Genomic DNA, 110,576 nt, shown 5'->3' on the forward strand with positions numbered 1-110,576 from the left:
TTAGCAGGGTAACACTAGAGGGAAGGCAGCTAGTCATCACCACCCACCGCCAACTCTTGGGCTACTCTTTTACCAACGAATAGTGGGATTGACCGTCACATAATACGCCCCCACGGCTGGGAGGGCGAGCATGTTTAGCACGACGCGGGCGCGAACCCGCGACCCTCGGATTACGAGTCGCACGCCTTACGCGCTTGGCCATGCCAGGCCTGCAGGTAAAGCGATACATTATCCAATTGGTTATTTCAATAAAAACACACGTTCCCTGTAGCTATGTCCTTAAAGTGTTTCTGTCTCTTTTTATTGGCCGAGGCATGGGCAGGTGGTCAAAGTACTCGACTCTTAATCCGAGGGTCGCGGACTCGAATGCCCGTCACACCAAATATGCTTGCCCTTTCAGTCGTGGACAAGTTATAATGGGATGGTCAATCCCACTATTTGTTGGTAAAAGAGTAGCCCAATAGTTGGCGATGGGTGGTGATGACTAGCTGACTTCCATCTTGTCTTACACTGCTAAATTAGGGACGGCTAGCGCAGATAGCCCTCGAGTAGCTTTGCGCGAAATTCAAAATAAAAAAAAAACTTGTAAAAATTTATAATATTACTCTATTTCACAAATGATGTCTTATGCATTATAACTACAAATACCAATGTTATTGGAAATAACGTGCTTAAAGAAAGAAACACAGGAGTGAAAATAATAACGAAAAACGCACAAGCGATAAATATACAAGAATTACAAACAACGATGAAATAGATGATGAATTTACAATGTTGCAAAACGTTATTACATAAAATATTTTTTGTTTATTTTGGGGCAAGGCCACAATAAGTTATCTGCTGTGTCTACCAAGGGAACTAAGCCCTATATGTTAGTGTTGTATATCCATAAACTTACCGCTATGTCATCGAGGAAGCACAGAAAATACAAAACAAAAATCAGACTAGGTGTAAAATGCACCAGCACTTTATGTGTGAGTTATTGGTTTTACTTCCACCTTATTTTGATATCGTTCTCTCCTTCGTCATCAAACAATTGTCGTTGACTTTTGTTGAATAATTGGACTTGGACTCCTCTTTAAAGAGCATACACATTTTACGCTTCACTCATTCCACTGTCCGTAGTTCGAAGCCTATTTCAACCTTTTGATTTGATTAATTATTTTCGGATAATAAACATCTATTGAAATTTGATGTGGATCTTAATGTTTTACAATTATATATAGATCAAGATTTATACTTGTCCGTCGTAAAAAAAAATATGCCCCGAGATATTTAACATCAATTTTTGACAGTTTCACTTTTCTACCCAGACCAAGCCCGGCATGGCCAGGTGGTTATGGCAGTCAACTGGGTATCTGAGAGTCGCGGGTTCGAATCTCCGTCACACCAAACATTCGCGCCCCTTTTCAGCCGTGGGGGCGTTATATTGTGACGTTCAATCCCAATATTCATGGGTAAAAGAGTAGCCCATGAGTTGGCGGTGGATAGTGATGACTAGCTGCCTTCCCTGTAGTTTTACACTGCAAAATTGGGAACGGCTAGTGCAGATAGCCCTCGTGTAGCTTTGCGCAAAATTCGAAAACAAACAAACAATCTATTCAGACCATCTATTATTAAGAGTGCTAGTTTTGTACAACCTCTTCAGAGTTTTGCATATAGTTCTTACGGATACCTGGAGTCTTGTCGCAATTTTTGGCATAGGCTGTCCTTCTATACCTCTACTTCTATACATCCCCCACTAGTACAGCGGTAAGTCTACGGATTTACAAAGCCCAAATCAGGGGTTCGATTACCCTCGGTGGGCTCAGCAATTAACCCGATGTGGCTTTGCTATAAGAAAAACACACTCTTCTGTACGCGATGATTGGATCACGCTATAACAGTACATACGATTATTGCCTCCACTTCAATAATTATTTTACTGGTGTGGCACTTTCTGAAAATAGTTGGATAGCAACCAGTCATGGGGTAAGCTACAAGCACGTGACTCTACTACACTGAAACACGTTTTCACACTACAGATAGAGGGCGCTTTCAGAGTATTTGCCTTTTAAATGCTTTTTATCTCACATTTTCCGGATTATTAGTTTGTTTGTTTTTTAATTTTGCGCAAAGCTAGCCGTCTCTAATTTAGCAGTGTAAGACTAAAGAGAAGTCAGCTAGTCACCACCACCCACCGCCAACCCTTGGACTACTCTTTTACCGACAAATAGTGGGATTGACCGTAACATTATAACGCCCCCACAGCTGAAAGGGTGAGCATATTTGGTGTGATGGGGATTCGAACCCGCGACCCTCGGATTACGAGTCGAATGCTTTAACCACCTTGCCATGTCGAGACGAATTTGTTTAAAATGTTAACACAAAGAAAACGTTTCATAAAACTTCCGACAAAAATGTCAAAACATTTCACAGATTAGTTTGTGTAAAAATAACTTAGTTAAGATTTACATCGTTATAATATTAACATATGTTTATACATGTTTAAAATTTACATATATAATATTAAGGCATGTTTGCACATGTTGAAGTTTTACAGCGACATAATATTAGGACATGTTCCTTGGCAGCTTTTAATGGAAATCTTTTATGGAAAGGCACAGAACAGACTTCATTACATTTATCAACTGGATTAGGTAACAGTTCAATTCGAAGCATCTTAATCCAAAACAACTGCTCACACTTCATTATTGTGTACTTAAAAATTCAGATATGCGTGTGTGTTTTTCTTATAGCAAAGCCATTTTAGACTCTCTGCTGAGCCCATCGAGGGGAATCGAACCCCTGATTTTAGCGTTGTAAATCCGTAGATATACCACTGTTTTAGCGTGGGGCTTCAGAGATGCAGTATTTCATATATATACTCTTCAAAAAAGGAAACGCAAAAGGCAAAATATGAGACAAATTGTTAACAAGTTTATTCCGGGTAATTCTGTATGACTTGTGTGAAATTTTGCACATTCACTGCTGAACATCCAAAGTCTGCAAAGGCGAAGTCTACGCCCCCCGTGAGCATCAATAACTGCTTGGCATCTCCTGCCCATGGAAGCGATGAGATGACGAATCACATCCTGTGGAATGGCTGTCCACTCAGCTTGCAAAGCTGCTGCAAGCTGAGGTAGAGTCTGCGGTTGAGGTTGTCGTCGTCGCAGACGTTGGTCCAACTCGTCCCAAAGATGTTCGATGGGATTTAAATCTGGTGATCTGGAGGGCCAGGGAAGAACGTTAATGTTGTGGTGTCTCAAAAAGACAGTGGTGAGTCGGGCTGTGTGAGGACGGGCGTTATCATGTTGAAAAACGTCGTTGACGTTCACCATGATGGGTTCCACATGGGGCCTAAGAATCTCGTCGACGTATCGTTGAGCCGTAAGATTCCCTTGAATGTGCAAAAGGTCTGTTCTGGCATTGTAGGCGATGGCAGCCCACATTATGACGCTGTCACCATCAAATATGTCAACATCCTGCACACAGTTTGCTGCAAAACGTTCACCTCGGCGACGGAAAACACGGGTCCTTCCATCCTGCCTACGAAGCATAAAACGTGATTCATCGCTGAACCAAACATGCCTCCATCGGCGATGAGGCCATATCCGATGTGCCCGTGTCCACTGCAACCGTGCTTGACGATGTTGCTGGATATGGATGACGCCTCTGACTGGATGTCGAGGTCGGATTCCTGCATCTCATAGACGGTTGCGTACGGTCTGATCGGAAATCCTACGCAGCCCTGGTATGGTTGAGGCAGTAGACGTCGCAGTGGTGGTCCTATCCCGAAGGTGACGTAACCGAATGTTGCGATCTTGTATGGGCGTGGTCACACGAGGTCTGCCAGATCGTGGACGGTCACGAGTTGATCCATGTTGTTGGTGACGATTCCATAACCTTGTGATGGTGCTTGAGTGGACATTCACAGCTCTGGCAACATCTGATCGAGATTCGCCTGCTTCCAAGCGACCAATGGCGTTGTTGCGTTGTGCTTCAGTCAGTCTTGGCGTAACTGTATTGCGTGTCGGTGGCTTAACACTGAGCTATAGAAACCGAGAACCCGTCACTTTTTTAGGGATTTTGCACATGTTGCACTTGCAGAACATGCAGATTTCTCAAACAAATTTATTGGACACACATGCGTTTTGGCGAAAAATCCGATGTTTTCCTCCGTTTTCAAAGTGCACAACTTTTATTGTCATTTTGGTCTGACAATCAGTGCCTTAACACGTGTAACATCACATACTCTGAGCTTGTAACGTTATTACATATATTTCTCTTTAAAATAACAAAAATATCCCTTTTGCGTTTCTTGTTTTGAAGAGTATATATAGTTCAGTCACATGTGAAGTCATATGACTGTGTCTGTCTGTACGTGCGCGCGCACGCATGTGCATTTGTAGTACGTTCCTTTATAAAGAATGAAACCACATATTCCATAAAGTGGCGATCGTGTAAGTTCAATAATTATTTTGTAAATAATAATAAAACTAAAAAAGTCAAATTTGTGAAAAATGCCAAAGGGAATCTACATGAATTAATGTGTGTATTAAGACTACATACACCTTAGCTGGTAATAGGCTAGATTTCTACTGAACTTGCTTGCATATTAATAAAATGCTGAACTGACTCACAAAGTTGTATCAGTAAACATCTGCCACAGACGGCCATTTTCAAACGTTGGTTTGTCTTGTTCTTTCGTGGACGAGGACATCCGTACCTTCGAGAAGAGTTATGTTAAAGCAAAGAATTTGGTTTACTCTAGCTCTTGCTCACTATATTTTTGTTCACATAATCTTGGGATTCTACATAACCTGTGATCTATATATGTCAGTGCGATAGGTATATGAGGGTTACAAATGTCTTCTTTACCATCACAAGACGTGCGACAAACTGTGCTTTGTTTTTCTGTTTTTACTTTACACAAATACTTTTAAACCTCATCTGTATAGTTTTTTTATATTTTTGAAGCATTTATTCATTCCTGAGGTTGGATAGTTCCAACGAATATTTCCATGTGTTTAGTGAAACTGTTCGGTTATCTATTCTATTGGAATCTGCAATAGAAGGATATGTGGGGGAACACAGAAGTCAGAATGTTTTGCTTTTTACATTGTGCAATCATTTCAACGATCTTGTTACATTAATCCCTGTAAATATTTGTTTCGATATTTCTTATTTGATTGGAAATCTTGATTTCAAAATCTTTTGAAGATGACGTTTTTCTATAATTTGCTTCAAAGACAAAATTATGATATTAGAAATATAAACATAGGAAGTTAACCGAAGGGATCTTTGGTAACAAAAAAAATGGACATCAGCTTTAGATTTATATTCTGGATCTTTTTTTCAATATTTCGGACAAGTGAGTTACACTGAATCTGACATATAACAATGTCAGTCACAGTAAAATGCTTTTCTCACATTGACAACATGAAATAAATTGGCTTGTTCCCGTGAGGGAAGGGGTTAAGAAATAGACTGAAATCAAACCCACAATAGTAAGAATCAAAAACTAATTGCTTTTCATTGTGTTATTTCTATTAAAATAAGTTTATATGATCTATAGATAGGATGTATAACTTAAATTAACCATTTCCTGCTCAATCCAATCATATTTAAACCTTCCCTATACGCGTTTTCAAAACTCTGTCTCAATACAACATGAAAGTACGACAATCGAAGCGTACATTTATAACAAGAGAGAGAAAGTCACATGAGGAACCAGAAAAGTGTAACACATTTTAACAATGTCAAAGATTTATTAAAAACATAAACAAGTTAAAATTTTTAACACGTTGTTTCTTTGATATGGAAAATAATAGCAGGGAAGCTTGAATATAATTATACATTTGGTATAAAGCTGCTTTCTTTGTTTGAAATTAAGAACAAAGCTACTCAGTGGACTGTCTGTACTCTGCCCACCACAGGTGTGTGTATATATATATATATTTGTAAGCATTGTTATACACATTCATTTGCTACATTGTCACGCAACCTTCGATTTAGAACGTTTTCGTCTACGAATTGATTGTTCAGTTAGCGATACCAGAAGAAGGACATTGCTCAAAACGTTGTATCGATAATTGTATATACATGGCCAAAAGTATGCGGACACCCGACCATCACACCCATATGTGCTTGTTGAACATCTCATTCCAAAACCATGGGTATTAATATGGAACTGGTTCCCCCTTTGCTGCTATAACAGCCTCCACTCCTCTGGAAATGCTTTTCACTATATTTTGGAACATGTCTAGGGGATTCGCTCCTATTCAGCCACAAGAGCATTAGCGAGGTCGGGCATTGATGTCGGACGAGAAGGCCTAGCTCGTAGTCGGCGTTCCAGTTCATCCCAAAGGTGTTTGATGGAGTTGAGGTTAGTGCTCTGTGCAAGCCAGTCAAGTTATTCCACACCAACCTTGGCAAACCATGTGTTTATGGACCTCGCTTTGCACATGACATTGTCATGTTAAAACAGAAAAGGGCCTTCTTCAATCTGTTGGCACAAAATTGGAAGCATACGATCCTCTAGAATGTCATTGTATGCTATAGCAATAACATTTCCCTTCACTTGAACTAAAGAGCCTAGCCCAAACCATGATAAACAGCCCCAGATCATTATTCCTCCTCCACAAAACTTTACAGTTTGCACTATGCATTCAGGCAGGTAGCGTTCTTCTGGCATCTGCCAAACCCAGATTGGTCCGTTAGACTGCCAGAGAACGCGTTTCCACTACTCCAGAGTCCAATGGCGGTGTGCTTTAAACCACTCCAGCCGACGCTTGGCATTACACATGATGATTTTAGGCTTGTGTGCGGCTGCCCGGCCGTAGAAACCCATGTCATGAAGCTTCCAACGAACAGTTCTTGTGCTGACGTTGCTTCCATAGGTAGTTTGGAACTCGATAGTGAGTGTTGCAACTGTGGACAGAAGAGTTTTAAACGCTTCGGCACTCGGCGGTTCTGTTCTGTGAGCTTGTGTGGCCTACCGCTTCGTGGCTGAGCTGTTGTTGCTCCTAGACGTTTCCACTTACATTTGACCGGGATAAACTCTAGCAGAGCAGAAATTTGACGAACTGACTTGTTGGAAAGGTAACATCCTATAACAGTGCCACTTTGAAAATCACTGAGCTCTTCAGTATGATCCATTCTAGTGCCAATGTTTGTCTATGGAGATTGCATGGCTGTATACTTGATCTTATGCACTTGTTAGCAATGGGTGTGGCTGAAATAGCCAAATCAACTAATTAGAAGAGATGTCAACATAATTTTGGCCATGTAGTGTGTTTGTAGTTAATTTCTTGGTGGTTTGACCTTCAACGTTTTTCTTTTACAGTCATACAGTTGTTCACTTTTTATTACAAGATCAGTTTAAAAAATGTGTTTCTTCGACAGATCACTGAATAAGAGAAAACAATTATATGACTTTTCGGTTCCAGAAACGCCCCCTATAAAACCAATATCACAACATATCGATTCCTTGGATATCAAATATGACGTAAATACCAGCTTTTTCAAGTTGTCTTTTATAATATTTGCTGTCGTTTATTTAAAACGCTGATTAGCTGTACTGTACCAGTGAAGATAATTTTCATTATCACCGAGTTACAGGTGGGAGGGACAAAGGTTATCAAGAAGCACGCGTAAATAAAGGTAATAGAAACACTTTATACACCAAGCATACAGCGATTTTAGTTGGAAACTGTTGCAACCGCCATGAAAAGGAACTTGTATTTGGGTTTGGTCTTCAGGTATGTGTTACTTTATCTGGCTGTTTATTAATCCTATTAGATTACCCTTACTGAGTATTAAGACAATTGTCCATTATGTTGCAGAAATTAACACTGTGGTAACTTACCTATATATCCACTTATCAATCTATATTTAATCCAACTCCATAGTTAGATTAATTTTAACATCGAAAAGATAACAATCGTAACCCAGCACAAGTTCCTTATCATGCTTGACTATTTTTAATTCGTTACAACCAGATATAAAAACAGATATTGCCGCACATATAAAAGAAATAAATAAAACTAGAATCCAAGGTGTTCCTTGACCAAGAAAAAATTAAAAATACATTAATCAAAAATTACACGAGGACTATCTATGCTAGCCGTCCCAAGTTTATCAGTGTGAGACTAGAAGGAAGGCAGCTAGTCATCATTACTCACCGCCAACTCACGGGCTACTCTTTTACCCACGTGTAGTGGGATGACCATCACAATATAACGCCCTTACGGCTGAAAGGGCGAGCATGTTTGTTGTGACGATTACGAGTCGAGTGCCTTGACCACCTGGCTATACTGGGCTCTTTATTTCTAATGAACATAATTTTTAATACATCGTTGTAGTTTCGAATGATACAAAACACCTAGTAGCTGCTAATGATTAATCAATTCGTACCACATCAAACCTGTAGCAAATGCAACAATGCCTTCTATAAGGAAATTGAACAAAAATATTGTCACCGAATAAACATCATGCTCTTTTAATTATTTACTATTTAAAACATATTAGTTCAAATGTTATTTTAATTATTTACTATTTAAAAGCCATTAGTTCAAATGTCTTTCAACTATTTATTATTTAAAACCTAGTAGTTCAAGAGTTCTTTCAATTATTTATTATTTAAAAGCTATTAGGTCAAGTGTTCTTTCAATAATTTATTATTTAAAACCTAATAGTTCAAATGTTTATTCAATTACTTACTGAGCCCAGCATGACCAGGTGGTTAAGGCATTCAACTCGTAATCCGAGGGTCGCGGGTTTGAATCCCCGTCGCACCAAACATGCTCGCCCTTTCCACCGTGTGGGCATTATATTGTAACGGTCAATCCCACTATTCGTTGGTGAAAAAAGTAGCCCAAGAGTTGGCGGTGGGTTGTGATGACTAGTTGTCTTCCCTCTAGTCTTACACTGATAAATTATGGACGGCTGACGCAGATAGTCCTCGTGTAGCTTTTGCGCGAAATTCAAAGCAACCAAAACAATTACTTACTAGTTAAAACATATTAGTTCAAATTTTATTTCAATTATTTACTGTTTAAAAAATTGTCTACAAATCCCTTACGATAAAATGTAGAAATAGATGCTTGTAGTGATAATGAATAATACGTCACGATTTACTCAGCTTAATAACAGATTTGGCTGCTGAACCTGTTTTCCCGCCACAATTCAACTCATGTAACTGCGCTACTTACGTCGATGACGGTGGAGAGTGGATTGTGAATAAGAATCTCGTTGCTAAATACGTTTATCCGCTAGAGGGACTCAGCTGTAACCAGTCAGGACTTCTGCAGTGCAATAATTACTGCGCGCTCCAGGTAACTAGTATTGCTAAATGTAACATTGTTATAAGATAAACACAGATATATTCTGTGTGTAGTTTGATATATAATTGTTTGTTTCTTTTGAATTTCGCGCAAAGCTGCACGAGGGCGATCTGCGCTAGCCGTCCCTAATTTAGCAGTGTAAGACTAGAGGAAAGGCAACTAGTCATCACCACCCACAGCCAACTCTTGGGCTACTCTTTTACCAACGAAAAATGGGATTGACAGTAACGTTATAACGTCCCCAGGCTGAAAAAGCATGATAATAATACCTTGAATTTTTGTATTTGGGGATAAAGCGGGGTCACAGTTACTCCAAGAAAGTAGTGACTGGTAGGGCCTACTGAAATGCAACACATTATGTAGTTTCTAAGATAATGTTTTTTCTGTAAACAATTTTATAAAATTAAAAAAATTTTAAAATAAAGTTTATAAGATTATCTTTTGAGAGACGAAGTGATTTCCAACTTTTATCTTTTTTATAGTACTGCTTTAAAGATTACACTAATTTAAAAAAAATATCTGTCACGTGACGAGATCCTTTCTGATAAAAGTGCAAGAGTATACAAAATGGTTGGATTTTTCCCCTTCACACTAATACGGTAACTACATGCTAATTTATTTGGTGTTGAATATTCGCACAAATATATCTCAAGGACTATCTACACTAGACGTTCCCTAATTTTGGGCTAATATACTAGACAGAAAGCAGCTACTCAATAGCACTCATTGCCAACTCTTGGACTTCTACTATCTGACCAAATAGTTCGATTTGACCATCAACCTTGTAATTCGCCCACGGTTCCTAAGCGGGCAACGCGATTTGTTTATTTTTTGCGGTAACACCATATCCCAACACTCTAATAATTAACTTTGCCATGCTTGACTTTAAGTACCTGTAACAAACAAATACGTTCCGTGTTTGTTAAAGTACAAAAAGTGTTGCTTTCTGAATGCAAAGCATGACAGACTAGAGGGGAATCGAGCCTTGGACTTCAGCATTGTAAGCATGTAAACTTACTGCTGAGTCACCGGGACTAATTGCCAGAAAGATCTAGTTGTAATGCCGAAGCCTAGCATACCCTTCCATAACTACTGGCTGAAGATTCTCACCATATAATTTAATAAAATGTTTAAACAATAGCCACTTTGAGGCGCCTTACATTTATTGTAATTTATTCTTTGAAAAAACACATCATAAGTTATAATACTTGAGCATGTGTATTGCAATAAATAAAATCATCGTTGAAAATTCTGTTTATCCTCTATTGGGTAAGGCTTGTTTCGTTTTCTGAATTTCGCGCAAAGCTACACAAATTTAGCATTATAACACTTAAGGGGAAAGGACTAGTCATCACCACCGACCGCTAATTCTTGGGCTACTCTTTTATCAACAAACAGTCACATATAACGACCCCACGGCTGAGAAGGCGAGTATGTTTGGTGTTACGGGGATTCGAACCCACAACCTTCAGATTAAAAGTCAAGTGCTCTAACTACCTGGCCATGTTGGGGAGATTTAAAAATATAGTTTCTATAGAACTATTTCTCTTTTTATTGTGTATTTTCCTTTTCTTTTTGCCAATTACAAAACTGTTGTAAAAGGATGTTTGGTTTCACCTTAACTAAGTTTGAATTTAACTTTTGCTGACAAAAGTAATAATATTCTCACATTAATCACGTGATAAAATCTACGAAGAATTGTTTTTCAGTTATCATTTAAAATCTACAACTATTAGTTATTTTACCTCTGTATTTCTACTTTCTAGTGAAAATAAATGGTTAATTTTCTTTAAACACGTTTCTTTTGGCAGATTAATAATATGACCAATGGCGGAGATTTAGATTACACCCCACCTGGAAGCTCAGCCTCAGTTGGACAAGTTGTGTGTGACCTTCTTGCAAGAAACATAACAGACGCTCCCATTGGTCTCTTCATCAGTGTGTGTGATATGGACGACGTCTATGATACAAAACTAAGATCTAAGCAAAACCTGTGTTGCGTAAATAACAAATACACAAATTGCACTATCGAAACTATTTACGGCATCTATAATTCATAGCATATCTGAAACCGTTATATATCGCAAGCACTGTGTGTGTGTGTGGTTTCCTTTAAATTCTTTTTCTAATCACTTTCGATGTGTGATTTTCGTCAATTTATTGTTGTAATAAAATACAGTAGGTATTTCTTGACGACGAGAAACTCACTTGAAATAAAAATGTACATCAGAACGGCTAGTATGGGTATTAACATTTTTTATCAATAAAGCAGTGAACGAAAGGTCGAAACATTGTTCTCTGCTTTATTGGTAAAAGAGTTAATAGTCATACCAGTTGTTCTCAGATACATTCACGAGATATTTCAGAAATGTTCATAATAGTCTAAACAAAAAGTGGCTAGGCATCAACTCTACCTATTGGGCTGCTTTTGTTACATTAAATGCTAGAATTAGACCTTTTTTATCACACTTCCACAGAACGAATCGTGATTTTTTTTTTCCTTTGGCGATAACGGGATACGAATAACTGAACCTCAGATTCACAACCCAACAGGCTAACAATTAGTCAACCCTCAGCCCACAGTGCTTCAATGTAAATTAACAGAAACTTACATTATTCCATAACCATTAATATTTAATTTACTACTTGCATCCTTCTGAACTGTAATAAACTCATCTATCGAGCAACCGGTTTCAACCAGTCACGTATGGAACAACTTTCAGTCCTTGATGCCTCTAAGCTGTCCCGAATCACTGCAATCGGAATTCCAATCTTTAAAACTTTAACATTTTAGCAAATTTTAATATTTATTGGTATAAAACTTCCATAAATTAAATTTAAGAAGACAGTAAAAAAAGAAAAATTATTTTAAAAAAACAGTATGGTAAACAGTTTGACCCTTATAAAAGATCTTACACACGTTCCATAATATTGTTTGGCTACACGGAAATTTGATATACGTTTCAAAATGTAGTTTGATTACTCGGAGATCTGATATACGTTTCATAATGGAGTTTAGTTCCTCAAAGATCCAATACACGTTCCAAAACGTAGTTTGGTTACTGTAGTTATGTTAGTTACAATGTACTTTCAACCAATCATACATGTATATGCGGCGGTACAAGATTTCTGAAATCGCAAGTTGTTATGGACTAACGATATAAGCTAAAAAATCTCCTGTAGGTGCCTTATGAATAAGCACTCTTCCATTTGTTTTAAATCTTGTTGTCTAAACAAAGGCCACATTCAGGTATAGGCTGAATATATATGTACAAGTTGCCACAGATGTATAGGTTAAATATTCAGGTACCACAAGTTGCCACAATCAAGGTTTATGTTGAAAATTCAGGTATCACAAATTACCATAGATGTGTAGGTTAAAATTCAGGTACCACAAACTGCTATAATTCACCATTTGCTCTGTTTTTGTTTCTGTGCTATGGAAGCTAAAATTACTTCTTTTCCTCGTTATAAGTTTACAAAGTTGTTCATCACAATTTTTTTTTTTTTAGTTTTTATTAATTCATTCAACATTTCACAATAAATAGAAGTTTTAGTGACTACCATAAAAAGATAAGTTTTCAATGAAGAGTGAAGTTTTTTTGTTTGTATTCTTAACTCAAACCCATGCATGGTAAAAATAATCAATATAAGCTACATTGCCATCATGGTTCATAATAAGACATGCAATATTACAAGCTTAATGACTGAGAGGCCAAACATTGGCAGAAAACTTATTTTAAAAAAAGCTACAATTTTACAAAAACTAAATTGAAATCTCTAACAGTCAACCCATAATTACTTGCCACTTGCTAGAATTTCTTCCCATATTCTACTATGCCTATTTACCAAATATTTTTAACCACAGCACAGACGCTCGTAGAATGGCTTTCAACTCTATGTTTGTTTTTTTTCCAGATACAAACTTTTAGCTCACAGCTTTGTCGTCTCTTGACTAAGTTAAGACCTAATTAGTTTTGGACTCAAAAGGTTAAAACCCTTTCAAATAATGTATTTGATCATGCCCAAGATATTGCAGATTAATTTAGTCTAATCCTGCCTTAAAAAATTTCAATTTGAGGGTAGGGTGGTAGAGAATCTGATAAGTAATAAATTTAAATCGGGTGTGCATGCACGTGCACCACTCTCGATGCTGTTGGTGCACAAAAATAGTTCATTAAAAAGGATAAACTGAGGCTCATGGATTAATTTACTCTAATCCTGCCTAAAAGAATTAAGTGCTGCAGCTGTTAGGGATTCCCTTACTTTATTTTGTGTGGTTTTGATGCTAAACAATTTTATGATCATATCAACACTATGTATGAACTATCCACGTGTGTATGTGGAGTTAAGTTTGAATATCAAACTTGTATACTAACACTACAATTGCATAAAAGTTTTTCAATTTTCCTTCATACATTCACCAACACTATATTTCAAGCTGTTAAAACAGTAAGACACATTAAAATGTTTGATAAAAATAGATAGGAGTCTCTACACAAAATACTTTATTAATAAATGGAGAGTACACTTGGTTAACCAGCTGCATCTCTGTAAAACATCAATACACATGCTACTAGCCAGTCAACAAATCTTTTTCTTGTAGAGATGACACTTCACATGCTTGAACTGTTTTGACGCCACAGTTGAAGAAAAGCAAACATACAAATGAATTTAATTTTAAATTACCTGAATATTTCACTTCTCTTAATATTATCTATATATTTTCCACAACTTTAAACTACTTAAACATTAAAAAATATATCAAATCTGTTCATTACTTTACGTCACTTGTGCTTAATGCTGAATCAAACTTCCTTCATTCCTCACTGAAATATATTTCACAAAAATTTTATATTGTACACTACATTAATTCATCTTTACAACTTATACAGAATAAACATTGTCTTAACATGTGGTTTATTTCACCTTCAAAACTGATTGTAATTTTTTAATCCTAAGTTAACAAAAACATTATTACATGTCAGTCCTGAATACAACAAATGTAAAAGATGTTGATAAAATATTCTGTAAGTTACACTTAGAGGAAATGTTTATGTTTTTTCTTTACTAATATCTTAAAGTTCTTGAACATTCTACTGAATGTAGGTATAGTACAAGTTAGATTTTTAAGATTAAAAACATTCTTTAAACATTTTAGATTATTATTTGAGTGGGTAATTAAAGGATAGTTTTATTAACTTAAAATGTTTTTCAGTTGTACTTTCTGACATACATAAAACATTACAAGGATACCTAAAAATAAATGTCCTAGAAACAACATTACATGTCAAACTAATCTACTAAACCACATTAAAGATAATTTTGTTGTATTCACAACACTCAAGTGATAGCTATAAATGGTTTAAATCTAAAAAATATTCAACTGTGAAGACACCTGGTGCAAGCAATCTAATGTGCTTATTTAAAAATTTTCAAATGACATGTATGTGGTTAAAAAACACATATTTAACAATAAGAATAAATATTTCATAGCAAAAGGTAGGCATATACTACCACTGAAAAATAACTTTTCATTTTCAAAATATTACTATGAACTAAGAACGTAAGAAAATCCAAAAATACATCAGGATTCACATCTCTAAGTATTTAATATCTTTGATAGTGAAATTCAATAATTTGTAAGCCAAAAATGTCAGCAATTAGATTATATTCTGGATTTCTCTAATCATTCCTTTACTGAGGGAAGTTGTTATCCACCCATCAATAGCAACAGTAATATTTTTAACACAACCACTTACACCAACTACAATTAAACCCACTGAACTTTTGAAACAAAGAATACCAAAATTGCTGTGTCACTTACAAATCAAAACCAAGCTTATTAAAGGTAAAACTACTTAAATCTGAGGTACAGAAAAAAAGTAATTGGGCCTTATGTTGTTTTATCATTGATAAAAACTTCATAAGCAAATTTTTTACACCAATACTATGGAACTAAATCTGTGATCTAACATTAATTAAACAACTAAAAAAATTTTAATGTATAACCACACACACACACACAAATTCCTCTTGTTACTATGTTAATTTCCTTATAGCATGTTTTTTGGTATGTCTTAAGGTTCACAATCTTTATTCTCACAGTTGTTATTTAGAGTTGGTTTATTCAAAGTGCAGACAAACTAAATTACTTACTGTTTATCCAGAAATTTTTGAACATTCATTCCTTACTTCACATCTGAAGAACTTGTAAAAAATTAAGTCCCAAAATAAAATTCGTGTCTATTCACTGAACACAAAGTGCTTTCCATCAACTTCACATACTACAGATATCTTGTACTTTTAACACACTACAATTCATGGTTAAAATTCTGTTAAAATTTAAAATCAGCAACATGTTAATAATGTGGAAAAATTATCTGTTAAAAAATAACATTCGTATCACAGATAACAGTTTAAGTAAAACAAACACATGAAAATAGTAAACATTAAAATTCAACACCAATACTTCATCTTCCATGTGATTCTTGACATCTTACTGGTTTGTAAGGCCTAAGTCTTGTTCAGCTGTCACTGTCGCTTCCAGAATCACTGAGCTGTAGATCTTCACCTAAAGAACAGGATGTAATCACATACACACAAGTTACTTTACACTCAGATATATTTTCACCTAAAAAAATTCTATAAAGCATAACCCAATAGGAAACAAATTACTGAAAGATGTATAATGTGGCAAAAGGAAGTACATTGTCATAATAAATGAACTGTCCATCAATTCACGTATCCACAAAGATGCCTGTGGGTCATTTACTATAATTCTGTTGGTGGTAATTTACAAATGAGATACAGGGTATGATGTGAAGATTTTTCCAAAAGAAACTACAAAAAACAATTTGGCTCCCATGGGTCAGGACTGATAGGGTTAAGCACTGTCTTATGAGTGACTAATGACCCATCCTTGTGAGTAAGCATGATGATAGATGTTTGGATTAGTTGTTCAATTTGAAGCAGAGCTACACAGGGCTATCCGCTGTATCTACCACAGATAATCAAACCCTGGATTTTAACATTGCAAGTCTATAGACTTACTGCTGTCCCACTAGTGGACATATACCTAAGATTAAATCTCTCAGCACATCCTTATAAGCAGTTATGATGACCTATTCTTGCAAGTGGATTTGGTAATGTTACCTCCAGGTACAAGTCTCTTAAATACACCCTTATGGGTGACTGTGATGATCTATCCTTACCAATACACATTTAGTACTACATATATGGGAATAAGTCACTCAGCACATCATTATAAGGGACTGTGATGACTTAACTTTGCAAGTGGATTTGGTATTGTTACCTCCCAGAACAAGTCTCTTATGTACATGCTCATAGATAACTGTGATGGCCTATCCTTGCATGGGAGTTTGGTAATGTTACTTACAGGAAGTCTCTTTGCACATCTTAACAGGTGACTGTGATGACCCATCCTTAACAGTTAGTGTTGTTACATATTCCTATGGTCCAGTATTGTAATAAATCCTTACAAATATCATGAGATATGTATACATAATAAACTGTCTTACAGAAACCAGCACAGCATCTGCATAGTGACTTTTTTGTGAAAGGAAAATGCATTCCAAAAATGTTTTGTTTTTTTACCATTAATTTCTAAACTTTCAGAACTAGAACAACCAAAGCTGGCACTTAAAAGCAATGTATTGATAATAGTATGTTGTTTACGACACCATACTTGTATTAATGAGAACTGCAAAATACACATGAATTTAAAATTAAAAAAAAAAAAATCACTGGTTGTTGTGTACCACAAAACCTTAATTTGAATTCACGTATGTGGTGAAATATTATCATTCTGGTGTTTATATGAAACTTCAAAATAGCAGTCATACCTTTGAAGAAAAAACTATTGTAGTGTTGTTTCATTACCAAAAACAGCCACAACTTTACCCCTTTGTAAAAGCCATATTTTGCTGCTCAATAATGATAACAATAAGTGTTCATAATGTTGTACTTGACAGATTTTGATGTTAGGGGTTTGATAATGGAATGGAGTAACCATACATCATCCATAAGATACTGAAAAACCGAAGACTTCAGAATACTGTTTCTGCCAGGGTTGAGTGCTTGTTAAAAGTGTTGAACGACAGGCAAAATAGTGACGTTTTGAGTCATGTCAAAAGAAACAGTGTATGGTTATAAGTTATTTCTAGTAACATTGTAATATTTTTTATTTGCCAGAGGGAGCTTCAGGTCATAGTGATGACTCAAGATAAAAAAAAAGTTTAATGACAGGCCTGGAATACTTAGAAGCTTCTACAAGAATTGACATCAAGGTTTCTTATATATTATAAATTAGATTATGAACATAGATGAGCCAGACAATAAGCTAAGAAGGTAAGTTTACAGAGTGATTCATTTGGAATATTTACCTATTTGTAGTGATTACAGATACTGAATTATTTTGTACAAGTAAGTTTATTTTTATGCTAGTCATAGAAAAATTAAAGTGGTATTTCCTTAGACCCACATTGTTACAACATTATACAACTAAAGAAAGTTTATAAAATAAGTTAAGGAAGAATGGAACTAATATATTTTTATAATTCTCATGGTCTGGACTTTGAAGTCCTCTCAGATAATTTAAAAGAAACCACCAATTAGAGAACAACCTTACAATGATTTGTAATACACTTCTCTCACAAGAGAGAGTTATAATGCTGGTAGCTCAAAAGAGATTAAAAAGCAGATGTCTACAATCCTATGTACTCTTCTCAGTTTCTGTACTAAATCTGTAATACTAGTATATTAACAATCAATAAAGGAAAAAAGCATCTCCAGAATAAACAAATAGTAATTCTGAAATTCTTTAAGTTTACCATATTGATTCAAATTATGTTTAACAGAAGTCATTTTGTTTTAAATATCACAAATTAGAACTACACTACATTTTGTGCATTATTTTAAACAAACATGGTAAACAATATTTAATATCTCCATGCCATAATTCAGTTATCCATGAAAGTTCAGCTAAAAACTAACAGCACAACTACCTCAGTTGTTAAATGAAAGCCCAGAAATTGATAACTAGCACAACTACCTGAGTTGTTAACTAAAAACTCAGTAACTGATAGCCAGCACAACTACTTCATTTGTTAACTAAAAACCCAGCTGATATAGCAGGCAAACATTCATGCTTCACTGTAGAATGAATAAGAGAACTGTCACCAGAGAAAACAAGCAACTTACCAAAGTTACATTAAAATATACCAATAACTGGAATAGTTAAACACTACAGATTACATGTACATAAAAGATCTAAGACAAAAAAGAAGGGTCTACAATTTGCTCTGATCTTTCCAAGTTTAAGAATAATTTTTCAAATTTTCCAGTTTCACAACTACTTTGTAAAGTTAAATTACATCAAACTAGAAAAAGCATAAGAATCACAAGTAGTATCTACAAATTCCAACTTACTAAGTTGACTAAACTGGGGCATGCTGGGAAGGCTGGGACTGGAATGCTTTTGGCTGACATTAGTGTTGCTTCTAATTCCACTTTTATCTGTAATTTAAAAAAATATTTTTCTTAACAGTTTTATCTAAGTCAATAATTAATAGTCAACTATAAAACAAATCCTACATATAATTTTATATACATCAGACTCACCAATTGTTCTAATAACACATTACTTGAAATCCAAATTGACTAGTGGCATAAGACTGCTTTTCAGTAAAAGTGGTATATTAACCACACCTTCCCCCTTCATGATGTAATATCACACATGCATTATTACTACATATCATATAGACTTCTGTCAATTAAAATCATTAACACATAGACAAATGTATTAGCAGTTAAATTAACATGAAACATTACCTTACACTACAAGCAGAACAATTAACACACAGTACACATAACTAGATTTGTTTACATGGTCAGTTTCACACACTTGTGTGCTTCTATGTTACTTGATAAAATGTTTATATTTACAAAACACAGCAAACAGGACATATTAACATAAAACTAAACTAATTACAAAACAGCTTTACATCCTCTCCAGTCTCAGGTTGACTTCTGGAAGGAAAACTAGTTAACTTGACCACAGATATTTGAAATCTCTCTCAAAGTCAGAAACAGTAAGAAAGTTTAGTTTGAACTGACATCCCAAGGTACCACTATTTAGATACAATATTTGTATAAATAACTTTTTGATGATTCTTTAATGTAGTTTTCTATTCTTATAAAATTCTTTGTGATTTTGAACTGATCTGATGGCCAGATATTTTCTCAACCCAAACAAGCCGTTTTTGCATACATATTTCCATATTAGTATTTTTTATGTTCTGAAATTCTCACTTGAATACTATTTCCATAATCTTTAAAGTATTTGCACAGTATAACAAAGACCTTGGTGTAGTTTGTTTTTTTCTCCTCACCTTCTAATATTTTATTGTATAAGTGTGGGTTAAAGCCTTCTTGATAGTTTAATTACACTTAAAACCAGATAAATTCTTCACACTTGGAAGAACAAATGTCAAGTCTAAAAATGTATTCTTTAACAGTACACAAACACTAGAAACTATGTTATTCACAAATGGTACACTGTTATATATTCAATAACTAAAAGAATAAGTAATATAACTAGATGTGTGTGGGTTTAATTTTTCTTTGTTTAATTTTTTATTTCAATATTAACAGACACAATAAAAAACTTCTGAAAAAAACAAACAAAGGCTAGCATTTGTACATTAAAAATGCATAGATAAACACATATGATTGTGTGTACTAACATATCGTGTTCTACCAAAACTGTAAGAATAAACTGCAGCATCTGCTTTAGTCCAACACAAGAATGACATCAAAGGATATACTAGATCTGCTGATTTATATAACAGTTACATTGTGTTTACCTCTGCCACAAAAAGAAATCAAGAAAGAAAGTGTATAGGCAAGATTTCTCAAAAGCAGAATGGACTTGGATAAGTTGGTTTACATTCCAGCTATGAACCAACTTAGGAGTGTTTATATTTTAGAGAATCGAAAATCCTCATCTGTTAATATGGGAACCTATTTTCCCACACTATTTTTGCTCTATAATTCAGTCAAAAATGATTGGATTTTGAAGACACTAGGTGGACATACACAGAAAATTATTCCTCACTGTGCTGCCAAAAATGGTCCACGTCCATTGATAACAACAGATGTGCAGCCATATTTTCATACATTTTGAGAACCAAATATAATCAATGCTGTTTGGTGGAGATATAAGCTCTACTGAGCACCCTCTGCTTTATGTTTTGCACTCTAAATAGTATGACTTATTTTCTAACATTTAATTTGATTTAGAGAAATTTATTGAATTTAAATTATTTTTTCACTAGTTTGACAGAGAAGATATAAAGGTTTCTGTGAATAAAGTAGCTTTTTTCAATTTTTTATACTGAATACTTGCAAGTCTGTATTACCTTTCTCTACTTTACACATATTCAACTTTTGTGAAAAGAATTTCATATTACATATAATCAGCTTACCTCATTCAAATGCCTTACAATTACTTTAAAAAGTAAGTCATTTTAGTTTTATAATGAAAAATTGTTTGATTTTAATATAACAAAGTAGGCCTAGATTTTCATCCATTTTAATATAAGTAGGTAGGGCCTAGATTTTCATTCTCCTTTTTTGCATTAGCTAACATTTTCATTATTGTAGTAAGTCTCATCAGCTGTATCATTGCAAGTTTCATTCATGAGTAGTGATGTAGCAAACACCTGGGATAAATAAACACATTATTTGCAATGTAAAGGATACTTTGGCTTGCACAAGTGTGGCAATTTTTATAGAATTATTATAAAAAAAATCACAGTAATTTACCCTATTAATTTGTCAAAAATATTTCAAAGGAATCAACTCAAAATTTTACTGTGTACTTACCTGTTGCTTGTGATTTCGAACGGCTGTACATTTCTTCTTCATTTCCACCGTCATCTGAACTAGACCCACTGCTACTTGAGTCTCCAGAATCTGATAAAACTCCTACTTCAGGAGCTTCATCATCACATCCTTAATATATTAAAATATTATTTAATCAGCTACATATACAATCCATACCATTTGAAAGAAGCTTATTAAAGAATTAAGTCTACACAAGTAACACTGAAAACTACATGAAAATTACTTCCAACAGTACTAAAGTATTCATGTGCAAACACAGTAATAACTAGTAATAAAAAGAGCAATTACATATTAACCATGTTTTCTATGGACTTATGAGAGAATGACTTATGGAGCATGGAACCTGAAAGATAATTTTGTATCAAGAAAACAAAGATGCCCAAAGAAAACTCAGTTCATGCATTAAACACTTTGTTTAAATCTAAGGTAACGAAAATACATACAGTTACTACCGTAAAAATAGAAGCTTCTCATACAAGACATTCTTTATACATCTTATAAAATAATCCTTCAATAAAATGTAATTTTTGTTTGGCTGCTGACAAGATTGTGTACTTAAGTAGACAATAAATAGCTATTATAATTATATGACCTCTGAAAACATAATTACTTTAGCCATACTGTACACCAGGTAGCATCTATTAAAGGATAAGTAGTTTAAAAAATTGAAGATGAAAATTAATGAAATATTTTTAAAAACTTTCTATAAATAAAATAAGCATTTTACACACAGTTTGAAGGAAAATTAAATCATCACACTGTTATTTTTCTGGGGAAAGAGATGCTGTATTAGTTATCCAATGCCTTCTAACCAACATACTTGCATGATGAGCATATATCTGATAATGATGGTATATGACAGTTATAACAGTAATTTTACTACTACCTGTAAATTATAGATCACAAGTAAATTTATTACAAATATTCATGTTTTTAAAATAAATTTTGAACGTGAAAAAGACGTAATTGTAATGGCCAGATATCACAGTCTATCTGTTCATTCACTTAAGTTCTGACATGCCTACGAAAACATGAAAATTATATCGTCTGACATTTTTACCATATTATCATACTCACTGAAGGGAAATATCCCCAGACACTCGCCTGCTCTTTCACATAGTCTTCTGAAAATCTTATTACAATGATTATTGGGAACACTGATTTGCTTTGCAGTTTTGTTTTGTATGATTTTGTGATTAGATATCCTACAAACTGATATATCTTTTTGTTTTAATCTGTAGAAGTATAGTTGAGCATCAACTTACTGACAGGGTCTTCTCGAGTATAAAGAGGCAGATTAGCATTATCAGAGGCTATGCTGTTCTTGGATGTTTCATTAAACGGAACAAACAGAGAAGGCATTGAAGGACTGGGTTGACTTGTAGGACTTCTTTGATAAGGTGAAGTCCTCTGGTTTGGAGAGTAATGATTAGTTGTTGGCCAAGGCATTTTACTAGGTGGGGAATGTGAATCTTTCCTAATTGGAGAATGCTTCTGATGGGGTGAGTGGGAGTGTTTCTTATTATCAGTGGAGTTGACTGGATGAGACTGTATCCGACTGGCTCCTTCAGCCCTGAAACACAAGTTTTAGGTATGAAATACATTTTTTAACTTAATTTTACAACTTCAAAGTCTGCTAAAAATTACACAATAAAGAGCCTTTGACAGTTATAATTAACTTTCTTCTAAGGGTCCTTATATTTATAATATCAATCCATCGTGACTCCGACTGCCTACGACAGCATCGCCGTCGTCACTCCGACTAACTACAACAGAAACACCATCATGACTCCTTAAATTATGGTTGTATTTCAGGTAAACATTACACCTTTCAACCTTGCACTTGCAACTGAGACTAGAGAACACATCTTCCAAGTATACACTGACTAGTATAGCACTATACACAATAAACATTTAAAGAAATCTTGACAAACAGGGAAAAACTCATTTACAAACACATCTCTCTGCAGTAGATGAACCAGTAAGCATAAAAGTTATGTTTTTTGAAAGCTTAACAATAAGTTATCATTGAAAGGCAATTTTAGTGCTTTTTTATTATTTGTCAGGTAATGTGATGTCCAAAATGACCACTAATTTCTATGTGATCAACTCCCAGTTCTGTAGTTAAACAATGTATAATAAAAACTCAGTACACAATAGTAACACATACAGCAAGATAAAGTTAGTAAGTGTTAGGATATAGAATGTTATTTAATAAAGTATAATAATGCTAAGATTGTTTTAGATAAAGGATTGTTTCAGAAGCCAAAGGCACAATTTAAGAAATTTAGAAATGTACAGCAACTCACCTTGTTTTCTTCAGCTGTATATTAGAGCTAAGTTTTTCAAGAGTTACTTCACCAGTGTCATGATTAACTATCAAAACACATTCCTTTTTATATGGTTTAATACACCCTTTAAACACTGTTTGAGAGGTACCTGAACCCTATAAAACAATTGCAAAAATTAACTATAAAAACACATGGCAATAATCATAAAAGGTGTAATAATTAATATATTCATTTCAATCAGTGCCATAAACATTAACAGTGAGAGACAAACTGGTAAAACAATGCATTCTAACTTTTATAAATAAGAAAGAAAATTATATTTAATTAGCTATAGTCATTACTTTGTTCGGTTCTAATTTTCTCTAAATAGATATGTTAGCATCCAGTCAGAGCAAGCTAAAGAATTAAGTTCTTTTAAAGATAACAATGAAGGCATACAGGAAACTTCTGTAAATAAACAAGTGATTTATTATTAAAAATTCTAAACAAATTACTTGTGAATAAAAGCTACTTTCTATCACAAATTAACTAGCTTATGTAACAATTCATCAAAGCAAACATCACAATATTTTGATACCAATTCAATCTGTACGTAAAATTAGCAGTTTAAAAAATTATACAAGTCCAAAATAAACAGTTCCCTTTTTTTTTCTTATTCCAATCTATTCTAACCCAAATAATCCAGTCACTACAATCCTTCTACCCTTAACTGTGACCTACAATCAATGGAAATGCAAAAGTTGAATTAAACCTGAAAATATCTGTAACACTGATATTATCCGAACAAAATGTATTCTAATCATAATAAACTTACTTTTCATGACAATGCATACTTCTAGTTAGACTGGTGTATTAAATTGGATACATCATTCATGCAGGAGGTTATATATTTATATATACAATATTACTGTTTGTTGTATGTTAATATAACCACTACAAGGTGTAGATGGATGTTCACCAAAACTGGTATAGAGGTTCATTAAACCCATGCTGGGAGTTCATAAAAATGTTTTGTTTTGCACTTTGTGTTCTTATGGGCATTTTTTTTTATCACTATCTTGCTTCCCTGTTAATGAAAGTCACCAACTTTAGTATGGAGGTTTATTGGTTTCATGGGGAGATAGATGCATATCTGCAGTTTCACAATTTGTATTTTTGATTTTTATGGCCATTTTTACATTTTGTGTGTGTGTGTGTGTGTGTGTGTGTGTGTGTGTTTACAATTACATATTCTATGATAACCTTTCATTAATCATGAATTTACATAACTTCCATCTTATAGGTGACAACTGCTGTCATTTTAGTAGCATCAACACCAAAAACCAAGCATTCACTGATGTCCCCTCTCTTTGAAAATAATAAATCTGGGTAAAAACTTAGGGTGTTTCATATATTAGTAACAATAACACCAAGAACCATATATTCACTACCAGCTAGTAAATGTACCATATCAGTGTGTGTTATATATAACCTAAACAGAAATTATACTTGTTGAGAGGCCTCAGGACAAATAATTCCAGTGCTGTTTTCATTGAAAACCCTAGTAAATAAAGTAATACTGTTATTTTTCACATGAAAAAACAAGACAATTAGTACTAACTGGAAAAATATTCATTAATAATCCAGATGGTATTTCTTTCAACTAGTCAATTCATTTTTTTTACAGTAAGCTAGTGGATCTCTACTTTTTGCAGTTAACTAAGTAACTAGTTGTTTCATCACCAATATTTATTAATATTATTCAGTCTATTAATTTCAGTTGCATCAAGTTCATACTACATGTAATTTCACAAAGTACACTCTGTTTATTTCATTTGTTGTAAATTATCTAAATGTTTTATTATCATCACTTAAGGTCAACTTAATATCTCCTTCACTTAAAGATATCTTTCTGAAGCATATTTCTACCTCTAGTTTACTTAGCTTCCTATATTATATTTTCTTTTGATAGCATGTTTTTTGAAAACTATATATTTTACATACACTGAAAATGTATTTCCAATAGGCACTTATAAAATTAGTTATTCTTGTTCATTGCTAGTCCCTATATGTAGATTTTTTCTTTATGCATACCACAAGCTTTCTGCTCCCCTCATTGAAATCAACTGATTCCGACATGTCTCTCATCATGTGTCACATATCCACCAACAGGAATATAGTACACAAACAAAACATGTGATGCATGTGACTCCCTCCATACACCTCTATTGAATTACTATTTTGAAATCTGGCAGAAAAAGGAAGCACCAGACGTGTTTGGGGACAAAGGGTGGGAAGAGAGAAGGAGGGAAGTACCTATTAAAAAAGCATTTCAGTACAGGAAAAATGATAAATTCTGATTCATTACTTCCCTCTTCTCACAACATTACCTAGAATCCCACACTGAGATAGCCACTGAAAGCATCCAAAGGATGCCTCAGTAGATGAGAGGGTTAGATCAGAAGATCTGAAGAGGAAAACCTCACCACTTCTGAACCAGGTATACTCTGTCCCTGTGTGGAATGTGTAAGATATCATAATGAAAAATGAGAAAAACACATCCTAGTGGAAAATACTGTGATAGGAAGGTGATTCTAACCAGAGGAATATATTGCAACTCAATACCACAATAAAAAGTAGGTAACTAAAGATGCACCCCTGGGTGTAGAGTAGTTAGGGTACAGTGAAGCATACTCTGTATGTCAACTGCACCCAAAACCTTTTTGCAAGATACCGACATCCACACAAAGGTAGGATGAGGATCTTACCATCTTCACCTCAACCCCAAGAACTGTGGAATTAAGAACCCCTCCAATTTTCAGGTATGATATATGCTTAACTCTGAGCTATCAATCTGGAAACTATCACTTGCAATCAACTCTCCCAAACATAAAACATTCCAGGACCACCCAAATGGCAATAACATCTTTGTACATAAAGAAAACAAGGGATAGCCAAGGACAGAACAGGAATAATCCCACTGTTGTGACCCACAACATTGATTTAGGTAATCAAGGGAGGAAGACAGACAACCCAAAACCTGTGTGAAGATTCATGTTGATTGGTTTGCTCTAAATCCTAAGTCTGCTCTTGGGGTACTGACATTCAAGTGAGAAAAGAATGAGGACTCTCAATTGAAGTGGTGAACTGCATACCAACATCTCATTCAATTGTATTTATCACAATCTGAAGTGTGTTAGGTCATTTACAACTACAGAACACCACTACCCTACTCTGCATTGAATGGTTATAGCCATTTTATGTGAAACCCATTCAGGAGGGGGTCTTGACAATCAACCACCCTAGTGGCTTAAAAGTGGTAAGTTGTAAGAACTCCCATACTCCACTAGAAGAAGAGGGAGTGAGAATGCACTGGAGAATCTGGAGAAATGTCATTACCTGAGACAGTGCAAATGAGATATCATGAAACCCTATATTTAAATGCAGACCACACCAATTTATTCAATCAAGGTATGGCAGGATGAGGCAACTATCCCCTTCTGCTTTACCCATGAAGTCCATGGGTGGTACAGCCTGGAACAGGCAAATATATGATGCAAACACTGCAAGGTTATTTTGTGAAACACTCCATCTCAACAATGATCATTTTGAAGCCATCAAAGATAAAGTGAGAATTAACATGGATGTACAATTGTACAGTGCAGGTTTAGAGTTAAAAAATACCTGATCAGGCACCATTCACCATGGATTGAGATCCAGGTGATAAAAACTAAATAAAGTCACCTGAAAAAAGAAGGTGTGAATAAAAACTTACCAGTTAGAGTCACACCAAAGTCTGAAGCATGGCCACAGATGGTACACAAAACGAAAACCACAATATGACTGAGATAATGGGAGATGAATGTACTGGAAATGATCCACATGCCAGATTGCACAATCTCCTCCACTTGCTCCTCATTTTCATCATGGGATGGGAGTGATTAAAAAAATTGTGGAGGTAGAAAAAGTCAAAGTCCTCATTAGTCAGCATAGGCTCAGAGGTTTCAGTAGGAGCCTTCATGAATTCCTGGGATGAAAGTTTGACCATGTAATGTTTGATCTCCTGATGTAAAGAAGAAGATGAATCCATTGGTTGCCCCTACCCAAGGCTGAAAAAGAATGTTAATCACTGTTGTAACACCCAAAGTAGTAAAGCTAACTTCAAGATGTATTCCATAGAAAGGTTTATCCAAACTTGACTGCAGAAATAAAGCAACTTTAATAAACTAGTAAATGAAATAATGTTGAAAATTAACCACTTGGTGAGGAAAACAAAGTCAAACATACATAAAAAAACATAACAGCATGTCCACACTCAAATACTGCCAAACAAGAAGTGATAGAACCAAACAATATGGTCCTATTGGTGGAGAGGTAACACAAGAATTTACATAAGACACAAATTGGAATCACTTGAGTTTAACATGGAAGGAGCAGAAGGTTTGTGGCATGTGTAAAAAAAAGTTCACATATAGGAGGCAAAAAAGTGTTTTCTTATAGCAAGCCACATCGGGTTATCTGCTGAGCCCACCAAGATGAATCGAACCCCTGATTTTAGCATTGTAAATCTGTAGACTTACTGCTGTACTGGCAGGGAGCAGCAATGAATGAGAATAGCTAATCTTATGAATGGAAGAAAGTAATGTATCAAAATATGTTTCATTAACATAAATTAAAAAGTATGAATTTTATTGACTGAACCTTCCTCATAAACAAAAATAACAGACCTTCACAGCTTTTCACATAATAAGATGCTTTGAGACTATTTGGGCTGTAACACAAAATGGAAGTTTACACAACTTTAAATTTGCATCAACCCCTCATTCACGTGAGCATATTTTATTCACACTTTTAAAACTTTCTTGTCAATAATATAAACCTGATTTGTAGCTCAAATGTCACCATAAAAAGACATCTATATGCACATCACCCACCTAACTACAAGTCCTTTCTTTGCACAGTTATTTACATTACATATAGTATCATTTTTTTTCATGATAATTCTTCATCATAGCATGCACAACCTGTGCACTAATTTCACTCACCTTATTATGGCATGCACAACCTGTGCACTAATTTCACTCACCTTATTATGGCATGCACAACCTGTGCATTAATTCAACATATCTCAGAATGGCTGGTATAGGTATTAACACATCTACTGATAAGGAAAGAACAATGGTTCTAACAATCTTCAGGTTAAGAAGATGACCTAGGAAGGTTGAAACGTTGTTCTCTCCTTATCGGTAAAAGTGTTAAATACCCACACCAGCTGTTCCGAAATATATTTTTATTTCAAGTGGGTTTCTCATCATCAAGAACTAATTCAACTTGCCTTATTATGGCTTGCACAACCTGTGCACTAATTCAACTTACCTTACTGCAGTATACACAACCTGTGTACTAATGCCACTTATCTTATCATAGCACAAACCTGTGTAATTATAACTTATAGCAATTCAACTACAAATACACACACAAGCCTAAAACAAATAAAACCATGACACGTGAAACCTGTACAAAGCAACTAACACAAATCAAACTTGAATGTCACAATCAGTATTTTTATTAATGAAACAATCAAGTACTCAAAAGTAGAAATTTCACACTTGTAATGACTATACACGATTCACCCAAAAACTATACATCCTCCTAAACTTAAATAGTAAGTATTAAATCTAAATCTGTGAAATTTGCATTTCACAAGTTTGCTAATAACTCATTTGTTTACAATCATCAGGTTTTTGCACATGTAAACCAATGCATTATTTGAATGTTCTGTACTTACTTCTACATGTGGAACTGAAACCATCACCTGATGTCCTTCACCAACATCAACTATAGCACCTTTAGAAGAATCTACAGATGCTGGCTTAAAATCATCTGCATCATTAGAAAAAAAAAAGAAATTTTCTAAGAAAAAAGAACAAATATTAGTTTTATACATTTAACACTTATTTTTATACTCTTTTGTTATGCTGTGATATTTATATTAAACATCAAATTATCAGTGTAATTACAATGACTACACAACATGTTTTAGGAGTTTCAAAACTTGTTGTCAGACTACACACAAATTTGAATCTAAGCAGTTCAAAATATTAATCTGGTAAACATATTTCAGTCATAATTTACATTAATGTATTACTGTAATAAAATATGATCATAAATCCAGTTCCAAGAAGTCACATCAGATGCAATTACCACCACAGAGCTAACAAGCAAGTGGCACAAATAACTAGAAATGCAAGTCTACAAAGATTATTTCAGATATGTATGTATCAATGACAGTCAGAAGACAAATATTTTATAATGAAAACAAATGCAGGAATTTTTTTATTTTCAAACAATATTCACAAACTAATTTCTTCAGTATCTAAGCATAGCTTGAAAATAAAAGTATCTTCAAAAGATTCATATTCTAAATGTACTTTAAGATAAAAATTCAAAAATGAAAATGACATTACATTTATATATAAAAGAACTGTACATTACTGTGCCACATACACTGTTCCATTAATTTTGTACATTGTGTCCTGAAATGTTTATAAAACTGAATATTGAAAATAATATCAACATAAACTCAAGCTTCTCTTTAACTAATAAAAAAATCAAGGTCATTCCCAAACCTTCAGCATGGCAGCACTAAACGTGTAAACTTTGACATATAGAGGTACTTGTATAAAAAAAAAAATTCATCTCAACCCACTGACCTTCAACCAAGCATGTTTTGAAAACTGGCCATTCTTTTCCAATGCTTCAATTACAGCCTACTTACATTTAACAGGTTTCATATGAAAAATAAACAAGAATTAATTTGTAGAAAGCTGATTACAAATTTTGCTTTTAACTATTGCATGAAGCATGTTGTGTTGTTAGGGCATTATTAGGTGTTATGTGTACTCTGACAAGCAAAATTATTATACTGTTGAATAATCTAGGTCCAAAGAGATCTTTAACATTTCTTATAAGTAATTACTTCATACACATTTAATAAAGTAGTATTGTTTTCTTTAGTCTACCATAATGTTTGCTATCTAATACTTTAAATATTACAAGATCAATAATTTTTAGTCACTTTACTATGAACCTTCCTTGGATCATTCTCGACTACCTTCTAGGCTCTCTTTAAAATTCTTTAGTTTTATGTTATCCAACAAGACTTAAAAATACCAAAATCCAGCCATCTAACTAGGTTTTCAAGAAAATGCCACACATTAATTAATGTGTTTTTTATTTGTTAGTTTTCTAGATTTATATACAGATCAAGCAAAAAACAGTTTCTAGTCATTTGAACCTCACCAACACAGCAATAAGTCTGAAGGCTTATGATACAAAAAATTAGGTTTCAATGTCCATAGTTGGCACATCACAGATGTCCCATTGTATAGCTTTAAGAGCAATAGTGTTACAACAGCAGTATCATAGATGAACAAGCAACAACTTTCTGTAAGGTTTAATTTAATAAGTGCCATAAACCAGCATGTTATAACTCACTGTTCTAGATTAATCACTGTCTGTAACACTGAATTAAAAGATGGAGGAAATATCTTAAATTGCTCAACATTTTTGAAAATTGGTCCTGTGAGGAGAAAGACTAGTTTTACACTTTTGGTCATAGTAAAAATGTAGTTTAAACTGTTATCTGGTAAGAAGTCAAATGAAGAGTACTGGTATGTCACTAAGCACATACAACTGTTTGAAAGTTAGTGTTATTTGTTAATTGACCTCATGACTCAAGATTCAGGTTCCATAAGTAATATCACAAACCTACTGAGGTTATCTTCTACTATTACTAATTTTAAACAGCTAAATAGAAGTAAAACCACTCACAAGCAGTACCTACTAACAATGGTTTGATTTCTTAAGTGATAAATAAAGTGTAAAGTTACTGTTTTTCTTTGCTGTGTTTTCACTTTATAATTGTATTATTTAATGTTGTATATGTAGACATGGGTTTTTGACCACATATCCTACCTTTTTTTTCACATATTGATAAATATATTACTTAATTTTTGTAAACAAGCACAGAACTACAGATGCTCAGTCTGACCTCTCCCACTTTGTTTCAGAAATTAAAAGCTATATTATTTAATGTTGTACAAGTAGGTGTAAAAATTTCAGAGAAGAATTCAGAGGCCCAAGACTCCCTTCCATCTGTTACTTTCAGCAACAAACAAAAAACAACCAGATGCCCTAACATCACCATATAGAATCAAAAAAGAAAAAAAAATATTGAATGTCAGTGTTTTTATTTGATTGAATGAATAATTATCATACAAGTTTTTTTGCTGTTTTCTGAAATCAACAAAGGTGAAATTCACAGCAATCTAGTCAAGGTCTCAACCAATAACTGATTATAACTAAGCTAATACAAAACATGAACATCAATTAAACATTACAATGATAAGTTCCAATCCTTTCTTCAGACATTTTAATAATGTATCTAAACTAAAAATTTGCTTTCATTGATTTTATATGTTCTAAGACACCTGCTGGTCTTATACAGATTTGTTAAAGAACACATCTTTCATAAATGAAATGACAGTTCTCCTAACAAAGATTTCTTATTACTGATGTCTAATATAAATGAGAAAACATAGTTTAACTGTACAAGCAACATTTTACAAATGGGTATCCTATGCAAGAGTGAATGCTATAAACTATTTTTAATTTGATTATAAATATTTACAACAATATAATTTACATTTTTAAAAAAATTGATAAGTTCGTTTCAACAGTTTTTACTCATATCAATCACATTACAGAAATCAAGGTACAAGCTTCACAGTTTGTTTCATCATAAACTAAGTGAACTAATCATTTATAGAATATTAGTGAATTTAACACTGACTTATTAGGTTTCTTACAGACCATGTGAACAGTAGTCGTTATTTAAAAATAGTGAACAGTTTAGTTCACAGTGATACACAACTATTTTTTTTAAAGAGGTAACTGATACCACACTATTACTGTAAAAACTAAACATCACTTTAGATAACACAGAGAAGTTAACCTCGTTGTTACTTGTTAATACTAAATAACTCATCTAGTGTTCCTAGTTTTATTCTTAATCATAATATACTGGTTTTCAAATTTGTAAAATCAAAGTTTGATTGTTATAACTTTATAAACTGATGTGAATCCAATTTTTATGTTGTTTAAATTATTCTACTTGAAGAATACCAAAAATACGAGATGTTTACTTTGGCTAAGTCCACATTTCTTAAATAAAATAAGATATGACTGTTCATTTCCTTTGGTTCAAGTTTCTGAGTATTATGCATAGTTACAGATAAAACAAGAAACAATTCTGGAAATGTAAACATACTATTGTTGATATAGATGACTCGATATGTGAATAAATTGTGTCTAAACATTCAAAAAATGCAGTTACTTCAACTTGCATAGGGTACATATTTATGTACAAAGTTTAAGGCTAAATGTCTAAACTACTGTACCTGATATATGAAGACATGGTTTCCTCTGTCATTTTTTGCCACTTTAACTTTCTGAGACCCAAATTTTCAAGTAAATTTCACATATTAGTTCTAACTATGTTTCAACAACAACAAAAAAAGTTTCAGAAATCATATTTTGTCATTTTCTGACATTTATTTAGTGTAATTTATGAAGAAAACTTTACTATTTCATTGTGCACAACTTGACAGTTTTGTTTGTAAACAAACCATTTGTCAATTTCCTTTAGAATTGTTATGCTCATTCCAAAAAATAACTTATTGCTAAATGTCTATTACTCCTTGAGAATATATCATCCATTTTTTTCATTAAGTATTTCCCTTAATTTTTGTACAGGCCTAAGGTCAATATTTTATCAAATAGTTTGGTCATCTATTGATAAAATATAGCTGTGAGAAAACAACTATAAAGAAAGGTTACATATGACTAGATAGATAAAATATACTATTGTATCACAGCAAGTATACAAGATTAATGGTCATTTTAATAATTTCTGTAAATGTGTTAAATTATATCTGTTTGAAAGCTACATAACTTTTGTTTTCATAGAAAAAAAGACATCAAATAACTTCAGATTAGGTAAATTTATCCACTTTAGAAAAAGACGAAATAGGTAACAAATAAACAATGTTTAGGGCAGGTTTTGTCATCATCAGGTACAAAGTATGTTTACATACACATGCAGTATGTAGCAAGCAGTTCAATGACTGGACAGGATTAGGAAGGCTATCTTTTATGTTTGTTTTTTTTTATTTTGTTTGTTATTTTGAAAACAATTATTTTCACCATTTAATAGATACTTTTTTTTAATAAATTGATTAAAATGTCTGTAAACATGAAATTAGTTTTACAACGTTCACCAAATGAAATTAAATCATCATGAAATCAGATAAATTTCATTAAGTTTAGTGTTTAGCGAGTTATAGCAGACTATTGGAAGACACTCTGATGACTCAACTCTTTCACAAATATTTACATTTATCCTTTTCAAGAAAATGTACATAGATAACTTGGATGAATGGCTACTTAATCACTTCTAACTACAATCATGATAAATTTAAAAAAGAAAATTATCACTACTACCAGTATAATAAAATGTTTTCTTAATTCAATTATTAATTTATTTGATTTAGAGAAGATAAGTGGGCCATTTTTGCATTTTTCAAAAAGAAACAAAACTGAAACCATATGGCTATTTCTAATCACAATTAATACGTTCACTCAGTGAAATATTTACAGAGTATCTTTGAAAGAAAAAAACTTGTCCTACATTTTAATGAATATTTTTTTCACAAAAAGGTGTGAAAATAAAGATTAATTCAAGAAATTACTTTAAAAAATTCAAAATATTACTTTAAACAACCTAATTCAGAAGAAACTAGGCAGATTAATATGTTAAAAAAATTCTTGAATAATGCAATTATTCATAAAATTATTAACACGGTGCATGCAATTTTTTTAATCATATAGGATAAAGGGGCTAATTTAATAATCAAATTTAATTGGATAATGAACCCATTAAACAACTAATTAACAAATATCACTAAATTCCCAGCTCTACTTATGGCTATATTCAAAAATAAATAATCAAATAAAATTTCATTTTCTTTTTCTGTTGTTCCCTTAAAGATGTTTTAATCAATTATGAATGTGAGAATTTCTATTTTAGCTTTATATTTATGTATTTTAAAGCTCATTCTTTCCTGTTAGACTATAAATTTGTCTATTTATAGTAATGACAAAAGAGTAAAGGTTTACAAATAACAAGTCTAACAATCTCCACACTTTTAGAAGACACATGGAACTTCCTTCTTCAGGGTTAAATTAAGAGTGAACAGGAAGAGTATGTGTTACATGAATCAATTATGTGATGTTCAGTGGTGTACTGAATATTTACATCTAGAATAGCCCACAAAAAATAAAAAACATTTAACTTGAATTAGAGAGAAAATAGTACAGGAGAAACAGTGAATTCTAAAGTACATAAATAAAGGAGAAATATTTAAAAATAAGAATGTACAAATTGGTAAAATGGAGAACATAATTAAAATATTTGAAAGATAATCTTAAAAGTAACATGAGGACTAAAACCATAAGTAAAAAAATTAAAAGATTATAAAATAGTTAATCAAAAGTTAATGCTGCACATAAATATAAAATTAATAATACTGGAAAAGATGAATGTAATTACATGAAGTATTTATTAAATATTTTGAAATTTTCAAAATTCCATCTTCAGTAAGCTAAAGCAGTGATAGTTAGAATAAACTTATACTCCAGGAAAATAAAACAAACACATTAGCTTATCTCATGTGTAAATTAAATAGAACAGAAGTGACTGGATGTACTTTATACATTTATAAGAGCAACTGATTCAAGACTAATTTTTTACTTGTAGAAAAACTATTTAAAGGTTAAAATAATAAATTCTATACTGTTGTGGATGATCTCATAATGATTTGTGGTAATCCAATAAACTTGTCTCATCTACTTGGGCTCTAAACCACCTAGTCTCACTACTTAAAACACCCTTGTCATGTTTTGGGTCAATTTTATTAAACACTGGTTTCCATAATGACACTGTAGTTAAATATACATCTTTGGGTTTATTATCATGAAAGTTTGACAACAGAATTAGAAACAAAATTACTTTTACTCTCCAGAAAATAATTTTTATTTAAGCCACATTTTGCCATGGGATTTAATCCAGACTAGCCAAAACAGAATATGAGAGTTTAAATTAATTTGTACATTGCAATACTTAACATACAAGAGTAAAAGCTGTTTCCACTTATTTGAAATAACATATCATTATGACCCAAATCGTAACAGGCACACATCATTCTGAACACAACTGGAGAGCTAAGAACAAAGTCTAAAATAGAATTTTTTGCTAGTGGGTTGTTTCACTTGTTTCACATGCCATGTCAAACAATAACACCCTCATCCTAGAAAGGGGTTTCAACCACATGTGAAGACAGACTGACTGAAACAAACTCCCTACTGATACGTGTTTTGTAAAAACAAAACTTTTTTTGGCAGTATAACTATCAATTTTCTCACAAGATTTTGGCTTTTTTTTTCTTAAGATTATCCCTTACACTTTATTAAAGCAGTCATTTTAAAAGATCACCAATACCTAATTAATGAATAGCAAGAAACCTCATTCAAGTAACTTATCGAAAAGACTTCTGGTCAAAGTTTCTCTTACCAGACTATGTGAACTCACAAGATGTTTGTCTTCAATTAAACCATTTAGAGACACTCCAAATATTCAACATGATTAAATTAAAACCTACCATATGGAATAAAATCTCTACTCTTAATCCATCATATAGAACTACTCATCCTATCTGTTGATTCAAATATAGAGGATTATCTCTAGTAATCTCTAAAACATGCTAAATAACTCCTCAAAAATCTACTCAGTGTATTATCCTTCAAACTTTAAAGCATCCCTCTATACTTAATTAATGACAAGTTTTAAAAATAAAACACATAATGAAGTTTATAATGCCCTTCATTCATTCTTCATGAAACATTTCCAACTTTGATCAAACACTACAATCTCATGCACAAAGTTTTATCAAAAATTCAAACTACTTTAACAGTATTGTGGAGTCCATTAAAAAACCAAACTAATAATAATAGCTCTGGTGGTAATGATCCCATTAATCATGCAAAGAATGAAAAACATGGCACACTAAAAACTGCACCATTTCATACATGAATACATGATATGATTAAAGTATTTTACACTACAAAAATAATTTCCCAATATGCATCACATACATTACTTACATTAATTTTTATCTTTCTAACAACAGAAATTGAATTATTACTTATTCAGTTAATTATTTAAAAAATAAATATATCTTTCAAGTGTTAACAATGTCCCCCATGTCTAGTTAAAACAAATTAACTATTGTTGCAATACCTTTGAAAGTATATAGAGCCAGAGGTTTTGAAGTCTGGTGATAAGCAGATGAAAATGGTCAATTAACCACAAAGAAATGTTTGCCCATTACAGGGTAACCTCCAGCTAACAGCTAGTACAGATTATACTGCTAGATAGGCTGTAGCAAGTATGGCATGGGCCAGCCTCAAACTCACAACCATCCAACTACAAGCACAAAGCCACAGTGGCTCTAGACACCTTTCAAAAATAACAATTAAAGCTCCCAATAACTTTCTGCTGAGCCATTTCAAGGTATAGAGATAAAACACTAACTAGTGGCATTTTCCCTAGTGCCATTATCAAGAAACACTTTATTAATTGAAATACTGTGTATAATTTAAGTCTCCTACTTTAACAAAGAATATTGACTAAAAGAAAAGGTTTCATAGTAGAGCTATGAGGAATGTTCCATGAATGAAAAAGGGCATAATTTAAAATCTGAAAGAGGCAACATGTGTGTCAGTTAAGACATTTTTCTGACAGGACAACTGATTTATGAGACGAGTTGCTACTACAAGAAATTAAAGACAGAATTTTCAAGGATTTTACAAAGGAAGTCAGTATTTCCTTAAGTACAAAAAGTGGATTTCAGGTTTTACTTTTCTCAAGATTGAGTAACCACAGACAGCTTTAAAAAACAGAATGATTCATTGTCACAACTGGTTGTAACTAGAGTAGTGTTCAACCTTTCAAATTTTAAATTTGTTCTCTATTCTTAATGCTAAGACTTGTCAAACATCAGGATAGTCTAACAGTTACACAAGGTTTTGTTTTGTAACACACAAAAACCACGTACTATAGTTACTTTATGATCCAGTAAAAACTAAGAATGTGACAATTATTATTATTATTGCCCATGTAAAAACACGGCACACACTTCTTCTCACAGCGTTGGTGAATTGTATCAACAACAGGATCCAATCTCAGGTCAGGCAAGAACATGCGAGTTATGTGAAACATAGATTTCAGTTGAAAAACTTTAACAAAAAAAAATGTACAATATCCATAACTTGGAAGTTCTTACATATCCTTACAATAAGGAATGATGAAACAGACTCATTAAATAAGATACGATATATTATAAAATATTTAATATTGTCATTTTGAACACTGCAGATTTCATAAGAAAATGCAACATATATTCTTATATAAAATCCACAAAATTGTATAAATATCAACGATGAGTTTCAAGCTCATAAAATCCACAGATAGAATACTAAATCTTTGGTCTGTAAGTTCGAAGTAAAAGTAAAGCTTAGATTATCTACCTTATTTCTAATCTAAAAGACAATAGCTAAAACTTTACAATATAACTTACGAAAATGAGTATCATACTTTTAACGTAGTTTTACAGCTACAATTCAACTTCAAACTTACATCTCACAGAATGAAAAGCAGTATTTCCATTATTTGTGAAACTTTTTCCAAGTCGTAACTCTCGAACTTCATTATCCAGGCCAAGTCTCTCAGCTATTCGACTACTAGTTGTTGTGATAGCCATGACAATAGTTGTGCAGATTCACTCGCACTACGCTACTAATCAACTGAAATTTTTAAGACCTAAAGGTTTTACAATTATAAGCTGGGGTTGTGGTGGTGACAGTTTTGGCACAAGTCAAAATTTTAATACAAGAATAGTGTATGTCACTCACATTTAGTTATTAAAGACGTAGCTTGGAGTCTAAAGTTAACAGGTATCTCATTTATAATTTAGTCCTTGTGCTGGAAATAAGTCTAGAAAGCTTAAATTAAAAGTTGTAATTTATAAGTATAGTCACACAAGAGGTCCATAGTCAATTATACTTCTTAAGCAAAGATAATTCAACTTTCCACTTTAAAGTTTTAACATTTTATGAGGCCTTAACGTTATACTTAAAGGCCCTATAAATAATACTAGGATAGAAAAATTGTCTCCAAGTTTATGATATTGCATGGACACACCGTCCTACAACAAGATAAAAGTATAAATGACTTTCATGTACATGTAATATAAAATCTGACAACAACCTTCACGATTCGTTCACAGTGTGAAAAACTAGGCTAAGTCTGACAAGGTCGTACAAGTATGACACGCATGCGCTTTTATAAATAGCATTTGTTTCCGCAATTGTGTGTTCCACTTCTCTATATTTTTAGCTTTTATTTTTAAATTGAGAGAACAAGGACGTATACAAAACGAACTTTCACCTTTAATTACATTATATTTATATTCTCAAATAAAACAGTGGTGCATAGAGAAATTACACTTCACCTTTAAGTTATTTCACTACGTAATTGTTTCGTTTGTTTGAAGTTAAACACAACACTATACAATGGGCTATGTGTGCTCTGCCCACAACGGGTATCGAAACTCGGTTTCTAGTTTATAGTGTTATAAGTTCTAAGACATACCGCTATGCTACGTAATTATTAACGGAATTAATGGTGCCGATGTTTGTTCCTTTTTTTTTTCTTTATCGTACTTATTAATAAATATGGTAAGACTAAGGGGCATAAATATAAATTTTGGCAGGGTAGGAGATGTTTTAACACTTCAAACTTCATAATGCAGTTTTCTAAAAGGAAGTCAAAGAGTCAATAGTATCTCATTCCTAAGCAGTTACATTAAACCAAAAACTAACTTTTACAGTTAAAATGCCGCACAACTGAAAATGCAAAGATTATTCAGCAGTATATTAAAACTCTTAACATTGAATCTTCTCAGCTACAGCCCAGCACACCTAGCAATACTCCACACTGTCTTAAATAACCCTGTCTCAAAATAATGAGACATATTTCAAGAATTCTCCATTTCTTGGGGAAAAGGTATAGAAACGTGTTGTTTTATGAAGAGTTTGTAAATAACAAAAGAAGGAGAAAATCGTGAGTCCAGTATAAACAACAAAACGAAACAGCTTTTCTCCACATAATAAACAAAATACAATTTGTAAAGTTGTTTGGAAACACTAATCACTAAGTGAACTGAGGATAAATAAATAAATAAGATATAAATTCAAACGAAACACAAAAAATGAAGATACTGGTCGGCTTCGTAGATAGAAAGAAACCAATACAGTACCACTTCTCATACAGTGTTTCTGTTTTGAACTGAGATAAATAACTGACTGAAAATTAAAAGTACCAATCCAAAAAGTTACAGAGGTTATATACATCAGCCAATCACAACTAGGATCAGTTTTTTTTTTTCTGCTCTTGGGTTGTCTATATAACAGTTACGAGAAAAGTGCACTCAGTAAGAGACAACTAGTCACTAATACGTAAAAATTCAATGTGATAGTCAATATATAATGTAGACCAACACTTACTGTAGCATCTTTACAATGTTTCACCGAGTCATAATGAATTTTCTGATTCGCATACCATGTATCATAATGAAATGGACACATATTTTCTCAGATTTTTCATATACTAAAATGTAATTATAGAAATTATGACATAAACTTGTCACAGTTTGGTTTGTTTTGAATTTCGCGCAAAGCTACACGAGGGCTATCTGCGCTAACAGTCCCTAATTTAGCAGTGTAAGACAAGATGGAAGGCAACTAGTCATCACCACCCACAGCCAACTCTTGGGCTATTCGTTTACAAAAGAATAGTGGGATTAACCGTAACATTATAACACCCCCACGGCTGAAAGGACAAGCATGTTTGGTGTGACTTGGATTCGAACCCGCGACTCTCGGATTAGGAGTCGAATACCTTAACCACCGAGATATGCCAGGCCACCCAAGTCACCCATAATCTTCAATGAAGTGTGTTCCACGATTTCCTCTAACTTATCTGAAAAACTTACTCGGTTTTCTACTTGTTATAAACTCACACTTAAGTTTAAACTGAACATTGCATTGTGTATGGTGTCTTCCTTTCAATAATTGTTATTACATTATTTGTTTAAATTTTTAAAAAATGCTGTGAACCAACAAATCTGTAATGTTGCAAATAAGAGAAGAAGTCGCTGGAAAATTATTTCAGGTTATTGTTTATGTCGGAATTCCCAGTATAAAACAACAGAAATTACTCTTGATTAGGTGTATAGGTGTCATCATCTATGTCAGAGGTGGCCAAACCTTACTTAACGTAAGAGTCACATACGATAAATTTCAGATGTTTGAGAGCCACAAGACATGAACAAATATTACACACACATTTTTAATGTTACATAAACATTTTGTTCCATAAATTTTATATAAATATTAATAAGTACATGTGCATAATAATATTTATTCATGTATGTAGTTTTTAAACTATTAATTTGTATTAGTTTCAATAATCACAAAGTGCACACATATATACCAAATGTTTTCAAAATCCTGGCTGATTATTGTTTCAACTACATTGAGCTTATTTAATACGGTAATGAACTAAGGAAACATCTGAGAAGAATAAATATGCAGATTTGCATTTCATTAACATTAAATGAAACTGCCAAAAATAAAAATAAAATGGGTAAAAACAGGTATTTTTAACAATATTTATTTGTCTTAGTAAATATCTGGTCAATACATGGAGGAAAATATGTAAAACAATAAAATTAGAGATACTTTAATTGGATATCACCTAACAAAATTTTAGTCTCATCATAATATTTTTCTGACACAAACATACATTGATACAATTATAAGGCTATTTACTGCTAGTAGAGATCGTGCGAGTTTCCATCTTGGTTGTGAGTCGTTGAAATTCCGGCTGATATTGCTATCAAGTCTGTACGAATTAGCTCCATCAGGTGTTGATTTGTAAGGATTGAACGATGTTTCGACAATGATTTACAGCAGTATGTTATTCTGAAAATTGAGATGAGTCGCACATTGGTTTTCTTCAGTTCAGGATAGTTTATTTCTGGAACTTGTTTTTAGAACAAAATTGTAGAATGGTATTTATGGATCATCTTTAGACCCAGGTACTTTTGTAGTTTTATTAGTTCCACTTCCACAGCAGATGATTCTGTAACCAGAAGTTCGAAAATTAAACAATCATCATTGATCACGTCAGCCATGAATGGATTTAGAAGGAAAGCAAAACAGAGTTTCAGCTTCTTCAAGTCCTCAAACCCGTCTAGGAAATTATGAAGCAGTCCTTGTAATTTATCTTTGTATTCTTCCAGTTTATGGTCTTTTATTTTAATATCAGGGAATGTATTTACTCTCCTTTTGAGATTGGGAAAGTAGCTGAAGTTTCTAGACAATATGTCTCTTTGAAAAAGTCTTATTTTATCCTGAGAGTTGAAAATTGTCTGAGTAAGCTCAGAAAGAATCTTATCCTTCCCCTGGAGTGCCAAGTTCAGAATTTGTAGATGATTCATTATATCAGTAAGAAACATTAGATCTTGCATCCATTAATTATTTCCCAGTTGAGAATAGAATATGTGTGTTGTGTTTTTGAATTTCTCACAAAGCTACTCGAGGGCTATCTGTGCTAGCCGTCCCTAATTTAGTAGTGTAAGACTAAAGGGAAGGCAGCTAGTCATACCACCCACTGCCAACTCTTGGGCTACTCTTTTACCAACGAATAGTGGGATTGACCGTAACATTATAACGTCCCCACGGCTGAAATGACGAGTGTTTGGCGCGACGGGAATGCGAACCCGCGCCCTCAGATTACGAGTCGCACGCCTTAACACACTTGGCCATGCTGGGCCCGAGAATAGAATATTTTCTTTTCTTTAATCAAAGTAATAACAGGCTCCAACAGATCCACAAACCTATTTAAGACATTGCTGGTTGATAGCCACCTCACAATGCAGTAGAAAAAGGCATCACTGGGTTTATCTTCAAGCTTCAGTTCTTCAATAAAATTTTTGAACTGTCGGTGGGTCTTCCCATTTAAGCGTATGAAATTGACAATTTCAAGAACAAATTTCATAACATCTTCATACTTGAAGTATCTGGCTGCCAGGTGTTCATGATGAATAATGCAACAAACAGGGAGAAACTCTGGAAAGCTGAGATCACTTTTCATAAGTGCAGTTAATCTTGCATTCTTCCCCACCATTGTAGATGTTCCATCTATTGCAACAATGACGAGTTCATCCAGTGAAATATCAGCATTTGTTAAGGCTCTGTCAAACGCATTTTTAATGTCAACACCAAGAATTGTTTCTTTTAGTGTCACTAAGTCCAACATCTGTTCTTTCACAGTCACATCAAAGGAAACATAACGAACAAGTACCGCCAGTTGAATGTCTATAGATTCGTCAAGGGCTAAGCTGAATGCAAGGGAATTCTTTATGTCATTTTGCCTGCAACATCAGCACCGATCTAGGAGATACGTCTCTCTGTAGTGTGGCGTAAAGCTGGTGTTTCTTCTATCAGTCTCTGAAGTTTTGTGTTATTTGGATCTAACACTGCATCAACTTCGGCTACATTCTTCTTAACAAATTCATCATCAGATTATGGGCGTTTAGCACGAGAAATATTCCATGATATGACAAAACTAGCTTTAGTTGTTGTGTCAACTTCCTTACTAAACGTTATCAACAGTGTCTGATGGCTATTTATTGTGATTTTAACACAGTTAACCTGTTTTTCCGTAATTCTGATTTAGATGGATAATCAGACGAAAATTTTTTGTGATTTGTTTCATAGTGGCGTTTCAACTTACTAACTTTGTAGTCACTGAGTAACACATTGCAGATAAGACACAAAGGTTTACCTCCTTTCCTCCCACTCTGGCTTAAACTTTCTGTTTTCATCTTAATATTTTCGCTTCTTACAATTTGATGACGCCATCTTCCTTCACAAAATTTTCACACACACTTTTAAAAAACTAAAGTGAAAAAACAATAAGCTCCAACACGCGCAACATAATCAAACTCTATAGCACCCAGTATCACACAAACACTTCGCTAATTTCACCGCCCAAAACACAACCACACAACCCCGCTCCACAAACACTAAAACTAACTTTGTCAGCACCTGCTTGTATGATTACTGATTCTCCAGCACAATTCCTCTGTAATCCTTGTTGATCCGAAATTTATTTAATCCCCGACTCAAATCTAGCACAAAAATTAGAATTTAAATTATTAACTATATTTACTCACCATGAACATTAAACTTACATTTCAATACAGTGACTCTCAGTTTATAGCCAGTAAATAATTATGAAGCTTGCAAACGTTTTATTTACCTTTTATATTAATTGTGATGCGAAAAGAAGCTCATCCAATATATTTCCACGAGCCGCGGTTTGACCATCTCTGGTTTCTGTACATGATATGTCTGTGATATTTACGGCAGTGGCAGATTTTAGATTGTGTAGGCCTAGTGGCTGATAAATTTTGTGGGCCATACATCTCACGCAATTTTACATGGAATAAAATTATCAATTGACCCCATTAAGAGCATGGGCCCTGGGTCTAAGCCCTCTCTAGCTCCTACATAAACACGCCACTGACTTACGACCTTATTAGATTTACATATATCATATCGTTGATCGAGTGGCTTAGTGTGCAAATTTCTTGATTTCGTTTAACCATGTCTCTAATGTATTTGTAGAGGTGGCAAAAACAACATCTGATTGGTTTATGTAATGATAAAGACACAAAGGAATAACGCTGAAAGCCGAAATTTAAAATTCTTATAGCTTTTTATAATACGGACATACCGATGAATACTTGGTTAGAATAAAAGAGATCAATAACAGCCAATTCAGTTAGAATGAAGTACATGGTATGTTTAGATACAACTGAGGTAACTAAGTAAAACTGGGAGTGATCCAAGTTTTCTCAGAAGAAGAAAGTATATCTTTTGAAAGCGCTTAAGTCATAGGGTTTTTATTTCATTTCTGAATTATTTTGGGACAAATATAACTTGATGGTAAGCTTGTTAGGACTATAAATCAAATTTCGCAATTTAATGTTGTGGATATAATAAAAGAGTGACGATAAATCTCACTATTTGATCAGACAAGAGTGGTCCTAGAGTTTAGTGCTGTTACTTACAACTTTCTTTCATTTTGTATTTTAAATTCTTCTGGTTTATCCTATATATAAACTTATTCACAGTCATGGTATATATATATATATATATCATATTTTTCCATTAAATCAATTTTATCTTTAGTTGTATCAAGAATCTGGCTAACTTTGCTTATCGCTCTGTTTATGGGGAAAATATTTGTTTTCTAAATTGACTCATTATTTGATAAGATAAACCAGTTATAAATAATAGTAACAAATATTCCTTTTTTAAAACTTTTCTCAGTGAGTAATTTTAATCAATATTTTCATCCTTGTTTTTCACTTCTTTTGACAGCTCTGTCAGCAATACCAGAGTAACTTATAGTCCATGTTTATCAGTTCACAACAGATGCTAAGTATTTGGCCCGGCGTGACCAGGTGGTTAAGGCAGTCGACTCGTAATCTGATGATCGCGGGTTCGGATCTTCGTCAAATCAAATATACTCGTCCTTTCAGTCCTAGGGCGTTGTAAAGTGACGGTCAATCCCACTATTCGTTGGTAAAGAGTTGCCCAAGAGTTGGCGGTGAATAGTGATGACTAGCTGCCATCCCTCTAGTCTTACACTGCTAAATTAGGGATGGCTAGCACAGATAGCCCTCAAGTAGCTTTGTGCGAAATTCCAAAACAAACAAATAAACAAACAAGGTTTAGAATTATCACAAGAAATTGCTGGTTATTAAAAAGTGAGATTTTTAACATTGAGCAGCAACACAAAAGCCAATTAATTTTAACAAAAAGTGAGAAATTTAAATTTTTGCGAATTTTCTGCACCCTAAGTATAACGACAAGGAAAACAAAGTTACTCAATTCAATATGATGAGAAACCCACTGAAGTAAAAATATATTCTCAAGATGGCTGGTATGGATATTAAAACTTTAATTAAAATAAAGTACAGAACAACGTTTCGACCTTCTTAGGTCATCTTAATTAAAGTTTTAATACCCATACTAGTAGTCTTGAGAATATAAAGTTATTCAATGTGACGTCAATAAATTTGTTAGATAAATTGAAAGGTTAATTTGATATCTGACAAATACTGAGACGATCATTTATCGGGGGAAGTGATAAGTCTTCAGTTTTGCAACGCTAAAATTAGGATTTAGATTTCTCTCGTTGGACACAACAAATAGTCTGACGTGGCTGTTTTATAAAAACATCCACACTGGAATCAACAGGATGAACAAAGAAGTGTAATGGATCCATGAATAAAGATAACTTCGCTGAGTGATTATTTAAACTTAGAATATGAAAATATCTTTCTTAAGTAATATAGTAATTTACCCCCCACATACGTCGTTGAACGTCTTAAATCTACTATTAATATTTAAAATATTAAACATTTCATTTAACCAATAGAAAATGCGGCTGTATGATCCCGACTATATCTATAAAATTATTTCACTAATATACAATACTAAAAATATTGTTGCTTTCAATGGCTGTTGGATATACAAGACTGTATATTACACCAAGCATGCTCGACCTTTCAGTAGTGGGGGCGTTATAATGTGAGAGTCAATCCCACTATTCGTTGGTAAAATAATAGCCCAAGAGTTGGAGATGGTTGGTGATAACTAGCTGCCTTCCCTCTAGTCTTATAGATAAATTAGAGACGGCTAATGCAAACAGCCCTCGTGTAGCTTTGCACAAAATTCAAAACAAATCAAACCCAGGTAAACAGTCATAACTTGTACATGATCTTTATCGTTTTTTACTGCTACATTTAAATCGGCGTGTTTACTCATTATTATCAGCCAAACTTTAACACAGTAGATTAGTGTGTGGTTAAGCAGCATATTTTTTAGGGTTCATCTAGTTTCATTTTGTTATTAAATGTTCACTTTGCAACAATAAACAAGGTTTAAAATGTGGGCTTTTGCAGTAGAAAAAGTACAGCAGTTAGTCTTTGATTTTAGGGTTAAAGTTGAGCCTACTATATACACAAGTTATAAACTGAGTTTCTTTTTTCATTATTCATGCTTAGAATTCAACATTAAAGCTGAATTTTAACGTTGTATTATTAATGAGCCTAATGGGTAACTACAAACTACTAAACAAATAAACTATTCATAAAATTATTTGCATAGTATCCAATTTTGAGCACGCATACCAGTATAGCTCATTAATTTTTGTTTCGACTAAAATGGCTGAGTTGGTAACATCCTAGAAGTAGAACATTGGAAATGTACAATATAAACAATTTGTACAAATTGTAAATCACGTTTAATCTAAATAAAGTTAATTGTGTGATTCCATTAACAAAACAAATGAATGGTGTAGTAACAGTTTTTGTAAAAGTGAGGTTTATTAGTTGAAATTGATTTCCAAGATCCAGGAAATGTTTTAAATAATCCAGTAACTTAATGGATATGTTTTTAAAAACTTTAAAATGGGAGTCATTTTTTTTCAAAAGCAAAGAAATGCACTAATTGAATAAGTGTAACAGCCACTAACAAAGTTTTTTTAAAGTAACAAACTACTAACCGTTTTATCTTTAAATACAAAATGATTCCAAAAATAAGTCCTACTTTTTGTATTTTCACTTTGCTGTGCTTTACTTTGATCAGTAGAACTTGTAAGAAAATCAATGGTTAAACACAGTTTAAATATGTAAAATTTGGGGCAGCTACAGTGCAATAAAAACAAAATAGTAATATATGTGACATTCAATCATGTAATTTATATAAATACATCCTTTTCAAAAGAAAGCTTGAAGCTGCAGTTCTTCAGGACATAATAAAAAAGTTAATTTTCAAAATGTAAAAGATATGAAACACATTAAATTTATCTTTTATTTGCTGTAAAAGTAAACCTACTTCTCATGTGAACTCTGATTAAAGGTTTGAAAGATAATATTTAGTCGTTTGATACCTGTGGTTAAGAATTGTACACCTTTGTTTCACATAACCATTCTTAAAACATTAGCCTTTCTGCTCATTTTCAATGAATACAATAAATAACAGATAAATATTTGTTTATTCTACTCTATGTTTCAGCTTATGCCTTCATTAAGGTCCTATGAACATTTGTAGACACTAGATAAAGGCAAAAGCTGAAGTGTTGGGTAGAATACATTTTTCTGTAGTTGTTTGTAATTTTCATTAAAAACTGTTTCCCTCCTTAAGTCATTACTGAAAGTTAAAAAAAATAATTAAACTTTATGCCCATTGACAAGTGTTTTTAGGATTCCTTAGGTCTTGGGTTGATAGTAACTACAACCTTCTGTCAACACAATATGACCAACGGAGAATGAAGTTCAAGATAAAAATCTTTGTTAGACTGTACAGCTTACGAGCTTTTTAAGTGAAATAGGATTAAAGACTTGAAAAGAGATTACTTAATTGTTTGATAGCTCTGGACACGTCGCAAGCTACTTGTCTGATGAAGAGTACTGGCTTGCAAAATCATTTTCTTAAATTAAAAAAAAAGGCAACTCTTCAACCTATTTTTTAATGTCATTATTTTGTCACCCATGCAGTTAATGATATATTTCGTTAATGAATGAAAATTACCTATAGTATATGTAATGAAAGAAAATTGTCAATGTGTAACCCAATTTAATACAGCACTGACAAATTCAAAAACTGTGAAGAAATGTCTGTTGAAACTTCTTTTGTACTACAAAACATATGGACTGTTCTTGTATAGAAGCTGCAATGTAATATCTAGAGTTTTTAAATTTAGTTGTAATGATTTCTACTTTTATTTCTGAAGTATAGTGAACTTGCAAAAAACCAAATAAATATATTTTTTTTAAATTAATAATATGCTTAAATTTATGTATAGTTCACAAGGTTTCCACAAATAAGGCAATATTTTTTTGGTTTTTTAAATTAAATCTAATATGGGGTTTCACTGGTTATGGGATATTTGGGAACTTTGTGTAAGTACCTTAAAATGTGTTTTAAAAGTACCAATGAATGCTACGAAAAAAGATCTAAGAGTATCTTCAAACTAATGTAAGTGTGAGATTACATTTTCTTCTATAATTTATGTTAAAAATAAAACAAGAAACTACATATTAAGAGCAATTCTAAAAACAGACACCTAGCTTTGTGATATAACATGCCAATTGAACTCCAAACATCAAAAATTCTTTACAAAGAAGAAATGTTATCAAAAAACAAAAATTCACACAGTTGAAACCCAAGTTGAACCAGTGACTAGAATAAAGAACTTCACATGGTTTCTTAGCAACTACAAGTATCTTGATTTTTTTTTTTTCAGTAAGAATATGAAGAGTAATTCTGTAAGTCCAACTGCAAAATGAACATTTACAGTTACTATGTATAATACCTATAAATACACATTATATTCTTTTAACCCTACCTTTAAATACATAATCATTTATTGAACCTTATCTAAGAACACATTTCAAAAGGCACGTCATTACTTCTTACGCCTATCATTCCAAGTATTATAAAATAAAACATAACAAATATAGAAAAAAGGACATTAAATTAACTTCATGACAAATTTTCCTGTAGAATAAAATCTAAGACTAGAGAGAATAACCAATTAATCTAACTTCTATTGTGACATTAGTAACAAACACATGATTAGTACTATAGACATTGGTACAAAAGAAAAACACTTTTATTGATCCTTTGACAAATGTATTTTAAAACAGAATGTTTCGTCAAACTGATTCATACATTACAAATATAAATTTACTATCAGACTACTTGCTGGCAACAGAAAACGTTTAGAATGATAAACACGTGTATATGTACTAGTATTACCTTTGTTGTATAAAACAGATCATGCACGGTGCCAAAACATTTTCACAATTTAAAATAAAGACCTATTACAATTATTGACAAAACACCTGCTCATGTAACTTGAAAATTTTAAACACGGGCATGACCGATGAACAACCTTATGGAAGTAGCCAGGTAAAGAAAGGTTCAGTGTAAAAACAAACATTTATAAACGTTTTTAATTTGCTTTCTGTCTTCCTTATAAACAGGGTATTCTAGATGTAAATTCTAGAGATAATACATATGAAAATATCTATAAAGAAATAAAGAGAAAGACAACCAATACCATCTTTGTATTTGTTTAGAAAATGTATATTTTAACAATATATTCATTTTCCAAACATTCTTTTTAACAACTACTATTATATTTTGTTTATTTTTTCTTAAGCTTTAACTTAGTTTTAAAACAATATAGAGAGAAAGAAAACATGTTACATTACTGCACAAGCTACTGTCAAAATACTCTGTGTATCACATGGTTTCTGAACATTTAACATGTCACATGGTTTTAAGAAAAGGTGTATTTCTATATAAATGTGTCTTTTTATGACAACTAGAAATAAAAGTATTTTATTCTGGCCAACAAGTAATCCCATAACTAATTTCAATACATAACCTCATTGTTGGAAGTTCGTGGCCTCTTTATTTTCTCCAGGTTTTTTGTAATAACATCATGGACTGTTGCCTAGAAATCAGATACAAATTTCATTAGTAAATACTATATTATGTATCTCAGAACAGCTAGTATGGATATTAACACTTTTATTGATAAGGAGGAATGTTTTGACCTTCCTAGGTCATCTTTCTTAACCTGAAGATGACCTAGGAAGGTCAAAACATTCCCCCTTATCAATAAAAGCTTTAATACCAATACCAGCCATTCTAAGATATATTTTTATTTCAAGTGAATTTCTCATGATCAAGAAATACATTAATTTCTTACATTCTGCTATAGCTAAAAAATATTTCAGAACTTTACCATACCATCAACCTGGATAACAGGTGCACTTTTTCATTTTGCAAGTATATTAAACAAAACAAAAACTTTGTAAAAAGTTTGTGGCAAGTTAATACAGAAATGCAAGTCAAAAAAACATCATAAAGATGAGTGGATCTAATCATTAAGCACTGTAAGGTAAATTTCCACTGTAAAAGGAAATAGCATAGCATAAAATAATTGTGTATGTGAAAAACTTTTATAAATTAGAAAAAATTCCATATAAAAATTAGAGCTTTTGGTCTTTTTTCCCATCTTCTCACAAAATTTATTCAACATACTTAAACCAGTGATTTAACCATGCCAGTTCCCATTCACTTGTACAACCTACTGTGTTGAACTAGCTATACACACCTAGGTAACTAACGATCCGATTCCAAAGGTCTCTTAAATACTAAAAAGAAAAGAAAAAATTCTCTAAGATACTTTATTATAGAAGCCATAAAATCAAAGCTGTGTCGTCAATGATTTGCAGTCATTTATGTGATGGTACTTCAGATTCTAGCTCAAATAAAGCATTGATTTCTTACTCTGACTGTTCTTCAAATTGACATCATTTTATTTCTGATGCAATAAATTCTTCTACATTCATTATACTTTCTTGCATGAACCCTTGAGTAATAGATCAATGCGACACGTATATCTTTACATCCAACCTCAGAGAAATACACAACAGAAATGGTATTAGTAGAGTCCATAGTTGGCTGCAAAGTATATTATGACAACTGATGTTTTGTATTAGCTTAGAGTTTTTGAAACTGCTTCAAGATGTTCCAGAAGTTTCTACAGTGTTCTGGAATTCAAGTTGTGTAACTTTCCTGAACATTTAATGAAAATAAGTTACATCACTAGCCTAACACAATGTAAACCCTAAACGAAAAATGTCATCAAATCCTCATTGTACAAAATGTAAAATGGAAAAAAATTATTCAGAAATTAGAATCAGTTACAATAATTGAGAAATTACTGTACATCAGTCATATGGACTCATCCTATGCTGAGCAACGTAACAGCTTAAAATAATACAAAGTACGACTTACATAATGATTTTTTACTTCACTTAGCACTAATCGTAGTCCAAGATACTCCTTTTCATCCAGCTCATCTACCGTTCGTCGATAATCCTCCTGCAAGCCAAGCTTATTGTGAATCTCACATTCCAAATTCATATAAGATATTACAGGATTAATGTGCACTATAACTGTAAAAACATGAATTTCAAAACAAATACACTGCAGGCTATTATCCTAAATTCCTAAAATTAGTGAATATTAATAAACTTTCAAAATTAAAGCAATTTCATATGCTGTATCACATCCAAAATTAAAATTATAACAACAAATAGTGGAACTATGAAATGTTGTTACTTCACCTTAACCCATCATTCAAAGTAATCTTTAAAAGCCATCAATTTCACTTAATCATAAGAGCAACAGTACAGAACTACATTTTATCATTATGCCTACAAATATACTGTAATTTTTTTTCAGGGAAGATATTTTTTCTCATGAGAAAATATTGAAAAGTGTTAAGTTAATCGAACGATAAATTTTTAAGAAATGAAAAAAAAAAGAAATAAATGCAAGAATATTTTGCAAAAGGATCAAAATAATTTAACTACACATATAGCATGTATATTCAGTAAACAAGTACAAACACTAGCTCATTGCATAACACTAGAAAATATTCAGACAAATTAATACATTGTGATTTTTGCTTTGTATCATATATCAGGTCATCCCTCAAGTAATGTTCGATTTTAGGTTTAAAAAAAGAGAAAGGATTTCAAAGTTTTAATGTTATTTAACCAATAACATATGTTCCATTATTATTAAATTCTTCCTGCCAATGATTCAAAAGCTTCTGAATGCCATGTCTGTAAAATTCTTGGGGTTTGGAGGAAAAGAATGTACAGAGGATAGTTTTGATATCTCACGTGCTCCAAGCTCATCTCCATCAAGATAGTTCTGCAAACTTTGGAATAGATGATAATCAGATGGGACAAGGTCTGGAGAATAAGGAGGATGTGAAAGTTTTTCCCAGTCTAGCTCTTCAACCTTTGCAGATGTGATCCTCACTGTATGGGGCCGTGCATTATCCTGGTGTGACACAACACCTTTACAATTGATCAAAGCAGGCCTCTTTTCTTTCAGTGCAACATCCAAGTGCTCTAACTGTTGAAAATAGAAGTTTGATGTAATCATTAATAGTGGCAGCAACTCAAAGTGGATCACACCAACAATATCCCACCAAACACTTAACAAGATTTCACTAGGGTGGAGGTCCATTTTGGGCCGTGCTTTAGCCAGTTTCCTGCACTGAGCTATTGTCTGCAGCCCTTAAAATTTTTATATAATATCTATTTTTCATCTCCCGTCACTATCCTGTCCAAAAAAGATGAGTTACGTTCACGAGAGTTACTCTGAGGTTGGCTTCTGTCAAATCATGAGAGACTCATTTTACAAGTCTTGACACCTTTCCCAACTGTTGCAGATAATGGTGAACTGTTGAATGGGTTGAATTAAGTTTATGTGCTAGTTTCTCAACTGTTACAGCATGATTTTCATCAAGTGCAGCCAGCAGCAAGTCATTAAACTCAACAGGATGACCTGAACGCATGGTACGTCACTTAAGTTGTAGTCACCTGATCTGAACTTCTGAAACCACCTTTGACATTTTCTTTCATTGAAAGACTCTGCACCTTAAACACCTTGAATGTTTCGTGTAGTTTCTGTCACACTAGTGCCTTTTTTTAAACTCATAAAATTAATTAATTAGGCATTATATACCTAATCTGCTCCTCAGATACATCCATCTTCTTAAGGGTTTATTTGATTAATGATCTGAAAAAGTGAAGTTGGGTTAGTTTCTTTTATTTGTCTGAACATCTTTATACACATCCTACTACATATTTTAGTCATTAAAGCCTTCTACAAAGACAGAAATTATAATGCACTTCCTGTATTAACTTTTCGGACACTACTTATGGGATGACCTGATCGTTTAGCAAGGAAGGACTGTAAAATGTCATTCCAAACATCCTGTAACACTTTCCACAATCCAACCATGTTGTTTAGTTGCCACAAACTTTCTCAGCATCCATGTGACCCCATATGGCCTCAGTGATGTTTATACTAGGACCAGTTGAATGTTCTATCAGCTTTATTCTATATTGAAAACATGGTTTCACTACAGTGGTTGTATTCTTGGTGTCTCTGTCTTGCTAAAAGAAGAAATTCTGTCCAATGACTTGTTCTTGAAGGAATGGCATGGTGGATCAGAATTTGCCAGTATCTGTTAGCAGTCAATTTTATGCAAGTCACAACTCTGGCTGAGATGCATCCTGGCAACTGTACTTATCCACCCATGTAATTTACAGTAGTTGTCATGCACCAACTGACATACAGCTCTCCAGTCCACTTTCTAATAAATTCCCATTGATTTCTGCTAAACAGATCAAACTAACTCAACAGTAAGTAGTCTTTTTGTAAGGTTTGAACATCCTACTGTTACATTTATTTTACTCATTTAAGCATTTTTGATTTGTTGTCTCTTCTCAATAAAGGTTTCCAAGCAGTTACACACTCATTAATTTCATCTTATATTATTGTATAATTATTGTATATATAATTGTATTTTATAGTTCTTGAAGAAACATTAATATCCATACTTGTATCAAAGCCATTCACACAAAACTCTACTGGACCATTGAATGAGTTCTGCAGAGAATTCACTTAAGAACTTTACATCACCTTCAGAAAGTTTGAGTTTTCTTCCTGGATGACAACACCAATTACATGAGTCCTCTTTTAGGGACTTGATTTTGCACTGGGCAAATAGTTCAAGTAGTCCAATCTGTCTGCAGGAGTAACCTTCTGTATCTAAAACTTTGAATTTCTATATGCATTTTGTAATTTCCTTCGCAGGAGCCACCAAGTTCACTACAAGTTTCAAAAACTAAAACTCAATGTTGGTTATCATATATAGTCCTTGTGATGGTTTAGGACTTTCATATTGATATGTAATCATGTTGTGCTACATCAAGACAACATTACCATTTTCTCTTATGTCTGTTGCACATTAAACCCACTTTGTTCTCTGTTTCCATAATTATTTACAATATTGTAAACACTGAAATGAATGTTTTCATTGCTACTGAATAAAAAAAAAGTCTGAAAAACATTATAAATGAATTAAAATATATGATTGTTGATAAGAACTTATTTATTTACTCATTCTTATAAGAATAAGTTAGTAGTAGCTTTTTTTCTTTTGTAGTACAAAGCTGCATAATTGGCTATCTGTGTTCTGTCCACCACAGGGATTTGAGCCCCAGATTCTGGTGATGAAAGTCTGCAAATTCCCTGATGACTCACCAGGAGACACCTCTGCGAATTATAACAAAATCAGGAACTACTAAACACATGCAATTTGAAGTTTACTAGCTCTAATGTTTGTTTGTCTGTATTAAGTAAAGCTACAAAACAGACTATGTGTGCTGCACTCACCATGGTACTAATACTATTATAAAAACTTTACAGATGCAGTAAATAATTTGTATTTGAACATTAAATACCCTAATAAAGTGTAGTTAAGTCAATCTTTTATTTTCTTTAAAAACAAGTAACTGCAGAAGTATTCTTTAGTTATAAAGGAACAGAAAAATTATTATCTTTACACTACAAAGAGGAACACTGACTTTAAACAATTAAAAGGTTCTGGAGTTGCTAATTAAACAAGTTATAGTAAGTTTAAAGTGCCCCACTATATGTAAATAACATAACAGAATTATTTGTATATAAAATTACTGCTTCTTTTTAGAAACTTTTCAATTTTAATGTGCCAAGTTATAAAAACATTTTTTTACCAACAGATTTGTTACTTCTTGTAATACACAACTCAGTACATCTTTTGTTGGAGTCATGTCAGCCTTGTTTTCCCTAATTGTAATGAGATTTTTTTAAAACTTACTATGTGAGGATATTTTGCAACTTTTGATACAATTTTAGCTCTTGTCATATAGTATCGAGACAGCTGATCAAAGTATGAAGCACCTTCACTTTCCACTGTTCTGATTTCTCCCAATGTATCTTCCTAGAAAAAAATAAGTGATTCAAAGTTTACAAAGTGCCTGTTGTTTTAATAACAGATTTAATTTTATTAACTCAAAAAAGTTTTCCTTAAATAGTTTCAAATATAAATAAGATTAATGATCCAACATAACATTTCATAAATAAATACAAAACCACTTCTTGAAAGTAAAACACATACATATTAAATGTATTAATATAAAACATACCTTACAGAAAAACATTCTACATTAAGTTTTATACAATTTTAATACAGAATCTAACTTAACATTCTCACTATGTGATCAATCAATGTGATCAGCCTTTTAGCCTCAGTGTAACCAGTTTCCACTTGGTAATTTTTAATACATTTTATCTTCTCAAAATATGGAAGACTTTCAGTAAACAAGTCCCTTCTTTACAAAAAACACTTATAATTGATCATTTTTGCTAAACCTTCGTATATGAATATATGAAGCCAATGTTAAGTGCTTTGAGTGCAAAGCAATTTTCACATTAAGATTAAAAATACTTTTCTACATCTGAAAATTGTAAAATTTCACTTGCAAAATCTCCAAAACATCCTAATTGAATATGAAACATTTTCTTTCAGTAAAACCTTATATTTTATCTGTTATTTTCTTTATCATAACTCTACATGCATTTGGTCAATTTAACCAACCTTGTAACCACTATAAAAAGTAAAATGTAAATTATTTTTATCTTTCTTGAGTTACTACAAATTGTGGGTGACTAATAATGCTGCTACACAAGTTGTAAGTCTGTCAACAAATGTACTCATGTTACTGTATTGAATGATGTAATACACGAGCTATTCACAAGCATTACCTTACCTTATATAACTTAATGTTCCAATTATAACATGTTAGTTACTTTTATAATAATAAGTAATGGTTATATATGAATAATATGAAATATACCACTTACCCATGACCTAATTTATTTTGCTATCAATTGCCAATGAAATTTAAGCCCACATTTTTAAAAATATTAATGGTACTAATACCAATAATTTTTTGCTTGCTTGTTTTTGAATTTTACTCAAAGCTACAGGAGGGCTATATGCACTAGCTGTCCCTGATTTAGCACTGTAAGACATGAGGGAAGGCAGTTAATCATCACTACCCACCACCAACTCTTGGGCTACTCTTTTACCAACAAATAGAGGAATTGAGTGAAACATCATAATGCCCCCACAGCTGAAAAGGGTGAGCATGTTTGATGTGACAGTGAATCGAACCTGCAACCCTTAGATTACAAGTTGAGAGTCCTAACCACTTAGCCATGCTGGGCCACTCAATTTTATTTTTAATTTCTTAAGTAATTCACCTGAGAATACAGAATAACAACACATACAAAATAAACACTGTTCTACAACTATCATAATTTATCTGTCTTTCTAACTATGGCATAAGAGCCAGTAAAAATTTAGTCAAGTTTGACGATTTTAATGCAAAAGAAATTTGCAAACTGAAGAGAAAATAGATAATTCTCTGTACAAAAAACAACATAATATAACACATCATTTGAAATATTAAAACCTTGGCTTTCTATTGGTTATAAACAATATAGTATAAAACAAACAGAACTGTTGTCAATTTGTGAAAAAATGTGTCAGAGGTGTGATAAGTAGGTCTGATTTACTGCTCCACAAACAAATACAATTGAAGGAGATGAATACTATCCTTTGCCTTGCAACATCTATACTAAAATGAGAAATTTACATCAAACTCCACACTTCCTGAAGGTGTGGTAAATAAATTAGACAAGAGGGAAGACTTAGAGAACAAATGTCAGTTCTCATACTAGAGGAGACAGAATTTTTTAAAAACATTTCCTTGTAAAATTAAAAACTTAAAAATTACATCAAAATATGGTTTTTCAACTATATTGTTATGCCCAATTTATTTGTATACAATGATAATATAGAAGTTTAATCAAATTTTGAATACAAATCTCAAAAAAGTTGCAGCATACACAATTTGACCGACCTATGATAAGAGATCCATTTAATTTTATTTTGGTAACTTTCCACATCTCCTTCAAAAACCACAAAAATATACATTTTAGTTAAAATACAGAAATATCAAAATAATCAGATTTATTTTAAAAACTGTTCCTTACCCAGTGGCAAATTTACTGTTGTGTGTGAGCCCTACATCCCATGTAATTTTTCATAGAATAAAATTGTCAATGGGTCCCTATTATGACCATGATCCCTGGGACTGGTTTGGGTTTGAATTTCGTGCAAGGCTGAATGAAGGCTATCTGTGCTAGCCATCTCTAATTTAGCAGTGTAAGACTAGAGGGAAGGCAGCTAGTCACCACCACCCACTGCCAACACTTGGGCTACTCTTTTTACCAATGAATAGTGGAATTGACCATCACATTATAATGCTCCCACAACTGAAAGGGCAAGCATGTTTTGTGCAACAGGGACTCAAACTCACAACCCTTGGATTATGAGACGAATGCCTCAACCACCTGGCCATGGCAGGCTGCCCTGGGCCTGAGACCCCTGTTGCCCCTATACAGATATCTCACTGTACTTACCAACACCTATGTTTAATGGATTTTCATTTTTATTTCAGTAACTAATGTACAATATAGCTTGTCAAATGTAATAAATCTTATGCTTCTGTTCGCTGCAACATCTTATTCTAAAAGAAAATTAAAGAATATTAAAAAAGAGAGAGAAATAAGTTTTTCATTGATAAAACAAAATCAATAAAGCATTAATACTGAATAATCATTATAAAATTAACATTATGACAAACACAACTTTGTTTTCTACTTATGAAATGGTGCATCTCAAATTATCATGTTTTTAAATAGTAAAAGAATTAAGAATGAAAACATAAAATTCCAGAGGAATTTCCAAATTACCCAACCCAAGAAACTATAAGAAAACAAGTGTCACATAACTGAATACTACTGAACCATAAAAGATCAACTATTTCAAACGTTAAGTGCAATTTAGCAAAACGAATTTGGAACATTTATTCCTAAATGTAAACTTTCATTTTAAATATTTCCTGAACATTTTTAAGTAACTTAACAATGCTTTCTTATTGATAGTACTTCTAGTTGTTGTTTTTAAAACATTTGAAAAACAAATCAATAATAATCTTTTTTGTACACATTATGGTGTTCAGATTCAAAACCTGTTTATCAAACACTAATTAGCTGGGGCCCCATTTCAGGTAAGTTTTACTGATATATCTGGGAAAAAAATGTAAAAAACAATTGAGAGTGTTGACACCCAGGTTTGTGATACTGCTCTACCAACAACAGAGAAAATAATAATAACATCAAATATTTATGCAAGTATCCAATAAATGTATGACAAATACCTGAACAGAAACACCAAAGTTATTTCCATCCTCGATACGAGGAATCATGAACTGGATCCACATTTTCAGCTGAAAAATTATATAGAAGAAAATTTGTTTAAATTTTTTAATACAAAATAGGCTTAGCACCAAAACTGGTGTTGAGCTACATTTTATTTATCAACACTGACTTAAAATTGAAGAATAAAATATTATGTACAAAATAAAAACATTAAAAACTTCTCAATTTGAAAGTTTGGAAAAGTAAAACTGCCAAAATAAATATATTCAAAAGTCAAAAATGTATTTTTTATGTTTTCTTTATTGTTACTATTATATTTCTTTAAACGCCACATTTTTCAGGTACGTATGAAAACGAATAAATGACAAATTATTATGAACCCAATACAGGCAAGGTATTTTAATTATAACTATTTATCAAAATGCAAATTAGCCAAATGATGCAGGCAATAAGAAAAAAAAATTCCAGCAAATTCCACAGTAAAACATCTGTTTAAGAGCATTGTTAAATTTTATTGGAAAGTCCATTTCATAAGTACAGATTTACATTTCACTGACAGTATTCATACATAAAAAATAAATTATCATACCTTATTTGCATCTTCTACCAAATCCCTAACACGTGGTTTAACCAAATCTATCATTGCAGAAATGGTTTTGTTAGAAGCTGCTGAGCCACTGGGCAGAACTAATACCTTCGTCCCTGAAGAAAGTTTTATACATTTTCAATTAGAAGCCACATTTAAAACAAAATCATACCTAGAAAGGTGATCACAGTTACTTTAAGTAAGTGAAATAAACTAATGTTTTAAAATTTCAGTCATGAACTTGAAATATAATTAGTAAAAAATATTAGATACAAGTTTAAAGAATAACAGCAAAAAAGACCTACAAAATTCACTACAAGTTCCTGGACATGCAACTGTTTGAAATAAAATATTCAGTTGAGAAAATTTGTTTTTTGAAAATGAAGTAGGATTTCTTATTTGAGATAGAAAGTGTGTGTAATAAAAGCATGCTACACAATACACAGATACTGGACTGTGAAATATTAGCTACAGCAATATTGTACTTCTTTAAAACTTTACTCTGTTTTAAGAAATTTCATTTCCTCCTTCACAGTTTTCAGTCAACTGTGTTAGAAGGGATGCTTTCATATAACTAGAGAATTAATCATAATTGGTTTGTTTTAAATTCTGAAAAGCTACATAAGGTTCATCTGCACCAGCTTTCCTTAATGTAGCAGCAAAAGACTAGATGGAAGGCATCTAATCATCTCCACAATCCCCCAACTGTTGAGCTACTCTTTTACCAACAAATAGTGGAACTGGCCATCACATTAGAACACATGTTTGGTGTGACAGAGATTTTAATTCACAATCCTCAGATCACTAATCAACACCTTACTCACATGGCCATACCAGGTTAGCATAATTGCTATTAATCATTAAAAACTGCCAGTGCAAAACTGACTTTACAAGCTGTATGGATATTTTGATTAAGTTGTATGTTCTCTTTAAATATTTCATCTAATAATAAAACATTTTAGAAGCCAACAATCACCACAGTAATTGAATGATCAAGTGTATATAGAGCTATTCTTTGAGCACCACCTCACAACAACATCTCTGCAGTTGAAAGGGCAAGCATGTCCAAGGATAGGATTTTAACCCGTGACCCTCAAACTGCAAAGTGAGCACTCAGAACACATGCACAAATAATTGAAACATAATGATTACACAGACTTTCTTCTTTTTCTCAATCTCCTTAGAATTTTTTTTTTTAACTTGAAGGTCGAAAAGTTCTCTGCGTATCAATAAAAGTGTTAATACCCATACCAGCCATTCTGAGATACATCTCAGAGTATTTCCAAGATTGCATATTCACTGTGCAAGATTTCACTGGCTTCTAAACATATGGTTATTAACAATTCTATCCATTTTGTATGAATTATACATTATAGGAGAAGCATACACTTAATTCCACCATATTATTCTAATCCAGACATTAAAAATTATTATCCATTATCTATCTAATCCAGACATTAAATTTAATCCATTATCTTAATCTTTGCTTTTTTTTTTTTTTTTTTTTTACATTTACTTAGATGTTTATGTCACTTCAGTTATAAAATCTAAGCTGAAACAAATCACAAGAATTACAAAAGAAAAACCACCTACCACACTGGTCATTATCAATACATGTAAATTTTCTTTTTCTTGATGGAAACTGTAATAATAATAATGAAAATAAAATACAGCAAACTTCAGTTGTCACTATTAGAAAAGCACCAATTCTCTTAACAATGCTATAAATACCACAAATAACAAACATACATTACTTCATAAGACTCCAAGAAAGATAAAACTTGTGTAACTGTCAGAAACATTCATTATACAATAAACAAATTAGTAATGTAAAACCATTTTTCTGGTTGTGTGGCTAAAAGAAGTAGTAAATATCATTTCCATTGAGACATTTTTCAACTGTCTCTTCAACTGGTTCTGAGTTTTAGTCTTCACCAATAGAATAAAAGTTCAAAGTTCTCACAGAGTCAATTCAAATGTATTGTTTTTAACTTACTGTCAGTGATTTTGTGCAAATTTTCAAAACTAACTCTTAACACCCAAATAACTGGATTATTTTAAACAGCATATGTATATGTTTAGGTATACTATATTAATTTTTCATTTCATTAAAAGTTTGTGTATGATTAATAGACAAGCAATGCATATTAAAAAAAACACAAACAACTAGAAGACACTAACCACATAGAAGAAAGAGCAATGTTTAATTAAATTGGTAACAAGTAAAAGTTTAACACCAGGTGTTTTGCATTTTAATATTTTGTCTAATAACATAAGTGCTAAGTTACAAATATATCTTATTTTACTCATACCTGGTAGGTGTTTAAAGGTACAAACTGTTAACATGTGAAGAAATGTCACTTGAAACTAGTCACTGTTAAAAAATAATCTAGCCATCTGATTATCATAATAAAAACTGTAAATAACAGATTCAAGCATACAATACACTGTTCATGTGTTCGTAAATGGAAAACAGGTTTCAGCTCTTTAGTAAACAGCTAAATAAAAGCTTAGCTTTCCCAACCTCTTCTACTTCATGGTTTGAATATGGAGGTTCGGGAACTGGAATATTCAGGTCTGAATGAAGTGCTTTCAAACTCTTTACATTGAACTGATCACTCTGAAATAAAATTATGGTAGACAGAGAAGTTAAGTGAGAAAATTTATGTTAAAACATTACTAAATGAATGAAACATAGAACTACATTCTAAACAAAAATAAAAATTTTTAAATATGTCAATACTGTATTCAAAAAGCCTTGAAAAACCATGGTATAGTTTTTATCACAACAGAAAATTTACAAATTTAATTTCTTCTGCAGGAGGGATAAATTTCAAACATAGCTAATTAATATTCAATTATAACTTACTATGTTATTGTTCACTTTATGTACCAGGAAATATTTGATTCTAAAGGTTCAGCATTAATACAAAGCTCTAGATTTTGAAACTAGAAATTAAAAAACTGGAAAAAATAAACATGACTAATACAAAATAACTATAGTTTTAAATTAATTTCACTTTCTACCAAATGCATATTCAGTGTTTCATTATATGTAGAACAGATATTAACATAATTATCTTGTCTGCTATAGAACTTCAACTCCAAGGCCTGGCAAGCTAAACACTGTGCCTCAAAACATGAAAGGGCAACTGCTACCTCAAATCATGATTACCTATGCAAATAGCCAGCCCATAAAATGGCCAAATGATTGGAGCTATCCTCTAATAACATAACCTTCACTATTTGAAGCCCAATATCAAATTTTATTAGTGAATTTATCTCAGTTGTTACTATTATCTTTTCATTTACAAATTATAAAATAACATAGATTATAAGAATTCTGTAAAACCATCTAAATAAAAGTAGAAGTTTTTCAGTATTTTAAAGGTGTTGATTTCTGTCTCATCCAGGACCTATTTAGCTAAAATACGACAATTTGCAGTCAGTATATTCCTATTAAAGTAAAATAACTGCAATACTGTAATGCTTACACCTGTGTTTAAGTGTGTGTGCACATGTTTGAACACACACACTTGTTAATTTAACTATTATTAAATACAGATATTAAAAACAAATATTTATACCAGTCATTTTATAAACATCTGTCAACTGACTGCAAGATTTTCTAGACCAATTTCATAGTCAATCAAAGAAAATTTATCTAAGTGGTACAAAGAAGTGAAAATATGAAAATAACAAGCTTTATGAGAACTGTAAGAGCTTTTAAGCACACACTTCAGTAAATTTTATAGCACATACAGCTCCACTATACTGGTAGACAGAAAAAGTCCCTAACTACTACTACTCAAAGAAGTGACTTAATGGTTATGTACGTGTAACAAATGCTTAAACAAAAAACACATGTTCACCTGAAGAATATCTTCTATTTCAAGTATTTTTCTTGGAAAGTCTTTCAAAACCAATCTTTCCGCCTTGTCAAATGAAATAAAAAAAAATTATTAGCTCCAATATACAAGTTCTTTATATAAAATTATTACTTTATAACATCCATAAACAATTGCAAAAAAAAAAAAAAAGTTTCATGAACATCACCCAGTCAAAACTTAAGATGTTATTATTCTTTATACATCATATTAAATTCATTACTCAACCACACCCTCACCCAAGTCTCGTACATGGTTATGTTAACCCTTTAAATCTTCAGCTTGAAAATCCCACTAAGAGATCTCAAAATGCAATATCTTATTTCACCATGCAAGACACCATATGAAGGTTTTGGATGATTCTTTCTTATTCACATTTTCTTTCATCAAAACACTTATGTTCCTATCACACAGGGATCAAGTCTCTTCCAAATTATCATACCTTCCAAGTGCATCACTTTCTCATACTGCAACATTTACTATAGTTCCTCCATATTGCAAGACTGTACAGGTCCTTTTTGGCATTAAATTTTTTTAACAATATCAGCTCATACTAGAATCTAAATATGAACTGTAAATATTAAATATTTATCTAAACATAAATAAATATCTAACATGAACAAAGGTCTCAAAACTAAAATCACCTAAAGAACTATACTATTAAAACACTTTAGACCAGGGGAAATTATCATTTGCTATTCATGTTCGAGAGAATTTCTGCCTCTTATGTCCAATTTCATTTGCTATTTAAATGCTTTCTACAACTCCACAAGGATCATCACAAACTGACTTGTGTAGCAAATGTCAAGATGTTGAACAATTACAAAACTTACTTCACAAAAACACCACCACTAAAACATCAGACACAAAACTTTGAACAATCCTGATAAGTTGAATCTATATCATACTTGGTGTGAACCACTGGACACTATACAGTTATTCACATTATATAGCTGCACAACAAACATCACAACACGAGATATTGGTGCAACTGTTTAGAAATCAGGATTTTCATGACATCATGTTACAAAACCAGTTAGATCCAAGTTTGTTTTTGTCAAAAACAGGTTTTCAAAGAAAGGGGTATTAATAGAAGGGTTTTATTCCCTTCTTTGATTAAAGATGTTTCATTTTATCACATCATTGTTTTGGTACCCAATAATCATGTTTTAGTAGGAATCAACAACTCCAAAAAGATAATTACTGACCTCATGATTTTCATTACAATCAAGTCAATTTTTTTTATTTTTATGAAATTATACAAGGCACTGCATTCCCTTTTTTTTCTTCCTATACCTAATCATAAATCATTTTCTTTCTAACCTTAACATCTTACAGCAACAAGTATAAAAAACATCATTTTCTACTCTTGTAACTAAAACATGCCAAGAACTTAAAACATTTTACTCAAACATTATCAACATATGATGTAAATTAATTTATATTTGAGTCATCTCTTGTTCTTAAAATTATTACCTTAATATTTCTAAATGTCTTAATATCAGTTTACATACACTTTCAACCTTATGTCACAGATAACCTCAATTATCAGTCTGTATCTCTTACCTTAACAACAGTTTGCATTATCTCTTACATAAATTAGTTTATACAATGTTACTTCAGTTATTAGTTTACATCTCTTTCTTCAAATATTAATTTATCTTTTGCCCCAATTAGTTTATACAATGTTATCCCATTATCAGTTTACAACCACCTCTTACTATAATTTCAATTTATATCTTTTACCTCAATCTTCAGTTTGTTTTTGTATTCCTCAACCTGAAAAATACAAATATTTTATTATTAAGTGGTTTACTATTAAAATAATACTTTAACTACAGCTTTCTACAAGCAACTATAATTTTATAAATATGTATAAAAAAAGTACTTTCTGTAAAAGATAACAAGATACAAGTATTTAACAACTAAAGAAACGAGTCATGGAGAAAACAACAAAAACTAACATAATGAAGGTTAATAAATAAAAATAACTACATTACTAATACTCAGTAATAACTAATATACTAGGTTACTAAATAATAGCATGGTAGTTAGGCGTACATATTAAGGATGACAGCAAGCGTCAATAGACTATAGCACGAGTGCCGTCGACAGCACCACTACTAATAGTAGTAGCACAGAAAAGGACTTTAGAGGAACTTAGGAGAAAAATCAATGAAACACAAAGCGAAGAGTTAAATTTTTACTTTTCTCACGGATGGACGTGTAAGAATACCTAAAGGACCAAACTACCCATTATTATTTGAATTTTCATACAAACTACAATAATCAGAATAGCCTATGCAATACTGTACTAACCTCAAGTCAATTTCCTTTTAACTTATATATTTACAACAAACTCTTATTGAAAATGTATTGAATACTTAAGACTATTTATGAAGATACTCTTAAACTAAAAATTATAAACATATTAAACGATAAAAATGTGCAATTTCATACCTTTTCACTCAAATCCACTGCCATACTAGTTTGTAGTAACCCTCGTGTATCTATTGTGTAAAAGGCAGCCACTTAGTTCTACAGGAAGCTGGGCGAAAAGGTGAAATAAAACATGGAAAATATACAAAATAAAATAGACATCATTGTTTTCAGAATTTATTAGGTTACTGCTTAATAAAACTGTATGATTAATACACTAATTTAAATTAAAGCAAAGTCAACTGATTTTGTCAACAAAAACGAAGAAAATCTCGATAGTGTTTTGAGCTGAAATGATTTCCTTTCTATCTTTATTTTTGTCGAGAGCCTGTCAACGAATTCGTGATTGTTTTTTTCAAATTCTCTCAAAAATTAAGTTTACATATTAAACATATTTCAGTATTGTGATAATTCTGAAAACGATTTTCTGTAGTAGTTGAAAAGTGATTTTCAAATTAAATGTCGTATTTAGACCTTTGAGTGTCACTAAAGATGGAACACGTTCGCATTCAACCTCATTCCGAATCAACATTTGTAACATTTGTACCTCAGAACGGCTCGTATGGGTACTAACACTTTTATTAATAAACAGAGAACAACGTTTCGACCTTCCTAGGCCATCTTCAGGTTAACAAAAAGAGTTTGCCAGTGACCATTGCCGAACACATAAAAACTACACTGACAAACACAACACCAACATATTTTATAAAATACAACGCAACAATTGCCACGAGTTCTATATTGGAAAAACAAGCATGAAAGTGGAAACTAGATAAAAAAAACAACAAAACACCTTCACACGTTTTTGAAGACTGCAAATCAAATAAACACAACATAACCATTGAAAACTCCCAGATACTAAGTAGGGAAACAAATATAAACAAACGCAAAATCAAAGAAGTCCTACTTTTTACAGCAACTAAAACCAATATAAAGGAACACTTTTATACCTATAGTCATTAGTAACCTAACATTCAACTGCAAACTCCCCCTACCATCCCGTACTCATTTATACCCTCATCCCTAAGATATGTGTCCGGCAATGGTCACTTGCAAACTCTCTTTGTTAACCTGAAGATAATCTAAGAAGGTCGAAAAGTTGTTCTCTGCTTATCAATAAAAGTATTAATACCAATACCAGCCGTTCTGAGATATATGTTTATTTCAAGTGGGTTTCTCGTCATCAAAAAGTTGTAACATTTGCCCTCATTAGATAGCTAAGGTATTTCTTTGAAAAAAAAAAAAAAACACAACAAAAATGTATATATTAATATGCCTCTGTTTTCGTTAAAATAATTTTGTTTAAGTTATGTCAACATCGCTTGAAAGAACTTGTATAATTACCTTTTTTCATTTTGATCCACAGTTGAAATAAATGTAATTGATTCAAAAAACGTTTATGGTTTCTTTCTGACTCAGAAACTCGCCCGACGTGGCTTTGCTGTAAGAAACACACACACACAGACCGTTTCTTTTGTGTGGTTTAATATTGCGAAACGTTGCTCGAAGGTTACTTGCGCTAGTTGTCCCTAATTTTTAAGTGACAGGCAAAAAAAAAAAAAAAAGAAGCTAGTAAACACCACCCACCACCTACTCTTGAATTATTCTCTAAAAGGAAATAAAGATTTTATTTTTTTGTCATGCAAAAATATTTTATTCTTCCCTTTGCTGTCAGTATTATTATTTTCTTCTGTAACGCCTTCTTTGATTATTTCCCCATATTTTGGTACTCAGTATTATAGTTTAACTTTTGAATATCACACACGTGTGTAAAATTAGTTGTGGTTATGTAAATTCATAGTTGTATAACAATAATAACCACGAGTTACAAAACAACATGTGCCCTTGAATTTTGTTTTCAAGCTATTTTATTTAGCATATACACACAATACTTTCATTTCACATAGTAATATACATTTTGGAAAAAAGTTAAACATATGCTTCATGCTCAGCTGGGACTATTGCAGTCCTGTTGGCTCTGAAACTGGTCGTTTTACCACCAAGTTATCGAGCCCCTAACATTGTATTAATTTAGGTCCCTGTGGCACAAAGGCATATCTGCGGACTTAAAAATCCTACAGTCCAGGTTTTGATACCCGTTGTGGGCAGAACATAGCTCATCGTCTGGCTTTATATTTAATTTCAAACAAACAGTATTTATTTAAAATACTACATACACGAAGGTGGTGGCAATGTTTTTTTCAACTTATTAACTAGAGAAAGTGAATTAAGAAGACAGATTTGGAATTTGTAAAACGAGATACATATTAATGTAATTCCTTTGAAAAATAACAACTGTTACGTAAACATGGACGAAATAAAAACAGTGCCCTCTTCTCACGCAAAAAACAAATGAGTTCTACATTTACTTCTCTATAATTACAACTACGATTTTAGCTGATTCGGGCCCCCTTTTGGTTCGGATACCTCTCCTCCTCTTCAATAACAAGAAATGTGCGAGGAGGGGATAATTACGCTATTATTTGTGTGTTTGTTTGTTTGTAATTTCGCACAAAGCAACTCGAGGGCTATCTGTGCTAGCCGTCCCTAATTTAGCAGTGTAAGACTAGAGGGAAGGCAGCTAGTCATCACCACCCACCGCCAACTTTTGGGCTACTCTTTTACCAACGAATAGTGGCATTGACCGTAACATTATAACGCCCCCACGGCTGAAAGGGCGAGCATGTTTGGCGCGATTGAGATGCGAACCCGCGACCCTCAGATTGCGAGTCGCACGGCTTAACACGCTTGGCCATGTCGGGCCGTTTGCAGAAACCAACAAATCATACTTGGTGTCGAAAAAGTAGTTAAAAATCTATTGATTCACGGCATTGTTAAATGCACTCATAAACTGACCTTTGTTATAGTAAATGGTATGTGCACATGTACAATATTAGAACTCCATATTAGCAGAGAATTACTATTTTTTCGAATATTTTCTCAACATAAAAAAAATTGTAGTGTGAATAAATTTAAATTTTTAGTTTATATTATCCAGGATGTACTTGCTGAAACGTTTTACATAATATACGTTTGCTAAAAAGTTCTAAAGATCTGTCAGTATCTCGAAACGACAAAACATTTAAAATTTAAGCAATTTCAAAGAAAAAATACAAAACCCATAATTAAATATCTGACGAAACACGTAACATCTCATTATTCTATCCTAGTAACACTAGGAATATAATGTAAAATAATTTCTAGATTTTCGAAAAACATGTAAGTTCAAGAAGTTTTGACAGAAGTGAAATAAAAGCCCATTAACCTTAGTGCTTACGAAAGGTGGACCTTTCTTCTTCAGGATTAAAGGTCCATCTTTCGAGAACGCTTAGATTAAATGGGTTTTATTTCATTTCTTTAAACAAATTTGTCACTACATAAGTACCAATAGAGAAAGATGTTTAACTTCGGGGAGGAGGTGAATTGGAAACAATGGCCTTTTTCCACAATATGCCTATGCAGATTGATGTTTAGCAAATAGTTTTTACATACCACCAGATGCATCATGCGATTGTCCTTTACTTCTCTCTCTCTCTTAAATACAAATATTGTTTGAAATAATGACGTCGATATCTTCAAAAATTATTGGGATGTTTAGATTTCCCTATTCTTATTACTTTATAGACAAAGACAATGCATAAGTTTTTTTTTTTACTAAACAAAACAGCAAACATCCTTTCATATTATTCTCTGCTTCGAAACTGTAATGTTACCAGAATTATACACGGATTTTTCTCTACTTTTAAATATTTTCATTTGAAAACTTTCGGCCTTCATTGAGCAACAGTGTACTTGTTTAAATCATTTGAGGTTTTGTATTGCCAGTTTTTGTTTGTGTTTTAATGGAACGTTCCTAAATAAGCTGTAAAGCTAAACGTTGAGTGTTTAATTAATTAAAAACAACAATCTGGTGTTATCAGGCCATTTATTTCTAGTATTAGTAACGCATTAAGCAACAAAGTGGCCCAGCATGGCCAGGGAGTTAAGTTGCTCAACTCGTGATTTGAGGGTCGCAGGTTTGAATCCCTGTCATACCAAACATGATCGTCTTTTTAGCCGTGAAAGCTTTATTATGTGATGAACACTCCCACTGTTCATTGGTAAAATACTAGCCCAAAAGTTGGCAGTAGATGGTGGTGATTAGCTGCCTTTTCTATAGTCTTATCCTGCTAAATTAGGGACGGCTAGTGCAGGTAACACTCATGTTACCTGTGTAGCTTTGCGCGGAATTCAAAAACAAACAAACGGAGCAATAAAAATTTGTCAGCCTGGAATTACTTTATATCAGACGTCTAACAAAAACCATAACAATGACTGACGTTTGGTATTAAAGTTATTGACAATATAAAAATTATGATGAATACAAAATTAAACGTCAAACTCTTAAGCTTATACATAAATTGAGTATACTTTTCTTGTGATTTCGAACTAAAATTAAACCTTTAATTTTACAGCGTATTGTTTGATTATAACCAATTTATTTTTGTAAATAATATCTATAATTGTATTTTACTTATCTTTATTGTATTGAAATAATCGATTTACTTTAAATATTATTAAGCAATAATGTATATAAGATTTTTATACTGTTATACAGTAACTAGAACCGAGGTTGATTATCTGCCTTCCCTGCCATATAGTGGTATGTCTACAGACTTATAACTCTAAAAACCAGGTATCGAAACAGATATTCCATTATGTAGCTTTGCATTTAACTACAAACAGACTGAAACCTGCATTTTTTTTGGTTTTTTTTTGCTAAATTAGGGACGACTATCTCAGATATCCCACGTGTAGCTTTGCGCGAAATTCAAAACAAACCAAATACTGCCACTACCAACACAAATCTCACTCAAAAAGTACGAAAAATCTAGAAAAACATCACAATATAAAAGAACAACAAATGAAATCTATTACATTAGTAGGAGTACAAAATATAATTACATTGATGTATAATAAAAAAACTAGGACAATACACAATATTTTATTAGAAAAAAACCCACAAAAACGCCTTCTGAGATTACTAGAACCCACATCGTTTTTTTAATTTATCTCTGAAAATAGGTTACATATACATACTAATCGCTTGTAAACAGGCTGATGTTCTTAGGTTCCAGAAAGAAGGAAAATCTAAAAATAACCCGGAAAACTATAGACCCATAAATTTAACCAAGAGCATTAGAAAATTACTAGAAACCATTATAAACACTAGACCAGGGGCTCATAAACTTTGTTAAGCAGCGGCCCTCTTCAACTTCTTTACCGTATTGGCCGACCACTGCCATTGTCGTTATCATGCGTAATTAGTGTATCACATGAATATTTTAGAACCTTCACAGCTTGATTTTAGTTTTAAGAAAAGAACAATGAAAATAAATGTAAATGTGAAAAATAAAATAAAACCTTACGGCTTACTTTAATGTAAAGGATGATACTGCTTCGTTGAAACAATTTTGGAAATTTCTGGATCAATGTCTGACAGTTTAACATGAAGATTTGGCTCCATATCTATCTTACTTCTGTACTTCGATTTTATTTGTATAAATAGAACTGGAAACCAATTGGCTTCTTTGATGCGATATGCAGGCAACAGTGCCCGTCGCACAACATATTTACACAATTCGATTTATGTTAACTACAATTAGTAATTTGAGATGTGAATATATTACCGTATTAATTTTATAATGTCATACCATTTTATTTTATTCGTTACTCTTTCAGTAAATGCTAATTTCATAAATATGATGTATTACAGCGGAGAGGTATTACAGAGGTTTGGGAACCTCTGCAGTAGATTAAAAACTTCCTAAAATTAAATCAGTATGGCCAGAAAAAAATACAAAATGGCTACCGAAAAGGGAGACAAAAAACAGACAATCTAACCATATTTAACGGAAAAGATAATTAATGCTTTCTTGATTTAGAGAATGCATTCGACAAAGCACGGCACAATTACCTCAGACTCCTTATAAAAATTATTCGCTGGGTTTCTAACTTCCTGAAGTATGGGAGTATCTGAATCAACGTACAGGGCACCCACTCGTAGCTGTACATTCCTACTCTGTTTTTTATGTATGTTTGTGACATGCTTTTTTTAAGTTAATGACCCAAACCACACCTTCTGCTCTTAGTTTGCAGATGATGTAATTATTTAAAAGAGTGCCCAAAACCTAACAACAGCATCCATTATACAATAATTACTGTAAATGGAGAATCAAAATAAACACACAAAAATACAATTCATTCTGTTCACAAAACCAAATAATACAACAGTTATATTCCAGAAGAGGGAACTCTCTTACAGGTAGAAACGTCAGCGAAATACGTAGGAATTACATATGACTCGAAATTACTGAATGAAGGAAAATTATATATTAACGAAAGCATACCGAATCCGACGTTCAACATTTCTTCACGACTACTCAAACATGCCCTCTCTTTCTGACAGACTTCTACAAGAAAACATAAACTAAAATGAATTGATAAGTTAAAAAGCCATATACATTATAAGCCTAGGCCTAAGTACCTCTCCACGCTGAACACCGTAAGACAGATACTAATTGACTACACGGTACTAGGCTAATTAATTTCTAGACGCACAGCTCTGTTTTAAAAGGGTATTTATATCAAAACAAGATTATGTGTGTTTGTGAGCGCTACATGGAACTCTACAGTAAGCACAGTACTGAAAATGCAATTGTGCATTAGTGAAGCCAAGTGAAAAGATACAAGTTCATATTACCCCACGATATGGACATGGCCTTAAAAGGGTATATTAAATTTAAAATGCAAACACTCAGCAATACTTTAATAAAAATACCGCGAGTAAAGCATCAAAGAAAGGAGGAGGTCTTCAAGACATATAAACCTTCCCTGATCCTAAAAATGGACTAAATTCCTGGCGCAGAACGATTCAAATACAGATACAATTCTTATCAGAAATCCCCTACAAGTATGTTAAATACTAATCAGTATCAGGTTTTGTAATTAAAGATTTGTAATTAAAAGTTAGGCTTAGGTAAGCATTGAAACTGTGTAACATAACTATCGACATTTGATTGGTACAAATTTTAGTACGGGTCGTGGCCTTCTCTATTTCTCACGAAATTAAAAAAACAACAAACAAACCAGGTTAATATTACAGATGCGAAGAATTGACAAGTATTAATATTATGCAGTAGGATGGTCACTTAATGTGTAATAGCATTGACACTTGTTTATTATTTTTATGGTTTAGTGCGTTACATTAAAATAATTCTAAATATGCAAACCAGTAAATCAGCTACTACAGCCTATAGTTAACTACATTTTCACAATATGTCATAAAATTGGAATTTAGAATTTCTCTTGCACTTAAAGGCATTGGAAACAAAGGAATATTGATGAGCATGACCACCCAGAAAGACTTACAACAACTGATACTTCAGCCATGGTATGTAAAGTATATTTTTGTTACAGTTGAAAATCCATGAAAACAAAGGTTTATTGAAAAAGTCATCCATGTGCTTCAGGCAAAAGCATGTAACATAATAAACAATATGAAATTTCAAAAAGGTAAGGCACATATTCATACTTTCTATTTTATCATACTTTATTACTTAGTTTGGCATTTTATGGTGCAAAGCAAGTAGGCTAGCTGTGCCTTTATCATACCTCAAAGAATTGGAGAATGAAATAGGTATTCATGCTATTTATTCTATACAATTGTTTTGTTGGTTTTTGAATTTCGTGCAAAGCTACAAGAGGGCTATCTTTGCCAGCCTCCCCTAATTTAGCAGTGTAAGACTAGAGGGAAGGCAGCTAGTGAACACCACACCACCCACTGCCAACTCTTTTACCAACAAATAGTGGGCTTGACTGTCACATTATAACACACATAGCTGAAAGGACAAGCATGTTTGGTGCAATGGGGATTTGAACCCACCTTCCTCAGATTATGAGTCGAGCACCTTAACCACCTAGCTCCCATTCTGTACAAAGGCATATTGTTAAATTTCCAAATGCAGCATCTATGAATTACCTTGCAATTAGACTGTTGAAACAAGGGCTGGGGAACTATAAAAATTGATTATATACATTGTACTATCTATAGGTACCAACATTTTAAAACTAATTCTTCCAGTAATACTGCTTTCAGTGAAATAATAATATGTTAAATATTTCACAAAAATTATCAACATTGTTTGGCTGCTGTGGTCTTATTGTGAACAATAAACTTGCACCTCTAATTCCATAAGTAGTCAACATTAACTGGTTTACAACTCTACTAAGAAAAGACAAAATTAGGGTTTGGTTTCTTTTGAATTTTGCACAAATCTATACACAAGGAATATCTGTACCTGTCATCCTCATTTTTGAAGTGATAAACTAGAAGGAAAACAGCTAGTCACCACCACCTATCACTACTAGCAAATACTGTGCATTTGACCATAGCATTATTTCAACTCCTGGCCCCATTCACATTGTAAGCATATTCGACAACTGGAATTCCAATTTGCAGGTTGCGAGTCAAGTGCCTAAACCAGCAGGTCTGAAATAAGAAGGCCCTTTTACAAGGTATAGACATACACACATATGTACTATTATAGAAATATGTATTTTTCATACATTTTCAATTACTATGTAGTTTCCATCTCTTAACAAAGTCTTGGTTGCTCTGCACGTGTCTATTTTATTGCACTTTATGGACCAAATAAACTCTTGAAATTAAACAACCAAACAAATTGACACTTATTTCACACAGTTCAAAATTTGAACCATAATGATTTCCCGTTAACTAAAGTATATATTTATTTGTATTATTCAATGTCAAGAATAATACTGGAAATAAAACTACAGTTAACAAGAAATAAAACTAATTTTTTTTTCTTACAAACATCAAATTAAAATATTTTCTGATTACATAAACAACTAGTAATGCCTTAACCAACACAACTGTCTTTGTACTGACAGCCCTTCATCAGGGAACATTTTTATTGGATGTTTAAAATAACACTGACAAACTGTGGTCAGGTAGTAAGTTGTATTTTAGAAACAAAATGGGTTGTTGGTTGAAATTAGGCACAAGGCTACATCATGGGCTATCTGTGCTCTACCCACCACATGTATTGAAACCCAGTTTCTAGCATAGTAAGACCACAGGCATACCACTGTGCCACTGGAAGGGCAACAGAATAGCAGAGAGTCAATCTCGCATCACAAAATGTACAGAGTCAGTCAACACTTTATTATTATAATTATAAAAAAAAACATTTACATAATGTACATCAACTGCAGGAAGTGACAATAATTGAATTTCTGTTGCAACAAATAAAGTGTAACACAAAAGGTATCTGTAAAAAAAAAAAAAAAAAACACTCACAAAAGTCCATCATGAAAATAAATGAGCACATTAATGCTTTATCTTATGAAAAAATATAGTGTTAGCAAAATATTTGTAAAGTATAAAGCACCAAATTATTCACCACATTGTCAAACTGTACCAAGGCTGAATCACCAGCCAACATTTGGTGCAATTGTTCTCAAGCTAATATCTGAGAAACTTCTTTTAGATTATAATGTTGAGGCTTTCACTTTATATCTGGGGTGTCAGACTTTTTCTGCAAGTGCTTTTGTAAAAACAAGACAGATTAATCATTATATGACATATTTGAATTTTTGGGTGTGCTGTACCAAATTTTCGTTCTTTTCTACGTTATTTTACCTGAAGCCTTTTTCTTGGGGGGGAGGGGGGCAATCTCTGTACACCCCCACCCTCTTACACTACTGTGAAATATTCTAAAATTTTAGGTGTGAAATGGAAATTGTAGATATGTGTAGTGTTGAGTAAAAATGTTAAGCAATACAGTTTTAATGAAATGTTACAAATTTTTAAACACTAAACTGACGTCAAGGTACAAGTAAAATGAGATTTTTGAAATCACGATGCCATATTCTGTCAAAATAAATTACACTGGAACTCAGTTACCCAAATCAAATACAAAAAAAATAAAATTTTACTTTCTTAAACTTCACTGAATTATAGTCATAAAAGTTTTCACTATGGTTTAAGTCTCTAATATGACAGTTTAAAATCCTAGTTTGTGAAAGAAAACAAACAACTTAAACCATTTACAAAACATGAAGTAATGTTTATTTGTCAAAACAACACAAATTTGTTCTTCAAGACTAAAAGTTCCAAAGAGTACATGACATCAAAACATAATTTTTTATTGTACTGATATTTATTATGATCACACAAGCATTTGTTCTTAAAAGTTAAATTTTTTAAAGGTTGTATGATAGCATCTTACAGTCCTGATGGTCAAAAGTAATTTTTGTGAAGCATTCATATATAAATTTTTATGTCAAAGAATCATGGAATAGTACTCTTGTTATATGATGCATCTCCACAAAGTGTGAAGAAAAAAGAAAATGAGTAAAACTCATAACAATAATAATAAACAAATCTATAATAGCATTGTGCCTTATCTAATAACATCATAAAATTAATAAGAATACAGATTTTCTTGTGGATCATGAAAATTATGATTGTGGAAAAGTGTAATGAATTTATTTTCTTTTAAGAATGGAAAGAACATGTATAGTTATAATTCATCTTTAGAATCTACTATTCCTGCATTACTTTCAACAAATTTCACCAAATCGTTTAACTCTTTCCCTCCAGAATACTTCACAGGTTTATTCTTATCATTTGCTGGAATGTAGTATATCGTAGGGTATCCTTCCAGGATATATTGCTCAGGAAAGTCATTAGATGTACCATCAAATTTAGCAAACATGAGATTTTCGTGCTCCTCAAATTTTTTAGCTAGTTTTTTGTATATTGGCTCTAATTTTTGGCAGTGTGGGCACCAGGGGGCATAAATCTCCAAGATTACATCTTTATTATTTTTTGTAACAAGTTCTTCAAATGTTGACCCAACAACAGTAAATACTGGACCTTTGTTTGACTTTGGAACAGGCTGAGACTTGATATATGGTGAAATTTTACCTGTAAAGCAAAAACAAATTACTGATTACATTACGTATTTTTTATTACATATATATTATTTTAAGATTATAACAACATTCACAAAAAATTAAATATGGTTTAACAAGGTTGATACAACTATAGAATATTTTATCCCAACATTAATAGATGAAATAAAATATTTTTAAACAATGTAATTATGTAATATGAGTAATAATTGCTTGTTTAAATGTTCCCAGAACATTTTTCCTGCCATTTTTATTATTATTTCTTGACTTTCTTACAATTGTCTCCCCCTCCAACACTTGCAGGTCTGTCTCCATCCTTTTATATTTCTTTAGTTAACTCAAATTTATTCACCTGTATGATGTTTATTTCTTGTTTTTATGTTAGATTTGCATATTTGTAACATTTATTAGTTTAAAGTTATATAAAACAAGAAAATTATGTTTGCTTGTTTTACTGACTTTTACTCAAAGCTATTCAAGGGCTACCTGCACTAGCTGTCTCTACTTTTGAAGTGATAACAGGCAGGAAGCAATTTACCAATACCAGATACAGCCAATTCTTAGACTACCCTTTAGAAACAGATACTGACTCTTACATCATAATAACTTCATGGCTGAAAGGGAAAGCATATTCATAGAAATTCTAATTTCACACCCTCAAACTGAAAGTCAAAAACCCTAACCATACAAGACCATGACAGACCAAAGAAGGTATTAAACAGTGTAATGTAATAAAAATGAAAACTTAGTTTTCAAAAGTGACAATATTAGTTGCTAATAATTAAAGACATGCACAGTAAAAAAAAAAAAAGAAGAAAATAGGCAAATATCTAATGCATTTCATACCTGATTGTACATTTTCAACAAATTCTTTGAGCTCCTCTGCATTGAAATCTTCAACTGGTTCCATAGAGTATCGGTGTTTGGGTGTCTTGAAGAATCCTACATTGACATCTTCACCACTATCATCAAGGCCTAAGTCTTTCAGTTCTTCTGCAAAATCTTCTTCATTACAAACAGCAAAGGTTATTTGGCCTTTATAATCTTTGGCCACCTTGAGAACTTCTTCTCGAATCAGCTGGGTTTCTATGAACAAATAATAATAACTTAAACAAAGGCTATCTACTTTAGTAAACTTATTTGAACTTACAGATTAGAGGAAACAACACAAATAATTAACAGTATCTACTGCAAACTTTAAGGCTGCTCCAATGAAATAAAAAGATTTCATTGTCACACTTATAATGAACATATGGCTCCAAAGTATGGAGTGAGATTTGATGTAAATGAGATAAAAAACACAGATCTCACATTCACAGGTTAGTATCATTACCATTTTATCATGTCCAGTCCTCTTCAGAAAAACTTAGGTACTATTTTTATATACACAGTAGAAGAGAATGAATTAATAGCTGAGCTTAATTAACTGGCATGTATACTCAATAAATTATAGTAATAGTAATACAGCACAACTTATCAATCATGACTATATACAAGATTGAAATAAGTGAATATAAAAGCATGTAAAAGATTTTAGTTTAAATAGATTGTTTCATTATCAAACTTTAATTATTGCTCACTCATTTAACTCCTTCCTTTCTATAGCACCACTACAGGAGTTTTAAAATTTGTACCACAATGAAGAGAGAAATTATCTTCAAACTTCCCAGAATACAACAGTTTTGGATAAATGATGAAATATACAAATGTGTCTTTTTACTTCTTATGTATTTACAAATAAACCTGACACTGGAATAACTTAAGAGTGAACACAAATCTAGGCACCATTTAGACTAGAAAAACTGTAAATTTGAAAGACACACCAGAAAAAATAAGTTATCTTGATTAGAAAGAAAAGAACACATCTTAAGAGAGATTTATAGAATGGAGACAAGTGGATTACAGTGATTTGTAATCAGCAACTTACAACCTAGTCTTCAGTATCAAATCATAACCATTATCATGGCTTCACCATTACAATAAAACAAATGTTACAAAAGCATGGACCTGCATGAGGTTCTCATGAGATAATCTAAATATTTTCATCAAGGGGAGTAATACCATTTTTCTATACTTGTAATATCCCCTTTATAATGTGTACTCAACAAGCTTTACAAGTAACAAACGTTTCATTCAGAAATACTTAACTGTAAAAACTACACAAAAACATTCTCAACTAGTGGATATATTATTTTTATTAAATAAAGATTTACATAAAAAAAAATAGATCAAATAATGTACTGTATTGCTGCATACAAAATTACTACTTACGAACTCTGTACTCAAAACCAAAGTCCACACCATAGTACACTACTACTAATGGATATTTGTCTTCATACAGCCATAGATTTTGGTGTGTGCGTTGTCCAACAAGTGGAATTGCATGTTTTAATATGAACTTCTCAATATCTGTACTTTTCCCTTCTTCCTGCAAAGACAAATGATTACAAAACTTGTGAAGACTTCCATGGTTTGTTTTCAATATCATTTCTAGTACTTGAATAACTTAGTAACTAATCTTGTTACAAAGGTAAATTACAACCCTCATATTTGAAGTGTTGATTATAATTCCAAATTTACTATCTATATCTACATGAAATGTGGCAACCTTCTAGTAAAATGTACAATTCTGTTTTACACAAAAGTTAGATGCATTACAAAAGTATTTGTACTCAATGGGTGTCTGTGAACAGGTGATGCTAGTGTGGCTCAGATCCTGACTAGTCAGAATGCAAGGTAATATTCATGTGAAAAGTAAAAAATAGTTTTTCTAAAGGTTTGCATATTGAATAACCTCTGAAATACATATCTACATCTTTTTCAGTATCCTTGTATAATGTATCTGGTATTTATTCTCCAACTATGAACTGCTACTAAATTATCAAAGTAGGATAAAATCAACAGTTCATAACTGCCAACAAACACATAAGACCATGTTGAAAAGCACTCTATAAAAGATCATGGCATGCACACTTTGACTCCACCCATGTACATAGGGTTAATACAAACACTTAGTGTACCAACTGTATTAATGTTTAAAAATACTCCTGCTCTTGACATGTAATAAGCATCTACACTATTGTTATTAGAACATTAGTAAAATTATGACTCATAATTCTGGTATGAAAATTGAAGCAAACGTTTTCTGATTTGTAAAGATAATGTTAGGCTATCTATACGAGATAGAATTTGTAGGGATGCTAGCAGTATGTACAAGGAGGTTCCACACAAGAGAAGCAGGATTAAGCATTACCCTCTCTCTCCCTTACAAAGAAACTTTACATTATAAATAAGGAAGAAAATAAAAAGTGAGAGCAAGTCATAGTTAACAAGGTTCAAGGCCTAACTTGTTCTTTGATAACTTATCAAAATAAACTACAAGGAAAAACATTTTGACAGTTTTTCAAAAGACTAAGTTCCAGGCAGATGTGAAAAAGGCCCATCTATTTTTTGGATGATTTATGCTGATAAGAACAGAAAACATGTCTAGGTTCAGTTCTGTCTTAAAGTAATAATGCAGTTTAGAAATAACTCAATTACAATGTCCTAAATAAGAATTATATTTGTTGGTGTGAAGGTAAACCAGCAAACTCATTAGAAAAATAATGTGTTAAAATACATTTAATAATGATTGAACACTTGCATCTTATAAAGTGCTATCACACAAAAAACTTGTTGCACACTACAAGCATGCATGCATGATACCTTAGTAGGTAAGAACATTTCTCATAATGAGAAAAGCTGTCATCAGGTTCTTCTTGTCAAAACTTACTCTATTCATCCAGTCCCCCCCAGCAGGATAGTGGCAAGTCTTCAGATTTACAATGATAAAATTATAGGTTTAATTTCACTTTATGGATACAGTAGATAGCCCAATGTGGCTTTGCTAAAAGAAAATACTCACTCACTCATGATCTGTCCAAAATGGGATGATATCAAATCTATTTCATTTGTATTTTCCATAGTGTTAGTTAAGCCTAATAACTAATAATCAGAACGTGTATTTGTTTCATACTTGTTGTACGCATATTGACTTTATGAACAAGATGAAAACATTCATTACAAATATTCCTGATCAGCATGGAATTGTGTCACTTGGTAAACTGTGACAAGAGAGGAAGTTTCATTTAAGACTTGCCAACATTTATGAAGAGATCCTAATAAAGTCTGCAGCAATTTGTTTTAACAATACAAGTGTAATGGTTTGGGAGTAGAAAAATACCAATAAAACTCTAGTGACAATGGGCTCACATTGGAATTGTGGACAATAATTTTGACGTAGAACATTCAAAAAGAGCGACAGAAAACCGAGTTCTACTGATACATTATAGCAGTACTTGTATATAGATTCAAAATTATTACATAGCATGTTTGGAGTTATACATTAAAAAAACAGCAGCAATGTCATTTGAACCAAAACACTGCATTTGTTTATTTGTTAAATGCTTGCATACTTTTACATGAGGGCTGACCTATTTGTACTAGCTGTTCCTTATTTCAAAGTGTTAAGAATAAAAGAATGATAGCTGCTCAAGATCAACCACCACTAACTCTTGGGCTACCCTTTTACCAATTGGAATTAACAGTTACAAGCATGTTCAGCAACTCACAGAATGGGAGGCAAATGTTCTGACAACAATGTCAAAACTCTGAGCAACACTGTTCTAGTTACATCAGGTCATCCCACAAGTAATGTCCAAAAATTTAATATAGAAAGAGCATAATGATTTCTGTCTTTGTAGAAGGCTTTAATGACTAAAATACGTAGTAGGACATGTATAAAAATGTTCAGACAAATCTATTCCAACTCCACTTTCTCAGATCATTTATCACATAAACCCTTATGCAAATGAATTTGTCTGAGAAATACATTAGGCATAATACTTTGAGTTTAAAAAAGGCAATAATCCAGCAGAAACTATGCAAAACATTTAAAGTGTTTATAATGCAAAGTCTTTCAATGAAAGAAAATGTCAAAGGTGGTTTCAGAAGTTCAGGTCAGGTGACTACATCTTAAGTGATGTACCACATTCAGGTCATCCTCCTGAGTTTAATGATGACTTGCTGCTAGCTGCACTTGATGAAAATTGTGCTGTAACAGTTGAACTAAAACAGAATCTTAATTCAACCCATTCAACAGTTCACTGTCATCTGCAACAACTTGGAAAGGTATCAAAACTTGGAAAATGGGGCCCCTGGATTTGACAGAAGCCAACTTTTAACCAATTCTCATGAACGGAACTCATCTTTTATAGACAGGATAGTGACTGGAGATGAAAAATGGATATTTTATAAAAATATTAAGCTCTGCAGACAATGGCTCAGTGCAGGTAAACTGGCTAAAGCACAGCCCAAAATGGATCTCCACCCTAGGAAAGTCTTGTTAAGCATTTGGTGGGATATTGTTGGTGTGATCCACTTTGAGTTGTTTCCACTCAATGTAATGACTACATCACACTTCTATTGTCAACAGTTAAAGTGCTTAAATGTTGCACTGAAGGAAAAGAGGCCTGCTTTGATCAGTCTTAGAGATGTTGTGTTACACCAGGATAATGCACGGCCCCATACAGTAAGGATCACATCTGCAAAGATTGAACAGCTAGACTGGGAAAAACTTCCACATCCTCCTTATTCTCCAGACCTTGCCCTATCTGATTATCATCTATTACAAAGTTTGAAGAATTATCTTGATGGAGAAGAGCTTGGAGCACGTGAAGATATCAAAACTATCCTCTGTACCTTCTTTTCCTCCAAACCCGAAGAATTTTATAGATGTGGCTTTAAAAAGCTCATGAATCATTGGCAGGAAGTATTTAATAAAAATGGAACATACATTATTAATTAAATAACATTAAAAGCATTTGAAAAGCTCATGAATCATTGGCAGGAAGTATGTAATAAAAATGGAACATACATTATTAATTAAATAACATTAAAAGCATTTGAAATTCTTTCTCTTTTTCTGAACCTAAGATCTGACACTACTTAAGGGGTAATCTGATACATCAAAACAAACATGATTAGTTTAAGATAATCTGATAAACATGCCAGAGCTTCTAGAGAGTGATAGTGACATCAGTAAGGTTAGGAACATGTGTGGTATTATCTATATTAAGGAGAGACACAATGTTCTTATACAATGCACCAAAGAACACAGAATAATATGGAAAAAAAAGCAATGTCCTAAAACTAGCACAATTTTTGTGGATTTTTAACTATGCAATAAGAGCTGTTAAAAATTCAGTTAAGCTCACTGATATGTTTTCAATGAGAATAAAAGTTTGAATTGGAAGCGAAACAGATGATTCTACTCCAAAAAAAAAGAAGAAAAGAACGTAATACGACATGTCAACTGATAGATTGAAACCTTGGCTTTCTATTGCTTATAAGTAATACATTATTAAAAGTCAGAGAGAACTAGTGGCAATCTGTAAAAGAGAAAAAGTAACACGTGGGTATGGCAAGAGTAGGCTGATTTTCTAATTTATGGCTCTATAACCATATAGAATGGAATGCTACAATAATTATACTTTGCTTCAGTGATTATAACAAGTAATTTATGTTAAGTATTTTCCTCCTCAGTGTGATGGTTAACAAATTAGGTAAGAGACAATACCCAAAATGCAAATGTCAATTCTCACACTAGGGGAAACTGATTATTGTTTTTAGAAATATTGCCTTACAAACTTAAGAACATAAGACTTATAATAATACAAAATTTGGATTATAAGCTAGGTTTTGATACCAAGTTTTTATTTGTGTACAGTGATAAGAAGACAGTTTAATTAACTTTTGAATATAATTCAATAAAACCATGTGATATGTAAAAAAAAAAAAAAATGACACTCCTAACAACAGTGTTAATTTTTTGTTTTTGAATTTCACAGAAAGCTACATGAGAGCTATATGCACCAGCCATCCCTAATTTAGCAGTACAAGACTAAAGGGAAGGCAGCTAATCATCACCAACACTTGGGCTACAATTTCACCAACGAATAGTGGGATTGACCGTCATATCATAATGCCCCACAGCTGAAAGGGATGAGCATGTTTGGTGTGACGGGGATTCGAACCCGCAACCCTCAGATTACAAGTCGAATGCCTTAACACACCTGGTCATGCTGGGCTACAGTGTTAATAATAGTTGATAATGGATCATTTCTAGTAGATAATGTTCTAAAAATCAGTGTATGAAATTCCAATTTAAATGCTCTTGTTATTATTCAATAAATAATTTCAATGTTATCTGAGATGTTCAGTAGTCAATGGAATATGATGCAAACTAAGCACATTAAGAAATCCTACCTTTTTAAAAGTACTCTTGGTCTTTTCATACTTGGACTGAAAAGTTTCTGGTTGAAACAACACAAGAGAAGGGACAGATGTTTTATAGTGTGCTGCAACATCTTGGTTGAAGGTGTGTAGAAATTTAATCTTTTTTCTCTTTTCATTGGCTGAAAATTCAAAGTAATCAAAAAACTAAATTGTTTTTTTCTCATGTGAAAGAGTGGTAAGTTCTAAAAGATAAATAATTTAGAAAATTAGTAGTAAAAAATAGTATTCTGCCCATTTCTCACTTCATATTTTAATCAAAACTTGCCACATACTATCAACTGAGCTAAAGAGGCAGCTCATTACACCTTGTTAATCAGTTACCATTTAACAATTTAAACTACTCATTTCCCCACTTACAAACAAGACCTATTCACAAGATTAATTTGACAATCATGGGATAAATGCACACTGGGATCCAATGTAGTAATTTGTTTTTTCAAGATGTATTTACTCACCTGGGATTTGAGCCTGTCACGTGCCAGTTGGGTATTCTACCAACTGAGCTAATGGGTTAACTTCCAAGCACTTGTTAATAACTCAAACTAACCAAACTGATATTTCTAAACTATACTTGAACATTTTAAACTTTACTAAGTCATATATAGAAGAATTTTAACTTTAATTCAGATATTACAGCTAATAAAGGAAACCCTTATTAGAAACTAACTTAGCACATGCCATAATGTCAACATTTTTTTATACTAATTAATGTTTCCATTTTCATTTTATAGCCACTATTAAGAACATAAACTAGTGTTGTTTGGGGAAAGATAAAATTTTATAGTATTTACTAATTTGAAAATCAAGTTGTAGGTTTTTAATGTTACTTCATACAATTTTGTGATGGTTTACAGCTATAGGAATAAGGTGTGGAATCCTATTATGTATTCCATGATATAAAACATCACTAAAAAATGTACTGAAATATCACCTCTGTCTCAAGTACTTTGTGGTATTTAAAGACACTGATAAGTGTTATAAGTTATTACTTGCCTATACTGAAAATATATTTCTGATAGGTACTTACCTCTTCACACACATACATCTGTTCTCATTCAGTGCTGCCCACCCTTGAACTTGTGAATATCCCATAATCAATGTACTTCAACTGTGTCTTGCACATAAATCATCATGCAACAATAGTAGGAGAGAGATACACCCTCCTGATATATGTGACTCCCTCTGATTCTACCAAACTATCACTTCAAGATTAAGCTGAAAAGAAAGTACCGGTTTTCACTGGAGAGAAGGGTGGAAAGTATGAGAGGAGATAAGTACCTATCAGAAATAACAACTTCAGATGAGGTACATTATTTCCTCTCATGTATAGATAGAATAACACATTGAATAGGTGGAAGGACCAGTGTAAGGGACACAAATAAGGATCCTTTAAAAGTGTCAGAAGAACACCCATGAAGTGCGATCCTACTGGGAAAGGTATGCATGTGGGAGACTGCATCCTTTCTGTACCAAGTATCTTTTATGTCCATTGTGAAAACAGATGTGGCACATCTGGAAAGTGTGAGTAGCACAATCAGAAAGGGAGACGAAACATATTGGATTGGAATCCAAACCACAGTACACTACAAGATGTAAAGTTACCATTCAGCACACTCTCTAAAAAGATTATCTTAAAATATATATATACACACACACATACAACTTTCTATAATTTTACACTATCTCGTGAATAACGTACCAGCTGCCAGGTACTCATCATATAACCAATCTTCTTCATTCCTGAAGAATCCAACAACATTAATATCTGTCTTGCTCTTGGATTTTTCTAAAGCCTTCACTGTTGTTACCTCTATGCTTGGGGATCTTATCTGCTCCTTCATATACTCTATAATACCTACATAAATCATATTACAAACAAGAAATAATCAATCCATTACAAAAAGAACTTGCACAAATACCAATATCCAAACATCATTTTTAGATGCAACTTGTATTTGAAAAAAAAATTGAAGTGGGGAATTTACAGCTCAAAACAAAAACTAATGAAATACTATTGGTGTTCAACTATTGATGAAATAATGTGATGGAATCCCTACCTCATCCTCACAGTCATGCATTTTAAAAAGATAGTTCTTATATTAATGCTACTAGGACTTGTATTTTTTTTTTCTCAGACATCTCTGAAAATGGTCATGAAACCTCAGAAAACATGTTAAAAACTTTCTAAAAGTTCCATTTATCATGGAAGATTATTAAATTTCTTCAAAAGCAACTTATATAGCCTTTATATTTTTTGTCAATATTTTCATTACTCAAACATTTTCTACATCACCAAATATTGTGCATTTCATATCTATTTATGTTATTAATACATTAAATAGTGTACCTCTAAAATGTGCATTAACTATTGTAGTGTTGTCAATGTAACTAAACTGGTATTAGAAATAACTAAGGTTAAGTACACTTGCTAGGAAGAAAGAAAGCTGTGGGAATGGTGGAAAATGAAATTTGTATTTAATAATACTGAGTAAAGAAAAATGATAGAAGTTTTAATGTTGTTCAAATTAAGCTCAAACTTGTAATATCTTCCTAATTTTTAGTTGGTTTGTTTACACTAAAGGTTATTATATACAACAAGTCTACAATTGCCTGAACAAGTAAATAATAAACAAGATGATTGCTTTTTAGCCTAATTATATTTTTCTCAAACATTATTATAAACAGGGTCACATTGCTTTGGAAACAGAAGCAATAAGTCATAGTTATAATAAGAAAATGTACCAAACAACTAAAAACAAAATTTCTTAAAAAATGAAAGCAACAGTGCTAAAATTTTGAATAGTCCTAACTAATATTATTAAGCAATGTAAACATAGCCACAGTACACAAATCCACCACTGCAACAAAGATAAACATTTTAATAACAAAACATAGGTCATATATATCATCAGAACAGAATTTGATAGTAATGGGTATGTTTATAAGGAATCCACTTAATAAACTACTGTACACTGTCTACCTTCTGCACACCTTCATCACTGTGTTTGAAAGATTATTAGTTGCTTTTATTTTATGCTTAAGGAATTCACAAATTTTATTAATGGAGGTATAAATATTTAAACAGAAATAATCTGTTTCTCTGAGCACCAGGGAAGCAGAAACAACCATGATGTCTTTATAATGTTGAATGAGAAAAAGTAATATAAATTGATGCTGTGAAAGAATCAGTCTCTCATCTGCAGAATTTCTTTTTACCTGTCTCGTCTCTTGGTCCATCGTAAGGAAATTTGCGTCCTCGCCGAAAGAGAAACAGGGTGGGATAGCCAGAAACTTTATACACATCAGACAACTCCTTTTCAGAGGTGGCATCTATTTTAGCAAGGGTAATTGGAGGAACATTTTCTTTCAGAACTTGGGCTGCCCTCTCATACTCTGGTGCAAGTTTTTTGCAATGCCCACACCTACAAGTAATTGACAACATCAATTATTATTTTAATGCAAAACAGAGATCCAAAGATCAAAATTCCATGCTACATAAATCTAAAATGGGATATGTCCAACGAGTGAATCAGTGTTGTTACAGTTAACCTGTAAAAATACCATGTAATTTACTTTCTTACATTATGGATGGATTGATTGATTGATTTAGTGTTTTATGGCACAAAGCAGCGAGGCTATCTGCACCAGACATTCAGTAAAAATGTAAAAAAAAAATAAATGTAGTAATAGACATGAATGGAAATGAAGGTAAAACAAAAAAGTATAAAACCAATGTTGACACCTAGTCTACAATGTTAAGATAGAAGGCAGAGTATAAGAAGTTGTAAGGTATTTACTCTAGCAAAAAGGTAATGATCATAACCTCCAGGAAGACTAACAGGTATGTTCAAGAACCACCGTCAATCACCTGAAGTTGGTCTTTCCAGTCCTAATCCAGGTTATGTGTCATAGCAACCAGTATCAAAATGTAAAAGAATAGAAGTTTTAAAAGATACATAGCAAAATTGTAACAATGAGTAGCCAAATGTCCAGTAAAATGATAAAGTCAAGTAAATGGAGTAAAATTTGTAAAAGTAAATGAAGGTAAAAACAAAACAGCAATTAAAACAGAATATGGTGTAAAAATCAATGGTGACATCCAGTCTTTTAAAGTTGTAAAATATTTACTCTAGCAAAATGGTAATGATCATAACCCGCCAGGAAGACTAACAGGTAAGTATAAAAACCACCGTCAGTCACCTGAAGTTGGGCTTTCCAGTCCTGGTTCTGGGTTATGTGTCATAGCAGCTATTATCAAAATGTAAAAGAATAAAAGTTTTAAAAGACACTCCGCAAAATCGTAATAATGAGTAGCCAAATGTCCAGTAAAAAGATAAAGTCAAGTAAATGGAGTAAAATTTGTAAAAGTAATTGAAGATAAAAGCAAAACGGCAATTAAAACAGAAAATGGCGTAAAAACCAATGTTGACATCCAGTCAACAAAGTTGTAAAGGACTACCTGTAGCAGAATGGTAATGATCATAACCCACCAGGAAAACTAACAGGTAAGTATAAAAACCACCGTCAGTCACCTGAAGTTGGTTTTTCCAGTCCTGGTTCCGGGTTATGAGTCAATATGGCCAGTACTTAAAAGTTAAATAGTAAAAGTGTGAAATGATATGCAGCAAAAGTATAACAACAACTCGCCAGGACGACTAACGAGTAGTTCAAACAGTAGCGTTAGTCACCTGAAGTTGGCCTTTCCAGTCCTGGTGTCGAGTTATTTAATGTTCTGGCCATTGTCCAATGTCAAATTGAATGAGAGAGATTAAAACTGTAAAAAAGGAACCACAATTAAAAAGGTGTAATGAATAAATATGCAACACTTAAATGAGATTAAAAAAGATTAATGGCCATTAAAATATTAAAAACATTATCAAGGTGGACAGAGTCACCATCACCAATAACTCTGTCCAATGTTACAGACTGACCCTGGGAAAAAATACGTTTAAAATATTGCCGTCGTTGAGAATTGTAACTATGGCAAGAAAGTAAAACGTGGCTGATAGTGATTTGAGTGTTGCACAAACTACACATTGGTGCATCAGTTCCAGATAAAAGGAAATGATGAGTTAAAAAACTGTGACCAATGCGTAGCCTAGTGAGAACAACTTCCTCCTTCCAAACATTAGGGAAGCTAGATGGCCAAAGTCCAATTTTGGGTTTGATTTGAAAAAGTTTGTTGTCACGTTGCTAACTCCCAGTGGACTGCCAGCTGGCATGGAGCCGAGCCTTGAAGACAACACCATAGTCCATGTACAGAATAGGCATAGGAGTGATGGTGCTGAAGCAGACATATTTAGCTGCCATGTCTGCAAGCTCGTTCCTGCGAATACCAACATAGCCTGGTATCCAGAAAAACTGAATTGAAGTAGCTGCTAATGAGAAATGGGCCAGTCGGTTTCGAATATCAGCGAGAATAGGATGTGAGCTAACATGTAGCGATTCCAAGGCAAGTATAGAACTAAGCGAATCAGTATAAATAGTGCAGTTGGAGTACTGCTCAGCTGCAATATGATCCAGGGCAAGAGATATGGCATACAGTTCAGCAGTGAACACAGAAGCTGTAGAAGGGATTCTGCACGCAACTACTGACCCATAGCAAACCATATCAGATCCCACTGAATTACCTGATTTGGAACCATCTGTATAAATGGGAACTGAATGATTGTTTGAAAGATATTCATTGAATAAAAGACGGTACTTCCAATCTGGAGTATCTGCCTTTTAGGTGACTGAAAGAAAGGTCACATTTGGGGCTGTAATAAGCCATGGTGGGATGGGCCAACCTGTGGAATCTGCAATGTTATCCAGGGACAGACCCAATTCATCCAATTGCGCCCGGATGCGAAGGCCAAACAGAGCAATGACAGATCGTCTGTTCTGAAAAATTACTGCCCACCGAGGAAGGAAAACACATTTCCAGGTGGGATGCTTTGGTAAGGAATGAAGTTTCAAGTATATTGTAAAGATAGTTGCAAACGGCAAAGGTGTAGAGAAGGTTCATGAGATTCAATGTATATACTTTGAACTAGAGAGGTACGGAAAGCCCCAGTGCAGAGTCGAAGTCCTTGGTGATGAATGGGGTCCAGCATCTTTAAGGCCAAGGGTCTGGCAGAGCCATAGACCATTGATCCATAATCGAGTTTCGATCTAATAAGAGCACGATATACCTTTAACATTGAACAGCAATCTGCCCCCCAACTGGTAGAAGAGAGAACACGGAGGATGTTCAGTGCTCTTGTGCATTTGACCCGAAGCTACTTTAAGTGTGGTATAAAGGTCAGTTTACAATCAAAGATAAGCTCCAAGAACTTGGTCTCCGGGACCACTGGCAGCAAAACTTCACCGATACGAAGTTCAGGATCAGGGTGAATACCCGTCGACAGCAAAAGTGCATGCATACAGTTTTGAGAGAGAGAAATTAAAGCCGTTCACCAGAGTCCACTTCCATACACAATTGAGGGCGGTTTGTAGTTGCCGCTCAATATATCTCATGTTTGACGACTGACATGAGATGTGAAAGTCGTCGACATACAGCCCATTCGCAACAGTGAGAGGGAGTTGTTCAGTGATGGCATTTATCTTTATACTGAAGAGTGTAACACTCAATACACAGCCTTGAGGGACTCCAAGTTCCTGTACAAAAGAACGGGAAAGTGTCGAACCCACACGAACTTGAAATCTCTTGTCCATTAAAAATTTTTTAATAAACATGGGTAGATGGCCACGTAACCCATATGTATGAAGGTCTCGCAAAACGCCATACCTCCATGTTGTGTCGTAAGCCTTCTCTATGTCAAAGAATATTGATACAAGATGTTGGCAGTTGAGAAAGGCTTCTCTGATAGATGTTTCAAGACGAATTAGGTGGTCTGTGGTGGAGTGCTGTTGACGGAACCCACACTGGGTGGGCAAGAAGAGGTTGTTTGATTCAAGGAACCAAACAAGATGAGCATTAACCATCCTTTCTAATGTCTTACAGAGACAGCTCTTCAAAGCAATTGGAGGGTAGTTTGAAGGAATCTTGGGATCTTTCCCTGGCTTAGAGAAAGGTAAAATAATAGCCTGGCACCAGGCATCAGGAAAAACATTCTCCTGCCAGATCCGGTTGAAAACAATCAGAAGAACATCAAGAGAAGCAGGAGATAGATGGTGCAGCATGTCATAATGAATATCATCAGGTCCAACAGACGTACTGGCAGACCGATGAAGGGCCATTTTTAATTCCACCAGGGTAAAGGGACAATTATAGTCAAAGAAACAGTCAGTTCGAAAGGAAAGAGGTGATCGCTTTGCCCAAGTCTTGATGGCCAGGAAGGTGGAGGAACAAGCAGAAGTGCTAGATACCCGGCAAAAGCTTTCACCTAGAGTGTTAGCGATGTTCTGAACATCAGTCACCTCCTGACCATCAGAGAGTAAGATCGAGAGGGGGACAGAATTGCAGTGCCCATTAACCTTTCGAATCCTGTCCCATATGATCTTGGAACTGGTGGTAGAAGATATGCTGGTTGTGAACTTAATCCAAGATTCCTTCTGGCTTTGACGTCTTACCCACCTAGCATGTGCACGGGCCCGTTGGAAAGCAACCCGGTTTGAAAGTGTGGGATATCTAGGAAAAGTATCCCAGGCCCGCTTTTGAGCCTTCCGTGCTAAGTGGCAAGCAGGATTCCACCACGGGAGAGGATATCATGGAAAACGTGTCGAGGTTTTAGGAATACACTGAGCAGCTGCATGTGTAATACAGTCAGTTACCGCTGCTACACAGTCGTCTATTGGTGGCTGATTTACGATGGCAGGATCAAGTTCTGCGAGAGCAGTGAAAGTGGACCAGTCTGCCTGATCCAGCTTCCCCCGGGGCACGCGGGTAGGGTGGCATTGACCACGCCCAGTCTCTCTCAAAAGGATCGGAAAATAATCACTGCCTAGTGGATTACTGTCAACCCTCCATGAAAAATGGGAGAATAATGAAGGGGAGCAAACTGAGAGATCAATAGCAGTAAAGGACTGACTAGGTGCATGAAAGTAAGTGGAAGAACCAGTACTGAAAAGAGAAAGATTGTGATCAGAGAGCATCCGCTCTACAGATCAGCCCCTCCCATCAATAATAGCACTTCCCCAGAGGGGATGATGTCCATTAAAATCCCCTAGGATTAGAAATGGAGATGGCAATTGTTCAACAAGAGCATCAAGATCTGATTGATCATATGTCTCTCCAGGGGACAGGTACAGAGAACAAACAGTGATGGTATGACCCAAGGAAACACGGATGGCTACAGCCTCCAAGGGTGTGTTGAGTGACAAAGACAGGGTGGGCACGTGTTGATCAATCAACAGTGCCACCCCTCCATGTACTCGACCATTACACAACCTGTCATTTCTGTACAGAGAAAACTGCCGAATGGAGACTGTATCAGCAGTTTTGAGAAATGTTTCTTGTAAAGAAAGACAAACAGGATGGTAGGAAGCAATCAGCATTTTGATATCATCCAGATTAGAACGTAAACCTCGACAGTTCCATTGTATCAAGGTGGCCATTTTTAAGAACGGGTAGGTGAAGTGGCTGGAGAACCCTTTGGTTTGCGACCATGTCTTTTTTCTTTACTGTCTTTAGTCGGAGGAGGTCTATCAACCTCCATGGATCCTGCTCTGGGTCAGGTGGGCAGGTTTTTGTTATTGGAAGGGGAATCCAGTGACTGAGGATGTGAACGAATAATTGTTTTGTCTCTTGTGGTGGGAGAAAAAGATGTATCAGAAGAAATGCCTGTATTTGAAACTGAAGGACGTGGATCTTGAGGTTTGTTGGAAGGTATGAGAGGAACAGAGATGGGTGTGGAAGTCGATTCATCAACCTTTTTAACCATGGAGGTCAAAAGGCTTTTCATCTGTTTTGAAAACAATTCTCTTGGAGGCACAGAGAGATCTGTCTGCACTCCCACTGTAGTTGTGGAATGAAGTGCAGCAGCATATGTCCGAGATGGAGTTGTGGACAGCAATTTCCGAGCCTCAGGATAACTGATGTTATGTGTCGTTTTCAAACGCTGCACCTCTTTTTTCCTCCAACCATTTTGGGCAAGAATGAAAGTAAGAGGGGTGAGAACCATTGCAGTTTACACAATGTTGGTTCATGTCAGTCATAGGCATCGTGGTCCTTGCCTCCACAACGAGCACATGTCAGGGAACCACAACAGGATGTCTTTGAGTGGCCAAATCTCTGACATTGGAAACATCGAAGAGGGTTTGGTATGTATGGCCAAACCCCGCAAATGAGATAACCTGTTTTGATGGTGACAGGTGCACGTGGTGAAGTAAATGTTAAAACGAGGGTATTTGTTGGCAGTGTAACCCCATCTTTGCGAGTGGAGATGCGCCTCACTGCAGAAACTCCATGAGTGGAGAGACCAGCGAGAATCTCTGACTCGGGAACGTTCTTCAAATCCCTTTCAACAATAACTCCTCGTGAAGAATTCAAGGTAGCATGGGGTGTAACCTCAATAGGTATATCCCCAATTGCCTTTGAATTCAAGAGGAGTTCACTGTGTTGGGATGTGGATGTTTCAACCAATATATCACCAGATTGAAGTTTCTTTACTGACTTTGGAGAGCCAGCAAGTCCCTCTAGTCCCTTTTGAATAGAAAAAAGGGACATTTACCCTAAAGGTTTTTTTGAAAGAGAATGTAATATAACAAAATGAGGTACGTGTGTTACTGATGTTGAGGATTGCTGTTCTGAGTATTCAAGACGTGGTCGCTTACCCATTGACTGTTTCTTTACAATTTTATTTAAATTTTTTAGAGGATCCATAGGAAAAAGAAAAAATTTCGGTACCCACTGACCCCACCCACCATGGAGCCCTACAAAGGGACGCACTACAAAGTCACGCAAGGACAATGCAGCAACGCCAGGGTTTCGTGAGCACTATACCCAAACACCAGCATCAGGCACAATGTCCACAACACCCGTTGAGAACTTCCAACACTGGTACTTGATTGACCCTAGCCCAAGTGGACCAGCCGATTGACCCAAGGGGGGCCACCCAAAGGCCGCCCGTCTACAGGAATTCAAGGCCAAAGTGTTGTGTTAGGGTTGGACCCCTCAACCACCAGGATCCTCTCCTTCCCTTCACGGGTCGCCACACACGGCAAACACGTGGGTGGATGTTTAGATCCCAGAGAAGGTAACCAGATAGAACAGAACCTTCCCTGGGAGATCCCCTCACCACGTACAGGAATCCACACTGAGGGATACATTATGGAAGTTGAATAGTTTATTCCACATATAACAAATACTACCATAGTAAGAAAATACAAAAAAAAAGGTTTAGTTCTTTCACTTATTGTACCTACAGGTACATTTAAAGTGCTGCCAAATTATGTCACATTAATGGGAATTAAATTAGTTCAATAAAATAAATTTTTCTGATAATATATGGACTATCAAGTTTAAAAACTGCCTCTCCTATCATGATGTTTAATTTATCATATTCTTTGGTTGACATTTAAGAAAAGTGACAGGTGGTTTTTGAACTTTGGGAAGTAGTTTTCATAGATTATGATGCATGTTCCAACAACCTCTGATTTGAAGTACCTACAAACAGTTCAAATTATATTGTCATATTATCCACATTTTAATGTTGGAACCGTTTTTCCTACAACCTCAGAATTTAACAATTAGGAAGAAATTCTGGTAACAAACCAGCTTAAATCTGGTTTTAATTCTCATGAACAACAACTAGGGTAAGCATTTGTTCTAGGTGAATTTCTTCTATGAGGCAATGGTCACTTAGGTATGTTTGTTAATAATAACTATGAATGTGCTAACTCTAACATCAACAAGTTTGCCAACAAACTAATTATTCTGGTTCTTGTTGGAGAAAACTTTAATGCACACAGCAATGCATTGACTGAAAATCGTCTAAGCTCAGATAGGTTTACTTAAGACAGGTAATCAAACTCTTCTTAAAACATTCAAAATGTCCATTTGGTTAGGGACACTTGCACTAGGTTTTGGTACAGAAAGCCAAAGGTCAGTTGAAGGTAGACTTCTGATTTGTTAGTGATAACGAACTTATATTACGCAACAGAAAACACTGACAGGTTTTAACAATATCTTTCAAATGCCCAATCCAAGTCTTATGCTGTTAATTGGAAATAACCTTTTTTTTTTTTAACATTTTGTGTTTTCCCTAAGTTACATATTTTCAGAAAATATAGAAATATTTGACCATTGAACAAAATGATTTAACTAAATATGCAAGAATCATCCTCGAAAAATACCTACTTTACAGTTTAATAAACGTTTTCAACAACTAAGCTTTTCATATTAAATATATATATTACATCAAGTCCTAATACTTAATTTTTTAATATCAGAGAACCTCAAGACAATTAATATATCAACATTAAAACCTTTGCTACATGAAACTATTTCCTGCATACTGGTAGAGCTTATAAAAGAGATTTGTGATGATTTTCTTCTATAATGCACATGAATTACATAACACGATGAAGAACATATTTTAAATTCTAGTGAGAGTAAAATTATTATTACTGAATGATAAACATAATTGTGTAACAGAAAATTCAACTAATAAGAATGGTACACTTTCAGTAAGAATAATTTTACTCTCACTAGAATTCTAAAGAAAAATATAGGTAATTAGAACAAACACTACCAGGGGGCATAAAATTCCACAAGAATAAGATCTGCTTTATTGACAACACTGGTGAAATTCTCACTGGTCAGGGTTACAACAGTTTCTGGTGGGGGCTTCCAGTTTGGGTCAGCCTGTTCTTTCATATACTCCACAATACCTAAATCAGTATCAAATCATGTGTGTTATAGCTTTCCTACCACTTATATATAGAATTAAATCAAGTAGATAAGTTGTAAGCCAAAAGAGATTATCTTAGTGTTCAGATGATAATACACAGCTTAGGATTTATTTTATAAATATACAAGTTAACTTTTTAAGTTAAGGATAAGTTCAGTTCTGAATATGTTTGCAAAATATACAAAAAAAACCTTTTTAAGGCTAGGTTTTAAAACTGTAACAAGAAGTTTGAATAGAAACTTAAAAACTAAATCAACTTTAGCAACTTCCCACATAATCACTTCCTATATCACTTACATTATGTATGACAGAAAAGAATTGGTTCTAATTAAAACAAAACAAAAAACTGTTTTAAGTAAGTATCAACTGTAGCACATCTTACCCATAAATTCCAAGATTTTTTACAGAAATCAGTAAATTAAAGTGGTTCACACTTCTTTTCTACTGTATTGTAAAAAAGTTAGTTGTTGTTCAGGACATTACACCAATATACCCATTATTCCCATAACTTTCATTAGCTCATTATCATATTTTAAATCTGCCAGTCCAGTTAAAGGATGTGAAACCTGGACCTTGGAAGCAATAAACTGAAGTTGTAGGAATTTCTAATCCACTTCATCATTCACATGCCAAAGTTGGAGAAAGTGGCTGGAACATTTTACCTAATATCTTCAATCGTATCCACAGCCAGTCAAAAGAATATAGTGAACACCTATCAACATAAAGATAAGTGGATTATCCAGTATGTCAAGGAAAGTGCACCAAAGGACAAACTACAAGCCTGAAACAGATTTGCAAGAAGAATGACCCTTAACAACAGAAGAAATGTAGAAACCCATCTTAGAGAAATATCTACAGTGACACAAGTGGATAACAGCAGCCTGGTGAAACAACAGTGAAATAAATAGTTGACAGCAGCTTGATGAAACAACCTCAATCCACCAAGTCAATATGCCAGACGATTCAACATATAAAAGTAGTGGCCTTAACAAATCATACAAAAATACAAGATAAGGAAAGAGGTCAAATGGAGAAAAACATTCTAGAATTAGGAAGTTAGAATCACATGCCCCAACACATTCTTCTCAGTAGAAGCAGAAAGTGAAACAATTTTTTTGTTAACCCTATGGACAATCCTCTGAACTTGACACATTTTTCCAAAGTATTTATTTACCCACAACACTGGGGGTTAGAGAGTTCATAATAACAACTATCAATGACAGAAAAACAAGTTAAAAATACTCACCATTCTGCAGTTAATCTTATTAATTACAGCCAATGCCTCTGTGATGTCATCCAATTCTTTTGGTTGGTTCATTACACTGAGTGTTGTAATGGGTAAAAAGCATAAAATTATTTAATACCCTGAACTCTATTAACCCCACAAGTAGTGTATTATATAAAAAGTCAGTGATTTGAAGGCTAATATGAGTCTGTATGAGAGACACACTAACTTTAAGAAAGGTTACATATACAATGAAATATAATCATATTTGTCTGGAGAGTAAGAAGAGAATAAGTTTACCCTTAACAACCATAGAAAGTAAAGATAAATAATAATAGCCCCAGCCAAATGATAAATTGAAAGGACAATGAAAGAAAAAGCATAAAAAGCTTATAAAATTTTGAATGTTGACTATCTAACATACAAGGTAATTTTAAATAAACTTGACAAAATTTAGTTTATGAAGGTAAGATAAGCCAAAAGGTGGAAAAACAGCCTTCAACTATTTATACAAAAACAAACAATCAAGAATGTACATTCTAACACGCTAAGAAAAATGTTGGGAGCTGGAAGTGCATATTTCAAAACTTCTACTATTCAAATTGATATTATTTTGAGTAGTTCTTTACACATTCATTAACACCAATACTCATGGGAATCCATTTAATCAAACATAAAAACCCCAAACCTCTGATCCTTTATTTTGTGTTTCCTTTGCATCTGTTTCAGAAAGTGTAAACAATTTTATTTTGTGGAGCTCAAGAGATAACTTCAACAAAAACCTTTTAATAAATGTGTTGTTTTAATATTCCTACTAGCTATTTTTTACTCAGTATTGTCTGGGTATTACCTGAAAAGAGAAGTTGATGTTCAGCTATTTTTACACAGAAATGATCAAATTTTTGCTTTTTGTGTCAAATGGTAATATTTCTGCAAGATAAATGTTTTAAGAGCACATAAATTTAAAAAACTAATTAGAATTATAGATGTATTGTATAGTCACATAACCCCATAAACTGTCATTACAATGCCTCTGGATAAAAGACATTTTGTTTCTTGTGGATTTGCATACCTTTTACTGCCTGTGATTGGCAATTACAACTGTTTTTCTTTTCCTCAATATTTTACCATAAGGTGCATAATCAACATCTGAAATGTTTACCATACCTAACTATTTTCTCCCCTCTTAAAATGAAATGAAAACTAATTTATTTTTGCAGAATTTTACAGGTTCAGTTTCTGTTCTATAAAAATAGTTCTTATTTGTGAGTAGACACGACAGCATTTGATGGATCTTTATTCCGACACCACAACATCAGTATGCATCTCAATGAAATATAAAACTTCTTCCGTTATTTTAATTTATATCAGACCAAACATTCATCTCATCTGTGGAAAATATTTTGAAGCATTTGTAACTACTTCAATATTTTTTTCAAATAAGGTCAAATTTGTTTTTTGACTACTTGGGTAATAATGACTTTTATTATACAATATTTTTTTACTAATTTGAAAATTATAAAGTTTTTTGTTCATATCACTGAACAGACAACAACTATGAAAAATTAAACCTTTAACTTCATAATATATTATTTGAAGAAGTAAATATTATTTTATTTTTTCAATATATAGTACCTATAATTGCATTTTATTTATTACATCAAACCAAACAATTTATATTCAATATTTATCATAATTTTATGTATTTAATAACCTTAGTACCAGAAGTCAGTTACTGTTATGACTGTTGCTTAGATACCTATTTTAAACCATTTTATCACCTACTACATATCACTGCTGAATGAAGCCTTCAATAAGAGGGTCAAAAGCTTGCATATAAAAAGCATTTTAACAGAGAAAAGTTGTACAATAAAAATACTTGAATGCACACCTTCAGAATTCCCTTAGTACCTGTACAAAGTTTCAGGTCTCAAGGTTCTTTATTCTTGGAGATATGGCACAGATTGATTGACATACAGGCTGCTTTATGCAGCACACACATCCCTCCTACTGACAATTCCTTCACATGAATCACTAAATCATACCCACATTTCTTATTTGCCATCTACTCACATGGACTGGTTTTATATGAAACATTTCAATCAGTCACTTAAATTCAGGCCTGGCAGGGCCAGGTGGTTAGGACGTTTGACTCGTAATCCAAGGGTCATGGGTTTAAATCCCCATCACACTAAATATGTTTACCCTTTCAGCCATGGGGGCATTATAATATGATGGTTAATGCCATTATTTGTTGGTAAAAGAGTTGATGGGGGGTAGTGATGACAAGGTGCCTCCCCTCTAGTTTTACACTGCTAGAACATTTGTACACATGAATGTTTTTATCTTTATAATGTTCTTAATATTCACATTGTCAACTTCCACTATGGTCAAAAATAAAAATTTACTTTTTAATTGCAGAGTTTTTGTCACATAGAGAAACTAAAAATTAATTAGAAGAGTAATTACTTATATGTACTTCACTCCGAGTATTTTTTATGCAAATATTGCCATGCCTTTAATCTGCACAATAGAAATCTTACCCATAGCAGACCTAGGACCCTCATACTTTGATTCCTTCCCCTTTCGAAATATGAGTAATGTAGGATAGCCAGTGATTTCAAAACGTGAAGCCAAATCTGTCTCGGCAGTGGCATCAACCTTTGCTAAAGGTATAGGAGGAGCTTCTTCCTTTAACTTCTTTGCCGCTTTAGCATACTCTGGAGCCAATGACTTACAGTGGCCACACCTGGATCGAAACACAAAACAGAGTTCACAACACCTCATTTACTGCAGTTCCAGTGCTGATATACACTGTTCAATGAAAAACAAATTTCTTATAAAAATATCAGCATTATAACAAATTACAAGAACAATTTACTAAAAGTTAATGTTATTGGCATTTTCTTTACAGGGAAAGAATGTTTACTCTCTTTTGATTCTGAAATATTTAAAGCTAAATTTAACGTAATCTCATCAGTAATAATACTGAATCCAATAATGCTTTGTCTAACTGGTTCTTATATCGTGAATTAAGATGTTGTCATCAGAAATGGAGGATGGCACTTTTTCTACAATGTGATTATCTTATGGTACGAGTTCCTGTTAATATAGTTAAAAGATATTACTGTTTTACTAAAACAGAGTAATTTTAGTTTTTACTTTTCTTTTTCTCAGAAGTAGATGTGCATGTTAGTTCGTTGGTTGATTTAGTGTTTTATGGCACAAAGCAACTGGGCTATCTGTGCCAAACGTCCAGTAAAAAGGTAAAAGTAAATTAGTAAAATTCAATAAAGAAAATTAAGGTAAAACAAAAGTTAAAAAATAAATACCATAAAACCAATGTTTACATATAGTCTACAATGTCGAGAGAAAAACTACAGTAATTTAAGTTGTAAAGGACTTTCTGTATCGTGACTGTAATAATCATAACTCGCCAGGAGGACTAAAAGGTAAGTACAAAAACAACCATCAGTCACCTGAAGTTGGCCTTTCCAGTCCTGGTTTTGAGTTACTTAATGTTATGGTCAGTTTCAAATTTCAAATTGAACCAGATGAACTGTGATTTTTAAAAGGGAGTCACATTAAAAAGGTGTAAAGTATAAATTAAAAAAAACTTAAATGGCATTAAAAAGATTAATGGCCTTTAAGAAACTAAAAACATAATCAAGGTGGACAGTGTCACCATCACCAATAACACTGTATAACATCATTGTTTTCCTTTATCTGGAACTGATGCACCAGTGTGTAGTTTGTGTAACAGTCAGATCACAATAAGTTAAAAAACTGTGACCAATGCGTAGTCTAGTTAAAACAACTTCCTCTTTCCAATCCTTACGGTAACAAGACAGCAAAGTCCAATATAGGATTTTATTTGGAAAAGCTTGTTTTCGCATTGCTCACTCCAAGTCGACTGCCAGCTGGCACAGATCCGAGCCTTGAATACAGGACCATAGTCCATGTATGGAACAGACACAGTAGTGATAGTGCCAGAGCAGATAGATTGAGCTGCAGTGTCAGCAACCTTGTTTCCACGAATACCAATGTGGCCAGATATCCAGAAAAACTGGATAAAAGTAGATGGTAAAGAGAAATGGGACAGTGTTTTCAATATCATCAAGAACAGGTTGTGAACGGTTTTAGATAGAGAAGGTAAAGTCGTTTGCTGTGATCCACATTAGTAAACAATTGAGGGCATTCTGTAGCTGCTACTCAATACACCTCATGTTCGGCGACTGACATGAGATGTGAAAGTCGTCTACATAGAGCCCGTTTGCAACAGTGAGGGAGCTGTTCAGTGATGGCATTAATTTTTATACTGAAATGTGCGACACTCAGAACACAGCCCCGAGGGACTCCAAGTTCCTGTAGAAAAGAACAGGAAAGTGTTGAACCCACATTAACTAAGAATCTCCTGTCTATTAAAAATTTTTTAATAACAATGGGCAAATGGTCACATAAGCCACATACATGGTCTCGCAAAATGCCATACCTCCATGTTGTATTACAAGCATCAGGAAAAACATTCTCCTGCCATATCAAGTTAAAAACAACCAGAAGAATAGCAAGAGAAGCAGGAGATAGACGACGCAGCATCACATAGTGTATATCATCAGATCCAACAGATGTACTGCCAGACCAATAAAGGGCCAGTTTGAGTTCCACCAGTGTAAATGGACGATTATAGTCATAGAGACAATCACCTCGAAAGGAAAGAAGTGATTGCTCTGCCCGAGTCTTGATGGCTAAGAATGTAAAAAAAGAAACAGAAGTGCTAGATACCTGGCAAAAGCTTTCACCTAGAGTATGAGATTGCATTCTGAGGACATTACTGTACCTGGAAAATTGCTAGAGAACGATTCTTTAGGAGGCACAAAGATCTGTCTGCATTCTCACTGTAATGTCCAAGATAAGGTGGTGGACAGCAATTTTCGAGCCTCAGGATAGGTAAAAAAAAGCCTCAAACGATTGGAGAAACACTTCTTGAACCCTACATGATGAAAGCAGTAAATCTTATTCTTAGAGAAGCCAGTGTAAAGAAGATGCAGTAAGTATCCCTGTCAAATAATACTATACAGAGGTGCATTTCTAAAATGTCTATGGATGTGAAGGAACAGGTTTTGACTGAAATCAAGGGTTCTCCTTTGTTCTCCTTTCAGCTCGACGAGTCAACAGATGTAAGTTCATGTTCTCAGTTGCTTGTCTTCGTGAGATACATTAATTCAGGTGACATCAAAGACAAATTCTTATTCTGCAGTGCACTTGAAACCACAACAAAAGCTGATGATGTCATGGAAATTCAACTTTTTTTCAAGACGAAGATCTTCAATGGGAAAACGTGTGTGGGGTTTGTATGGATGGGGCACCGGCTATGCTGGGATCGAAATCAGGATTCCAGTCGAGAGTGAAGAAGCTAGCACCTCAAGCAAAGGGCATCCACTGCATGATTCACCGATATGCTCTCGCCAGTAAGACTCTCCCTGCCTCTCTGCAGGAAGTGCTTGAATCTGTAATCAAAATTGTAAATTATGTGAAGACTCAAGCACTCAACACTCGCCTATTCAAAGAACAATGCAAAGACATGAATGCTGACCACGAAGTCCTTCTCTTCTACACAGCAGTACGTTGATTGTCGAAAGGAAACATTATTAATTGTGTCTTTGAAATGAAAGATGAAATAAAGCTATTCCTGGAGACTCATGAAAGGAAAGATCTTGTAGCTCACTTTGAAGATGAAGCATGGAATAAAAGGGTTGTGTACCTAGCCAACATTTTTGACCAGCTGAACAAGCTCAATTTGAAGCTTCAAGGAAGGGAAACACATGTTCTCCTTTTTCAAGATAGTCTTCGGGCCTTTGTTTCAAACTGCAGAATTGGTGTCGGAAAATCAATCTTGGAAACATTGCTATGTTTGAAAAACTTTGTGGAGTGACGGATGAGTCTCAGATCCAACTGGATCAGTTCCTCAAGGATGAGATTACCGAACATTTTCAGTCTCTAGAAAAGGAAGTCGAGTGTTACTTCCCTGAGCTATCACAGGAACAGGAGACCCTGATAAGGAACCCATTTTGTACTGAACTTGATGTATCCAGCATCCCAGATGATATCCAAGATGAATTTCTGGATCTAAGGAACGACTCTTCAGCTCGTGATCTCTTCAAGGTGAAATCCGTGACTCAGTACTGGTGTGCTATGTATCAATCATACTCCAAGGTCAGCAAGGACACTTTACGTGTCCTTGTTCCATTTGCTTCTACCTACTTGTGTGAGGCAGGATTTTCCACTCTTGTCAATATAAAAACAAAGAATAGGAACAGATTGGATGTTGGAGATGACATGAGACTGGCTGTAACAAACGTTTAGCCACAAATTTCAAAGCTTGCTGCTGAAATGCAACATCAGGCATCTCACTAGCTGGGTTAGATAGCTGTTCAAACCTATGTTAATATTATTTTAAGAAATATATGTTCTTTTTATGAATTCAGGTTGGACCAATGTGATTTAATTTGCCAATAAATAATTACAGAATTTTTAAATATTTTTTTAGATGTTTCTTTCCCTCTCCTTCACAGAAAATAAAAGAAAAATTAAGCTGCTGGCAGTAAGCCCTAAGTAGGGGGTCACATGGGTTTCAAACTTTTATCTCTGAAGGGAACGTTCTTCAAAGTTCAACAATAGGTTGTGAAGAATTCAAGGTAGCATGGGGTGTAACTCTATAGGCATATCCCCAATTGCCTTTGAATGCAACAGAAGTTCACTGTGTTGAGATGTGGATGTTTCCACCAATATGTCACCAGATCAAAGCTTTTTTACTGACTTTGGAAAGCCAGCAAGTCCCTCTAGTCCCTTCTGAATGAAAAAGGGAGACATTTGCCCTGAAGGTTTGTCTGAAAGTGAGTACAATATAAGAAAATGAGAAACAACAGGTTTTACAGATGTTGAAGATTGCTGCTCAGAATCTTCAAGATGTAGTTGTTTACCTGTGGACTGTTTTTTCACTATTTAAGCTTTTATTTGGGGATCCATAATAAAAAAAGGAAATTTTTTGTGCCCACTGTCCCCACCAACCATGGAGCCCTACAAGGGGACACGCTACAATGTTAAACAAGGACACACCAGGGTTTCATGAGCACTATACCCAAACACCAGCATCAGACACAATGTCCACAAAACCTGTTGAGAACATCCAACACTGGTACTTGATTGACCCTAGCCCAAGTGGACTAGCCAAATGACCCAAGGGAGGCCACCACCCCAAGGCTGTCCTGTCTACAGGAATTCAAAGACAAAGTGGTGTGTTAGGGTTGGACCCCTCAACCACCAGGATCCTCTCCTCCTCTTCACGGATTGCCGTGCATGGCAAACACATGGGTGGATGTTTAAATCCCGGAGGAGGTAAACTGAAAGAACAGAACCTTCCCTGGGAAGTCCCCTTACCACGTACAGGAATCCACATCGAGGGGAGATGTGCAGGAACAGCCTTTAAACACCAAATAGTTCCTTGTCTGTGTATCATGTTATACAATTTTTCACCACAAGAAACAGTGCTTGGGACTTTTTTCTTAATTATATTAATGTTGTTCATAGAAGCATAATTAGTAAAGCTTACAGATTATTTTAAACTCATGAGTATTTCTAACTGTACTGAATATGATGAGGAACAAAAGAATGATTTCAATCAGTTGGTTGGACATTTATGTGGTAAATAATGTTTAATAAGTTCTTGTATTTAGATTACCATAACATTGATCACATGTTTAACAGATGGGTACAAATTTATTGACATGACAGAATATAAACATTTTGGCATAGAGGTAGATAACTCATTCAAACCATCAGAGCAGTAATCTGATGATAGCAGTAAAACTAATAAAAGTTTAAGGTGTATTTAAATGTGCTGGTTAAAAATAGTTAACCATCTCCATAAATATCAGTAGGATGGCCTCACTTGGAAAATTTTGTACAGTTTTACACTTCTGTTTTCCTTACTTAAGAAAGGATACTGACTTATTAGAAAGAGTTCAAAGGAGTTACAAAGATTCCAGGGAAGATAAGATTATCTTATAGGGATAGACTTCTTACTTCCTCTTGAGAAAAAAAATATATAAAAGGTTGTATTATTAGTTACAAAATCATCTAGAAGACTGATGACATTGATGCCTCTTTGTGCTGTATTTGGAAGATAAAAGGATGAGAAGAAAAACATTTAAGATTTCAAAAAGTCAAGCCAAGTTTCAGTTAAGACAGTTTTTTTAATAACAAAGTAATTAATTTAAAAAATGAATTGACATCAGCAGTAGTGGAGCCAAGACATTTAGAGAAGCTTATGAAAGAAATTATTGATTGTCTGAAACATAAAGGGCAAGTCAAAATGCCTTTCTCTCAAGGCTGATTCTGAAAGTAAAGCCTTGAGAGACCAAATGTTCACTTGTCTTTATGTTCTATATCTTCAGATTAACATTTCTAGATTTATAACACAAAAATGTTTTACTTAATCTAAAAATTGATTTTGTACCAAATTATTTATTCTCGGTTGTTTTAATGTACTGTTAATTAATTTTGCAATTGCCAAATCAATCATTTATTTAAACAGGAATGCAAATTGAAATGACAGCAAAATATTCCTGTAATGAATTTTATTCATACAAATATTAATTATTCTGAAAATTTTGAGAACACAATTAAAGAAATCAGCCTATGACTGTCTATCTGTTACATGCTAATATGTGTTATTTTTGTATCATTTAATAAAGTTTTGAAAAGAGAACTATTGCCCATAAATGTATTTACAGCTTTTTGTACACATAACTTATTAATAATCTACAGTCATTATGTGTATACAAACATCAGCAACAAAAATGTTAAACAGAAAATTAAAAGTAATCAATAAGCTAATGGATATTTTTATATTACAGTATTTTAAAGACAAAATACCATTACTGAATTGCAACACTTTTCTACATAAGAGAAAAATTCTTACCATGGTGCATAAAACTCAACCAAAATTATATCCTTCGGATAGACAACTAGATCAAAATTGTCATTATTCAACACCAAAACATCATCGTCTTCGGTGATCTTCACATCTCCTCCAAAACCTTCAATAGTTGGGATGTCTAGGAAGAAATACAAACAAGTCAGGTTAAATTTATGTTAAATAACAATGTGTCTGGAGCACAACAGAAATAAATATCATATCACACAAAGATTCATTTAAATAACGAGTTACACTAAATAGAAGATAAGAAATAAAAAATTCGCCCAGTGATAAATATAACGGAGTTCAAATACTTTTCTGGCTTATATTTCTTAGAACTTATGAGTGAAACCAAAGTAGAATGTCATATCAACCACAGTCAGTGATATGTAGAGCTACATGAAACGTGAATTTAATTCTACAGGATGTCTTCAGGAGTTAATCATGATTTAAAATCAATACATTAGTTAGGAAACAAATCACCACAAAATTGTACTTTTCCTTATTATTATCTACAAAACACATTTCTAAGCCTTTTTACAAAAAAAGCAAAAATTACACAAACCTTTTTATTATTATTATTAATTACCACTGTAAGTACTCTTAATATTAATTTCATAATTGTATCTGACTAAGCAAGTTATGCAGATACTGATGTCATTAATATTAATCAGACAGAAATTGACCTAAATTTTCACAAGAAGTAATTTGAAAATAGAAGACAATATGGCCCGCCAAGCTTATCTAGCAAAGACACCTATCTATTTAAATATTCATGAAATTATCCAACAATCTGAGTTAAAGGCAAATATCACATCATCTGTCAAACAATTCAACAAGTAAAATATGTAATAGAAAAAACAACTGTGCTTAATAATTAGCCAAGAATAAGGCTTCTGTAGGTAGTTTTCATTCAAACATTCCTCATCATGTCACATATGCAAAACATTAATAAAAAGTATAGTTTTAGAAATTAGTTTTGTTGACAAAACCTAAGTGTATTCTATCTTGTTGCTCTTTCAGTGTACAGGTTGAGATGTTACACACTGTTACATTCCAAAAACTTTGTAGTTCATGTGGTAAAAAAAAAAAAATCATTTGGTCTGGGTTTTCATAAGGTTCTAGGATGTGTGTATGCCACACAATATTCTTATAAGTCAGTGTACCTTTGGCAAGAAAAGGTTGGAAAACACTGCCTTAAGAAATTATAATTAGAATGATGGTCATTTATTTCAATCTTCTATCTTAAAGACATTTTTTAACCATTTTTCTCCCCAGCTTAGCTTACAAATTAACTTGTTATAAGGAACTTAATCAAAATTTAATAAAAGCCTTTTGGAAATCCAATTTGTCAAAATAGATATTTAGGTTTAAAATTAGAGGAGTTCAGAAATTTGGATATTTCCTGACTTCACTCTGCACTGATTGATTTCCTGTTTATTTTTGGATTTCTTGAAATTGTTTTACTGGTTCCTTGGAATGAATGGTTCTTGTTGACAACCTCAAGCAGTATGGAAAAACAGAACCTTTTCTAAAGCAGAGTTGAGTTTTTAATTCTATCATTCCACATTCAAACAAAACATCTGACAACCCTTAACTCCAAGTCTTAACTTAAAATGTTAATTCAGCAGTTTACAAAGAGTCTTGGATAATCCAAGTATGAAAAATTCAAAATGTATTCGTTTTTTGTACAGACCAATTACAGAATTAGTCTGACTTTTACTGTTGGTAAACTAATAGAGTCAATAGGCAAAAACCACTTGGAAAAGCACCTTGAACCATTAACTGCACCTGTATTGCTCTTAACCCATTATCAGAATTCAATTTAACATCATATTTACTGTAGTACTATAACTAGTGTCACAGTTATTAACATACGATTTTATTAGAAGTATTACCCATAGCAGCTCTAAAATTCCTTTATTTTTGTAATCCTAAAAAAACAAGTCAATACTGTAATAGGCACAAAAATGTCTAATTTAGTAACTAAAAAAAATTGTAGTTTCATATCATTTTGAGATGTTGATCCGATGAAGTCAGCTTTGATATGTTGTAAATAACTGACTTTGTGGATTGAACATGAACTGATGTTTTTAATGATAAAATTTTGGGTTAAGATAGTATAGGTTAAATCTCCATACAGATAGTAATTGATCTGACTTTATCATGTTAGAAATTTTTATAGACTTTACGTGATCAGCATATTTTTGTAACCTTATTTACTACTAATATTAATAAGCGTCTCATATTTTTATAGCTATTGTAATTTGAAAAGTTTGACTAGGATTTAGTTGGACAACAGGCTGAACACTTGCATCAACAGTAAAGAATACTACGTTTATGGAAATATTTAGATCTTTCCCTGACATTAACATCTACCGTGAACAGGCTTTCCAACCAGTAAAAGGACAAAAAAGAACCGATAAAGTTTGATACTTCATACCATCTTCATTTTCCAAAGGTTGTTCGTTCACGACCACGTCCTCTAGCATACATGTTTGATATAATAAAGACAAAGGAAACATGAGTAGCAAAACGCGCTTGAAAACTGAAAGGTACATCGTCGAATACAAAAATTAATGAAAATATAATATACACAAAGACAAATAATTGTACTTTTAATTTTTAATAAGATTTATGACTTCCATGCACAGATATTTCGAGTAGCTCAAACTGCCACCTAGACAACTTCATCTCACACGTGTTTATTTCTCAAGCACTCTAAACTGTATGGGCGGAGCTAAACCTAATATTGTCTGGAATAAAATAACGCAAAGTATAATCCTTAACTATTGTGATTACTTCATATTTAAATACGAAATATATAGTGTTATAAAAACCCATCAGTATTTTATGGGGAAAAGACCTGATAATAATAATAATAATAAACTCTGAAGGTGAGTTATCCAATCACAATTTGCCAAATATTATAATTGGCCTGGCTGATAAATTTTCTCATTGGTTTATCGATGTTTCTCAAAACTTTAATCGACTGTTCTGACGATTTCTTCTTCTTCTTTTTTGATGAAGCATAGCTGAAAAATAATGTTTGGAAGAAGAATGTATATTAAGAATCAAAATAAATTTCATTTCCGTTATTTTTAAACACCAATTTGAAAATTATCCGTAAAACAGAATATCTAAATGTGTGATATATGGAGCACTGAGACTCACTTCCGTATATGTATTATATTCATGCAGTGGAGGACTGTAAGCGTATATAACTGACGTAGAAAGAAAGAAAGCGAAGCATAAATACGACTGAAGAGTTAAGATGTGTACTGAATACCACAGTAATTAACGTGCTCGATTATGTATCTGAAGTTCTTACCTCTGTTATGGCAAAGAATAATATTAATTATTTGTTTTTGAATTTCTCGTAAAGCTACACGAGAGCTACCTGCGCTAGCCATCCCTAATTTAGCAGTGTAAGACGCCCACCGCCAATTCTTGGGCTATTCTTTTACCAACGAATAGTGGAATTGGTCGTAAGCATCTTTAGTGTAACAAGATTTGAGCCCGCGACTCTCATCAGATTACGAGTCGAACGCCCTAACCACCTTATTATGCCAAGTCAATAATAATAAATTACACTGAGCAATTTGGAGCCATGAGTGTGTTACAAAAGTGACAGCCAAACCGACTAGTTGATAAGAGTATCATCTGAGATAACAATGGATGGTATTTATTAGCTCCAATCTTACTCTTCAGAATTAGGAACTGATACCGCAAGAAACCTTCATGCGGTTTTTCATGAGATTCCAGAACCAATAATAATAAATATAGTGAATAATATTTTGGAAGTAGCCAACAGATAACTGAGGAATCTGAGTTCAGATAATGCATATACGTATATATATTATAAATAAGACGTCTAATTTTGTTCACACTTCAGTTTCATATTTTTGTACCTCTCTTTACATACAGATAGAAAACTGTGTTGATTAGGTTGATAAACACTCTACGCATATCACGAATGTTCATAAGTTTCAGAGGCGGAAATTTTCGAAAACGGCAAGACTATTCAAGACTAAATTTAGGTTTTATGGAACTTTAGGCAGAAGCTGTTCATATCCCCTTCACCCCTACCCCTGAATATGAGAAATAAATTCTAATCTTAGAAGTAAGAAGCAAACAAAACGTGATGTTTCATTCTATCGTTTTGCTGTTGCTTTAAAACAGAAAATA

At 33.2% G+C, this 110,576-nt stretch overlaps 4 protein-coding genes across 6 annotated transcripts; 1 reads left to right on the forward strand and 3 right to left on the reverse strand.

The window, feature by feature from the left end:
• The first annotated feature begins 7,549 nt into the window (after positions 1–7,549).
• LOC143252510 (uncharacterized) lies at positions 7,550–11,460 on the forward strand. The gene is made up of 3 exons (XM_076504755.1): positions 7,550–7,742; positions 9,125–9,317; positions 11,138–11,460. Exons 1-3 carry the CDS (start codon positions 7,708–7,710, stop codon positions 11,384–11,386), a joined length of 477 nt encoding a protein of 158 aa, XP_076360870.1. The 5' UTR covers positions 7,550–7,707; the 3' UTR covers positions 11,387–11,460.
• A 2,357-nt stretch (positions 11,461–13,817) lies between these two features.
• On the reverse strand, positions 13,818–39,046 carry LOC143252509 (uncharacterized). The gene is made up of 7 exons (XM_076504754.1): positions 38,340–39,046; positions 29,313–29,407; positions 23,564–23,700; positions 22,520–22,827; positions 21,234–21,362; positions 18,777–18,863; positions 13,818–15,900 (listed from the first exon to the last, which is right to left on the reverse strand). Exons 1-7 carry the CDS (start codon positions 38,461–38,463, stop codon positions 15,854–15,856), a joined length of 927 nt encoding a protein of 308 aa, XP_076360869.1. The 5' UTR covers positions 38,464–39,046; the 3' UTR covers positions 13,818–15,853.
• Positions 39,047–49,502: 10,456 nt separating this feature from the next.
• LOC143252511 (proteasome activator complex subunit 3-like) lies at positions 49,503–67,400 on the reverse strand. Of its 3 annotated transcripts, XR_013029030.1 has the most exons (12): positions 67,382–67,400; positions 66,059–66,146; positions 65,345–65,377; positions 63,584–63,646; positions 62,236–62,331; positions 61,305–61,353; positions 59,715–59,827; positions 59,125–59,193; positions 55,653–55,775; positions 54,914–55,069; positions 51,722–51,808; positions 50,351–50,369 (listed from the first exon to the last, which is right to left on the reverse strand). XR_013029030.1 is itself a non-coding variant. In XM_076504756.1 (10 exons), the coding sequence occupies exons 1-10, from the start codon at positions 66,080–66,082 to the stop codon at positions 50,289–50,291; spliced, it is 738 nt and encodes a 245-aa protein (XP_076360871.1). In that variant the 5' UTR covers positions 66,083–66,146; the 3' UTR covers positions 49,503–50,288. The 3 variants fall into 3 exon arrangements, 2 of the variants coding, with proteins under 2 accessions (XP_076360871.1, XP_076360873.1); XM_076504756.1 differs by lacking the exons at positions 54,914–55,069; positions 67,382–67,400 and having other exon boundaries at positions 49,503–50,369; XM_076504758.1 differs by lacking the exons at positions 54,914–55,069; positions 65,345–65,377; positions 67,382–67,400 and having other exon boundaries at positions 49,503–50,369; positions 66,059–66,142.
• An 8,746-nt stretch (positions 67,401–76,146) lies between these two features.
• LOC143252512 (protein disulfide-isomerase A4-like) lies at positions 76,147–109,122 on the reverse strand. The gene is made up of 10 exons (XM_076504759.1): positions 108,832–109,122; positions 106,392–106,527; positions 99,955–100,160; positions 96,028–96,166; positions 87,569–87,774; positions 86,052–86,207; positions 84,323–84,471; positions 79,289–79,445; positions 77,864–78,103; positions 76,147–77,030 (listed from the first exon to the last, which is right to left on the reverse strand). Exons 1-10 carry the CDS (start codon positions 108,947–108,949, stop codon positions 76,624–76,626), a joined length of 1,914 nt encoding a protein of 637 aa, XP_076360874.1. The 5' UTR covers positions 108,950–109,122; the 3' UTR covers positions 76,147–76,623.
• Between the last annotated feature and the right edge of the window lie 1,454 nt (positions 109,123–110,576).

This window comes from Tachypleus tridentatus, chromosome 6 (assembly GCF_004210375.1).
Source record: "Tachypleus tridentatus isolate NWPU-2018 chromosome 6, ASM421037v1, whole genome shotgun sequence".
Taxonomy (NCBI): Eukaryota; Metazoa; Arthropoda; class Merostomata; order Xiphosura; family Limulidae; genus Tachypleus; species Tachypleus tridentatus.

Excerpts from the sequence above, each read along its gene's own strand:
- LOC143252509 (XM_076504754.1), bottom strand. The coding sequence starts at position 38,463 with ATGGCTATCACAACAACTAGTAGTCGAATAGCTGAGAGACTTGGCCTG. Across the intron at positions 22,828-23,563 it reads ATACAGCTGAAGAAAACAAG|GGCTGAAGGAGCCAGTCGGA; the intron begins GTGAGTTGCTGT and ends CTTGTGTTTCAG. Across the intron at positions 18,864-21,233 it reads TTCGAAATCACAAGCAACAG|ATAAAAGTGGAATTAGAAGC; the intron begins GTAAGTACACAG and ends TTTAAATTACAG.
- LOC143252510 (XM_076504755.1), top strand. The coding sequence starts at position 7,708 with ATGAAAAGGAACTTGTATTTGGGTTTGGTCTTCAG. Across the intron at positions 7,743-9,124 it reads TATTTGGGTTTGGTCTTCAG|CTTAATAACAGATTTGGCTG; the intron begins GTATGTGTTACT and ends CGATTTACTCAG. Across the intron at positions 9,318-11,137 it reads ATAATTACTGCGCGCTCCAG|ATTAATAATATGACCAATGG; the intron begins GTAACTAGTATT and ends TTCTTTTGGCAG.
- LOC143252511 (XM_076504756.1), bottom strand. The coding sequence starts at position 66,082 with ATGGCAGTGGATTTGAGTGAAAAG. Across the intron at positions 65,378-66,058 it reads CAGTGGATTTGAGTGAAAAG|GTTGAGGAATACAAAAACAA; the intron begins GTATGAAATTGC and ends TGTATTTTTCAG. Across the intron at positions 59,828-61,304 it reads TATTGATAATGACCAGTGTG|GGACGAAGGTATTAGTTCTG; the intron begins GTAGGTGGTTTT and ends AACTTTCTTCAG.
- LOC143252512 (XM_076504759.1), bottom strand. The coding sequence starts at position 108,949 with ATGTACCTTTCAGTTTTCAAGCGCGTTTTGCTACTCATGTTTCCTTTG. Across the intron at positions 100,161-106,391 it reads GTTGAGTTTTATGCACCATG|GTGTGGCCACTGTAAGTCAT; the intron begins GTAAGAATTTTT and ends GTTTCGATCCAG. Across the intron at positions 79,446-84,322 it reads CCAAGAGTACTTTTAAAAAG|GAAGAAGGGAAAAGTACAGA; the intron begins GTAGGATTTCTT and ends TTGTCTTTGCAG.